The sequence below is a fragment of the Sylvia atricapilla genome, chromosome 1 (genome assembly GCF_009819655.1).
Source record: "Sylvia atricapilla isolate bSylAtr1 chromosome 1, bSylAtr1.pri, whole genome shotgun sequence".
In the NCBI taxonomy this organism is placed as follows: Eukaryota; Metazoa; Chordata; class Aves; order Passeriformes; family Sylviidae; genus Sylvia; species Sylvia atricapilla.
The window spans coordinates 50,243,039-50,387,217 of NC_089140.1; the positions used below are offsets into that span (position 1 = coordinate 50,243,039).

General features: G+C 39.5%; 1 protein-coding gene across 1 annotated transcript; it reads right to left on the reverse strand.

The window, feature by feature from the left end:
• Positions 1 to 646: 646 nt before the first annotated feature.
• LOC136363373 (contactin-associated protein-like 2) lies at positions 647 to 89,455 on the reverse strand. The gene is made up of 7 exons (XM_066322565.1): positions 89,263 to 89,455; positions 76,844 to 77,089; positions 75,259 to 75,392; positions 57,409 to 57,502; positions 17,758 to 17,988; positions 3,219 to 3,290; positions 647 to 2,198 (listed from the first exon to the last, which is right to left on the reverse strand). The coding sequence occupies exons 1-7, from the start codon at positions 89,447 to 89,449 to the stop codon at positions 1,999 to 2,001; spliced, it is 1,164 nt and encodes a 387-aa protein (XP_066178662.1). The 5' UTR covers positions 89,450 to 89,455; the 3' UTR covers positions 647 to 1,998.
• Positions 89,456 to 144,179: the final 54,724 nt, after the last annotated feature.

Sequence of the window (144,179 nt, forward strand, 5' to 3'; positions counted from 1 at the left end):
ATCTATATTTAATGATAATGTTTCTCCAGAACAGCACTTAAGGCTACCATCCTTAAAACCCAAACTATCTGGCCTGCCTTTCGGATAAATTGTGCTTATCAATGTCTTATGTGGTAAGACTCCAATATTTTCTTTCCACTACATGATTTTTTTTTTCATTCTTAAAGTTTCAATTAGAATAATGAAAGTTGCAACCAAAGAAATAAGGAAATTGAAAATGCCAGCATCGCTCTGTGTAGTAGATTGCATGTGTGGGTGAAAAATAAATCTTTCTTGTGCAGAAAAATGAATTATATCTGTGCATATTAAACCCAGAGATATTAAAGACAAAGCAAATCTAGGCCTGTCACAAGAATAAGTAGTTTTAAAGGGAAATTCCTGGTATTGTCTCTGTTCTTTTAGCACATGGCAAAACCCTGCAGTATTGCTTCATTCTGTTCCACTGAAAAACCTGTCCATTAAGGCCTTAAATTCCTATCAGTTCAGACCATAAGAAAATCACCCTTCTCTACAGAGGGCAAGCTAAAGCTTTGTTATTGCCACTAAAAGATATTAAGTCTTCAGGCTGCCCTTTTGTCTTTCCTTCTAGCTGCCTGCCTGCTGTTCAGGTGACACCTATGACACTCTTGATTCGAGAGGAAAAATGGGAATGCAATGCTGTACTTGGTATTGGTCTTGCTATTCTTAAAAACTCCTTACAAAGACAGTAAAATAGTTTGGGTAAATCTCTGTATTGAAAAGTAACTCCCCAGTGTGCCGTGTGTTCCTCATGTGCTCTGGAGGCACAGTTTTCAAGCCTCCTTTGCCTCACCTTCCTGACTGTGCAAACACTGCCAGCAGAGGCTTTCCTTGCAAAGGGACTGAAACAAGGGATTTAAGGAATAAATTGCTACTCTCAAGTCGAAAATAAAGAAGGATGTGAAGTGCATGGGTTCAAATGCACTGACTAAAGCTGTTCTAATATTTCTGTGACAGACTTTTAAGAAGAAACAGAAGCAAACAAAGTCTGGGTCTAATTCCCTACTACAATGTACACTATATGCCAATATGCCACAGGCAGATGTGAGTTTAACCTGGCACATGCCTCAGGTGGTGACCTGGTGCCATAGACAAAGACACAGGAACAAACTAGGTCTACAGACTCAGGCAGCATCATCCTCCCTCACAGACCAACAAAATAATACAAAAATCCTTTAAAGCCTCCTGTGCTTTATGATAATCCTCTTTAGTAATAGTAGTAGTAGTCATAATAACAGTATTTTTACATTGTTGATGAGAATTGCACACAATCAGTCAAGTGCCTGGGTCAAGAAGATGGGTCCTGCCAGGGCTGACATGCACTGATGAGATGTCGAGAAACTGGTGAGTAAGATTTGCATTAGTCCTCACCCCCTATCCCACCCCCAGCCCAAACCCCTGGATCAGTGTCACCAAAATAACGGTGATTTATAAAAATCACCAAAATAATTGTCAATGTCACCAAAATAAACAGTCAAGGTGTGGGGCTGAGGGCAGCCGGTGGGGAAATGGCCAGCCAGGAGGGGACACAATGCTGGGAAGAAAGCACTGCCACTTGTTCTCAGGACAGAACTACCCACATTTTAAACAGCTTTTAAAAATATAAAAAACCAGCCCTGTTTCTTGTCACAAGTATCCAGAACATCTCTAAACACACACAGAAATAGACAGGTATTACTGGGAATTGTAACCAGTGCTGAAGCTGCAAGACTGCTCTTTGTTGTAGTTGTTGGGATACAGAAGAGGCAATTTGCTGTAAATAAATATTAAAAAGTATTTTTTCTTAAATGCTTGAGATATATTTTTTTTCCTCCAGTCTCAGTGGTATTTTCCTGTCACTTGCTCCTCCAGTTGTGCTGATCTTTTTATCCTATGTGTGCTCAAGTGTCCGACACAGAGTGTTCTCTCTCCACTGCAAGAGTCATCCCAGTCCCTCCCTGGCCCAGCTCAGATCCCACCCCAGGCCCCGTCCCCATGGGCTTAGATAAGCCATTCCTTCTTGCTCTCGTCTATGGTCTCCGTGAAGTTGGGGTCATTGTTCATGATGGCGGCATCGGCGCTCTCGGCTGACTCTGCCCCTTTGGCCTCGTTGGTGTGGTAGGTGCCCTTGTGGCGGAACATGTAGCGGATCAGGAACACCAGGGTGCACAGGATGGTGAAGATCACCACTGCGATCACGCCTACACACAGGAGGAAAGAAAAGATGTCCCCGGTGAGATCAGCTGCAGACTTTAACACAAAGAAAGGATTGCAAAACTCCTCCGAGCTGACTTGGAGCTACTCAGGCAGGTGGGCATCACCACAGTTGCTTGGTGTCTACTACTCTAGTATTTATATATTGTTTTCACTATGTACGAAATACAGCTCCGTGAAGTCTGCCGGTGACTCTCATCCCATGGGTAAAAACTTCAACATTAATACTTACTTACAGACCTAAGCTTTGCTGACCATGAGGCAGAGGGTGCTGAGCACTCCCAGAACAGTGGGGTGTATTGGTGATGTGTGGGCAGCTCTTTGAAGGTGGAATCTCTAATGTTCACTTTCTACTCAATGGCAGTAAAGACCTATCATAGCTCCTCAACGTGTCCTTGAAAATTGGCTTGGCTCACTGTTGGCTCACGCCACCCACTAAGCACTCCACATAATTGCAGATGTTCCTGCTTTATCATCCTGCTTTATAAGTTCTAGCCTTAGACTGCTCTCCCTGCAATGGTCTATTTTGAGTTCAACCCTGTTATAGAAAAGTCTCATGAATGTTATCCTCTTAGGCATAGGTATCTATGTGATAAAACAGCACTGCAACTGTTTGGGCCCTTCTCCACAGGCAAAGTAATCTTCTAGGATGAAGATGTTATAAAATTTTCAGGTTAAGAAAAATCTTGTAATCAGCCAGAGTTACGTTATGTCACTTTATGTTAACTGATGGGCTGGGCAGGTGAAATGAGGCTGTTCAAGTGTGGGCTGAATTTTTCTGAGGAATGCAATGCTAACCTTCCAGTATTGTAAAGTTTCACAGTATATGGAAAGTTATAAGTAATAATAAAAATATTAATTAGAAAAGAAAAGTTACACAGCAAATCAAAACTAAAGCAACAAACCTAGACCTGGATATGGAAACACATATCCTTGCTAACAACTGCAATTCAGCCATCAGAGACATGTACTGCAAAGTATCTTAGAAAAGTAGGCAGTTTTCTTACCTCCAATAATAGCTGAGTTTCTGTTAACTCCATCTCCTATAGCTTGACCATTGTATGGAAAATCAGCACTTGCTGTAAATAGAGAATTAAAGATTCATGTAATAGCATGAAACTTCTATATAAGAATAGTTGTAACAGCAGCGAAACTTCTGTATAAGTTCAGAAACACATTCTCAGACACAAAGAAAACTGTGAGCACTACATATTTACTTTTGCATTAATAAAATCAAAAAGATCTATTATTATTATCTAATCCCTCAGAACTATTTCCTTCCTGTAACAAAAATAAAACTAAAATAAAGGAGATACCCTAAGTAAGCGTTGCTGTTGGTACAGAAGGACATTTTGTCCTTTACTAACATAAAATCAGTAACGTTCAAGTGGTAAAATAGCACAAAACTAAACAAGCCCCTCTCTTTTAAAAGTGTGTGATCATACTTATTATTAGAGAGATTTTTGCCTTTGTCACTGTTACCTATTAAAGGCTTCAGAAGCTTCCAGGATTTTGTGACCACTATTCGGTACAAATTCAAGCTTCTTGAAAGAAAAACTTGAATCTCTTTTGCTGCTGCATGTTCCAAGGTAAGAGAGGAGCTGCAACTTCTGTTGGTCAGAGGCATAGAGCAGTTACCCCACAGAGAACATGACAGCATTTTTGCCACTCTGGGAGAAAGCTCAGCATGACAGCTGAGCCACTGCTGGAGATGCTTTGGAGCTGAAGAGCAGGACTATGAGCTGGAGGAGCTGAGGCATGGCAGGCATGGGAGGCTGTGGATGAGGAGAGCCTCCAGCACGCAAGTAAGGAGGGGAAATATAGGTAGATATGCCAGCATTCACTTGCCAGTGACCTGAAAAGGAAAAATTCCTTGCAGGAATCCTCCTGCAAGAAGAAGGAGAATTCTTCTCCTTCTCCAATTTCATTGATGAAATTGGATGAATTTGGATGGTAGCCTTCGTTTTAACCTCCAGAAAATATCACAGAGGCTTTTCAAAGGCAATCTCATCAATTAAACTTACCAGCATTTTCTTTATAGTCAGACATAGCAACTAGACACTGCAGTGACTAAGCAAGCCTGGGGAGCCAGGTGAGCAGTTGCAATAATTTCTTTCTTTGCCACTGGACTAAGACATTGATTTTGAAATAGAGAAAACGTTGTTAAAAGTGTGTTAACTGGAGAAAGTCAAAATAATCAAGGATATGAGCTGCTTCTAGGGCAGCATTTAAAAGCCAGTTGTATTTTCCTGGCTTGATGGATTAGGTGATACTGTAGGAAAATAATCAGTTGCCTTTGCAGATCAGTGATGCATTCAGTATACCAAAAACTGGCTGAGGGAATTAAACTGTCTTTCTGTTATCATGGACTAAAATCCACAATAAAGTTCCTTTTGTATTGTAAAGCAGCTGCACAAAAGAATGAATGGTTTCAGCTTGCCACATGGCCTAAAAAGAGGTTTGGGGCTAGAGTAGCCTTCTGTGTGCCTACTCTGGGAGAGAGTTGAACCAGCTGTGTGTTCAGCAGCCAGTTTTTGGCTGGCTCCCCGTGGGACAAACAGGAGCGCGTTTCTCAGAGCTCAGCAGAGCGGTCCTGTTCAGCAGTTTTTGCCAGCAGCACTTTGTGCCTTTGACAGTTGTTGGTCCTCTGACTACTGAAAACCTTCTTCTGCACCCCTCTGAAATGAATCAGGCTATAAATCGTAACAGATAAATAAATACCTGGTTCTGTATCAGTGGATTTTGCTCCGAAGAACCGTGCAGGACCATTAATGAAGACATTTCGGCACAGGATCTATAAACATACCCTTGCAGTGCTAAAAAGGAAGGGCTAGCAGTGGGAAATCCTACTTTTAAACCTGCCCTTCCTACATCTCAAGGAAAATCCTAAAGCCAAACAATACTAGGGGGATAGATCAGTTTACTAAATCACAAGGAATTCCTCTCTGCCATTCTAACCCAAAATGTGCCCCCTTGCCATCTGAGCAGCACCACAGGCAGTTAACAAGTCCTACCACTTGGCTGAGAGCTGGTCTCCTGTGTCCTTCAGAAATCTGAAAATCTACAGTGGTCACAATTCCTCCTTCCCTTACAATTGAATATATTTTATCTTCTTTTAAAAGGTTATTTCAAGGACAATGGCACCAATGAAGTGTGAAGGAGGAAAGCTGCTGTTCATGGCAGCATCATCCCTCCCTAGCTGCCACATCACAGTGACTATCCTACAAGGGATTCTGGGCAGAGGAAGCCCACAGCCTATGATGTTCAACAGGCACTGAAACCCACTGCAGGATAAGGAAGAACATGATGCATGATGTGGAGCTCCATCCTTGATCTTGTCTGAGAGCTGCTGCTAGGACTGGACCTGATGCCTCCACATACAGCTGCTCTCCAGTGCACCCAGTCATCCCACACACTCAGGAAGAGCTGTCTATCGGATCAACAGGCACATGTGTTTCACCCTGAGACTCTCAACTCTGACAAAAAGGAAACAGGAACATGTGTCTGGGAGCAGGGGACACTGTATATCAGCAAGAGCTCACCATCAGACTGGCTAAATTGTGCCCTGCTGCAGCTTCTGGAGAACCAAGAGCACTGAAGGGAAAAAAGAGGAGCTTAGACTTTCATGAATCTTCTGTTAGAAGCACTTGCAGCAGTGTTAGCAGATATTATTGCTATCATTCATGAATTCCTATTCTATTATTCTCATGTAATTGAGTGACCTTCCTGTGTATTATGGGGAGGGTGTTGACTGAAAACTTTTACCTAAAATCTCCGGCCATGTGGGGTTATAGAATATATTTTGCTGCAAAAGAATCTATGCAATTATTTTACCTTATGTATTACTACAGATGGATAGAGGACAAAGAAAACAAGTAATAAGTTTCCTTTTTTTAATGGGAAGTTCCCTTGAAATTCACCAGTTGCTTCTCAAAAGATCACAAATAGCTACAGACCAGAGGTTTAAGAAACACAAAAGCGCAATTTCTGCCACAGCAATTAAGTAGAAAAGAACCTAGGAGGGTACAGTCCTTGGCCCTCCAAGATGAGCTTAACAGAGTCCCCAACACGTACCAAGTGCAGGTATTTCACACAGGAGTTACGTGATTCAAACACATGGGGATTCCTCTCTGACCTTACTACAGTCACATTCCTTGGCAATATTAAGCAACTCTGCTATAAAGACAACTAAGAAGAGTTTTTCTTCCATTGCTGCTGAAATTCAGGAACCAGAAGAGGAAAGAACATGTGAGAGCATGCCAACAAAGGGACAGCAGTAACGCAGATCCTCTGGTAAAAGCACAGAAAACAATATAAAGTGCTGTTCATAGGCTGTAAAGAGTAATTCCTAAAATGAATCTTCCCTAGGTTTCTCCAGGTAGCCAGGGTCTCATGTGTGTAATTTAAAACATGAAGAACAGAGCAAAGAGCTTTTAAATCTATCCTGGAAAACAGAAAATCTATCCTGAAAAGCTAAGCAGTGACCCAAGAAATGTCCTGCCAGCTGTCTGAAATCCTCTGCTCACACAGCTGTGGTACAGAGGCATCACAACACACCAAAGACCTTTTCCTAAAACCTGCAGCTAGTGCAGGGACAGATTGCTCTGCATCAGGAAATGCAAAGCTCCCCTGTGGCTTAGGAACATCATTTTGTCTGGTTCCCTTCCAGGAGCCAAGCTGGCTGATGCTGTTCTTTGCACCTTGCCTTTCCACAGCCGGTCATCAGGTTTTCTCCATATACTACCATCCTAAAGCTAACTTATGTAAAGGGACACGGTACACTTTGCCTTCTCTTTCTTTCATGGGCTGCTGTTTACAAGGCCATAGCTGCAATAAGTACAGAGTAAATTTACAGAGTCTGTACTTACGTTTTGCACTTCTCAACTTTCTGTTATTAGACTTAGGGTAAATGGGATTAAAGAAACTTTGCAGCACCTTAAAGGGTGATTAAAGACTGACTGCAGGCACATTCCATATTCTAGCCATCATTTTAATGACATTTGAAGCTTTAGATGACCACAAAAATGCAGTAGCAGACCTACCATCCTTCAGCATACCCAGCATGGTCATTGCCACAGCCAGATGCAAAACAGCAGCCCTCAATGAACGGGGAGGGAAAATGGGACTGGATAAACAGAGGATGGTCAGGATTAGATGTTAAAGATGACAGATGTGCTTGATTTAGCTGAGTGAATTAATTCTGCTTTATTATAACAGGCATGATTTTGCATCTGCCATTTTCGGAGGGAAAATGTTTTACAATGGATCCCACACAAAAGCCTTTTGCAAATTCACAAAATTGAGATAAAAATATGACCTGCGTAAAATAGTCAGAACCTGAGTGTGGGCTGAGAAATGAGCAAAAGGCTGTTTGTAAAGCCAAGGGGAAACTCAGAACCAGAGGGGGGTACGGATTTTCAGACAAACAGCAGTATCAAAAAATACACATTAAAAAGGCAAATTTTGTTTAGAGATACATTACCAGGAGTGTTATATATAAGTCACTGAAAGCAATTTTTTTAACTGAACTTTTTTACTGAGTGGGCAACTCTTGGTGAAAGGAAGATACAGTTTAGATTTGCTCCAAACAAGGGAGTGTGATAGCTTTCGCAGGCCTAAAACAATTGATGAAATGTGAAATGCTGGAAAGTGAGTTTGTTCAGACTAGATCTAATGTGCTGCAAGACTTCTGTACAGATGTCCACAATTTTGAGAGGTGTTCATCAATTATTAAAAAAAGATGGGTTTTCACATAAGTACGAACTGGAGAAACAACCAGAATCATGGGATCTGGTGATCACGAGGTATATAAACCCCATATCAATCAAGGCATTGATTAGAACAGTAAGATAACAAAATAAAATAAAAGATATGAACTAGAATTCTTTCCTAATTCTATTTTACAGCCAAGCATCCAAGAATTGACTTTGCAATGAGACCAAATGCTCACTTGCATGTTAGGATTATGAGAAAGTGTTGGACACTAGATCCATTCACTAATCTCTTTCTCCTTAGGACCACTGCATGGAGAAAAAACAAAAGCAAGCTCTCTGGTGGCATTCTGTAAATTATGTCAACTCTGCTGGTTAGGTGAGACTGTACTGCTGTGGTTTGAAATTACAGAGCTCTCCTTATTACAGACTCTAAGTACAGAACCTAATTGCTTGACTCTTGATAGTAGAAATTAATGTGCCGTCGCAGCCACATTCCCCTTCCTGAAGGGACTGGATCACAAGTGAAACTCTAAACACATGCACAGAGTTGATGGAGCAGGAGTAAACAAGGCCATTACGTAGTCCTACATCAGAGGTGAACAACACAACCCTCAGAGTGCCCTTTCATGCTTGTCCCACTACCCCTGCCCATGCCACCTATTCTCTCCTCCTGAGTTTGGATCTGTGAAGAGCTCCCATGACAAGTAAACCCCAGCAGGAAAAAGAAAAAAAAATCTGAAGCAGTATTAAAAAAGCTGTCTCTTTTCATGTGTCCCTACTAAATATTGAAAGTTCATATCCTTTTCTTTTTTTAATTAACACCTCTATTTTTTTCCTACTTCTCTAAGCTGAAAACTCAGAAAGGAGGACAACTATCCCTACTCTTGCTTTTCTAGGCATTTGAGAGAAGACTCTGAGGGAGGACTGTTAAACATTAAACTCTGTCAACAGACTTTACTTGAAGTCCTAACATCAGGTTAAATATAGAATCAAGAATTTGGCTGAAGCAATTTTTAATATTAAACACCTCCAAGTTTAAAAAAAACCCCAAACCCTCACACTTACCCCATACAAAATATTTAAAAGATACTCTTAACCATGTTGTTTGTAAAAGGTCAGGTTTGTCTAGCATACTATGTGGAGTCAATCGTCACTCTTGGAATTTTTAGTGATGCCTCAAGTGTAGTGTTATAGGGTTATATGCATGACCCTATTATGAACTATTTCCCTGACTTCATGGAAATAGAAATCTTCACAGTCACAGACTTAATGATTTTTTTTTTTAGCACAGTTACAGGATATTGAAAAAAATATACCCACTTAGCAATTCTGCAACTACCAGAACAGAAGTGCAGCTTAGAGAGAAAATTATGGTTTGTAATTTTAAAAATGCCTTCTTCTTCTCTCTGTTGCCAATAATGCTAATTATTTGGAACATGAAAATCTCCACGTTGGAACAAAATTCACTAATTTCTTCAGTCTTTTAAAACCATCTTGATCGGTTGATGGAGAGGATGATGAGAGATGGAGAGGAAAAAACCCGAAAGCAAATGATAAAAAAAAAATCCTCCAATGCACTGATACTTTTTGGACCAATTACTTTAATGAAGATTTGTCAGGTATGCTCTGTTAGATCCAAAAATATTTCGAAAGGTTACATTTTCTTTTCCCTATGAACTTTTAATTGAATATCAAGCAGTTTTTATGTCAGCTTCTGGTGAGTTCTGCTGAGAGATATACATACACAGAGACAATGGAGAACACAAAACCTGTGAGTTTACATTTTTAGTGTGAAGGCTCTCCAATCCTGTCTTTTTATTGCAATATGAAATGAATATAAATTAAAAAATCCTCTTAAATGATTGCTTAATAGAAACATCATCCTCTGAACACCCTTCTGGCATGCAAATGCCTGGGACAGTGGGAAAGCAAGTGGGGATTATAGAAGAAAAGTGTTGCTGAATGCTACTGTAAAAAAAAAGCCTCAATTTTAGAATGAACAATGGAAATGCTAACAATGAACAATGGCAGTGCTGGGAGAAAATGAAGTGAAAGCTCCATGGTCAATGAACTGGGACAATACAGACTCTCAACATTAGACAGCAGACAATCCAATCAGTCAAGATAGCTGTTTGTGAATTGCTGTGTTTTCCAGCCCTTTAATTTCCTTTTGCAGGTGAGCTTTGCTGCCCATACTCCTAAGGAGAGGAGGAAATGGAATTTTATCAATGGCTTACACTTGATAAAATGAGAGATAAAATGGAGTGAGGCATACAGTTGTTTTTTTTTTTTTTTTTTTTTTTTTTTTTTTTTTTTTTTTTTTTTTTTTTTTTTTTTTTTGCCTTGAAAGGCAATCTTCCTAGCAAAAGGACTGAAAAAAAACTTGTGCCTTATTAGGAGACCCATCCTTGCAGCTCAAACTCCCATGAATGAAATACCAAAACAGGGAAAACATTCCTGCACTGTCTGTTGGGATAGGTTAGGTGATTCTCCCTTGCTTCTCTCTTTGTATGAACATTTTACACCATCTTTTGCACACAAGCAAGTAATTGTACAGAGTAGTGGTAAGGCAAGACACTTTATAATACTAATATCTGGTACTCGTAAACTACAGAATTTTATTTATTCAAAAAGGAGAACAGACATTTAGCATAATTTTTTGATTTCGTTTATCTGTAGTTGAACTTCAGCAAGTTGGACCTCAGAATTAGTATTTTGAACATTTGCTCTGCTAGACTTCCAGTTGATTTGCAGCACATTAGAGCACCCTCATCCAACAAAGACCGAAACTCATCTATCTTTTAATTCCTGGTAGTAACATCTGTTTGAGACTGAGTCTCACTATGACTCCAGACAAGAGTCATGCTGGCCTAAGCTATCACTTCCATGAAAATTTTATGAGCAGTGCTTACATTTCACCTAAGGAAGATACACAAATACTTTCTTTTATAATTAATGTAGAAGATGAAGGTCCTTGGTGCTCCCAAAGGAACAGTGGAGGTCAAAGCTTGGCTGTATATAGCTAACCACTGACAATGGACCCACAGGGAATATGTGAAAGAAACACCTCCCCTTCTCTCCCTCCACCCCCCCCAGAAAAAGAAGAAAATCCACCCCAATGACCAAGAATACCTAACAAACATGTAAACTTATGACAGTTACAAAAAAGGAGAAAAAAGGAGAAAGGCTTGGACTGGGGATAAGAAATGGATCAGATTGGAGAGTTTAAACCTAAAAAACCCTGTAATAGCTGTAATGACCTGACTGTAATCTAGAATAACCTCTTACACAGGAAGTAAGTGTGTTTCTGCCTGAGGAAAGGTAAAAGAAAGCAGTCACATGAAGTGCTCAGGCATCTAAATGCTTCCTTCTCTACTCCATTTCCCCCCTAATTTATGCCATCTCTGTGTTCCTGGTTAAGATTAGTACTTGTGTAAAAAACAAAGTCTTTTGCAGAGGATGAAAAAGACTCTCTTTTTAGTATTAGCACCTTCTCTTGACATTAGGTAGCAACATTAATATTCAAATCATTGCTTATGAAACAGCTACAATACTGGTCCGTCAATGAATGCCAGAAGAATTTACAAGCTTGGCAGTCTGCCAACTGTCTGATACACAAGACAGAGTGTAAGAAATCCCACACTGAAATTATATAGTCTTAAAGTTGAGAGAAAGCTATGCATAATTGTTTGAAGGAGCTACATGAGACTGAGGCAGGCATTTTTATTCCAAATCAATAGAGAGATTTGCAGTAATTCAAGCACCATAATTAAACCCTTTAAGGATGAAGCACTGATTGTGCCAAATTTCAGACAGATGCTCTTCCTAGTTAGCTGTTTGATGGGCAGGAGAAAAATAGAAACTGTTGCATTTAAATGTTTACCACTTAGCCACTTGTCTGCAAGAAACACTTGGTGTTTAGAAACTAAGCTATGAGTTTCTGCTAGACTTAATCCCTCCTGACAAAAAATGCTACCTTCCTTTTGAAGGTAGTTTGAAAACAACTCAGGTCAAGGCCATGGCCTTCTGAGACAATATTTATATTGGGAGCATGGAGGATGACTGCTGGTCACTCTCAATAGAGTAAACAATCACAGAAAAATTCACCAGACTGGCAGTGGAAGAACCTGTTGACCCACAAGGGAGGTAGCAAGTGCATCTTCAGTCTCTTTTATAAAGAGTACAAATATTAAGCTACCTTAGTGGCAGACTAACAGCCTCCAAATGTTTATATGCTATGTTAATTTAAAAACCAAACCATCCACCTTGAGTAATCAGGAACCCTGAAGAGAGAATCTGGCATCATTCTCTGATTGCAGTACAGGTTTGCTATGCCCGGAAAAAGGAGGAGTGTAATTTTGTTCTAGCAAATGCCTTCATATCTATTTCTAATTTTGCTAACACTAGGAGATCAAATTTAGATGTGTAAGGCTGAATCATGAACAAAAGTGGTGCAGCTCCTCTGTGCCTCCTGCCTGGACTTGCATGCCCTTGCAGGAAGCCTAGGGAAGCAACCCTGCTCTCCTGTCATCCCTTGAAAGAGAGGATGAGCACTATGTCCTATGTCACCACTGACTTTAATGCTCATGCTCTTGGACTCACTGATGTGTGCAGGACTCTCTCAATGTCTGTGGCCAGGAGAACAGTGTTTTGTTTGTGTTTTTGTGACTTCAGACTACTTTGAGGGCTGCTTTGTCACCCATCAGTAAATAATGCCTTTGATACTTCCTTCCCACTGTGTCATTTGTAACAAGCCCTTAACAAGGGCAAAAACTATTTCCCATCTTCCTAGCCACACCAATACCAGCACACATCTGACCCAGCCTCTCCTCAGGGGCTGCTGCTCTGCTCTCTGAGATGTGGTACCCGTGCTCAGGGGGTGAGATGCGACCGACAGCATCTGAATCTGGAAGGTGACCTTCAGTAACAGGAGTGATACTTCCTCTTAGTGCAGGAATTGACTGCTCTCTTTCACTTGACAAAGAAATTAGCTGGCCAAATAGGTGAGCTTGGATGTATGGCCAGCGCTCAGTGCTGTTGCTCTACTCCCCTGCCATCACTTGTGAAAGGAAGAGGGATGAATTCATAACAAAAAGAGAGCGAACCCTGCAAGAAGCTGTTTTAATCTTGATGACAGTGGTACATGGCTTTGCCAGACATGCTCAATACAGATTTCAAAGTAAGCTGTTGATTCATAAAAGGCAAGACCTCTCAACTACTACAAAAAAATAAAGAGCATTTAGGGTTTAAAGATACACAGTCAGAAAAAAAAAAATCACGCCACCAGGAAGAACACTGCAGATATATTTGAAGCAGATGTATTTCAAGCAGATGCATTTAATCCTGCTCCATTTAATTTGCAATATATCAAAGCTAATATAGGTTTTACTAAATCCCATGTTAAATACGCTAGATGCCATTCTATTCATATTCTGAGTAAATCTTGCAGCTACAGAGTGCTATGACAGCTTAGAGCTGCTAAAGCATAGTTTGCCAACTATTGTGTGTACATTGCCTTTCTGATACCTCCTGCTTTTACTAAATTCAAGATTGGGTGGTTTGGCAAGCTGGAGCACATTTTACCTAAAACAGAGAGGTATACTCATGTAACAGGTTTCTTTTATTCTTTTTTTATTTAAATAAGAAAATTTTGGAGGTGAAATTTCATTATTAATTGGCAGAACCTTAGGTAAAAGCATCCATATACTGAACAACGTCACTACAATATGCAACTTCTAATTTTAACTACAAGGCATTTTAGGTGTGGAATTTTTTTAGTACAAAAATAATAATGTTTGGGCTTTTGTTCACTTCTCTACAATGAGCAAGGTGTCAGTTATCATTCACCCATATCTTAGCTAATTTGAACTGAGACATGTTAAAACCCCCTTGCAATTAGCTTTTTTTAAACTATGCAGCAGTAATAGATATTAAAATATACACTAATACAGCTAAAGGCTATATAAACTAAAACTTTTGTTTTGAATTGTATGCCAGACAGGTAATTTGATGGTTTGGACAATATGTAAAGGTAGAACATGTAATTTTTTAAATACTGTGTTCATTGATCAGGCTCTTTTTAGCCTCTTTTCTACACTCCTATTGATGTAACCAGGGCAAATTGGATTGTCTGACATGAACTGAGATAATATTGATGGGAGGAAAACACAGGAAGTGAACTACATGATGATCTGCTTGGATGTCATTATTGATCTTTTTCTTTTAAATCACCAGAAAGTCACGTTCCAGAAAAGAATGACTTGTTGAATTCCTGTGCTTCATCAGCAGCAAGAAAGGATCACCATAGCAACAGGAAAAGACTATGCATTGTGAGAATGCTCACAAGCTGAACAAGATCATGGTTTAAGATAATGTCCCATGAGCATGGCAAAATGCCAGCCACGGGTGGGGAGGGAGGGAAGTGGGACTTCTACAATGATACAGGAATTTAAAAATATCTAATATTGTAAATGCGAAATATATGTGTATTCAAGGCTAACAAGAAGTGTAAGACAGTGAATCAACAAGCTATAATAGCTCATTTGTCTGCGGAGAACATCAACAGGGCTTCTTATTGATAAATCCCTGAACAAGTTTTTAAAGGTCACCTGTCAAATGACTGATAATGTGACATTATGATTTTCCCTTTACCCTCTCTGTTAGGGCACCCAAAATGTTTTGCAGCTAGCAGGAAATGTTCATGCAGTAACTACACAGAGGAGTTTAAAGAAAACATTTCATGTAGGTCACCCATCAGGCATAACCTGCTCAACTTCTAGTAATTATCTGCAAAGTCTGATCCACCACTGCAGGCGAGAGGTGAAAGGATCATTACATTTGTCGTCTGGTGTATCTTTTCTATTTAGACACTCTGATCCACCCCAACAACATTTTTCAATCCTCAGAGTTCAATTCCACAGTATTTCAGAAGCAAAGCTAAAAACCTATGCTTAACTCAAAATATGAATCAGGATGAGTTCAGAGTATTTCACTGGATGAAATTTAAATCATATGATACTTCCCACAATTTTTTTCCCGACTTCTTTATTTTCACTATGAAACATCCATCCTCAGCTCTCATGTTTTGTTAAGAACTATTTAAAATTAAATAGATAACATAACACTAAAAATTACAGATAAAAACATGCTTGAAATGAGAAATGCTGCATACAGTAATTGCTGCTTTCAAAGCCATGTTATTTGCAACCATTTCTTTGTGGCAAAGTGTGAGTAGCTTTTGCTTTAACATCACTACAGGTAAGTGCTTCCATGAATTTCAAAGCTGCTTTTTGTCTTTGTCCCTTCAGCCAGTTTAGTAAAGGAGTAAATTCACACTAAGAGAACTGAGACTACACCAATTCTAGAGCAAATAACTTATACCTCTGATTCCTCCATTTTCTCTCACATGATTTGTGTTAGAAAGTCTTAAGTAGGGTTAGGGAAACCTAAAAAAAATCCTCAGTGAAGACTGCCAACGTACTAATGCAAAGTGACATTAAACCCAAGCAATTTAATTTAGATGAAGCTCATTTTGGTGACTGACAGGCCATAACTTTGATGACTCAAGGTTACACAGTCAACAGAATATATTTTTCCTGTGACTGAACTACACCACTGATACTTTCACAAAGACTCAGTTGTTTTTACTGATACTGGTAAATGAGTTGGTGAGATACTTCTTCTTTGTATGCCACTCACAGTAGCAGTCAGACATTGCTCACAAACACCTGAATATCCTTTCATTCCTGAACCAGCGAAACATCACTTTCTTAGCTGTGAAATTTATTTCTACCAAAGCTCATCTGACATTGTGCTTTCTTTGGTGTACAGCAGTCCATCACGAGAAGCCTTTGAAACAATACGATCTTTTCCCTCTACTGCTGTGGATCACTGGAGAGGACAAGAGGAGGGATTCCTAGCTCCCAGTCTTACTAAAACTAGTCATTACCAAAAATGAAGGTGGGTCTCTTGAGCTCTGTCTGCTCCATGACTTGAAACAGTTAACTCTGACTATGGCAATGAAATTTATTTTTTATTGGCAGAACTTAAATGACAGCTTGAGCCAACCTACTAGCATGCTGCATGTTCCCTGACATCCTTCACGCTTTCTCTGTGTTCAAATAGTACATTTTATCAGGAAGAAAAAAGTGTAAATTGTAATCTGTCAGGTCAACAAAGTTTACAAGATGAGATTGAGGCAACACAAGGTCAGACATAATAGCATGTGCCAAGGACAAACAGGACTGCTTTCTTTGAACTGCAGGAGCTATTAGGAACAGTGCAAATATCCTGAGTAAATCCCACCACAGTAGGATTTTCTTTCGCTAGCTTGCACTGAAATGAAGTGGAAATAAAAGTAGCCAACAAAAGTTAACAACCAAAGCCCATTAGATGCACATGATTCACAGCAGCAGCACATCCTCAAGAAGCTTATGGCACATTTTTTAAAGACACGAGCCAGTGAGTAATCCTTCAGAAAATGTGTTTTTATAGAAAGAGGAGTACAGACCATAATCTTCACGTACAAACAGGTCTAATAGTTCCAGAGAAAAAAAGGACTACTAATTTATGATGAAAAAATTGCATGTTATAAGTAGGGGAAGAGACATACTGAAATGTTACCATGCCACAGCATGGCAGCAAAGGAGGGAATGACAGATTTTAAAGAATGATATTGCTTGAATTAGTTTGGGACCCTTAGCTCTATAAGGAGCTCTGTCTCTCCTTAGAAAAAACTGCCCTACTTTCTGCTGAAGAAGAGATGAAAGGAAATGCTGCAAGGAATTCCTTGACACTTCAAGGAAAAAAACCCTAAACAACAACAACAAACCAAACCAACCAACCAACCACCCATCCACAAAAAGATGAACCTCAAAGGCACGATCTTGACATGTACTTCTGAGAAAGATATATACACCTGCCTCCTCTCATATAAAAACTGCCATATGGATGCATCCCCAAACTCAAAGACTAGTCATTATGGACCAAGTTTTTCCTCTAGCATTTCAATTTTATACCACTTCAAACAACAAATTTGCCAGGACAGGTTCTAATTTACACTCTACAATTGAAATCAGAATGAGGACAAGATATAAGGGAGGCATCACTGTACACCTGACCCTATAAACCTAAAGGTAACCTGATATTCAAGAAGCAAAAGAGAGAAAAAAAATCCTCTAAAGTTAGGCACAATGTATATTTTCAGGGACCATCAGTCACAAAGCAGGGTGAGATTCCTGGGATCTGCAAATTGTTTTGGCTTCCAGCATTTTCAGCATAAGATGAATGCCAGCATGACTAATGGGATTTTCTATTAAACACGGCCTATGGAAGGTAGACATTTCAGAAAACAAATCAGCACTTTACATAAATGCATTTATGCCTAAAATTAGAGTTACTTTTTTTTACTGGTTTTTTGTATAAAGCTGACTGCAATATACTCACTTACTAGGAATACAGCATAAGAAACAGTACTGTACCTTATTTATATGCACTTGAAGCTTTTTGATGACTACAGAAAAAGTGCTATCACAGCAGTTACTTCAAAACTCAACATTTAAACACCCTAAGACTTACAGAAAAGAAAAATAAGCAGAGTATTAAAAAAAAAAAAAAAAAAAAAAAAAAAGCAAAACCCTCCCCTCTGTAACTTCATTTAAAAGTGGCGGCAAATCTCTATCATCTCAGTTTTGCGCTTCCTACAATGATATAAGTCTTATGGTCACCTATCCATCACTTAACTCTCATTTTTGCTTTTCTTTACAGAGGAAGCCAGACAGGTTTCTTCTCTGATCTGGTCTGCTGAGTTAATGTGCCACAAACCCCACCTTACCTGAGTCTAAGTGCCAAGGGTCGGTGGCGGCTGACATTGGTGGGATGGTGAGTGGAGATGCTCCGCAGTTGGATTCCACCAGTTCTCCTTGGATGTGGACGTGCGAGGAGGCGTTGGTCGGTCTCAGAGCTGCTTTGAGTGGAGCAATCTGGTTGAACTGGACTCTCGACAGGCAGCCAGTGAACCCTGGGGTGTTGTATTTATATATATCTTGGTCAATCTTCCCAATTTCTATGGGAAATTGAAGACAGAAAAGAGTTAATCAAAACAAATCATTGCTTTGGAAAGCATGGTTGGTCTGAACACTTGATACCCAGAGCTCAGTTCCCAAGTCCCTCTCTGAAGGAGACTGTGTCAGACCCTGACAGGTTTCTTTACATTTCATTATAGATTAAAGCTGGAAACCTTCAGGCCTTAATGTGACTCGGTTTCACTGCTATGCTATCATTAAAATGAAACGCTGGCATGAAGCAGTCAGTGAAGGAGTCATCAAAGAAGAAAAAAAAATCTTTTCTGAGGAGAGTATTGTAAGAGAAGGCAGAACAGTCTTGGCCAGAGTCTCTCCTCCCAGCTGAAGCCACTGCTGTGAGAGGTACCCCTCCCTTAGCCCTGGCCTGTTGCCCTCTTGATTCTCCTGGTGGGGCTGGGACCACCTGTGGTAATTCCTGTCCCTCTCCTGTCCTGTCTCCAGGAGACCAAGGGTGAAGGGACCTCCTGGGTCCCTTCTCCCGGGAGCCAAGCATTCCTTGGCAAGGGAACCAAGCTCCCTTTCACCAGCAGGCCAAGTGTCCCTGTGGCCTGAGACAGAAAACAATCCAACTCTAGTCTCCTTCTTTTATTCCCCTGCAGTGCTAAGAGGTGGCAGGATCTCATCCAGCCCTGCTGAAGGCTGAGGGAGCTGAGACCTTGCTGCAAGTAACTCTGCTGCTCTAGGCTGACAGACAAGCTGGCAGCTGGCATCCATGAGCTGAGGACAGGGCTTTGCTACCACTCTCTCAAAGTTGCTCCCCAGCTTTCTTCCTTCTAAAACACCAGCTAAGGTGACCCCAGAATCATGTAAAATGCCCTTATTACCCAGGAACCTGGCATCTGCTCCCAGCTGTTTGATTTCTGCCAAGACCTGTTGGAACAGCCTGAGTCACAACCAAATCAAAACTGTCCCTCTCTGTAAGCCATCTGCATTAGAGGGGCATTAACATTTCAAAGCCTCACTGCAGTGTCTAATACAACATTTACACGACAGTGGGGAATTTGACTTCCTTTTTTCTATGGTAGTGCAGTGTGAATGAAAAAGACTCATGGAAGCATCATGTTTGTGCTGTATCAGGGACCAGTGCTCCAGAGGACACTTCCAACCACCTTTCCCTGGGTAGTTAGGTTAATGCCTGCCCCTTGAAGTCACTTCAAAAAAGTCATACTGAGCTAGGCAAAGAAATAGGGGGACAGAGGGGACAGAAAAAAGGGAGCAGCAGCATGCTACACAAAGCACAAAGGCAACCTTTTCAGATAGGAACAATGATAAGCATTGAAAATTTTGTTTTTTGTAGAAAAAATCTGCCACTAAATCTGTACACTAATCTGTAACTAAAAAAGTTACAAGATTGTGTCATAAAAAAGAAAGGAAGGAAAACAGAGGTGGGAAAGAAAAGCTTCTGAGAGGTGTGAAGAGGAAGTGGGAAAGGGCTTTAAGAGTTTGGGGTTAAACTGGGAATAAAAGTACATCTGGGATTGAATTTTGCTACAAAAAAAAAAAAAAGAAAAAACCCAACTAAAATAATTAGAAAATGCATCACTAATCTTTTGGAATGTCTATGTTCAGCTCTAACCAAATCAGGAACAATTATATGAGGTCTGAGCTGCTTAGTGTCCCTAAAAACTACCATGACATGTCAGTGCTATATTCCTAAGCATACTGAGTGCGTGGCATCCAGGATAGGTAGATGGAGTTACAAGGCTACAAACCAGACAAACGATTTTATTTTGGAGGTTTACACTTTAAGCATGTAGTGTGAGAAAACTGGTGGAATGAAGTCAAATCTAGAGTATGACGAAAACAACTTCTTGGTTTTCACACAGAATTAAGCTACCTTTTCTGTCTTTGCAATCATGTTAGAATGATAAACATGCAACCTTTAAGTCCCCCTGATACCTAGCATAAGGGCACACACAACAAAGATAACCTGAAAATTACTTGCGTTAGATCATTATACAATCCACTATACAGGAATGGATTTTTTAGTCCCTGCATTTTCCCTTTTTTTTCTCACTTGAGAATGTCTTTTCTTTGCTAGGGCTTATCCAGCCTGTATTAATGTTACTGCCACATTTCACAAGCTGGCAGTGAGCAGTGACTGTAACCTCTATGAAGTGGACACATCCTCAGGACTTAGCTTAAATGCTTACAATAATTGTATAAGTCATATCCAGTTCTCCTTCAAAAAAGTAGTTTGACCAAACATTAGCAACATCTTCTTCAAAAAACTGATAGTAAGTAAAAAAGCCTCATGCATGCACGTACATTTTCCACAGTTAGTAGAAAAGCTGCATAAGAGCCAGTTCATACATTTCAATGCTACCTGCAGACCACATTACTCAAAATTCTTTCTAACCACAATATTCACTCTTTCTTGCTTCAATAAAATATTCATGGCATATTCAGTGAAGAGCTACATTTTTGAATAATCCTTATAATCTAAGAAACAATTACAAGACTCTTCAAACACCATAACCACTGTTGCTAACGGCTTAGTGATTTCACTCACATTTTAGCTATTCTGTGGAACTTCATGCAGAAGCTAATAGCTTCCCACTCACAATCCTGACTGACAAGAACAAAGATCCATGAATATGACTGCGTTAATTTAGCAATTCAGCACCATGCTTCTCTAACTCAATAAATAAGTGACGGATACTAGATACTGAAAGAATTAAAAAAAACAGGAACCAAATCCCCTGATCTAACAAGGCATCTTGCTAAAGACCTGCATTTTTTGTTTAAAACATTCCACAAGTGATGGCTGTGCAAATCACTCCATGCAGATTTACTGCCAGCTTGCATGTCATCAGTGCTAGAACAACCCTTGGGGCTCAGCACACTGATACCCTCTGATGTTAGGCCATTACACTTTGTTTCCCTGTGCATTTGAGCCTAATAAACCAATCCCTGGGCAGTGCAATGATTGCAAAATGAAATATGTCTTTGTTCTCGTGACTAAAATTCAATTTTCTCCCTGTAACAAAGAGGGGAGAAAGACAGAAGATGATTACAATGACGTTATTTAAAAAAAGGAAATGTACAATGCAACTATTTTGCATTGTTCCAACTGTCAACGCATAAGCTTGTGCAAAGTTATAGAAATATGACAGCATACAGTATTATCATTACCCAATAGCAACATTTATATTATTGCCTTCAGATCTGATGGAGCAATCTCCTGCTGGCAACTTACCCTCAGGTATTTCTGTAATGAAAGACTGAAAAAAAGTCACTTATAGGCCCTTTTTTTACTTAACTGCTTTTAACCATTTTCTGTCTTGACCACACAACCTTCTTACTTGAGATGAAGGCCACAATTACACAAGACCAGTCAGGTGAACCCATTCTAGCACAAATGCATTGTGGTGTACAAATCCTTAACACTAAGACTCACACAATAACTGCCCACCCACATTACTTAAACATTTTAAAAATCTATATAACTAGCATACAGTATGCCAAGAATCTCACAGATGTTGCCCCATGTCTTGTGTGTTATCATTCACTGAAGATACCTTTAACATGAATTACTTACTATTTGTGTTTTGTTACATCTTTAACAGTAAAAAGATACAGGAACTGGATCCTTAGTTACTCATTTTGATTTCAGTACTTATTTGTCATGGTTCTCTATTCTCCATTATTCTCTCTCTTATTTCTCTATGTGGCAGAAACACGTCACATAGCGATAAAAAGAACACTATTTCTCTCTTGAAAATTATGTGCCACTAGTAAAGAAGCTCTTTATCCACTAGGTGAAAAGATGTAAAGAACATCTATTTTCAAGCATATTTCACAGAATCACAGAATATTCTGAGTTGGAAGAGACCCACAAGGATCACCGAGTACAACTCTTAAATGAATGGCCCATCAACCCACAACTTTGGCATTATTAGCTCTAACTCAGCTCTAACCAACTAAACTTCTATCATCTGTGACACAAGGCACCATTAATGAGTACTCAACATGCTGAAATTTATTATTTTATAAATCTAGAAGAAAATAAACAAAAATAAATTATACTGAGGAAAAAATAGTGGCCAGACCAGTGCATAAGTGACAAGTGTATAAGCAGCACACAGCAATATCAGTCAGTATAATTAGGTTGTCTGTTTTTTAAGCCTTTTTGCCCTTACCTGGAGGTGCAGAGTTGTGGCTCCTGCCTACACACTATTACAAGAGAAACCAATAAACACTCTGATTCAGATTATTACCTGAGTTGACCTACTCAGCATGCATCTGATGAGCTACTTGTAGAAGTAGACACATCGCCAAACACACTTTTTAATCTACTTTCTCTCTCTTTTTTACTTTCCATACTTTCCATTAAAAGATCTACAGAGTAGCCCAAAGGGCCATAGAGCTTCTAATAGCACAAGAAGTTACTGCACTGCTGGAGAGGTCTGGCTCCACTTAGTTCTACCATCTGTTTTCTATACATTCTTGAAGCATCACTTAGAAAGACAAGGAAAAAAAACCAACAGTGTGATGTAACAGAAAACAAAGATGATGTGTTTGGTCCCACAGCTCTGAGCAGGTTTTGCATAAATGAAGAACAGCTTTCTATTTATGTAAAGTTCCCTGTGTGAGGGTCCTAGAAGGTTTCACATGTACACAGGGCTCTGCAGCACAGAGCTGTACAATCCACACAGGACTGTGCCAAACCAGTATTGCCGTGCCACATGTGGAAAGTTGGCTTTGGACTGTGTCACCCATGGACCTTGGAAAGTAGCAGAGGAGAGAGAACCAGTCACAAAGGAAGTAAACATACAGAACATGTTTTTATTAAACGTATGTGTTGAGCATCTTTGCTCAATACCTTCTTGCTGTGTAGCTGATCTGTGCATTTTTTTTTACTTGATGGGCTCTCAAATGCATATCAATACAGAAAGTTATAATAAATTCTGAACCTTGAACAGTGTTCCTGAATAGAGAGATCAAGACATCTATTTATAGTAAATACAGAAGTCGAAGTACAGGTTGTGGTTATGCGGGTATACATTTATTACAATGCATGTAATAAATATCCTCTTATGAATTCCCTTGGAGTTTTCCAATGGAGCAAAGGATAAATAAGGCATAACCAAGAGTACTTATTCTGGTTCAGCAAGACTCTCAGTAAATGTTACAGCCATTGTACATTGTAGCTGTTCTTTCTTTGTTGCTAGTGGGAAAGCTCTGCCCAAGGTAGCACCTGAAGGGTAGGAAGAAATAAAGCTCTGTGCCCTGGTGTGATTTTGGTCCTGACAGAAGATACCTTTTAAACAAAATGAAGTGTCAGAAGCACAACCACAGCCCCTTTCAGTTCAATTTGCTAAGACTACTTCTTACACAATTTACACATGACATCATTTGAGTTTTGAAAATGGTGAAAATCCATTTTGTTTGGATTTAGGACAATGACTCATTTATATGTGCCCATTTATGCTCTGAAACACAAGAGCTTAATGGTTTCAGAAAGCAAGGAGCCACATCAGCAGTGGGAGAAGTTCAGCTTTGCCATATGGTGGTATATCTGGCTGAACTACCAGGCTGCTCTGCTGTTTCACTTAAGAACAAGCATCCACTCAGTGGGTAAACAAAAGGTAATCCATTATCAATCTCTACAGCCCTTCTGCCTGTGGTACTAAATTGATCCTAAACTGTATAAAATTTTAATAGACTGCACAGGTGAATTCAATTAAATGAACCACTAATTGCTTTTGGGTCAACCTTAGCAATAGATTTTCTCCTAGAAATAAAGTACCATGTGCCCCCTTGTACCCTGTACTCAGAAAGATACCTTGTTATGTCACCCGCTGCTCAAAGAGCAGCTCAATCAGCATCTCAAGCATCTCTCTGTTATGGAATCAGGCTCTACATAATAGAAAGCAGTTTGAACTCTGCTGAAAGGAAGCTATTGACTTCAAGAATTCACAGTCCACAGAGATTACTAAAGCAGTTTCACTTACTTGAGCCATTCAGTGCAACATCAAATCGTAGCACATGCCAATACTTGAGAACTGGCACGTAAAAAACCCAAGAGAATAAATTAATTAGTTTGGACCTCAGTCATTGGGAGAACCTATCTGGGGTGGCACCTATGTGCTAGACCAAAGCCACATGGCTAAAAAGTCCATGTCAGGAGCCGTTACTACACATCTGAAAGAGGGATAACGCCAGAGAATGGGAAAATGACATTCTGACATGCTGAGTGGGTCTTCTGGTGAATATCCTCCAGTGTGAAGAGGGATCATCGATTTGCTATCTGGCTGTTTATATCTCCTCTGTCCTAAGAACAGCAATTTCTATATTAAAAAAAACCCCAAAAAACATGCTAATAGCCATTAACTGTGTAGATAACGTGTGATTTTAGAGATGCTAAATACTCCCAGTACAAAGCAAAGAAGCTAAACTCAGAACTACACTGAATGAGCTGTACTTCATGTAAAACCTCAAGACATGTGTGGAGACTGAACTGAGCTACTGTAAAGACTCTTCATGGCCCTTAAACTTCCCTGACTTTTAATTTCAGTCTCTGAAGTAAATTTCAGTAAGTGCTACAAACTAAGTATAGAACAACAGGGACTCTGTTTCATCCATTACTCAAAACTGAGCTAGTGCATGCTGCTTTCTGGACATTTATATCAGTGGAACAAGATGCTTGCTTATGGAGAACATGCTCAAAGGCTGTGGGGGGCACAAAAGGATGAGCAGCCCCTGAACATGAGCATCTGAGCTTCGTAAGACCCAAGTGCAAATGGCTACTAAGTGCTCCTTATAAAAAAATTAAAATCCTGAGCAGCAGACACACTTTTTTTTCAGTCCACAGGTCTGCAAGGGCCAGGTGGTATTCAGGTGCCTCCCCACCTGCCCCCTTCCCATCAGTTTAATACAGTAAAGTTGTGGGTGGCCTCCAGCCCCCAGTGTGTTAGGAAAGACATTTGTCACTCTCTCTTCTGGCATGTGTCATGAGAGATTCATCTGTCTCCTTTACCCTGCAACCATGATCAGACCCTGAAGTCAGATGCCTCCAGATATCTTACAACTGATTCTTTCCAGAGCCTTAAGGTGCCATTCACAGTATGGCCCCATCCTGTGACATGATCCTTCTGCAGCTATTTTAAATTTTCTTTGTGAATTTATGTTACTTGTCATAACTCTTCTGATTTCCTTTCATAAGATGTTGTAGCTTGCACGGAATAATTCTGTTTAGGCATTTATATCTAGACTGGCAACCTCACTGACCATGCACTGAAACACAGAGAGGATGTTATTTATGGTCTATGAAGCACTGTGCCAGAAACCGAAGGATTTAACATTAACCTAGCAGTGCCAACCAACAATGCTGCACAGCATATGCACATGGTGCTTTCATCTGCTGTCTGACACTCAAGAAATGGCCTTTCCACCTACAAGCAAGAGGAAAATTACTTATGAAGACTGTAACAGCTCAGTGCACATTTGAGTTGCACCAGTGGCTTTATTAGAATTGCCCAAACAAAGGCCATTCCTTTAGGAAACATTTCTGATACTTTCTGCACAAGCTAAAAACGATTGAACTGGGTGAAAAATACACAAGATTAGAGAATCTGAGCTGGCCTGGAAGCTGTGTCACAGCCCTGGAACACTTCCAAACCCCAGTCCCTGGCAGAGGAGTTACGGCTTTTGGGTCATGCTGTAATAAAGACAGTAAATCACTGACATGAAATACACTCCTATCAGAGTCCCATTATTGCAGGAATAATAAAGACTAGTGCTGGACTGCAGCTCCTCTGTCAAAAAAGGCACTGTGAAGAATGCTATGAAATGGAGATGTTATTTGACAGCAGTCTGTTTTCACATTGCCACAAATGTGAAAGGTTTGAGAACAAACAGGATTTTTTTCCCTGCTCTTTTGTACTGATGATATAATTACTGAATGTTTCAAGATTTAATATACTGAACGTTTCAAGATTTTTAAAATTTTTATACTGGATGTATGATTTCCTGAAATCTTCCATTTTAAAATGACATGTGTTAGCCAACAACAGTTACCATTAAGAAATTCATGCTGCTTTTTAACAAAAAGGGAATTAACTGATGCTGCAAGGTTCAATATAATGCAATAGTAATTGCACTATAAATGCCACAAAAGTAAGGTCAAGAGTAAAACTGAACATCTTTTTTCCAAGGAAATGAGTAATTTTTCCACATTTTGCTACTGACTCGCTATGTAACTTTGATTGAGCCACTTCAACCTGTCTCTCCCTCTCAGTAAAACACAGAAATTCTCCCAACTCCATAGCTGAGTTCTTCCTCAAGGTGTTTTGAGACTTAAGTAAAAAAGGTTCGGGCATTGCTTTTAAATACGAAAATAAAATGAAATAGTTTTCTTTTAAACACGCTTCAAACTTCTCATAACTTTGGTAAGGTGACTAAGGGAGACACAATTATGTATGGCATATTTACACAGATAGAAAAGAAGGTTGTCCCAAGGGTAATAAAACAATGTAAAATCAGAGCACAAGAGAAGAAATATTAAGTTTCTAGAGATCCTTTGTTGCCAATGAACTATACCCAGCATGCAGATATCAGATGAAAGACTTGAATTTGGCAGAAGTTTTCAAATGTTCCCACTCAAGAGTGGCTGCTGTGAAGCGTTCAGCAGGGGCCAGAATCTCAATAGGTGCAAACAATCAACTCCATGCCAATGGAACCAAAATTCCCACCGGTCTTGTGGAAGGAGTTACCTCACTGTACAATACCCTTTATAACCAACTGTGAGAGCCAATACAATTATTTCATAAATTTCTGTAGCATTCTAGTCTCCTCTAGAGCACTAATCATTCTCCTTGGGCACCAGAGGCAAAAAGCTCAGGCTGCTGTTTTAAAGGAGGAGCTCCAAACGTAGGGAGAGTTAAGAAGAAAGACCAGATGACCTGAGCTGGGAGAAAAGAACACTAACATTGTTCATTCAGGCTGCACCACATACCTTGGCTGAAAACCCTCCTGAGAGCTGATGGAAATCTTTTGATCGAGAAGCAAAGTGCTCAGCACACACAGGTGTAACCCACCAAGCAGCAGAAATCAGCAGCTCTCAAGGCAAAACTGCATGACAAGTATGACAGTCTGCTTCAAGAACAATTTTCTTTTTCTACCCCATCCTCTATCCTTTTGACATGAAGCAAGAGCAATCTGAATTAACATGTTTCATCTGCCTTTTTTTTTTTTTTTTTTTTTCTGTAGGCAGGCTCTAAACAGAGTGAGAGCAAGTGGATGATGGAGGAGGAGAAAAAAATATACAGACAAAATTTCTTTAAAAAAATACTAACAACAAATTTCAATGACTGATAAAGCAAATAATTTTGTCATCACAGATAGTGCCATGAAAAAATGGGTTGTTATTACAGATAGAACATCCTCAGAATTAGCTGCTACACTGTATTTCAGGAGGATTTATAAGTCGATTCTAATTTATGCTCATGATAAATAACCTTGGCAGCATCCTTCATAACCCTTAGAGAAGGATATAAAATACATACATTTTGCATCACTTTGTAAGAGAAATATGCAGTTTAATTAATGTAATTTGTCTAAATGTGCTTGTATGTCTTAGGGAATCTGGCTGCCACATAACACAGAAAATTCTTTTCAGGCCAGAAAGTAAATAAATAATCAAATAAGTCTTTTGCAGCCTGTAGTCAAATGTAATGTGTCTTGGTCAAAGTCCAACGCATTTAGTTATACGATGCTTTTGTTACAACTCTATTAAAATTAGGTAATTTCAGTCTGCCATTACTTTGCATTTTAATGGGTATTCTCCTATGACTACCTGCAAATGACTTCATAATATACTTTTCATTTTATATCGCTAGCCTCAAATATCTTAGTAAAACTGCAGTGTCATCAGAGTGGGTTGGCTGAAATTCCCTCTCTTGCCTCACTCCCCCCTGCTTATCTTAGTCTCACCTGGGGATGGTAAAAATGCTAGAATAAGAAGATGTGAAGAAGATCCATGGTATGCAGCTAAAAGTAGAAAATAATTTTTCAGTAGGATATTATTTTTATTTGTGTATCATTTATGCCTCATATTAACATTGCATATTCATAAAAGTTGTTGAGATTTTTTTTCTTTTTTAAAAATAATAATTAGAAAAGTAAAGTATCTGTAATCTGTTAAGAAAATACTTTTAAGGATCTTAGTATCACAAAGACAAAACTTCTTCAACAGTTTCATGTAATTTTTCTTACTTAATTTTAAAGAAATCCATTGCTATTGCAACTCTGATGTTGGATTTCAATCCAACGTAATATATAAATAGAAGTTTTTTTCTGGAACCGACATTTTTCAGAAGCTATACACACTGCCACATTATGAATAAGTAACGAAGTTTTGACGTAGCGGCAATTTTAATTAAGTTACCAAAAGCCTGAAAATAGCAAGCAAATGAAAAGCAAAATGACAGCAAGAATAAGAATGCTATAAAGGTAGGTTTTTTTTTTTCCAGCATTTTCCTTTTTGTTTGCTTTACTTCTTCATTTGCTATTTAATTTTTCTCAGATCAAGACATCCACCTTTTTGTGAAGACAACACGAACCTAGCTGTGGTTCTGAAAACCATTTTACCAATTCAAAAAATACTTTAGGAAAAAATAGTATAGGACAGTCCACGGAAAAAGAATCAATATAATCTCTTAGAAGCAATTTTTTTTATGGTTAGGTTTTTTTCCCAGTATTGTATGCTTCAGAATTTGAAGCTGAACAATTTGTATTTGAACAATCTCTATTATGTGCTTCTTCTCTTTGTTACAAGTATAAAATGCACTTTTGTATTTGCTCAGCTGGAACATGCTTATGTGTAATAAATTCACCTCTGCAAAGTATTAGTATTTGATGCACGGATTACCATAAAAATTTAACAGCTACATTAGATAGATAGATCAATGACTTATCTAGTTCATTGTTCTCTCTCAGAAATGAAAAGTGACTGATAGAAGCTGATGCATAAATAGTGCAACAGCATGGGGCATGTAAAACGATCCTCTCCCAGAACACCTTTTCAGCTTCCCATAAACATGGGCATTAAACCTTTCTCAGATGAAGGTTCCTTTTGCCTTTTGCATTTAGCTACCAGCAGAACTGTCTCCCCTGGACGTGCCCAATCTTTTCAGAAACTGCTAACCCTGCTGACCCTCTCAGCTTCCCACAGCAGTGAGTGCCAGTGCTGAACTGCTCACCCTAGGACAAAAATAACCTCCTCATTTTAAGGCTGCAGCCTGGCAAAGGTAACTGAGGGTCTCAATTTCTTGTGTTGGGAAAATCACTGCGCACTTCCAACCACTACAGGACTGTCCCGTATCAAAATCTGGGTGGACCAGATATATCAAACAAAAAAAGAGCTCTCAATCTTTGGTTTAAAAGAAACCTTAATGCACTTCAGTTAAGAGTGTTAAAGCTCAGCAAAAGAACCTCTCCACCTTCAGGCAGTGGAAATGATGATTTCATAGAGAATGAAATGTAAAAGCATTACACTACGATCTGGAAACCAAAAATACTTCCTCATTCAATAAATACACCGGAGATGATAGAGATAGATGCAGTTTGACGCCAGCCAACAAATTTCACTCCATGAGAAACAGTCAGGAATATGTATAGTTAAACTGGACCTTTACTGCTTTTCAAATCACATCCAGAATATTACATGCCAGGCATGCTCAGTGTACATAGCTTTTTCAACTTATATGATCTGCTCACCCAGAGTCTTATTCAGCAGGTAATAATAACAGACATTTTGACAAAAAGGCAGAGCTGGGTGCATGGAGTGATGATGGACCAACCCGAGGAGATAACATGCAAGGACTAACTCAGAGACTACCTTTGCATCTCATCAGATGGTGCAAACTGAACATTTCTTGCTGGGCTAAATCAAACTGTGCACTATCAATATGCTTTATCATTATTGTTACATTGCATCCTAGCACCGAATGATGTGCTGGAGTAATATCTGAGGACACGATGCCATTTGCAGTATAATGGCTTTGTTAACAGCTCTAGCGTGTGCTCCCACCCAAATACTGAAGCAGAGCTCTGGGTGTTTCATATCCCAAATGCAGTTGATTTCTTTAGAGGGATAGGTAAACCTTTGATCAAACTGCAATAAAAATAAATATAAAAACACTAGAAATCTAGGATCTTGTTATGCTTGCTCTAACAGAGAAATACATTACAATAAGACATTAAGTTTAAGATGCCATACTGAAAACATACTATCATTTGCCTAATTTTCTTCAATGTTGTAGACGATTAAAAGCTTCGCGTCGCATCGGCTGGATCAGACAGCAGGCATGTCTAACACAGGACTGATTATTAACTTGCTCCTTTTACAAGCAGATCGTATAACAAATAAGGAAAGACTTACAGGTGGATCGCAGCACCAGCGCCAGAAGACTATCCGAATGAGACCTCCCTTCTCCGTCCCTTCGAGCTGCCCCTCTTTCCCCCCCGATGCCGCGGAACCCCACGCAGACGGGAAGCGTGCAGGACAAGGTCGGGAATCCCCAAACCCCGGTCGAGCACCTCGGACACGCCTCGCAGCTTTGTTCTGGCACCAGAGGTGCGCTCACCTGGTGTGCAGGCGGCTCCCGGCGCTGCGGGACCGCGTCCCTCCGGCCGCCCCCTGCGGGCTGCGAGCCGGCGCCAGCCCCTCACACGAGTGCCCCAAGCCCCCCCGGCGGCAGGACCATCCCCCGGCGGCAGGACCATCCCCCGGCCGCAGGACCATCCCCCGGCCGCAGGACCAGCCCCCGGCCGCAGGACCAGCCCCCGGCGGCAGGACCAGCCCCCGGCCGCAGGACCAGCCCCCGGCCGCAGGACCAGCCCCCGGCGGCAGGACCAGCCCCCGGCGGCAGCACCAGCCCCCGGCCGCTCCGCCCCAGGCTACCTGCGCGGTGCCCGCCCCCGGGCGCTCGGCGTCCCGCCCGGAGCTGGCGGCAGCGGCGGCTCCCGCCCGCACGGCGCGGCTGAGGGGACAGCGGAGCCGAGCGCAGCCTCCCGGCCCACGGCTGCGGGCGGGAATACACGGACTGGATCCACACCGGGAGCGGGCGGGGGCGCCTCCAAGCGCCCGCCTCGCTACGAGATGCTGCTCGCCGTCAAGGTCGGCGGTGTTAAACAGGGAAAATGTAGCTGAAGGTCATTATTTTGGTAAGTTTGGAAAGGTACAGTTCACTGTCAAGGTCGGCGGTGTTAAACAGGGAAAATGTAGCTGAAAGTCATTATTTTGGTAAGTTTGGAAAGGTACAGTTCAAAAATATTTTTGCTTTTAATTTATTCGCGTGGAGAAGTGGGATGACTTCTCTTGCTCTCTTTTCAGATGGCAGAAGGGAGACTGAGCATCCTGCCTACAGGGCACTGAAAAAAGAAGGGGTTAAAATCCATCTATAAACTCAGATTATGACACCACCTATTATTCATCTGTCCCTATTAGCCATCTAATACAAAGATTATGACACTGCCTATTATCCAGCTGTTAAGACAGACATTATGAAACCACCTCTTCATTCTTTCCACTTGGTCCCCCAAGTGCCTCCTTGCTCTCTCCTCCTCTCCCAGCTGCACCGGCACCCTCCTATCTCTGTCCCTGCTCCATCACTCATGCCACTAAATGGGGAGAGAGCCCTATGTGCTGGAGAGAGAGGAGAAAGGCAGAAGAAGCAGATACAATTTTGGGATTGACATAGACCCCGAGGCGTCAACAACAAAGAAGGCTACAGCTCACTTGGAATGGCTGGGCTTGGCCATTGCTATCTGCTGCTCTTCTCGCTGCTATGAGCCCCAGTCTGGAGGCAGATGCTGCATGGCTTAAGGGGAAGGAGGCTGCTCAGCTTTTTCTCCAGTGAGGAGCCAGAAGTGAGTGAGTAAAGCCAAAAAAAAAAAAAAAAAAAAAAAAAAGGCCATAATTGGAATAAATTGATCTTGGAAGTACCAGGACAGAAGAAATGTAGGACCAGAGTCTCGGATTACAAGTTGTGCAAGTTGTCACTCCAGAAGTAAGATGAGAGATAATAGCACTCTTCAGAAGGACCCCATCTAAGGCCTTTATTCAACGAGCATGGCATCACAGTCACATCAATTTAACTCACAATTTCAATTTCAGTATCTTGTCCCTGTCCTGGACACTTCTGTGTTGTCCAGAACAGCAAAACTTTCACAAAGCCATGGCTGAATCATTCATTACTTCCTGCTAGAGAAACAACCAGAGAACCTGCAACAGTTTAGACAGAATGTTTTTAAGATATATTCCAGAAGAAAACAGCAGTTTCTCCTCTCCATATTTCCAGAGATACGGTATTGCTTACATATTCTTGGTGGGACTGGTTTTCTATCTTGGTTCTGTCTTTTTCTGTGGGTTAAAAGGGGAACACTCACAGTTTTGAGTGTGAATTATAAACGTTTTTTAAAAGGATCCTCTTCAATATGATCTGTTCCTCTCCCCTCTTATTTGTGCTGTATCAGTAAGGTTTCATTAACACCACCACATGCACCAGCAGGCAATTTCCACACTAAATGACTGTAGCATTATGGTCCATATATTTAAAATTCCATGCTGCTCAGCTCTTGACTAGAAACTCTGAGAGAAAATAGCAGCAGCTTGACAGAGGGGCTTTTTTCTATTTGGATTTATTAAATGATAATGTAGAAAATGGTGGGCTTTATTGAACAGAACTGGCATTGACTGTACATACGATCTATGTGTTTCTTTGGAGAGTGCAATCTGAGACCTGTAAACCAGCTGTCAGCGCCATTCTACCGAGGTCCATTTTTATGGTTGTTCTGAACCAAGCCAGGTTTGATGTAATAAAACTGGATCTTGTTCTGCACAAGCACACAATGTCGTTTACTGTTTTTGTATTTCACACAGAAAACTCTGAGAGCTCCCTCAGTCCCCCACAAGTAATGCATGGACCTGCTGATTTTCGTAAAGGAAAAAAAAACCCCAGTAAATGAGGGATCTCTAACTGGTGAATGGTCATTTGTAGTAATTCTAGCAGAGACAATATGCAATTTGTGTGAGCAGTAGTTCAACCTTAGGCAGTGAAGGCACTCAGAACTCAGCCGAGAGCTGAAAGGTCTCTCAGCATGGCTATCTGCAATTCGGAGATATTCAGACTACATTTAAATGAGCTGGCCCGAGTACTAGAAGCAGTTTAGCTACAGAGGAACAGAATTCAGTGCAGGGAATTTATTCCACCTTTAGCTGAAAAAGACCCTGCCTGAATAAATTTTTAATTTCCTGTATTCATAAGCTCTGGATCTGAGATACAAACAAAGGGAATGGAAAATTCTCACTTATAATTGCATTCTTGAGAGACAATTTGCTTGACAGGAATGTTAATTACAGAATGCTGAGGACAGCTTGGTAGGGAAGAAACACATCACTCATGTATTTCTGTTGGTGAACAACTCAAACCAGCATGATCTTAAATGTATGTGTCCCAACATGTGTGCTAATAAAGTTAATGAAAAGAGGATGATGGGCATGTCTGGAGTGTGTAAAAAAATTGCTCTCATTCTCATTTCCTAGAAACTACAATTTGGGATGCTTGTGCTGTGATCTCGTGCAGCCAGTAGTAGAGCATCATTAGATTATTGAATTTTTTCCCTAAAGTTTTTACTGACTATGACATAAGGTAATTAGTTTCGACTTCGTTATGATGAGAAAAGAGGACTTAATCACTGGCCTGGAAGATGGTTGTTGCCTAGGGACCAACAATCATAACTTGATTATGTTCAATATGTGATGTATGTGCTTTAAAAAGGCTATCTGGCCAAAGCTGAGGGAAGTAATGAACAGCAGGGAAAGGGAGGAGAAACAAGAAGAACCCTGTGGATGGAAGTGGATGTTAAAGAATAGGTTGTATCTCAAAGAACAAGGTTCCACACTTTATGCTTGTATCATGTGAAGATGTGACAATTCCTTTTAATCGGAGAAATACCGCCAAGTAAAATCAAAACCATACATCAAGGATCATTATTGGGACCAGTATTGAAGATGCTATTTAGCATCTTCATGAATGACATAAATGAATGGATCCAGTGCATCTTCAGCAGATTTGCAGATGACACCAAGCTGAGTGATGCAGTTGATGCAGCTGAAGGACAGGATACCATCCAGAGGGTCCTGGCCTAGCTCAGGAAATGTGCCCTTAGGAATTTCATGTCGTTCAACAAGACCAAGCACAAGGTTCTGCAGCTGGGTCGGGGCGGCTCCTAGTATCAGCGCAGTCTGGGAGATGGACAGATCGAGAGCAGCCTTGAGGAGAAGGACCTGGGAGTGCTGGTGGATGAGAGGCTGGACATGACCCAGCCATGGGCATTCACAGCCCAGAGAGACAAACGTGTCCTGGGCTGCATCCAAAGCAGCGAGGACAGCAGGGCAAGGGAGGGGATTCTGTCCCCCTGCTCCTCTCTGATGAGACCTCACCTGCTGTGCTGCATCCAGCTCTGGAGTCTCCAGCACAGGATGGACTGGACCTGTTGGAGTGAGTCCAGAGGAGGGCCACTAGGATGATGGGCAGGATGGAACACCTCTCCTACAAGGAAATGCTGGAGGAAATTGTTTTGTTCAGCCTGGAAAAGAGAAGGTCTTATGGTGCCCTAACTGTGGCCTAAGGGAGCCTACAAGAAAGATGGAGAAAAACCTTTTACAAGAGCATGTACGGACAGGACAAGGGGAAATGGTTTCAAACTGAGAGAGAGTAGGTTTTGTTTAAATAATGGAAATTCTTTGCTATGAGGGTGATGAGGCACTGGGACAGGTTGACAGAGAAGCTGTGGGTGCCCGACCTCTGGAAGTGTTTGGGACCAGGCTGAATGGGTCTCTGAGTAACCTTGTATAGTGGAAGGAATCCCTGTCCATGGCAGGGGCATTGAAACTAGATGATCTTTAAGATTCTTCCAACCCAGACCATTCTATGATTCCAAGATTCTGTGCTTATTTGGATATATTTATTAGTGTTCTCTAAGAACTCCTGGGTGTAAAGTGAAGAGATTACTCTTCCTAAAGCATTACACAGATCTTTAAGCACTGGAGAAGTTACAGAAAACTGGAAGATTCCTCAAGTTCTTCCAGGGAAACTGAAAATCATATGATTAGCTGTTGCATAATAAGCCTAAGAGCACTTTTCATAAAAGTAGTGGAAGAAGCATTGTAGAAGTCTGTAAGTAACAAATACATGAAAAAAAAAAAAAAAAGTAAACACAGGAAATCTTCAAATAAATTAACAGCTAAAAATGTTTCCTTAAATAATTTTCAAATTTCAGATTTCAACTATATGTGTCATCAAGCTATGTAACTGTATTTTGGAAAGATGCATGTGTCTTCATGGCATGTTGAATTAATGAAGTTAGAACCCACAATATCAATAAAGCATGTGTTTAGTGGAAGCAAGTCAGGGATCATAAGCTAAGAAGCTGAGCAGGTACCTAAGAAGGTACAAAATGCTCTTTAACCAAGCCAAGAAAGGCATGGCGAAAAATCAGCGTCTGTCAGCAAAAGCCAAACACATTATGGAAATCACTGCAATTTTTGAAAGTGTAGCAGACTATTTGCTGGAAGAAGCAACCCAGGGAAGTACAGCGTGTAACATTATGGTTCATGTTCCATTTTGCACAGTTCTGTGGTGCTTCAGTACAAGCCTTAGAGGTTTTTGATACTCTTTAGCTAGGTTACCTCTCACTCCCTATATTTAAACTGGTGGCTGCCCTAATTGAAGGGAGTGGAATTATTTTTGGGACTCACCACAAGAGCTTAGTCATCTTGCTAAATGGTCCCATCATTATTAAATTATGAGTACCTTGTAATCACCTGATGTTGTGTTGCAGTTCTAAAAGCATGTTCAGCTTTTCCATCAACCATTTAAATGTGAACAATACAACCTTGCTTTCAGTGTTATTTCTGGCACCTCTTTCACGTTACTGGAGTATCAGTGCCTGTTTCTGGCTAGCTCATTAGCAGCCTTTGTTGCTTGCTTGGCTGGAGTTGAAGAAAATGCGTGCAAATTTTCCATCATTCCATGTGCCATGCATGAGGGAGGGTGCCTCAACTGTTTATGACAACATGATAGAAAGACACCTGCAGAGGGATGCTTGAAGCAGCACAGCCTCACTACCCTTGCAGAAAAGCTCTGCAAACACAGTCCTTGAGACACTCAAATTCAGCTGATCCCAAAGGGCAAGGCCCATTGGCTTCACTTTAAAGGGGCCCTTCTGAGGACACCTCCAGATTGCCCAGTCTGACCCCATCCAATACCAAACACAGTCAGTGCATCTGCCTGCTAGAACTAGAATTGCTTTTGTTAACTGCCAAATGGTCACTGTGAGGAAGACAAGCCACTTGAACCAGTCTCCTCTAAACAGGTATAAGAACCACCAAACGAATTTACTATTATTCAATAAAGAAACCCAATTGACAGAAATCCCAAGCCTATTGCTATTATTTTTATTATGGATATAGAAAGTTAGAAAAAATTAAGAAAATCTGTAAAAATTGACCAAAAAATCTGCAAGGATAGCCCAATTAATCTGGGTTAACACAGCAATGTTATTGTTGAGACTTAAACCTAAGCCATTCTCTGTTGTGACAAAGAATAAAACAGAAATGTTATCTTTTTCTATTCCACTGAATGAAAACAGACAGTGATGCTTTACCTCAGCTCATTAAGTTAGAACACCAAATTATATAACAGGATACTGAGCTGGAAATGTCAGCCAGCTCTTGCCTGACAAATTAGGAGCAATCTTTGGATATTTATAGAGATGAATACCTTTACTACTCTGCTATTTGATCTCTAAAAGTAATTTTCAGTATTGTAACGAGACTTATTCAAAGTTTATCACTAGCTGGGTGAAACTCTCCCAAAGGGCTGTCAAGCAGCTGGGGTGTCCTTGTGTTCCCATGCTTTAGCCTTTCCTGGGAAGCATATTTTCTGAGGTCTGCAGCACCATGGACAGTTAAGCATTTTTACTCTAGGACCATGTAATAATTGAGTAACACAAGATTTCTTGCTATTATGTGGTGAGGTAGTCTGGAAAAAGAGACACAGAAGACATTGGAAAACATCTTTAAGGAAAACATCTCCCTGCATTACCTGTGGCATATGCCTGCAGTAATTGTTTAATATATTAAAAAGAGAACTTATCTATCATTTTAAGCACTGGTGTTAGACCAGCAGTAAATCCTCTTTGCAAATACAATCTTACTATGGCAATTGTGTTGATGTTAAGAGAGCTGATCCTAAATAATAAACTCAGATTCAGGCGGGCTCCTTTTGAAAGCTATGTTCTCATGGAAAACTTGAGCAAATTGCCACTGATTTTTTTTTTCTTTTTGAGCACATGCTTTTTCCAAAAGCTGTAGGTTGAAGGCTAATTTTGTGGACGAGGGGGTGAATGTGAGAATACTGATATATGTGGCCAAATTATATTGCTTTTGGCACACTGAGGACAGTTTTGGTAGCAGATAAGGCATACTTCATAGTAGAGAAAAAAGTATGAAAAATCTTTTTGACCTACAGCATGTGGGCATTCTAAATAATACTTAAAAGATGGTGATTTTGCTAAAACATTTTAACTGGAGGCTTTCAAGTACTTTGTTTCAGATCTTCAAAAACTTCAGCACTAAAATCTGGAGCCAGATAAGGAGAATGTGCATTAAGTTACCTTACTTCCAAGCCTGCTCTCCAACTTGGCTTTAAATTTTAGAGATTAAGCAAATCATCAACATGAAAGATACATCTCCCTTGCTTGCTTATGTGTATTAGTCACTGAAGAAACTGTAATGAAGTTCAGCAAACAGGAAAAAAGCAGCAGTCTCCTTTTCTTGTTTCAAGAGTAAACACCTGGACAAGAAGGTTGGCATGATGACTGTGGTACAAAAAGGCCCAGAGGCTGTGAAAAATCAGTCTATTTCTATGTTTGCAAGAGAGAGGGGAGCGTGCTTCCATTCCTTCCTCTATCCCTTCTCAAATAAATGCATATAGTTACGGAACAATTGTAGAAAGAGTTTGTGCCTCTCCTGTTGAAACACTTGCTCTTCCTCTGTATGTTAGAAAATGAACACTACAAGCATAAACCCTATTTTGATGTTGAAGGACAAGGCCATAAGTGAAGGAGGAGATTCTTTTGTCCTCCTGAAGGGAGGTCCTTAGTGCCAGCAAAAGGACTGGGAAGGCCTTTTGTGTGTTTTTCACTTTGCAGATCTCAGGGTATTCATTCCACTTAGTTATTTCTGCCAAAGTTTCAATTCTGCCACTCTTCTTAGGGGGACTGGCAGCCTGATGGTCACTCTATTGGCAATGCTTTTGTTGCACACAGTCTTTGGTGAAGGTCCCTCTCTGAAATGAGTGCAGCCCTAGGGCAGCTGGTTGAGCTTTTGCTTTATTTGGGAGCAAGGTTTTTCCTTGTCTCTCCCAAAAAGTAGGCTGCCACTGGACTTAATTCTTGACTGCAAAGGTTATGAATAGAACTGCTGAAACCAAGTTTTACACATTTCACCTAAACTACCTCTTCAGCTAATGCCCTTTTGAATACATGGTCAGTGATTGTTTGTCGTGAGCTGTGCACTTAGTGAGTGCACTCACACTTTATTTTGGGAAATCAATGTGATTACTCTGTCTAGCAGAATTTCCTGGCACCACCTAAATATAAAAAATAACTTGTTCTTTTATAAACAAAGTAAAACAATTACAGATCACCATGATTTTATTGTATGGCTTTTAGATTTTCTGGCTCATTTCTAGACCAGGAGGCTTTACAATACAGTTCCAATGTACTTTCAGTATATACAAATAAGAGATCTCAGTTTGAGCTTTTAATGCACTTATCAGGACTCCAAAACTGAATTACTGTCACAGCTGAAAGCTGACATGTTATTCATCATCCAGTGAGATCTCACTGTAAATAAGAATTATTCATTGAACCAAACACAAGAAATATTCCATGAAGTTTAGGATATATTTTAGCCAAACAACAATAATGTTAGCAGTCACTGTCTGCATACTGCAAATACCAAAGGAAGATACACCAGAGAAGGAATTTCAGATCTTAATTACTGGGACATGATGATCCAAATGGCAATAATCACTCCCCAAAAAGAACTTCCAGAGATCTGCTGCAAGAATGGAAAGTCAGCTTGTCATCGTCACCTGCTAGGAAACCACTTGTTTTCTCACTGCAGCACCTGTTCAGTTTGCTGTTCTGCAAATCACTGAATTTAGAACAATCAATCAGTTCAATTTTGTCCTCACAAGCACTCTGTGTTTCCCTCATACGGGGTATTGGTACATCAGAGAACAGATTTTTCAAGAGATAAAAGGAAAACAGCAGCCATCATCTATTATAGGAAACAGACTAATGTGATGCTCATTATAGATCCACACTTTCATGTTTTATTTGCCCGACAATAATTTTCATGAGCTAAGATAAATCAGTACACTGAATTTTTTTTGCTATTTTTGGCCTTAGTCCTGTAGCAGTGCATCATAGGTAAAACTCTTGGTTCCTCATGCTTTGAGCATTATAGTAGAATGCTGAGTCTTGAGAAGTTTGCCCCCCCTGATAGAAAGACATGCCACATTATCTATTGAAGGAGTGGGGCATGTGTGCAGAGGTCACATTGCTCAGGCAATTTACACAACAGTTTTTCTGCTCTGCTTAAAAAGGAATTTAGTATTTAAAACTGTAAACCAGGTTGCTTCTATAAATAAAAGATAAATCAAAAATGTATCTATAATCTATATGCATAGTTCATAAAAAGACACATATTTGGAGTAAACCAGGAGTTTTCTTTATGCCTTTCCTGTCTTGAGTCAGAAAAACTGAACTCCAGGGATCTCTGTCTATGCAGAATGTTGAAAAGTACAGAAATGAAATGTTCCTCCTGATTAGAAGCTAAGAAAATCAAGAGCTTTATTATATCAAAGAACTTATTAAAATAACTATTTCACATCTTATTTAGGTAAAATTTATCCCTGAGACTGACAATGCAGAACATAGTTGGAATGGAAGGATGCTTACAAAGCTGCTGGGGTGCCTCCACAGCTCAGACCAAATGGTCTGCATATTTCTTTGGTCAGCCAGAAGACTGCTGCTGCCATGGTCTTGTTACTCCTGCTACCTGATGGTTTGTACAAGAACAAATGGCACTGTGCTATTTTGAACCATTTCTTAAACTCTGGATCTGAAATCATAAACTAACAGACTGGATTATTTTCCACTACATCATTCCAGTTGACACTACAAATGCACTGCACAACTGCCTTCAAATCCTGCCAGCAGAGTCTCCAGCACTGTCTGTCTCCATCCTATTGAACATATGCTGTCTCTGTAACACATTTATCAGGACAGAGACTGGCTGATTGTGTGGATATTTCAAGAAGCCTTTAAAAGACCCCTAAGCAGCCTGATTAAAAGGCTTTGAATGTGGAAAATAGAGATGCAACCACAAAGATTTGGATTAGGCTGTTGTATGGGCCATGCCCCAGTTGTACAGCGGGCAAAAGGAGAAATAAAAGCAGTAGATGAATGTGTAGGGGGCCTAAAACTGTGAAACAGTCTCTATTTTTATGTCAAATGCTGATCAGGCTGTGAACCACTGCAAAAAGCACTGATACAAGGTCTCAGAGCCCTGCTGAAGCACAACATTTGCCAGGACTCAAAATCAGGCTGGTGGTCAGCTGTCCTATGACAACACGGGGCGTTGTGCAAATACAAGAAGCTTTTGCCATGGATATTTCACCAAAAGAAAAGGATGCATAGCAGATGAAGGAAAAAATGAAACTATTGCCCAAAAGCAGAAACAATGGGAGACATAATGAAATGTCAGAAGTACAAATATTCCAGCCCCTTCCTGATTGTCCAAATGAAATCCATAGAATACAAATATTTGTCTTTGTTAAAATACAATGTGGGGACAGAGCACAATCTACTTCATTTGGAGTGCCTGAAATCTCTCAACAAGAGTAGAAATGCCACAGCTCCATGTCATGAAGAGATGTATTTCCTGCTGATTTTTTCTTCATTGGATTAATTTTTATTCTTGACACCATTTAATGTAGTTGTTGGTGACATGAAGAGTGGGATTGAGTGCACCCTCAGCACTCAACGTAACCTGTGTGGTGTAGTTGACCTGCTGGAGGGAAAGGATGCTATCCAGAGGGATTTTGACAGGCTGGAGATGTGGGCCCATGGTGGATTATATCAAAGGTGGTGTAGCCATCAGATTGAGGGATGTGATTCTGCCCCTCTGCTTCCCACTTGTGATATCCCACCTGGAGTGCTATGTCCAGCTCTGGGTGCCCTGACTTAAGAAGGACATGGACCAGGGGAGGGCCATGAAGATGCTGAGAGGGCTGGAATACCTCTCCTACAAAGACAGGCTGAGAGAACTGGGATCGAGGAGAGCCTGGAGAAGAGAAGGCTCCAGGAAGACTAAAGCAACCTTCCAGTACCTAAAGGGAACTAACTATAAGAGAGCTGGAGAGGGACTTTTCACGAGGGGCTGTAGTGACAGAACAAGGGGAGACTGCTTCAAACTGAAAGAGGATAGGTTTAGACTGGATATCAGGAAGAAATCCACTAGACTGAGGATGATGAGACTCTGGAACAGGTTGCCTGGAGAAGCTGAGGGTGCCCCATCTCTGGAAGTGTTCAGCGCCAGGCTGGATGGGGTTTTGAGCAGCCAGGTCTGGTGGAAGGTGTCCTTGCTCATGGCAGCAGGGCACGGAACTAGAGGATTTTTAAGGTTTCTTTCAACCCAGGCCATTCTATGATTTTATTGATGCCTTTTCAATTTTAAAACAATCCAGGGAGGCTAAAAAGGGGTAAAAGATTATTGTGAGATACCAATGAGGAGAAAATTAGATAATTAGAATATGGTTTTCTTTTAAATAATGAATATATAAGACAGTATACCCTTCCCCAAGGAATGAATTTTTCTGTCAAAAGGGTAATATTGACTAAGCTGGAAAAACATTAGACCCAAATTGGAGACATAACTAGAAAATTAGATATTTAATTAATACATACAGAAATGCATGAACTGTAAAATCTCTAGAATGGAAGAATATTCAGATAAGATTTCACTGGAAAATGAGAAATAGTATTTACGTTGATGAGTTAGATGCAGTGTTAATATACTGAAGAAGGCACACATTCTAGGAGGAAATCAATTTCTTTCTATATTCTGCTTGGCATCATTGTACCTGAAATTATTTCTATCTTATATATTGATATAAAAAGTATAAAAATAACCATGTAAACTCCAAACCCTTTAAGATTAATGATTAATAATTAATATTAAGGCTCTTTAAGACTTTTATGTGGTAACTTTTAGTTGCAAAATACACATATGTGTCACTGTTAGGGATACGAAAGAACCAGCAGGCAGCAGAAAGGTCAGCAGGAAAAGCTCTCTTTCATTTTCTGACTCCATCTTATATAGACTTTGATGAGAAAAGATTGGCTACACAGGTAGCCACCTCTTTGACCTCGTTGGTGAACATCACCATCAATCATCTTTCTCCTCCCAGAGGAGAAACAGGTAAACAAAATACATAAGTTCTAAAAATATACATAGTTTTCTTGAAGTTGTGTGAGAATAAAGTACAAGCAATGAAAAGCAGGCAAACTTGGGTCGACACATATGTTAAATCATTAGAGCAGAGAAGCTAAATCCTTGCTGTTCCAAGGTGCTAAATCATTGGCAGCATGATGAAGAGAAAAACACCAGATAATTAATATTAGAAGAAAAAAATCCAAGCCTAAAGGAATCATAGGAAAAAAGCTCTCCATAGAATGTGCAGAAATATTTCCTAAATCTGCTTAAGCAGTACATATTTTAAGTAGAATTTGATGGCGTACCTGGAGTAAAGGTATGTCTCACATCATAAATACTTGGTATCCTGTGTCTCAGGGGCTTTCTGTTCAAGTATTTGATGCTCATTATGTGATACAAGTCACCACCTATCCACTGTAGTTTTCCATTCAGTGTTTTCTCCCCATCCTCCTTTTTCACCACTGTTTTTCTGTATCTTCTTTATTCTTATTTCAGTTGTTTCCTTCTTCCCTGTTTTATTCCAAATATTATCATCAGTTAGAGCTTTTATTCTATTGTTACATCTACCAGTTCCCCTCTACTGCTTTTCTGGTGTTTTGTTCTGTTTGTTTTTTGGGGTTTTTTTTGACAAATACTTTTCTTTGAGACGTTCAGCACTGTGGTTGTTTCATGCCCCTGGGTGATGTGGATTGGTAGGCTGAGGTGGAGTGATAAAACAGTTGTTGTCAAGACACCTGTCACAAACCACAAGAATTCTTCACAGAAATCCGGAAAATTGCCTTGTTTGAGAAGCCTTAGGTACTCCAAAAACATAGGCATGTGTGAGAGTTTCTGTACTAGGAAATCTTACTGTTGTTCATCACTATCCCTATGTTGAAGCATTAAATCCTCTAAGATACAATAGTCTTCCTCTACTTCTCAGTGCATTATTACTGATTGAAGCTGGTTGATATAAGCTGAGGAGAGAACAAACCACTAACGATCGTTTTGCCCTAAAAATCTGCACTTCTGTTTCCTCTTCTGAAACTGGCAAAAAGAAACACTTTAAATCTTGCTGGTAGCTCGTTCCAATCTAATAGTGAGCTTTGTGACAGTCACATGTCTGACAGCATTGAAATGCACAGAGAACACTTAGTCTGACACATCAACAGATGTACAGCGAGGCTGAAATATTCTGGATATGCCGAATTTGCTGGGCATAACATTTAGCTGGGCATCTGTGCATGTAGCCACAGCATGTTCCAGTTCATGGCATGTGCAAAGCCGAGTTTAATTACACAGGCACGGTGGTGAGTTGTCCAGGATTTCTGAATGATGAGCAACCCTCACAGAGTGTCTGCTGAGCAGCTGAGTGGATGTGAGTCAGAAGAAGAGCTGGAAAAAAAGAAATGTAATAGGTGACCTCTAAAAGCAATTTGTGTCTTTTAGCAGCTGCCAAGTTGGTAGGTACACATCTGCAGAAGCTCTGTACATGGACTGTATTTAACCATGCTCAGCACCAAGCTCTTCAAGAGAAGCTGAATAATGGTACAACAAATCTCCAATATCCTTTAGAAAAAATACTTGGGATTTTTGTGGATGAGTCCATCTCAAAACTGGAAAAGATTTAAACTGGTTTTTTTTTTTTTTACGTTTCATTTCTCCCTGTCTCCAGTTTATCACTAACAGGAAGAGTTTGATTCAGGCACCAATCTAGATAATAAAGATGAAGGCAAGATTGAGATTACAGGAGTTTAAGATGTAGAGAACCATGTCTCTTTGTCTCAGGAAATCTGTGGCTAGTTGGTGTGTTTGCCATAAGAGGCTGGCTGATGTGTTTGTAAATCAGTTAAACAGCAAAGCAGTGAAGTTGCTGGTCAGAGAGGGGCTTTCTGTCAGCTGCTCAAACTGAGAAGATCACAGCAAGGTCACTGATCACATGATGCTGTCCATCAGCTCATCCTTGCATATGGAAAGGGAGAGCAATGTGCTGCTAATTTTGTCCCTGACACTGAATTACTGTGACTGGAGGTCCAAGAGGATGGAAATGAGCCAGCCCAAAACTTGATGCGCTCTGTTTGAGATCTGTGAAAGCAGCACAGGCTGAAGCCAAACTGCCACATGCTCAGCTGGGACAGTTCTGCATTTTGACAGGACATCTGACTTTGTTAGGGAACAGATGTCAATCCACAATAATTAAGAGGATGCAGATGGATGAGGTAAAGATATATTTCTTCATTTCTTTGACTCATGGTCAGGCAGCAAGAAAATCTCGAAGAAACGAGAAAAGCTGGTACCTCCCAAGGACAGGTGATCAAGTGCCATTTCGCAAGCTGTCTATTTCTCCCATCTGGCACCAGAGAAGCAGGACATCTCTATTTGATCTGCATCTGGCATTAGCCATCTTTGCGGCTTATCAACACTTGATTTGTCACCACCATTTTGTTCCCTACATCTGTGTTTCTCACAGCTTCTTCCATGCCATTCATTAGACCCTTTAGATCTTCTTTTTTTCCCCTCCCCCTCCAGAGGCATTTACCCAAATTCACAACAAGAACTTAAAATTCAAAATTCAGCTTCTTAAGTCGCACAGAAAGAAAATTGTCTAACCAGTTGATAGTAATTTCTACTTTCTTTTCAAAATAGTAAGACGTGTTTGATGATTTTCATTTGAGCTCTGGAAGGAAGAAGGGAGGTTATACAATCTGGTCATGCTGAGAGCCTGGAGAAAGCTGACCTGCAGGGCTTTACCGTGTCCTCCAGCGAGGGCCACTGAAATGGGGATGAGCAGAGGAGAGGAGCAGGGTCCAGAGCAGCAGAGACACAGCACTCTGAATCCACCTGCGGCAACAGGATGCAGCCTGACCTGAGTATTGCTGAGATAAAAGCTGCTGCTGCAAACTTAGATGTGAGCTGCAGCCAGAGGGAAGCAGGCAGATCAGTAAGGGGAGTCAGAGGAAGAGAGCGGGTGCAGAAGGGAGACAAGGGCTAGACAAGAAGCCTATAACAAATGTGTGCATGAGGAGAACTCCCCAAATTCTTTTATTTTGGAGACTGATAATGTAATTGAAACATTCTTGAAATGCAGCACAATTTTTAGTTAAGGCGGATGTCCTAAGCCTGTTGCCCTCGCATGGGGCTGTGGGAAAGCTCAAAGGCAGGCAGACTGGGAACTGGGAAAGAAATGCAGGGGCACTTGTGTACCTCTCTGCTTTATATTATGATTTTGCTTATGTTTAGCATGGCTTTTAATTTGACTGAATATACAATTATATACAAAGTAAATTTCTTTTAAAAAAACAACCCCCCCCCATCCCCCAAGCAGTCCTAGGTGAGTCCTAAGGAAGGACTGGAAATGTCCAGCTTGGAAGTAATAGAAATTAATTTGGTGTTTAAGTGCCATGCACACCATTGGAAAGCCTCAAAACCAGTACAGAAAGAGCTGAGTGTGCAGCACTGTTGGTAAAGGAATCACATTGAGAATAGAGGATAGTGTCTGAATGCTGTGATGAACATCTTACTAGATAGTTCCTGATGAAGGAAACTAGAAAGAGGGCAGGTTCAGGGCTGAGCACAGAATGGGAGTTTGTCAAGCTCATCATGTCCCACTCTTCCTCCCTGTTCTCCACTTCCTCTCTGATCTCCTCAGAATACAGTAAAAATGCAACACAATTCTAATATTCTAATATTTCCCATTCATTTATTTTCCTGCATGAGGACAGGGTGCACCCTATTATTCTAATTAAAAAAAAAAAAAAAAAAAAAAAAGTTTTTCATAAATTTAATGCTCTGGTTTCAGTGTATCCCTCAGCAGAAAGGATGTGGCACACCACAAACAGCACCCAGGAACCAGATGCAATGCAAACTGAGCTGCCAGCAGGCATTAATTCATCCCTGGAGGGGACACTATTACAAAGTCGAGATAACAGACTTAAGCAATTAAGATATGACCTATGCATTAATGGAGAGATATCTGTGGATTCCTGCAAGCTTGCAGGCACTTAGTGGAGAGCTGCTGCACAGACTCCTTTCTTAAGGCAAAGGAAGTACAGGAAAGTGTGGCAAGTAAAAAAAAATCCATTTGCTCCAGCTGACATAATGTTACAGCACCACTTAAATATCCTGCCTTCTCATGCTGGCCTAGAAACTCAGCAGGGTCTTGTGCCCCTGACTGCCACGTCAGTTCCTTTGCTCTGAGCAAGATAATGCTTGGGTTTGCCTAAGGGAATATAAAATGCTGTGAGAAGCTGTATTTGAAATTCTTATCCCTCTCTTTCTCCTGTAGCTTTTGCCATTACCAGGCTTCTGTACTTCTGAAGTCAGATCAGTTTTAGCCACTGATAGGCTGCTGTTTTTTCTCCATATGCTATTTACTCCAAATGTTGGTTTTTCTCCATATGGTCTTTTTACATATAGAGGATAGTTTACAGAGATCTCATTAGCTTTTGCAAGTCCTTAATAACCTCTAACTCCCATCCTGTGATGCCAGGAAGTCAGATTAGTCAGATTAATTATCTTACTAAATACATAGTTTTGTGTGCATTTATACTAGTGGAAATCTTTAGATGCTACCTATGAAGAATGTAAAGGAAATCTTTAAATCCTGGTTGAATTAATACAGAAATAGTAGACCATTCCCAATTTCATTAGTCATACCATTGGCTGTCTTGCAAAGAATCCCATGTGAAAGCAGAAGCACCAAAATGTTGTATTGCACGAAGTAGTTTGTTTTGCACTGGGTGTTCTTTGTACCTTCCCATGTATCTCTGCACCCCTCCTTCACTTGATACCCCCTGTATCTCCCCTCCGCCTGGGTCCCCCCATTGGTCTTCAGGCCCCCTCCCCTCTTCCCTAGGGCTGAAAACTCCTCGGATGAGGGGTCCTGCCCTCTTTTTCCTCCTGGGCTCTGAGGAGCAGGCTCTGCATTAAACCTGTGGGATGGTTTCCCACAAGGAATCAGAGCGACTTTTGTCTTTAATCTTCTTCCTAGCCCAGATTCCTCCATAAGGTCCACAGCTAGCCTGGGCCAGATCTCAGGGGTGCTGGAACTGGGCAGGAAACCAAGAGGTTGCCATTGCTCCAAGGAGACTGACAAATACGCTAATTTTATTTAAGTGAGCTTTTTCTGGGTGAAGAAAGTACATATTTTCAAGGTGCTAAACAGAAATCAGATCAAATTTGGCTGAGAGAAAGTTATGACAGCTTGATGAATTACATTAGCAATTGTAATAGTACTTTGCTTTGAAGATGTCTTACAATACCAGTATTTCTGAGGCATTCCATCACCTACAACCCCAAAAATTATTCTAAAAGAAAAGTGTTTTTTTTTTTTTTTTTGGAGTTATTCTAGCTGAAGTATTTTAAATATTTGTCTCCCTGGACACTTTTGAGATAACTATATATATTATGGTGCAACCTTTACACAATTGGGATTCTGCAAATGATAAGAAGGATCAGGAGACAATTTTTTGACCAATAAGCATTTTCATGTAACAATGAGACAGATGACGATCTCATTCCAAAAAAGGAAAAGGAAGGACTGGTAAAACTCAGAACACAGTCTGAAGAGGACAGAAAGTAGGAAGGAGTAACAAAACCAGTGACAGTATGTATTATTTTGCTAGCAGACTGAACAAAAGAAAAATATTACCTTTTGGTGGGAGACTGACTGTAACCTTACTCAACTGCTTCATTTGCAAGTGGAGTACAACCCTGGTGGTACAGTAGCTGGGAGTCACTAAGACAGAATTGTGAGTTCATATAGTCATAAAGGAGATATTTCTAGGTAGTTGTCTACATTTATGGGGGAGGAAACAGGAAACAAGCTTCTCTAAAAAGAAAGCTATAAACATGTGAGTTTATTCCTGTTGTATTTAAAGGAGCAGTTTATGAACTAGTCACTGTACAGGAGATTAAATACAGTTTTATTACGGCATTTAAATCTGAGAATCAGTGACTGTCGTGTTCAGTGCCGTAACACTGCTATTATTGTGTCAGATTTAGTATCAGAACAAACCACCAAGTTGCAACACAAGGAGCCATTAGTGACATTGAATCTGCTGATAAAAACCTCTGAATCTAATTCAGGAAGCCATTTAAAAGCAATGCTGTCCCTAGTACTGTACCATGCTACCCTATCCTATCTTATTCTATCTATCTTATTCTTGTAGTACTGTACAACATTATTTTCTTTAAACTTCTAAAATTTTTGCAAAACATTCAAGTAAGATACCCTAAGACCCACCCTCACCAAAAAAAAAAAAAAAAAAGCAACAAAAAACCCCCCAAAACACCCCAAAACAAACAAAAAAACCCCCACCAAAAAACAAAAAAACCAAACCCAAACAAACCCAAAACCACCAAACAAAAACCACAAAAAAACCCAATCCTCCCAAAAACAAAGGAAAAAAAAGATTTGACAGAATCGTTTCAAACAGCCTGTTCCTGCTGAGTGGTGTCAGCTCTATTGGCCTGGCAAATTTTAAAGCAAGATCACTGATACAACCACAGTGCCTGATATTATTTACAGCATTGGTGTAGCTGAAGCCATTGGGAATCACACAGTCTTCCAAATGAGTTCCTTTTCCATGACAACTAATAGTGTTATAAGTGTTCCCTGAAATATGCAGATGGAGAATGCATTACTCTACCTACGAGAAAGGACTTATTTAGAGAGTGCATATATATAGCTCTAAAATTTGCTGAGCAGAAAGACTTGAAATTAAGACATCAGCCAGGTTTTGGCTCTGTAATTTAAACAATGAGAGCATTTCTTTTAAAAGAAAGCTTTAGCCTACAGCCAAACGTCTGGCTAAACAGGAAAACGTTTAAGTGTCTTTCCATAATTTATATACTTATCTTTCTTTTTTGTGATAGTGGGAGTTAAGGAAATTATTCATCATGAATAATTTAGTCTATGAATTTATAGTTCTATATAAAGGTCCTAAAGAAAGATTATCTTATCTTCACATTTATTCATTTCTTAATATTGTTTGAACAACATTTGCTTCTTTTACTATGTCTTGAACATGCTCATCCAGAACAGGTGTTTTTTTCTTCTGCAAAGAGCAGCAGCACAATATAAACTTAATTTACATTCTATATCCATTCTACTTAAGCAGAGTTTAGTAGTATGAAGATTGTGTTGAGCCTTTAACCAGAGATAAATTTCATCTTAATGAGTTGGACAGTTAAAACAACATGTACAGGCCCAGGCTTCTATGAGAGAATGAAAGCTGTCCAAGCCTAAGGCACAATAGCACATACCATGAAATTCCTATATAATTCATACTCCAGAAACTCCCACATCCCTTTCTCCTTGCTCTTCTTCAGGTTCTCCAGCAACCTGAGCGCACTTTCTCTGGGTTCTAGAAAACCTCTGGTGCTTCTGGCATAAGAGGCCACTGCAGATCAGAGGAGGACACAGGCACTTTCAAATTATCAGTGGTGGGGGTGAAAACTAGTTCAGCTCTTGAGGGAAAGGATTGGTTTGATCTCAGTGATCTTCTAAAACATTGGACATGAGTCACTTCCCTTTCTGTCTGACAATCTCTGCAATATTTTAGTCAGGCTATGTGTTGTTTTGTTATGATATTTCCCTAAATGAAACAAGCGTCAGATAAAATCTGAGCTTTTTTTCAATTGTCAAGCAATGATCAGGTTTTGAAGTAGGCAGGTACAGTTTCTGTACCTGCTCTTACAAGGAATGGCATGTATGTAATCTGCACTCTCAGCCAAAATAATATGATCAGAATGCTATTTCTATAGCTATTTCTGATTAAATCATTAGCGCATATTCACATTATTTTTGAATGTTTTATATCTGGAACTATGGGCAGAGGTTGCCCAATCTGGGTAAAGTAATATAAAATTTTAAGACTTGTGCCTTGGCTGATTAAAGACAATTTTTTATCAGTTCTGTCTGTTATCTTAGGGGCATTTTATTCTAGTTTTTGATTTTTCCTTTGAATTTAATTGGAGGAAAATGATAAGATGCTATACTTTCAGTTTCAGGAATACTTTTGGCTTTTTTAGACTGTGCAACCCTTTTTTAAAAATGATTTATAAGCATTGAAGGTGCTCTGAGCTCTTTGATTTTGCTAGCTATGCCATTAGAATTTTATGGGGTCAACAGTAGGTTTTATTGATGCCTCTGTTGTGTTCAGTTCCTTTCTTTGACCCTTGAAAGCAGCTGCATTTGAAATAAATTAATATTAGATATTACACTGTACAGGCAATATAGCTTCTGTCTTCCTGTGGTAGGGAAAAGTTGTATAACTAAGACATGCCACCTTAACAAATTACAGAATTTAAGAAAAGGTCAGTCTAATTACTGGAGTTTAAGTTTTCATTTCATTCCATTGCTTTTAAATAGCTGTTATCAGTGTTTCGAATGTCAGGTAAGTCTTGTGCAAATACTCAGTTCAAAATGGCACTAACCAAATTAAATTGCCTTACAATCTCTCTCTCCCTCTCTCTCTCTATTTTTTTTTATAATTTTCTTTTCTTTTTTTGTCATTTTGAATCCAGTAGATGAATACTTTGGAAAGAACTGTAAAACAATGGGATAATCAGCAGGATTCTGTTGAGCAATTTATATGGAACAATTTTATGAGACATGAAAAAGCACAAGGGAAATAACTTTGGAATTTAGGAATTTAGGAGACCCCTGCAGCCTGTTAGAGGCTGGTATGGATGCTAGAAGACCATGAGAATAAAAGGTGGTCTTCTGGAGCTGTTGAATGCCCATGGATGATTTGAAGACTGGGAATCAGTGAAGTCTTTTCACAGAGAATAGGGCAACAGGAAATGAAAAGGCAGCTGCCAGTAAAAAGTAAGAGGGACTGAGAAGTGAAGAATCACCTGAAGGGTAAGAGTGAAAAGTTTGTGGGAGTAAATGACTCCAACTAATTTTTGGAAGAGCAAAGCTGGCTATATTTATAACAACTGAGATTATCTAACCCTCAAATTTAATCCAGTTTGTCTGGGGTCTACCTTTTGCCTCTCTGGAGCTGCAGCAGGTGAATCCTGCAATATTCTGAAAAACAGAGAGAAGATGCTGCATGGATGCTGAGAGGAATCAGTGAATATTCTTGGCTTTTCTTCTTCAGTTTGATTCTCAAAGGATAAAGTTCCCTTGGGCTACCCTCATTTCTGCCTTAGAAGTTATTGGGGTTGAACTGGGAAATCATAGTGTTTATCATGCCCCTTGGATGGGAGACTTGTAAACAGGAAATGTTCCTTTCTGAATGTGGTTTGTAGGTAGGATTTCTCAGAGGAAAACCAGACAGCTCAAAACTAGGGGTCTGAAAGAAAAATTACTTTTGTTTTGTTCAGATTTTGATTAAAAGAGCTGTGGAACATTTCTGCCTTTACCAGAAACACTTCAAAGAGTGAGTATGGACAGACAGATCTGAGATCAGAGAGACAGGCAATATTAAATCTCAGAGGTGTTTCAGCCAGGCTGATACCATTAGAGAGGAGGAGTAGAAGAATTGTCCAGATGTTATTTTTTTGTATGACAATTCATACATAACTCATGCAGGGGAAAGCACATCTTTAATATTCAGCTGCTACCTGCCATAGCAGGAGGGCTTCCAATATGACAAAATGCATTTGTAGTGATGTTACAGTACTGAATGTTAATGCTGGTGCTCAGAAATGAAGCAGCAGGCAGTTAACTTTGAAGTAAGTTGGTGGATGAATTTACTGCATGCTCTCTGTTATTTTCCTCATTATCAGTGAAAGTAGGCTGAGCTGGCCTGCACTCAGAGTGTCTCTCTGCACTGCAAAATGAAGGCAAGCAGCAGAGCACAAGCTGTGCAGCTCTGAATGCCACACTCCTAACACATATAATGAAGTGTTAAACTCATTATGATAATGAAGAAGTAGTAGATACATGTCAAAGAGGTGTAGCAGAAGAATACTTCTAGATTATTCATGATCTATTTACAGCTCTGCACTATTTTCTAAGATACTAATTTAAAAGCTGAAAAAAGTGGCCTACAGTATAGACATCTAATTATAAACTGGTATTTTATACATTAACATTAACTTCATATCAGATGATGTCAATGTCTAAAAGCATACCCAAACTGAGCACCTATTATGACTGTGCCTATATCCTTTACAGATTTTTTTTAAGTAAAGACTATCAAAATACCCTTTTTAATGATGCTAAGTGCTCTCAAAGAGATAAAAAATGTTCATTCTTTGACATGAAATAAACCCTCTAAGTGATAAAACTCTGCAGTGGTGAGGAAACATGGACACTGAAGCTGGTTATGAAAGTGTGTGATGGTTTTGGTAGGATGAATTACATTGTAGGTTACTGATGTTTTTCAGCTACAAGTGTTGAAGCACCAAACTGCCAAGCTTTTTCTATAGAAAAGAAAGTATCTTATCTAGAAGTAAAGAATGATTACCTCTTAGAATAATTGCCTTTGTTCACTGCTGGAAATTTGAAGCATTCTGAGCTTTTGCCTCCTATTATTCAGCATCTATTTGTAGAGAGATGCCATGCAAGAAAAAGAAAAGCAGTTCTTCTTTCTATATCGTACCTAAGTCATGAAGCAATATCACTTATCTCCTACTTTTTGTGAAGTTTGTCTATGTTCTCTCCTTTGCACATTTGAAACTAACTGCTTGGCTAGATGTAGGCTGGTCTTACTTCCCATCAGTCTAAGGTGCTGAATGGATCCAGAGAAATGTCTCCTCACCAATTTTAATTTTCACCACAAACACCAGTAAAAAACCAGAAACTCCAATCAGGAAGCAATAAAAAATTTTTGCATTAACATCAGGAAAACCTCACCACATCTAGAAAGTGACTTTCTACCACTTCTTCTCAAGGCAACTGCTTTTTCTGTAAAGAATCCAGGCCCTTGAGGTTGATTTCTAGGACTTCTCCTTAGCTGTAGAGTGATGGCAGCTGCTTTTGTAAGAAGAAAGGCAGAACTGAAAGGTTCTTTCCTTTTGATTACTATTACTAGAAGTCCCTTCTTGGGAAGGGTTTCCTCACCTGAGATTTAGGTGGTTTAAAGTCCTTGGCCCTCTAAAAACCCTGAGTTGCGTTGGTATAGAAAAGCAGAGTCCTCAAGGTTTGTTTTCAGGTTTCTCATGTTGTTTATTATTTGGTATCTCAGAATTTTCTCTGCTCCCAGCCGAGGTCCGGACAGCAGCTGGGACACGAGGCGACCGACTCCCGATGGGATGTTCCCTAACATTTATACAGATAACTACGTGTTGGTTATTTACTGTTTTGTACCAATGCCTAGTGCCCACACTAAAAGTGTCATTTCTACTTTGCTCCAATCCACTCTAACTCCTTTGTGCCATCACCACCCCAAAAGATGGAGGGTGAGGAAGAAGGAGAAGTACATGAGGTACCACCCAAATTCCACCATCTTGTCCCCATTTACCTCTATTCTATAAACCCTAAAACTACTGAATTTTGTATTTTCTACTGTGCTAAACTACTGTTTTCACATCCCAGTAGTTTGCAATTCCTCTCTCTGTGTAGGAAACCTCTCCCATGGACTAAAATCAAACCCGGTGTTTTCCTGGGCTCTGTGCCAAGGTCTCCGAGCCTCCTGGACCGGCTCCACGTCCCCCTGTCCAGGGCTCAAATTCCCTTCCTCGGGTTCCAGGTCATCCAAGGGGATGTCCTGGACTCCAACAGTCCCTGAAGAACACTAGCTTGAGGCAGAGACAAAAATGGAGCCCATAGAGGTGAGCTGCAGGGACAGTTGCCAGTTCTGAAAATGATTATCTGTGTGATGATGATTTGTATTATGTCAATTGTTTCCAAGTGGATATTTAAGTATTTCTGAAAAGAGATAATTTAATTTGGAGTGGTTGGTGGAAATTAAGACAAGAAGCATATTTCCTTTACTTCCCTGCCACTTTCTCAAGAGCAACACTTGTCTGATCTTGGTGTTTCTGTGCTCAATCACATATCCTGTTAGACAAACTCTCAAATTATTTCTGTTCACCACAATGATACTTTTACAAAATTGTGTGTAATTATGTCTAGCTCATCTCTTATAAATAAATATTAAATGCCAAAGAAATGTTCCACTTTTATTAATAAAGTACAGACTAAGAGAATACAGGTGTAGTTCTCCAAAAAGGATGTGAATACAAAGTGGAGTATTGCATCCAAACCCTCTACACTTAATGGAAAAATCAAACCTCTGCTCCATTCTACCTCAGTAATGAGCTGCAAATTGCAACCTACATGGAAATGTAGATGCCTGTCACATTGTCTAATTCTCACTTTTTTGTCTTCATAGCTTATCATCCAGATACCTTTTTTTTCGCTCTCTCTTGGCTGTCAGCCATCAAAGCCGAAATACATTTAAATAACAGATTAAAGAACTTCCCTGAAACATTAACAATACCTTTCTATAATTTTTTTTGTGAAATCCTGCATTTCTCTAGTGCTATTATCTTACACACACGTAAAATAGGATTTTTCATTTGTTGTGTCTTTCAGCTTTATTTCACACCTCAAATCATAATTCATTTTGCCTAGGTAAGAATCATATACTAAATGCCTTTACCTCCAGTTTTCCAAAAGGTTAAAATTATATCAGTATTTTTCAAGCCAGTGGACTTGAAAGCATTAAGCATTTTTAAAGCATTTTTAAAATACTATTTCAAGGAAACAGCGTCACAATTTAAAGAAAAGTTTTTCCTGATTGCAACTCAAACATTTTGCTGCTGATCTGATGTGACCCTCCTGCTTTACAGGAAATATTCTGAGTAGTTACAAAGCAACATTTTATTAGTCAGCTATATTGTTGTAACACCTAGAGCAGACAGAGGTGCTGCATTGTGTAGATGCTGTACAAGGGTTCATTTCTGACGGGGAGCAGATAAACTCTATCACAGCAAGCACAGCTGTGGCAGAAGTGGCTGTTCCTATGCAAATAACACTAATAAAAATGGAAATAAGTCAGAAGGAAGACCAGTGTCCTAGTAAGAGTGTTCTAGAGTGCTCTTCAAAAACCCATCTGTCTTTAAAAATAGTGTCTTGCATTCATTTTTGCTGACAAATAAGAATTGCATAGTATGGAAACAACAGAAACTGAATGCAAGTGACACCAGAGTAGCAGTGAAATGGGAGACTACTCCCATATTGCTCATTTGGAGAATATAATTGCACATGGGCACAAATTGCAATTTGATCTATGTATCCAGATCTTCTATTGGTTCTACTCCCTCTAGACCACTAAAATATGCCTAGTCAGTATGAGGTGACAGCCAGAGGCTTTAAAGATACTGAATTCTATGTCTATTTTGCCCTTCAAACTGCTGCACTTGGGCAACCCTGTTAACTGTGTTCTTCCCTTGTCCAACACGACTCTGAGAGCTGCACAGTAAAGCTCATCAACAGACATGGTCAGTTGTACAACAATTTCACACCAGAAAATCCATCTCTTTGCAGCGAGTTTCAATTTTTCTTTGGTAGAAAGAATAAAAGTGGTTTTTTTTTTTTTTTTTTTTTTTTTTTTTTTTTTGTCTTATTTGTTTCTTTAATAGTGATACATGTTTCTGCTTAATAAAATGCCCTATTTGCAAAGCCAGTAACAAGCAGAGAGGAAGAAGAAGAAGAAGAAAAAATAATCATAGTCCCAAAAGGCTAATATAATCTGGTGCTACTAAAAAAATTGAGTCAGACCATCAGCTCCAGTCCAGCTGCCCAAATTAAATGCAATAAGGTTGGAATGTACCCAGATTCCAGAGGCTGATCAAAATCAGAGTGCACCATCTTTTGTACCATCAGCAGAACTGACTTGGAAAGTACCAGAAAATAGTTCATGACTCTCCTGATAGTCAGTAATTTTAAAGGCTTTTCATTTCCTATTTCATGGAGGTTCTGCACATTAAATCTTAAAAATAAAACAAATGGAAAACTGTATCTACAAAAAAATCCCATTAGCTATGTGGTCCATTCTTTTACCACTTTAAAAAACAGTGCAAAGGGTTCACAGATTATTGCCTTCACCACTTGACAAAGGAAAGTTTGCAATTTTCTGGATTAAGATCTTCACTGAGTTAAAGCAACCATATCTCTGCATAAAGCACTTAGAGGAAATAATATTAATTCCCTTTTATCTCTGAAAAAGGGAAAAGCCCTCCTTACAAACTGTAAATGTTGGGAGGAATTGCTTCTTGAAGTGAGTAACCCTGGAAATTCATGTAAGAAGTAGCAGAAAAATTACGCAATGTAATGTAGGATGGTCTAAAAGTGAGGCCAAGGCATCTGCATTGCCCCTTGAGTTCATCTAGGGAGCTGGCCAGGAAGCTGCTGCACTGGAAATAACCATGAAATCCATAAAATCCATAGAAAATGTCCAGATGAGTATTGCTGCAAGTGTTACGGGCTCCAAAGGACCTCACTGATGGATGTTAGTGGTGGTTTGCCAGAGTGATGAGGGACAGTAATGCTGCATGAGGATGCTCTGGGATAAGAAGCCAGTCTACATGGATACAAACATTAAACAAGGCACACAATAACTTCACAGTGAATGATAACATTCAAGATAACTTCAGTATCTCCTGGTAGAAGCGGTGGTCTCAGTAATTTCCTTGGATTGCCTTCATCTGACACTGAGAAGGTAATAACCTCATAAAGACAATATTACAAGGGTCTATTTGCCCACATATATATATTTTTTCCCCTTTGCACAGCAGAAAATTGTTTATTTGTGTGCTCATCAGCCTCTGTGACAGGGTGAACATAACCCCTCCCTTAGGGGTATCACACTTGTATCACGTGTCAGAAAGTACCTTGCTGCACACACGTCATTGTCCCAGGTATAAAATGAAATCTTACCTATAACTTTTCCAAGGAATAGTGCCTTTGGGGAATTGAATTGAATGTCAGATGTGGCTGGCAGGCTGTAACTTGTTGGAGGATAGTGATCCAGCTGGAGAAAGAGAAAAGAAATGATGAGTATTTTGAACTGATCTGCTTATTGCAGTTCTGATCAATCAGGCCTACCTCATGGAGTTTATGCCTTCTCTTATAACTATCTAATACATTCTGCATTCATTTTCATAAAGGGAAAACAATAGAAAATGCCCTTCCTTCCATACCTGCCATCTCCACACCCAAGGCCTGGAGAATACCTATACTTAATATATTTTTGTTCTGATTGCTATAGAAACACATCAGTTTTTGCTTATGTGCTCTTCAATTGCCAAATATAACAACTGCATCAATAATAAAACAACTTTTTCTTTCCATAGAAATAGATTTTCATTTGGGACCTATGTTGCTATTGAAGCTAGATTTAGATATCTGGGAATTTGAGACTAATTCAGGTGTTGGGTATTTTTATTTTCTCTCAGAAAAGTCATAAATTAATAATGTATTCTTTTTTTGCACTTTATGCTTATTACTTTCTTGTTGAGGATGTTCTTCAATCTGATTGTGATGCCTACTGAAACCTGAATAAATTCAAGAATAATCAACTCAGCTAAATAGTTTAATCTATAGGAAAAGCATATTGTCCCTGATATGGTAGAGCAATCACATTACATTAGCATATTTCCCCCTGGTTTTTAGCTATTTAACAGAAAAATGTGAAGAAAGAGAGCAATAAAATGAATTGCCTATGCTTAGTAATAGTGGTATTAACATAGTTTAATATAGCTCAATAGAGTTTTGATTTCACATTTCATAAAGGTAATTGGGATGAATTTTTATCTTTACTGTTGTTATTATTTTCTCACATTTGTATGTTTATTACACAGACCTAAACAGGACAAAGCAGTAATAGTTTATTTTATTCTGGCCTTGCCTTGGCACAAAACAGGATAGAAACTCATATATGTGATTTAAGGCTTTGCAGGGTATGATAGACTGCAAAAGTAATTCTTAAGAAATGGCATCTCTATAGGGCCATATCTATGTAATATTTTCACATATCTTTTTGCCATATTTCTAATTTCAAAATGCAGTTATTACGGATTACTTTGTTTTAATGATACTGCAAATGCTCAGTTCAGTGGTTAAAAGTAAATGAATAGCAGGCAGCATAGAACTGAAGGGCTGAATCCCCTGATCTCCTGGAATACCATGAGCTCAGGTACTTGTAAAGCCTACTGGTGTCATGAATCTGCAGAGGCAGCCATCTCAAAAACTATAAAAATTGGAAGATTCCTATCTTTCTTATAAAACCCCAAGATGAAAAGTGTATATACATAGCAGACAGGAAAAACAGTCTCTGCAGATTGCAAGAAAGGTCTAGCAAGTCTTAATGTTCAGAAATGGTTTTTAATTTATCACAACTAGTATTCACACTGATTATTTTGAGATAAATGCATGGAAAAACATAGTTCCGTCTTCTTACTCAGAAAATAAGGAGCTTCAGTTTGTTCAGAATATTGTGAACAGTTTTTCTTAGATTTTTAAGAGAGAGTAGAAATACAAATTTTACCTGAAATTAGTTATATAAATTAAAATAGGAAAGAGTTATTTTGGAAAGGCTGTAGTCAGGTGGATACAAAGGGTTAAAACAGTGAGCAGATCTCAACCTCAACCACTTCAGGCTCTACAAAATGCAGACTCCACTTGAGAGTTTGCTACTGGTTTTTCTCTGATGGATGGGAAATGTTCCAGCATCCAACATTGCAAGTGCCAGACCCATTTTCAATGGGAACTGCAGGCGTATCAGGTGAAAACAAATTCTCTTGTTATTTCAGGACAAAATTAGAAATGGCTTAGATCTGTTATGGTATTTACCTTTAAGGTTTTTAAATGAAAAAATTAGACTTTAGAGAGGTGTATCAGGTAAAGATTGGTGAAAACTAATCCACAAAACACTGGCTCTCCATCCTCTCATATGTCAAGAGCTTAAGCTCATGAAGCTTCTTTGTCTGCCGTGGGGTTGCTTCCAGTACATGCACAGGACTCATCCTCTAGGTTTTTCTTTTGTTAATATGACTTAAAATGTGCTGAAGTAACTCTGATAAAATAATCGGGCATGCTGCTACTTACATTGGTATCTGTCAGTATCATAAACATTTGGGTTCGTTCTATTTCAGAATCGGTATGGAGCAATTTAAAAATATTTCTTTTTATTGTGTTCTGGAATCTAGGCGGTGGTGTTGGTCAGATAATTGTTAATCAGATAAAATATCAATCTATGTCTGTAATCAATTTATCGATGCATGCTGGAGATCCTAAAGCAGTAGCCATGCGTCCAATGTCAGACTAACAAATAAATAGTAACAAGTAATAAAAAAGTCACCTCCACCAAATGTACAGACTGCCTCTACCTGTGTACATGGGTTGTATCTGCAGGATATTCATTAAAATGAAAAGTCAATTTAAATTATGAATCACTGTGAACATTTACATGGACAATTACAGAATATCAAATCCTGCCAGCTGTGATGTGATAAGACTCCCTTTGTGTTCAGGTAGCGTACAGGATTTAGAAAGGCCCGCTCTTTCCCCATCTTGGAACAGGTTAGTTAGCAGTGACATTGACCAGATTTAAAAAACCCCCACAGTCCATCCAGTGACCTCACTTCCCTTGGGACTTTGGCATAGCAAAGCATTCCATCCCAGGATGGAGGCAAAGGGGGTTGCAACAATGAGAGTAAAGATGTGTTACACTGCAGGCTCTAACAGGGACAGACACTTTACTGCTGAGGTTTACTCGTTTAAACAGATCTCCTGTACTGAATAAAAACCTGAGTCTAGCCACTCACACACATTTTTCACATCTCGTTGAAGTCAAGGAAAGATATCCCAATGGGTTTCAGCTGCAGATTGTTTTAATGACTGAAGTTTTGGGTTGTTCTGATTTCTAGTTAAAATAAATGTCTATTTAAAAGCTGTTGATACCAATTTCCTGGGGCAAGCGTTTCTGAACAGTGATAGAGCCAGCACCTGCTCTGCTGCCAGCTCTGGCATCTCTTGTCAGGGGACACCTGCATTGCTTTCCACAGCTTTGAGCTATGCCTTTCTCTAATCCTGGGGCACCTGGAATGAAATTATGCACCACAAGACAGTGGGTCTAGGGAACAGTGCCTGAGGGAATAGGGAAATTTCTCTCCATTTGCTTTTATTGCATGTCTTTTTACTAAACTAGAATTACCTAATAAAAGAAACGGTGGGTTTTTGTTGTTGTTGTTGTTTTTTTTTTTTTTTTTTTTTTTTTTTTTTTTTTTAAGAGACACTCAGCCCCTAGGGTTTCTTTACAGGTCTGTGAGCTAAGCTCCATGCTGAATTCTTTCCAAAGCTGTATGTGACTGCCATCCAGTGGGGGTTCCACTGTAAGCAGCTGGAACGAAGCAGCCTGTAGTCATGAAATAATAGCCTACCAATTTAATAGAAGACACATAATAAAAAAGGAATTACTGGTCTCAAATGATATTTGAATGATAACTTGATTTCCTTATTTAATGAAAATTAAATAGAACCTCTGTATACACAGATATCGATGTCATGATTTTGTACTAAATTACAGATTTAAAATTGTATTTAAGATTTTTCATTACAGCTACTTTTCTTTAAAAACTCAGTAGTTTCATTTGAGCTTCATATAAGCATACAGTGTGGCTCTGAGTATCACATAGATGAAAGTAGGTGGCAGTTTCTGAAGAACTTGCAGTTTCAGTTCTCAAGTCACATTATGCCAAGGCAGATTGCCTTTTCTGAAGTAGTTTGGATTTAAGCAGAAGTTCAATAAAATGCTCTTTCTGTAAAACTACTGTTCACTTAGATAATAAAACTAATCTTGATGAGAGTTCTGAGATTACCAGAGATATCAATCTAAGGGCAAACAATGTCTGTGTCACCTTAGTAGTCCTGGGGAAAAAAAAAAAAAAAAGGGTATAAACACAAACATATACCTAATATTCACCTTGTGGATATATTTACATCTGAACCATTGCCAACCCAGCCTATGTACTGTTGTAAAGTTAGGGGTTTTCTTTATGCTGGAGCAGTTCTATAAAAAAAATTTTCAAAATCAGATGGAATAATAATGCTGTAAGGCCTTATGTCACACCATCTGATGTCAATACGGCTCTGCTATTGACTTCAGCAATAGCAGGATAAAGAAGGGAGTGTTATCATCATGGTCAGTGTAGTATTTCTCTTCTGCATTATTATGATGGTTTCTCACTTATGTTACCAACTCCTCTTGTCCTGAACAAGGGCTTTTTGTGCTATGTTCTGTAATAACACATAATAAAATAGCTCCTACTCAAAAATGCTTACAAAGTTAGAGCATACCAGGCGTGTGACCCCAAGAAAATAACAAGGTGCTATGCAGGTGTTTAGATAGAACTCCTCACTAGTACGAGAAAGAAGGAAGTTGATTATGAAAATCAAATGGGAGGTATTATGACATTCTTTTTATTGGTGTAATATAGATCATTATTCACCTGCTAAAATGTTAGGAAAAAAAATTAAAACCAATGCTTTTAATTTCGTGATATTTGATTTTATTTCTTTTTTTCCTAGTCCAAGAGGAAAGGAGCAGATTGGGGTGGTAATTGTGTAATTGCTTAGGCTGATTATGGCCACTCTTACACTCTTACTGCAATTCAGCTCCTTCCTTAGTGTGTCACTAGAGCTCTGCTGATCTGTTTCTGACGGGTCAGGTCCTTGACCCAGGTTAGTGCAGATCAGATCAGAGCCAGAGCAGGGACAAGCCATGGACTGTAAACGAGTGCTGGATCCAGAGAAACAGGAAGGACCATAAACCCAGCATTTTTTACTGCCTTGGACTGTCACAGACCTGCAGCCTCGCTGCTCATCTGGAACACAGGAGGAGGCACACACTTCGATGGTGTAATGTAAGGCAAACTAAAGGCTGGCTTTGAGCTCTGCAGATGAAATTTCTAGAGAGGTATAGTAAATGCTATTTTAGGAACTACTCCTAAAAATCTGTTTTGCTGGTGTAATGCACTGATTTAGCCTTTAGCAATTCTTTATTTAAAATAAAGGTCAACTAGAGTATTTTATGAAAAAGTCTCTTTTTTGCAGGAATTTATATTAAAAAAGTGATTAATGTGATACAGACATGGAAAAAACATAGATATGTTGCAGAAAAAAAAAAGGACTTTTTTTCTGGTTTAAAACTTTAAACCTTTATGTGCAGAAAGCTTGTATATATATACATATGTGGAAACTGCTGTTGCTCCCCTAAATAGTGACAAGGATGATTTGTCTCCCTCTAAAAACCCACAAAATTTTGGATAAAATTTAAATGGAAATGTAGAAACATAACTCAAAATGTAACAGAACCACTGATAAGGAAAAGAACACTATTTAGTTGAATCAATTGAAATTATTCTCTGATGCTTCTTTCACATATCTGTTGAATTTTTATTGCTCTCTTTAGTAGATGAATTACAATAAATGTTAACAGAAGCCATAGCAAGTCATATAATGCCAAGTCATTAAAATTAAAGAGATCTACCTCAGATATCTAAAGATGACTTTCACAGGACATTATTTGTCCAATGTGTCTGCTTCCATACAATGGAAATCACCTATTTCATGGTAAGTTTTGACTTTTTTAGCTTTGTCTTGCACTCTCGGATTACTTAATGATTTTTTTGTTCTTCCTTTGTTTCTTTAATTCCAATAAAATTATATAAAACCAGCTATCACACAGGCCAATGAAGACACACATACACATTTATCACTGAAAATACATTATAGAAGAAAGGAATAGTTTCAGCATTGCCAGTATAGGTAACACATTTGCGAGGTGGATAAGCCTGCTGATATGCTCTGCAGACCTTTGCTCTGATATGCAGACTCAAGAAATACCAAACTGCACCATGCTCTCTTCTGACCTGAATGGCCTTAGCTTTATTTCCAAGGAAAATGGGGGTGTAGAGTGAGGAAGACATTCCACATCTGGGTCTTATCATGATACGTGACCTAGACATGGGTAAAACTTAGGACAAGGCAGCTGAAACATGCCTCTGAATCCAGCAGCACAACCTCTGCTACAAGGATTTGAAAAGGATGGATATGTAAAGGAGCTCCTCTCCTATGGAGGAGTTTTACTAAGCAGAAAGGAAAGAGGACTATTATTCCAAAAGCTTTCTAAGTTTGAAATTATTTCAGCTGATGCAGAAAGGGTAAAACTTCCAAGAAGATATTGACTTCTTCATCTGCCTCTGCCTCTCTGCAGCAGCTACAGGGAAACCATCGGGAGCGATGGGGGTATATAGATGGTGTTTTTCCCACTGTTTCACCACGTTTTTCCAGTAAGAGAGAGATATGATACCATGTCTTGATGTTCAGGGTGAGGATATTCCACCCACTTGTTTGTTGATGAGTGAAAGGAGTTCTAGGTTTTGAAAACTTTTTGTCTGTCTTTCATCAAGCTTAGTTTCAATGGGGATGTGCTGGCTTATCTCGACAGATGCCAGCCACCAACAATATCACACACAAAAGGGGAGTAGAAGTTGTTAATTTATGAGGTTCCTGTCTATCTGTTACTGCTCTCTTTAACTGAAATACCATGTTTCAGACTGTAAAATTAAGAAATTGAGTAAATTCAGTGAAGGTTTAAATCAACAAAACTGCTCAGAGCTCATGGTCATCCTGCGAGAACAAAAGAACAGGTAAAAAATTAATAATCAGTGAATTATTTGTTCACTTCTGATTCTGGTGCACACAATTTAAATTCTGTTCTGCTGTTTCTTGCTGTTGTTTACAGACAGTTTTCAGTATTGAACACCTGGTCATTTGCAACATCTAACATACTTATAGTTGGAGGCAACTTGAATTATGCAAAGATCAGAGTCTATAATTGTGTATATTTTGGAAACCAGATGTTTCTTAGGGTTATAAGCATGATACACTATATCAATAAAAGCTTTGTTTTATTTTCAAGTTTATTGAAAATACTTTTGAAGCATTGAAAATACTTATTGATAGTTTTTTATGCTACTTTGTCATTTATTTGTGGAAAAAAGCCGCTATATTTTCAGACCTGATTAAAAACCTGTTGGGGTTTAGGTGTGTTCCTTTTTACTCTAAAGAATTTTTCCCCGTAAGTTACCAAGGAGACTAAGTGTTCCAGTACACCTGGAACCAACTGCCCCGGGGTGGAAACACAGCCCCACCATCTGCCATGGACTGATCCAGGCTGCACTTGAGAAGGGTGAGGCTCTGGAACATTTACAGTACATCTATGACATTGTGTGGGGAAAGACTGCAACTGAAGTGTTTGAGAAAGGAAAGAAGATCATTCAGATTCTCCTGGAAGCTGGTTTTGCCATCAAGAAGAGCAAGGGACCTGCCCAAGAGATCCAGTTCCTAGGAGTAAAGTGGCAGGATGGACGGTGCCAGATTCCCACCGAGGTCATCAACAAGATCACAGTGATGTCTCCACCGACAAGCAAGAAGGAGACACAAGCTTTCCTAGGTGCCATAGGCTTTTGGAGAATGCACATTCCAGAGTACAGCCAAAGTGTGAGCCTTCTCTACCTGGTCACCTGCAAGAAAAATTATTTCCACTGGGGACCTGAACAGCATCACGCTGTTTGCCCAGATCAAACAGAAGATCACTCACATGGTAGCCCTTGGCCCAGTCAGGGCAGGACCAGATGGGAAGAATGTGCTCTATTCTGCAGCCGGGAGTCGTGGTCTGTCCTGGAGCCTTTGGCAGAAGGTGCCTGGGGAGACTTGAGGCCGACCACTGGGATTCTGGAGCTGAAGTTACAGAGGGTCTGAAGCCAACTACACCCCCACAGAGGAGATCTTGGCTGACTATGAAGGAGTTCAAGCTGCCTCAGAGGTGACTGGCACAGAAGCACAACTCCTCCTGGCACCCCGACTACCTGTGCTGGGATGGATGTTTAAAGGACAGGTTTCCTCTACCCACCACGCCACTGATGTCACATGGAGCAAATGGATTGCCCTCATCACACAGCGTGCCCGTATTAGAAACCCAAATCACCCTGGGATTTTGGAGTTAATTGCAAACTGGCCAGAAGGTGAAAACTTTGGTCTCACGGATGAGGAGGAGCAGGAACAAGTGACACGTGCTGAAGAAGCTCCACTGTACAACCAACTGCCAGCAGAAGAAACACACTATGCTCTTTTCACTGATGGTTCCTGTCTCATTGTGAGGATAAACCGCAAGTGGAAAGCAGCCGTATGGAGCCCCACGTGACAGGTTGCACAAGCCACTAAAGGAGAGAGTAGATTGAGTCAACTCACTGAACTTAAAGCTGTGCAATTGGCCCTGGACATTGCTGAAAGAGAGAAGTGGCCAAAGCTCTACCTCTACAGCGATTCATGGATGGTAGCTGATGCTTTGTGGGGCTGAATGGAAAGGTGGAAAAAGGCCAACTGGCAGCGTAGGGAGAAACCAATCTGGGCTGTGGATGATTGGAAAGACATTGCCATCTGGGTAGAGAAGCTACCTGTAAAAGTCCACCACGTAGATGCCCATGTCCCCAAGAGTCGGGCTAATGAGGAGCACCGAAACAACAAGCAGGTAGATCAGGATGCAAAGATAAAGGTGTCAAAGATAGACTTAGATTGAGAACACAAGAGGGAGTTGTTCCTAGCTAGATAGGCCCATGATACCTCAGGTCATCAGGGCAGAGATGCCACCTACAAGTGGGCATGAGACCGAGGGGTGGATTTAACCATGGACAATATTTCTCAGGTTATCCATGACTGTGAGACATGTGCTGCGATCAAACAGGCCAAGTGGGTGAAGCCCCTATGTTATGGTGGGCGGTGGTCCAACTATAAGTATGGGGAGGCCTGGCAGATTGACTACATCACCCTTCCCCAAACCCGCCAGGGCAAGTGCTATGTGCTGACCATGGTGGAAGCCACCACTGGGTGGCTGGAGACCTACCCTGTGGCCCATGCCACTGCCCGGAACACCATCCTGGGCCTGGAAAAGCAAGTCCTGTGGAGGCATGGTACCCCTGAGAGAATTGAGTCAGATAATGGGACCCATTTCAAGAATAGCCTTATCAACAGCTGGGCTACAGAACATGGCATTGAGTGGGTGTACCATATTCCTTATCACGTACCAGCAGCTGGGAAAGTTGAAAGATGCAATGGCCTGCTTAAAACCACCTTGAAGGCACTGGGTGGGGGGACTTTCAAGAACTGGGAGATTAATTTAGCAAAGGTGTGGTGGTTTAGCATGAATGTGAAAAAGTTTTTTTTTCCCTAAGGAAGTTCTAGCATGGATTGTGATTGACAGCTTGGTTGACGAATGGGAGTGTTTCTACATCTCTGGAAACACAGTCTTAAATCACAAGTTCTCAGGTGACTTTTCCTTTTTCCTTTTCCATCCAGCAGAAAGGTAACACCTTGTGAGTTGGGGTTCAGGCTGGGCCCCCTGGGGCCAGGCCTGCAGGGTCTCAGGGGGGGCCCTGCCTGTGGGACAGTGGCCAGAGGCTGGCCGTGTCCCCTCTGTCCCCTCCCGGCTCCTCCAATGGGGAGAGGAGGAGGAGGACTGCAGACCAGCAGTCTGGCCCTGCACCAGGACCATGGTGGCCGTGCTCTGGGCTTTGGTTGCCAGAACTGCTGGTCCAAAGGAGGAGAGACTTTTTAAGAGCTTTTCTCCGAAGCTCCAGGGAGCTGATCCAAGTTTGAGTTGCTTTAGATCTGACCAGGGGTGGAGGAGGTTTCGTCCATCAGCGTTCCTGAGCATGCGCTCTCTCTCTCTCTCCCCTTTCCTCCCCCCACCATCACCTGTGGCCTTGAAGTTCCGAGAATCCGCTGGAGAAAAAAAAAAACTCTGGGCAAAGACTTTAACCCTTTTCCCTCCTCTGTGGAAGACAGCGTGATTTAAAATGTAAGGAGACAGCATTGAGACAAAGTCAGTGAAAGAACTGAGAAAGACTGTTGGAAGATGGGATGGAGGAAGTGGACATTTCTGACCAGACTTCTCTAGATGTGAATTATGGGGAAATGGACTGTTTTTTGTAATATCCTAATGCTGCTTGGGGGAATGCAAGTTCTAGCCAAAGGGTTGTGTGTATTAATATACATGGGTTTTAATTGAGAATTTTGAATAGAATATGTCCCTGGCTCCTGGGAAAGAACAAGGAGGTCTCTATTTCTTTTGAGATAGAGGCGATTTTAGAGATGGAAGAAAATCCCTGTTTTGTACTAGAAAAGCATTCTTAAAACAATACCTCAAACATGTGGAAGCCCATAAACAGCTTGGGACACTGTTATATGGGTGAGACTGCACAGAATCTGCAAAAATTCCTACAGCTGTTGCAGATCTGTGAAAAGCCACCAGACCTTTTTCTTGTGGTGTGTTCTCCATAACCCTAGAGAGGCTCCCCTCCCAAGGTGATGTAGGATCGTATTTAAATGGTGGTGACTGACTGAAAATCATGGTTTTCTCTCTGTGGTGAGTGGGAAAGTGAACAGTTGGAGGGCGAGGGGGAGAAGGGGAAAGGTGTTCGAATGTCTCAGAATGTCTCATTTTTTCCTCCCTCTTTTTCTTTAGTGTATATTAATAAAATCTATCTGGTTTTACTTTTAAGTTGTGCCTGATTTGCCTTTTTCTCCCAAAGTCCTATCTCCCAGTTGATAAACGAAATTTGGCGAATGTGAAACCACCACATAAATGGTGCATTGGCCGGGAAACCAAATTGAAACCACAACAAAAGGCCACACGGTTGGTGAACACTCGAGGTTCCACCAACTGAGCAGGTCCTGCCCAATCTGAGCCCTTGCAAACAAGAGATGGAGGTTCCAGTGGTACACAAGAGGTATGCTGGGGAAAACTGTTTGGGTTAATTCTGCCTCCAGCAAAGCCAATCCCATCTGTGGGATTGTCTTCGCTCAGGGACCAGGATGCACCTGGTGTGTGATGCAAAAGGATGGAGAGACCCAATGCATACCTCAAGAGGACCTTGTTTCCGGGTGAACTACCCATGACACTGTGCCTGTATCCATATCTGCATGTATGTATATGTATATATTTTAGATGTTTAAACTCAATGTAATATGTTGGTATGGGAAAAAAAATTCAGAGTGGATAATGTTGGGAGTTAGGTTTGTTCCTTTTTACTCTAAAGAATTTTTTCCCCATAAGTTACCAAAGAGACTAAGTGTTGATACTTAAGACTATTTAACAAAAAACAAAGGGGTGGTCAAAGCTTGGAGGGGGAGATAATGTGAGAGCTGTAGGCAGCTGGACATGCTGTTTTTTGATGTTCGGGGAGAGAGAACAGCTGGGTTGCTGCTTGCTGCTAGAAGAGTTCACTCTCTGGAGGAGTCCAGTCCTGGGTGATCTACCATCCTCTGCTTGCCCTGGAATTCTGAGCTTCTCTTCCACACTGCGGGAGCTAGGCCAGCCCTGCCCCACTGTGGTGGTTTCATCAGCCATCAGCACTGCTCCTCTTGCTACAGCGTGACCCTGCACCCCCCTGCCCTGCCGGGACAATCCTGCCATCCCAGCTACCAGCCCGAGACTTTTCCACTGTTTTCAGCTTGGTGCTCTGAGGATCCTACAAAGGCACCAAGACCAAACTGCCCTGGATTTTTGTGGAGCAAAGCCCTCAAGGTTCTTGGTACTGTTTTTGTTATTAATGCTGTAGTCGTTTTTGTTTGCTTTGTTATACATACTAGTAAAAAACTGCTATTTCTATTCCCAAATCTTTGAAAAAACATTTCCTTGCAACTTTTGATTGAAAAAAGAGCTTAGCAGTTATGGGCAACCTAAGTGCTAATGCATTAAACATGCAGATCTAATGTATGGCTCTGGTCTAGAAAATAGTCTGAGCTTGCCTTTCTATGGCACTAACATTTTGAGCAATACATTGCCAATACAGAAGGGCAATACATAGTGAAAAGGATGTATCCCCAGGGATTTTAAATAATTCATTTCAGCAGGAAGGCCTTCACCATTGATAGAACAAACGATTTTTTTTCCCTTTAAGCAAAATGTGTTTGGAAATTCATTAATTATTCTTTCAATGTAATAGAATTACTTGAATATTAGGAAACAAAGAGGAGGGTTAACTGTTGCATTGATGTTAACTACGTTTTACTTCTGATTCAAGTCCTGGATACTTACAACATGTTTTATTCATGTCAGTGGCTATGGAATTTGTAAATACTCTCTGACTGGATCCTATAAAATCATGAACAGTACTTTCCTGATGGCATGACAATTATTACCATTTCTAATCCTAGGGTAAATGTTTTCAAAATGTGACTCAAAAGGGAGAGTTCTCAAAGAAGAGTTAAAAAATTGTTTTAAGTCTCAAAAACTATAGATGGATGAGGGTATACTAAAATAGATCAGTTTATTTAGCATCTAGCAGAGAAGATAAAAAGATGTTTTAATCAGCATCTCTAAGAAAGTGTGAAGGGGAGTGATGCCTGACACTAAATATTTCTTTCATCTATCAAGCCTAGACAGAAAGATCCCAAAGTTAAATGTTGAAGTCTGCAGAATTTAAGCTGTAAATTAGGTGCAAATTCTTTACAAGGATGGTACTTATGCACTGTAAGACATAGCCAAAAGATATGGTAAATTTTCTGTCATTTGAAGTCTTTAAAGCTAGATAAAACGTCTTTATACAAAATTTGTTAGCTGCTGAAAATAATTTGGTGATTTTTTAAATGGCCTTTCTTAAGCAAGAGCTCAAACAGTGATCATTTTCTGTTGAGGCTTCACAATATAGAACATACCATGCTTAGATGTGATTCTACAGCAACAATAATGATGGGAGATGATATTACAGTCTCATTGAAGTCTATGAGAAAGTTCCCACTTGCTTTAATGAGAACAAAATTTAATCTATAATTATAAAATCTTTGATACATTAATTGCATTTAAGATGGGGATTATATGCAGACTGCTTTGCTCCACTTCACCCATTTTATTTTATTGCTATTATGTTTACAATTTTATTTTGTAATTCAGATTAGTTTTGAATTAACTTTGTATGATTTACATTTTTAAAGCATCTAGGAGTTTGCAATTGTCCTCTCTATTCAAGTGCAGAGTGCAGAGGTCTAAATGGAAATGGACTTGCAAAAATTGTGTTTCTTCTTGATTTCATTTCGGTAAGTGTCAAATATATCATTGATCATTTTTCACAAAGATGGGTGTATACTCTTGCTTGCCTCTGGTGAAGGTGGAAAACTGAGATTTGTACAAATACATTTTCTGTATTGTTATCAGCCTCAGCTGAATTCAGGTCAAGATTTAGCCATAAAGCCTCACAATTTAGCTGATTTTGAGCAGAGTCAGCAATTAACGTTGAGATTATATGGCATTGCTGTGTACAGCCCCTCCACCAGAGTTTGACATATTGTCCAAGGCTGAAAGAGAGAAGTCAACCTTCTGCGTGGCCTTCTGAGAAATCAGAATAGAAGTCAGCCTTCTATTGTCCTTCTGTGTGGCCTTCTGAGAAGATGAGCAGTGGCTGCTGATACTTGTCCTGAAAGCATACTGAGAGCTTAGGACAGTTTCTTCAGAGTCCTGAAGAAGTTGCTCCAGATTAATCCTTTTCAGGAACAAAGAAGGTGTTACAAACTGTGACTCATAACCCTTTACAAGAAATGGCTTTAAAGTAGAGATGGAGACCTGGAGACCTGTTGAGAATATACACGTAAGGAGGCTGACAGCAGGCCCAGTCTGAGTCCTGCTGACTATCAGCTTTATTCCACTAACAATCAAAGCATATCATACTTTTTTTATTTTTTTTTCTCTCTTTCTCGCTCTCTTTTTTTTTTTTTTTTTTTTTTTTTTTTTTTTTTTTTTTTCCTTTGTAGCACACTGATCCACTTTTCTGCAACAGAACATAAAAGTCTCTGGTCAAGATTCCATCCTGATTTTACTCTAGGGACATGCAAAGAAGCAGAAGGTATGAATCTTGCACTCATGATGCAACTATCACAGTCCTTTAAGATACAATCTAAAGTCTGCTGGAGGCAATGGAAAGCCTTTCATTTACTTCAATGGGCTTTGGATCAGAACCTCTGCTAGGGCGCCTTTGTCCTTGGCTTTCTTCAAAGAAGATTTTACTGATGTGTGAATAGTGATAATCACCCATGAACACTTGGTAAAGAGTGATCAGGCTTTTATGATATGTAAAATACCCTGCTGAAGCATGAAATCTACTAATAAAGTCAAACAAGGTAAAACCTGCCCTCCATAACCTAAAGCTCAACTCCTGAAATGTTATTTATTGGAATAATGCATTCCCCATCTGTCAGTCCAGGCTTCTTCTTGACACAGGTGAACTAATGGAGCCTTGGAACTGTGCCATGGTTACTAGCATCTGGTATTTTACTAGAGGAGAGGGATAGGAATTGTTACTATCAGATGTTAATTTTGTACCCCTCATGGAAATGAGAAAATGAACATATCTTTGTTCCTGAATTTTTCTGACATGCAAATTGACTGTATATCTTTAATCTTATCCTTAATCTTATCACTGACAATACAATTGAGAGCTCGTTGTTTAATGTAGAACTAACTATTGATTTGTCTGCAGTCAGTGAATGTATAAAACTGAGATATAAAGACCATGTGACAGAGCCTTTGCTACTACCTTCAGTCTTGAGTGCCATGGTATGTTAGGAATAGGGATACAATTATAATAAAAACGATTCACACTAAATATTTGTTCTTGGGTTTATTTTGTTACCTTATGGACATATAGTATTGTGGATATGTTGATTTCAAATCCCACCTCAAATTCTGATTTTATGTGAGTAATCAGCGGCCTCCAGTCTGCCAGCATGAGGTGAAGCCTCATAGAGCTCACTAATGAGTCTTTTTTCATATTTATATGTAAGCAAAGCTCCTGAGAATCATGATAAAACTCTGATTTACACAGTTCATATGGTACCAATTTATTGCCCAGCTTCAGATTTTTTAAATCTCTCTGGAACTACAGGGTTATTACAGTAAGTTAGAAAGACAGGTACTCTAAGTAAGAACTTGCTGTTAAGATCTCAAAAATACTGAGTGCTCTTGAATTGAAGCTTTGATGAGAAATAAATCCTTCTTGTGACACTTTTATGCCCTGTAGAGATGTGGAAGTGTGAGCAACAGCACCTGGCAAGCAAGCTGTCTTTTTTAAAAGCAAGAGAACCAGCTGCTCATCAGGTTGAAGAAGGATTTAGCAGGAAATAAAAGTCTACTCAAATGTTCATAGCTCAAATCTGGGAGACAAAACTCATACTTTTTGATTTGTCCTCTGAATACTGAGAAAAACCGTATTTGTATCTTCCATATTTTCAGACACTGTGAGGAGTTAGTTTTTGAACAGGAGTAATTTTCAAATGGACAACCCACTTAGCAGAATAATTTCTGTTCATACTAGTTCTCTCATTTACAGAAGGCAAGCAGATAAGTAATAAAATGAACTTATGGAGGACAAACAAAATTTGATAGAAACAGTCTCTCTCAGGATAGAGTAGAGACCGGATTTCTGGATTTGCTTTGTTTGGGACCCTTCTTTCCCTATTCTTGCAGGTGCATCAGACAGATCATCTCATGTAATAAGTCTCAAATGTATTTGGTTTCTTGTGGTGGTGCATTTTGTTTAGGTTCACCTTTATATTCAGTTTGTTAAGTTATATGCAATGGTTTGTTCTATGTACCCTCGCCATGTTCTTCCCCTTCTGGTTTGCCCCCATTTGTAGTTGTCTGTCAGTCATTTGTTATATAACCCCCTGGTCCTGTCAGTCACTCAGGGGTCTCTCCCTGTGTCCAGAATGTTCCAAGGAGAGCACTGAGTGACTGGACAGGATCCAGGCTTCCCCCTCCCATTATTTTCTGTATGGTTATTGCACCTGTCTATTGTATGTTGAGCCACACCCTTACTGTACCCCACTGGCCTCTGACTGAACCCTCCCCTGTGTAACACCCCCCTTAAAAGCTGTTGCAAAGTCCTACTCGGGGTCTCTCTGAGGTTGGTACCCCAAGGTCAGGACTCCACGTCAGAGCCCAATAAACTGCTGTTGGATTTACCCCCTCGAGAGTCCCTCCTTTATTCTCTCTGCCATCGCCACTGACTACGCTCCTGACAAACCAAGACCCAGATATTGCTGTGGTGTCAGGGCTGACTAGAATCAGCGATACAGGCACTGCTGCAGTTTCTGGTTACATAAATCATTTGTATTTGAAGCAGATCAAATACATTCAATATTTTTTACCCCAGCAGAGCAGCACTAACCAACATATTTCTAGTTCTTCAAAGTTCTAGACAGACAGTGATCTCATAAAACACAGGGAAAAAAAATGTTGGCAACCAAGTTCAGGCGAGTTGATGCAAGTCTGGAACAACTAACTGTGTACATAATTTCCAACTGGGCAAGGTATCTCATCTGATCTCTTTGAAAAATAATTTATTTAGTTTTACAGCTGCCAAAATCATCCAGCTCCATAGTAAAATTTACTCTACAGCAAAAATTCCCCAAAATAAAAGCATTTAACACCAAACTAGAGGTTTCCTTTGTTTCCATCTAGCTGTAGGGGAAATAAGTGCACAGCATGCAAGACAGACACACATATCAATATATATTCCTCCCAACCTCCAAAAGCCTGAAAAGAGTTTGGATGTACCACCTATATATTTCTGTTCAGAATTTTGTGACTTATTTTGTGGCAATTCTACTTCAATGCATTCAGTGTTATTCTGAGTGCTGTGATCCTCAGTCAAATGACGTTGCAATGCACTGAAAAATTTCCTTTTGATACCTTGAAACAATAACTGTCAGGGATTGATTTTAATTTTTAGGTAGATAATACTGTGATGGCCACCATCCTTCACCTTTTGGCTTAGTTCCCAAGGAAACTTCCCCTTTTTGTATTTCATTTGTTATTGGTTTTGGTTTGCTTCTTCTGAATTAACAACTCCAGATTAATGTCTCCCCTCCACCTGACTTTCCTGCCAACAAAACTGTTCTTACACCCTGCTCATAATCTCCATGTTTGCAGATGTGACAACCAGGGAATGAAGGGAGAGTCCTGTGGTGACCACAGAGAGGAAGCTGCCTGGAAACAGTGTCTGCTTCTTGCAGTGCTCCCCTCAGTTATTTAAATAACATTATACTATCTCAAAGTTTTGTAAACTGGGATATATGGAGAGATGAAGTTCCTATCTGTGCTGCACCAAACCCTAAATAAGCCAGATGTATGTGCCTTTAACAATACTCTCTGTCTCAGACTCATGTCACACAAACACTGAGGCATCTGCTCATCTTTGCAAAACAGCTCTTGTGATTTCACTGGACTGCAGGGTAAATTTAAATTTAAAGACATCCTCATTTGCAGACTCAGGACTTAGAGAATGATGTTATTTGCATCAGGCTTCACTACCATTTAAGATGCTGTAGGGTATCCCTCCTGGCTTCCAGCTGCTGCTCCAGAATGGCACAGGTTTATCCTAAGTCCCACGTTATCTATCAGCCCAGATGTCTCTGATGCCCTCGAGCTAATACAGTGACACCTGTATTAGCCCAGATGTCATCACAGTAAAATGAGGATTTCAGAACAACATGAGTTGATCCAGCAAAGGCAGTGAGTAGCTTTTATTAACTCCTAGGAGTGTGATCTGAAGGCAGAACCCATCTACTGTACTTTTTATTTTCTAAATAGCACTGATCTTTTCAGAGGACTGGGGACCCATCAAGAAACAAAATGCTACAAGATACGAGTAATGGAACCAAAGAATTTACCTGCAGGACGATGTCCCGCCCGTTCCGTGTGACATTAACAGTGTGGGGCTGCCCATTGGCCATGTTTCTGTGGTCAATGTCAATGTTATATGGCTCCTTGGTGCCTCCGAGGTTGTACCGAATTTGCAGATTCCCTAGTGAAAAAAAAAATAATGTGAATAGCACCCTCAGGTATTTTGATCTTTATTCACCAGCCATTTTCCTGTCTTTATTTTCACATACAGCTGTTATCATTTCACACTTAATTGCTCTCATAGCTGGTCTCTGCAGTAAGAGAAGAGCTGGTGTTTGAGATTATAAAGTTACTGGGCTGAAACTGCCTCTAGTTTATAACCCAGAAGTGTGACAATGACCAGCATTTCCAAACCAGAGTGTTTGTAAACACTTCGGACTGCAAACCAAACAAATTGGAGTTATGCCTTGAACAATATGGACAATTGGTACAAAATTGAGCACATCAAGTAACACTTTATTGTTGAGATTATTATGCTTGTTGCAGTAAAATTCTTTGAAATTATACAAAGCATAACATTTTCTAAAGAATAAACCATTGATGTGCATTGAATAAAAGCAAAATTACAACAAATTAGCACTGCCACATAATTCACACAAGAGATTTTCTTGCTCTCACATTTAATTGTTGTTGATGGGTGACTGTCTGGACTTCCATGGAAATTTAGTCATGTTGTGAAATAAAAACCCGAGAACATTGTTAGAAAAGTATAGTCAGGAGTGGCTAATTGATATTCATAGCATACTGCCAGACAGATTTTTCTTTTCTAAACAAAAGTGAAGTATCTGCTCTTTATAACACATTTAAATATTTGATTAAAAGGAAGGATGTTTGAAATGGGAAATGCAGCCCACACTCCTGATGAAAAATGGAATTATTCTGGCCCAAGAGAGCAGACTTAGACCTCTATAACTATAGTTTGGTTGTGTGAGGTTGGATTGCTTTCATGCACGTCCTTTCTTTCCCATGAAGGGAAAAGAATTAGTGACATGTAGAATACTCATATTATTCCATAAAAGAGAACAGTCGTAAAATCATCCTAATTATGATTTTCATGGGGCACTAAGGCACTATTTGGAATCACAGTATATTTAGTTCATATAGAGCTTTAATGCTGTAGCAGCAAATGGTGCATATCCAACCTTCATCCATCACCAAAATGTTTAGGACATTACATTCTATACTACATCCATCTTTTAATCATCTCAGTGAGTATCCAGTTTTTCAGAACAGTACATGACACTTTCTATTGACTACTTGGGATATTGCCAGTTCAACTATTCAGGTCATGTGGATGTCTGCTTGTCCCCACAACAATGCTGGGTCATATAATAGCATAGTCTGACTGTAATAGCAGGTTTTTGGTTTCTTTTGTTTGGTTGGTTTTGTTTGGTGTGGAAGAATTGGCTGAAGAAACACCACTAAATGGAACAGTTTTATCAGTACCAAATCTAGTAGAAGCAGTGTGACAAGGGTGAAGAGACCTTCTCATTAGTTCAGAGCTTCCCCTGAATGTCAGCCTGCTGTTGTCAATTGTGCCTTCAATGGAGAGAGCCCAGAACAATTTCTTACCATTGGGGTTCACAAGCACAGCCATGAAGTCTGGGGTGTAGGAGCTGACATACAGTAAGACACAAGGGGACTTGGTGGTGCTGAAGCTGAAGCTGAGCTCTTCTTTGTTCAAGCTGAGGTCAGGTCCTGTGATCTCAGGATCTGCCGAACTCAAAAGTGTTCGGCTAACTAAATCCTTCACACTAGTCCCTGGGGAGTGGAAGTTGTAACGAAGCCACATTCCTTCTTCAAAAAATGCTCCCACATCTTGAACAGAACAGGACAAGGAAGATAAAAAAAAAAAAAAAAGGTTAAATTAAATGTGCTGACACCTTTTGGTTGAAACACATTACTGTGACTTGATCAGTACTAATCTGTGCATGCTTTTACTGCTGTGTTATTTTAGCACAATATTTAGGTCAAGAGCCTCACTATTTTCCTATGAGAATGAAAAGAACAATCTCCATTTTATTGATGGCTTCTTGGATTCACAAAGGAAAGGAAATATTTCCTTTGGGGTGCACAGAAAGCCTATGCCCAGATCTCATATCAATACTACAGACAAAAATAAATACAATTTAAATTTTTTCTCATTGAAATTTTGTGGTAGGTAATGCTCCAAAGAAGGAGTTACAAGGAATAGTGGCTTAAAGGACACAGTAAACAAACAATAGTCAAGGAAAAACAGCAGTTCTGACCAGCAAATTTGAGTGGATTTGGAAGAACCTCCCAAATGAATGATGGCAATTTCAGCCCCTAAAAGGACTGGATACAATGCTTGTAATCTATCCACTGCTAGCACAATCCATCATAAGAACTTCATAACAAGGATGCCCTCATGGGAGATAAAATTAACTAGGGAGTTTGACTCAGCTGGGAACAAGAGGTAAGAGATACCTGAACTGTAGATCCGAGGAGGTGCTATAGTTTTAAAACCAATCTGAGACAAGATGTGGTTTTCTAGCACTCCTGACAGAAAATAAAGCTACTTTTGACAGAATTAATAATTTCAGCTGAAAAAGCACTAGTAGTGCTTCCCATAATAATGCAGTCCTGCCTTTTCCTCAACATTAAAATTGTAATTCCAGGCTGATGTTCTTGCATCAAGGTCTGACTTTGATAACCTCCTACAGGAAGTACTGCACTATTGGCCACCACTGGTATCATCCACTCCACTGGGGATCACTTGACCAACTTCCCACGGCAGCCATTCATTTAGAGACATCATGGTCCTGGATCAACTGTGCTGTCTGGGACAACAGTGTGAAAGGAAATTTTCAAACGACATATGAACTTCATTAAGAAGGTGCATTTATGAACATTTAGTAAGATATTAAACAATGATTAAAAATATTATAATGGTAATGTATGAGAACGGTATTCAAAGAAGGGCTATAAGAAATGCTTAAGGCCATAAACAGTCTTTAAAAAAAAGTCTTTCAGCGTCTATTACTTTTCTACATGGTGCAAAGTTGCCACAGTTTTGTGCAAAATTGCCCATCTAAACAAGACTTTTATTTTTATTCCATTTTAGCATTTTGAGTCTTCACATAATTCTAGGCAAAGACTTTATCTCAAAACACCTGAAGGAAGATGCCCATTTTCAAAGCTTTTTACAGACACAAAGCAAGTTGGGAATGAGCTTACAGAATTCATTTAGAGTAGCTGAGCAGAGAATAAGTAAGAGGATAGGTAAAATTAAAAATTTATATTGATGATTCTTTCCAGATTTTTGCTAAATCTAATGCTGGAAAAGCTTTATGGCTTTTTGATATCATACAAAAATTCTCCCAAACTCAAAATATCACAGTTGCTGTCTCTAAATGGACATATAAAACACAGAGCCAAGCTGTGGTTCTGAAGTGCTATAAATAATTGGATCGTTCTGATGGATTTGTAGCTGCCATTTTATAGGGGAAAAGTTAAATCACCCCAAAAGAGTTATGGGAAAGGCAATTTCATTTAACAACTATATTTTGCAGTTGTCTCAACTTTAGTGCTCCTGGATTAAAAGTGAAGGTCCCTGTCATAAAAAAACTTCCCCAACTTGTGATGTCCTCTGCCTTCAACAATGGTGTAAGAAACAAGCGTTAGCACGTAAAAAGCTAAAGCAGTGGCTTTAAATATTTGCAAGACAGGCCAAAAAATAACCCTGTGACCACTAATTTATTCTTCTGCCCCCTCTTCTGGGTCGTGCAAGCTGCTTCTGGGGCAGATGCCCTACCAATTATGCTGGCAGGGCTGCTGGCTATGCCAGGTCCTGCTGCTGCCACTGCTGGTGGGGAGAGCAGCGCCTGTGGAGGCTCCACACACACAGAGAGCACACTGATGAGCAATTATGCTTGCCTCCAGCCTGTTTACTGCTTGTCACACCTTTCATTTTAGGAGTAATGTTTGGAATTGCCTGGCGCAGTGCTTGCCCAGGGCCTCAGGCTCTGGGAATACTGTGACCTTCAGTCCTGACCTCAGCACTGCTCTGAGGCTGAACGGGAAATCGTGTGAAGCATTTTTCCAGAGCTCTAAATATTATAAGTTGCTACGCTAAATGTTCATTACTACAAAGAAAGCTTTAAGTAAATGGTGTGCTCTGAAATGGCATTCAGATTATTCTGCAGTTCTGTGAGGTGAATTCAATCATCCTTGTGGGTCACTTCCAACTCTCAATACTCTGTTCTGTGACTTTTTATTCCAAAAGGGTTTCATGATGGAGCCGAGTATGTTCTGTATATTTAATTTGATTTGCACTGAGAAAATAATTTAACTGTATTATTACAGGCATATAGGGTATTGTAATAAACCTTGAAATTCTCCTCACATGCACATCATCTCTTTTAAAAGGCAGGATAAGAGGAAGGTTCACTTTGGCTTTGTGAGTGTATTGGGCCTTCAATAAGAGTACATTGAATTCTCTCAAGTTCCAGCTCATCAAAGAGGTTGATGCATACGATTATGGTCTTTACTGAAAGAAGCTGAAATCTTTGCAGCAGGACTGCAAAGTGCTCAGCAACTCGTAGGTGCAGGCTCTTTAAACTATTAGGACATATTAAAAATAGCTAAAAGATAATTTTCTCTATCTTGAATGCAGGCATAAGAAAACTTGGAAATGTTGAGGGCTGACCAATGAAAAAGCTACCTACTTTTTAGGTCACAAGTGGTGATCTTGAGGTTTATGCTTCAAGTCACAAGTGTAGCCTCTTCCTGAAGTTTTGCTAAAAGGAGTATGGAGGTCCTTCATCCAAGAAAACCATTTGAGTTCCCTGAATAAAGAGGGCCAAATGCAGCCCAAACCCTGCTGCTGAAATGCGAGGGAAGTTTCCATGCACAGCTCTCTTTTCTTCTGTAATATTTGAAATGCTATCTGAAAAGGTGACTCTTGGGACATCGAGGCAGTGGCCCTAGGGAAATGAATGTGGTGGTAACATATCTGTTTTCTTCAGAAAGTAATATCTATTTTTACCCTAATATACAGTGCAGTCACTTTCTGTTGACAGACTTTTCCAATATAAACACTTTGGACTGACTTTGTAGACAAACCCAGAACAGGAATTGTGGATCGTTAGAAACAATTTTATCAAGCAAAGGTGCTTGTCTCCAGTGTGAATTGCACATATGTTACAAAATTGTCCAACTGCAATTTGAAAAAGTGATCCAAAACTTCCACAGAAAATGCACATGTACCCAGAACTGACAATGTTGTTTTGAAGGTTATGATTCTTTGGTCATTTCCACAGTTCCCCTCTCCCCACTCAGCTAGTTTTGGTTTTGTACACTCTCATTCTATCTGGTATCAGGAGTATTGAAAGACTGGAGGAAAAAGGCAAATAGCAACAAAAATCCCCATTTCTCAAAAAAAACTTGCAAAAGCTCATGACATTTCTGGGCCAGTGCTGTAGACCAAAGAAAATGTAAGTAAGAATCTGATTTTCCTCGACTGCTTTTTACATCAGTGAAATGTCAATGTTGATTCTTCTGTTCTTAGGTAGTTATAATGCTTCTGTTAGCCATACAGACACATAGAGAACTTGTCTTCTTTCTCCATAATCTTCTTCTCACCTCTGAAAAGCACTGCCAGCATGGCATAGGTGTGGCTTTATACAACTTCAGCAAGATTTTCTATCTGGGTGCATATATATAAGAGATACAGAGCTCAGCAGTCTTTACAGCAATTGAGTTTGCTCTGTGCTGACAGTTGGGAATGTTGGTAGGAATTGTCATGAATTAAGTACTGGATATTAACCTTAATAAATAAAGAAGATGCAGATCTGTGAATCTACCAAAAAGCCCCCAAACTACAACACCAAACCCCACAATTTCAACACAGGACCTTTTCAAGAGTGGCACCATAAGAAGTGGAATCTCCTCTCTTTATTAGGACAGCTCTCACTGACTCAAATTGCCATCTCATATTTTTCCAAGTAAACTGGACCTGATTTCTGTCCCCTTTTACGTGGAGACCAAGGAGGAAGTAGTGCTGGTTATTTACTTACTGGGCATAACAGGGTATACCTGCCTCACAGAAACTGGAGACAAAATCTTGGCAATGGTGGATCCTGGCAGGAACATGAGAAATGGAGAAGGAAAAGACTCTCTCCTCTTTCCTTCACAAAGCTGACTTCTTACAGCTGTAAGCATGTCCCATCTGGAGGCCCTAAACCCTCCTTGGCCCTGCTTGGATTCAGTAAATTAAAGTTATCTCTCTGTGATGCCCCTTGCCAGTGCTCAATGGTAAGTGTTTCCTGCATTAAGTTCTGGGTTTGAAAAGCAACTTTTACAAAATCCTAAGCAAGGACAGTCACTGGAGATGTTCTAACACTTGATACACTTACAAAGATTCCTCAAACAAGGTAGAGGGTTGAATGACCCCTCTTTCTTTTTGCATAATTTCCCTTCTTTTTTTTGGTTTTACATGTAGTTATGAATATTGACTATAGATTAACCAGAGCTTGCTTGTTCATCTTATGGCTAAAACTGTGCTAGGGAGCACCTAAAATTGCTGCTACTTCCAGACCCTGATCACAAAGACTAAGCCTTGTTTGCTGAGATACCTTCTGGCTATAGGGCATTAGTAAAGGGTCAGAACCTCACAGCTGTTGATCTGGGAGTGGATTTGAAATCTCTGAAGGTGATAACACCATTTATCTGGTTAGCTCACTCAACTCAACATTTTATTCTACCTTCAGGCACATTTAGGGTGTGAAATCAGGAAGTGGGGATTTGAAGCTAGTGTTCTACATCCTCAAGTCTCATATTCTGGCTGCTCTTAGTCTAATAATTTGTGATGCATGTTGGAACTTTCCACCAAAGTACAGAAACTACTTGTAGACACTAATAGAATACAAACCTAGTGAGGACTTGCTTCTTCTATATCAATGTACCAGTTCTCAGTATAAAAGAGGCTTTCTTGAACTATCAGAATCAGGGGATATACAAAATAATGTGCACCAGTGAAACTATGGGATGCGATCATAAATCCATGAGAGATTCCCGCTACCTTCAGTAGAACAGGATGAGTGCCACAGGAGATGGGGTTTAGCCACCTGATTCATTATGCTTTCAAGCCTCCCTAGTTGATGCCAACATGTAGATTCTGTCAGGAAGCAGTTTGATATGTTAAACAAGGCTGAGCTCTGAATCTATTTTTGTACTAGCCTCTGCATAGCAGATCTTTATTCTACATTTCTATACCTGGACAGAAATGTTCATGCCACAGAAAGCCTAAAAATGTCAGGAAAGTTGCACTTGCAGTTCATTCTGTACTGATTTGAAAGTATTATAAATATTTGATCTGATATCTGGGACAACAGACTCAGAGTAAGGGAATGGAAACAGGTGCCATGTATTTTCTGTTGAATCTAAATGACAAGCCAGATCCATTTCTAGTGGAAATATCCATAATGGTTAAAAAGAAAAAAAAACCTAAACACCAACTTTTTTCCTTGCCATCAAATAAAATTGGATGGATGAAAAAAATGTGATATCAAGCATACAGAGCAGATTTCATGACTTCCTGCCAGCGAGTCTATGGAGGTACTCTTTAGGTAACCTCAGAGAAAAACTTGCATCTTTGCAACAGCCATTTGAGAAATATAAGAGACTGTCATTTGCTGATTTCACAGTGTCCAGAGGAACAACATCGATAGGGGAGACCTGGCTTCAATTCCTTCCTGCCCTACATGTATCCACACTAAATCTGAGCAGATCCTTCCTGCCCTCTTTTGCTTTCTGCATTACTGCAATAAAAATATCTTCTCACATCACAGAGATATCGTAAGCATTGATGCCCTATCATCTTGCGAGGTGCCAAAACTACTTCAGCAGCATGCAGGTGTATAAATATTCCACATGAGTGTCTGGTGTGAGACCTCAAACCTCTCAGCTGCCTTTGCACAGTCATACAGCAGCCAGCAATGTTGCTGAGGCTGCTTTACTTAACCTTCACAAAACATCTGCATTCAGTGAGCAATGATGCTAAAGCAGGCCTGTTTTAGTTGTCTGACCAAGAAAGTTAATCCTGCTTTCCAAGCCAGGACTAAGTATTTTTCTTTTTGACTTATTCCCCTGATTTATTTATTTTCTGTGTATAAAATAAGGAATTTGTGCTTTTTATAAGCAGTTTATTATGGATGATATTTGAGCTAGCAGTCATGCAATCAGGTTGATAATCAGTTTATACCCAGGTTGATATCTCCTTAAGATATGTAAACACTATTGGGAAGGTTTGTTTTCCCTTAAAAAGAAAAACATGGTGTTTTTTTCCAATGAAAGAATTGTTGCACTGAAATGCAACTTTCAAAGCACTAGAGCATAAAATGGTGGATGTTTAATAAGGCAATATTGACAGAACTGAAGAATGGAATAGCTTTAGAAAGTATATCTATTTTTTGTGAGTATATATATTTACCCAAAATAGGCTAAAACTTGAGTCCTGAAGCATGATCTACAGGTAAAAAATCCTGACTGCAACATTCAGACTTACCAGAGTGGGAGCTTAACATTAACAGCCTAAAGAAAATTTCTCATGTAACTTTCAGCTAACAGATCACAATCATATTGCAAATAGCAGAAATTTTTGGGGTCTGGGAGGGAATGTTACCTGAATTTTCTGGGTTCTGTGATTCTGAACAATGAAAATGAAGAAGTTAGTTGCCTTAAAATACTCTAACAATCACCTCACCATTGCTTTCAGCAAAACAATGCAATGTTTGTACAACCAGCAAAATAAAGGGAATTGAATGAGTATAACCAGGGCAGAATTTGGAGATGATTGAGTGTCAATCTGAGAGTTGGTGGAAGGGGCAGAGCTGCTGCCCCCCGATATGTCTCGCATCCACTCAGCCTACTAAAAAGCTGTTTTTTCTCTTTGAGACATAAAAGGGAACAGGAAAAGATGGAAAAGAAAGAAACCTGACTGTGGCAATACTACTTGTAAGTGCTTTCAGGGTTGATGCAAATTTAAAAACAAATATGAAGGAGCTCGTTTGGGGAATTGTCTTAAGGATGGCAAGAAATCACACTGTGAATCTGAGCTTTGCTCCAAAGAAGAAAATAAAAAAGAGTATAGCATCTCCTATAGCTGTTTGTTAATGCAAATTGAGTAACTGCAAATAAACTAGAAAGCTTTTACCCTTCCAGCATACCTGAAGGCACATAAGTCATAGCACCAGCTATTTAATTTTTTTTCTTTAATTTTTGTGTTTTGGGCTCACTCCTGGTGGGTACAATTACTTCTCCCACTGTTGTTCCATTGTATTTCAATACCAAAGGAGGAATGTTTTCTCCCTGGGGTATGTCCCACATCAGAATGCTGCCACAAGCCCTGCATTTGACCTTTATTTTTGTTTGTTTTTGTTTTTGTGGGTTTTTTTTTGTTTGTTTTGTTTTGTTTAAAGGGAGAAAATAGATTGTTTTTCAGAGGAACAAAAATTAATTGTTTTCTCAGAAATGCTTTTATGATGATAGGACAGCTGTGGGAGAAAAAAGAAAAAGAGAATTTATGCTTAAACAAAGGACAGGGAAAGGTCAGAAAGCAATCTGCAGGACGGCACAAACACTTCAGCTATTCCTCAGAGCAATTTCTCTGAGCAATGAAAGAAGTAAAACCAATTGCATATGCCTCAAATACGAAACAAAAATACAATTAAAATAAATGTCAGACTGCATTTTCATACTTCTTTTTGTCCTTGTAAAAAAATAGTGTAATTTCCAGGCCACTACAACATCATTCACAATGTGATGTGCTGCTAATAATGCTGGAGACAATGCAATTTCTTGTCAGTCATCAGTCAGTGGCTCTAAGAACAGATTTCATCAGCCGAAGAGTTCACACCATGTGAGGCCTGCTTGTATTGTGAGGTATATTTATTACTCATGAACCACTCTATGGTGATTTCCTTATAGCAATGGGTTTTTTCCTTTGGTTTTCTCATCTCTTCTGCTATCGCTTTCTGTATGTCACCTACCCCAAAAAGTTCACTGCAGGCAACTGATTTCCATATCAAGATAAAGCTTTTGGATAAGACAAGTTTCCTGTGGCAAATGAAAATCAATTGAAGAGAAGTCTGTGCTATATTTTAAGGGTACATTGTGCCACCCTTCACTCCAGCTGAGTAGCATATTCTTCTGGTAATATCTCATATTGGTTTGGATGGGATGTCAGGGACAACTGATTATCAAATCAACAGACCTATTTGGCCTGGAATATTTACTCAGAGGAGTGAAATAATGAAACTGAACCCTAGTCTATCCTGCAAAGCACTAACCATATTATATTCTGGCAGCCAATGTGAATTCCTAGTGAAAGTGACAAAGGAAAATATTTTTGCTTGCCTCATGTTTGACTTACCCAACTTACCTGGTATTATAGCAACAAACAGCATACAGTGGTGCAGGTTATAAAAGTGACAGAGCAGTATTCAACTCTGTCATTATAAAGAACAAAATTCATTGAAAACAGATCATACAGCATTTGAAAACATGTTCATAGATGTTTCAGTGCTTTTACAGAGGGAAAGTGTCAAAGTGTTAATGAAAAAATTGATTGAAATATAAGAATTACAATCTCTTCATTGGAATAAATTAAAATATAATTTAGGCATAATTATTATTTTACAGAAAAAAATTCCAAAAACTTTTCCAATTTTAATAAACTTCTATAAATTTTTAGAATATTTAAAAAATAAAAACATACTTGGGTGTTTTGCCATTACTTATTTTGCAGTTGTTATATATGCTCTCCCTTTGTTTCTAGGAAATACATACATTCTTGTCTCATAGACCAAGAGGACACAGTGCAAGATTCCAGGAGCTGCCATTAGAATGTAGAACTCCCTTCTTTCACAAGTCTAGGAAGCTTGACAACATACATAAGTTGTTCCAGTGCTTTACTTGATTTAAAAAGCTTAATGCAAGTTAAATTGACAATGTAAATGTAATGGGCTGTAAATAAACTATTCTAAAGATCTCATTATCAGCATTGTTTGTTACAGAGATTTTACAATTATTTCAATCATAGGATGCTCCAAACCCAGTCTATTTTGTACAATTTATCCTCTAGCTTTTTCCCCAGTGTCCCATTGTTCTTTCTGCAGGGAAAGCTCATGAACTCACACACACTAAATCGTACTTGGGGATATTCTAGAGGAGTGCAGCAGTCTTCAGCACTAACAGATAAGTAATTGCAATATACACCTTGTACATAAGATCTAAAGGATTCAGAGAGCCTTTTTTTGCCTGGAGCAGATTTGATATTGAAAATAAAGATCCAATATCATGTTTAAATGGCACAGGCATCCCTGCACTAACAGGAGTACTTTTGCATGAGCACCAGCTCACAGCAAGTTTCACTGCATGCCCAAAATATGCCTGTCAGAGCTCTGGACCGTTGGCTGCACTGGAAGACTGATAAGGAGAAGAATATAACATGGCATGGCATTACTGCTGTTGCTATGGGAGTGCTTACAGGCCAGCAAAAACCGGGGTTTGCCTGTGCTAGGTGCTCAATTATTCCCCTAATGGTATGTTTTTATTCTGCTAGCTCCACATCCGGGAAAAATTAAACACTTCAGCTTAGAGCTAGTTTTGGTGGAAGATTGGGGCTTATCTATCCCTAAGAGGAACAAAACCCTCACAAATAAAAGTCAATGTGATGAGTTCTGGCAATACATAGAAAAATATATAGAAAAAGCCATAAGTGAATTCAGTGACTGTGGTGTAGCAGTAATTATCTTTTCTTTTCCTTTTTTTTTTGAGTCAACACATGCGATCTGTAAGAGATTGACCCAATTCCAGCCTGAATGGGTTTTCTCTACCATATAACTGCATAAGTGAACAGAAATACTAAATATGCATTACCATTATTCATGACAAACCATTTGCTAAATTAACTGAAATTACTGTATTCACATTCTCAGGAGTTGCTGTATATATAGTCCTGAACTGAATGGACATGTTTTATAATTTGCTTTTGAAGCAACACAGCATGGTGAAAGCTGTTGAAATTCCTGCATGCAAGCACAGTGGAAGCCATTACCTAGAGAAGCAGCTGCTTCCCTTCTGCTGTGCTAGAAATACATTGTATTTTTTGGAATTTATAAGATAATCATGCAGAGATTCATCCATATCTGGTGAGATATGAAAACAATCTCTTGGATTTTAGAAAAGAGTGTCTAGTATGTGAGCAACATCAGCAATGGACAAAGCTTTGCTGTGACAGAATGAAATAAAAGTGAACATACATGGATATAAATGAAAGTGGCTAAAAGGTGTGGGGAGGAAATGCAGCCCATAACACAGCATCAAGTAAAAAGACTGACTGTTTCTGTCATAAACTTCATGCTTCCTGTAAGTGTGGCTGAAAGAGAGCAGGGTATATATATTTGCAAAAAAAAAATTTCTCAGATTTTGACTTGGAAGAAAACCCTGAGATGTTAAGAAAGAATTGAAAACCAGAATATCAAAGGTCAGGTGCTGTAATGTCCCCTACATTATTAGCTTCATGAGGTGACTCTGGTGTCTGGTGACCTAGACTGCCTGCAGGATTCCAGGTTCAGAGAGGACTGTAAAAGCGAAGGAGCACTTTATGAGGGTACAGGTTTCCTTAACATCAGGGGTACTGATGAGAAGAGTTTTCACACTTTTAGCTGAACTTTGGGAAAGCTTTAAAAATCATTAGGAAAAGCAGTGGATTAGACAGTCAAACAAGAAAAAATAAATTAGTACTTTTCTTCTCAATTTTTGTTGTTGAATCCCTCTTTCTCTTCTCTTTGCCTTTATTTCTCATGCAGACCTGTGAATCTACAGTGCATTGCTCCCTTACAATCACTGCTTTTGAAAAATCCAGAACTTATTTTAAGCATTTCCAAAGGACTGACACAAATGTGGGAGCTCTGTACTTTCCCTTATCCTAGCAGGTTCAATCCCTAACCCCGTTTGAGGCACTAAAAGTCTTGATCTACTTACAGATGGATAAAATTTTTAAGGCAAATGCTGGCCTCCCAATATATAAGACATTCAACCTGAACGTCCTACCTACGTGAATGACTAGGTAGCTTTTGTTTAAATCCACATGTTGCATTGCACCCCCACACCCAAGTAAATGCTTCCATATTGGGAACAGAGTTTAAATTACACCCCTGGGACTTTTAAGGGAGATAAACCAGAAACTTCTATGCCTTTCTTATGGTAATTGGCTCAGTGCCAGGACAAAAACACCAGTTGGTCTCCTTAGGTGTTCTCCAGAAATGTAGCTATTTTCTATTGGGCAACTTGCCAAAAAACCTTCCCAAATCGTTTAGTACTTAAAAGACAGCGTGCAGCTTCTTGGGGCATTTGGGGGTGTCTTGGCAGGTGCAAGGAGCTTCCCAGCCCTGTGCAAGGCTTTTGCCTTTTTGTTTTGTATCAATTGTTATTTTCTCTTTAAGTAAAACCTTTTGCTTTTTCATAACGCACCCGATCAGCTGTCTCACTAGTTATTATTAAACCATTTCTGGGAGGTTGGCGGTCAACCCTCAGAGCTTGATACATCTTCGTGGGGTTCATAACATGCTGGCACCATGCAGAACTATATCATCTATGTCTTTCTTCTAAAGAAGTTACCATGGAACTCTGCTAGCTGGAATTTGAGGTTTTACAGCTCAAGACTATGGAATATCCTCTGCCAGACCTGCTACTACCACAGGCATTCTTGGTGCATTTTGTTGTTGTGTTATCTGATTTAAACAGGTAACATGTAGTCCTCATAAGAGATGTGGTTTTAAATAATCACACTTGAATATACGCATGGGTGCATAATTTGACTTGCTAGCAAGAAATGTTAAACAGGATTTACTTGCCTATTTAATGAAGCTAAAGCATCGATTCCATTGTGTTTTGGTTTTTTTTTTTTTTTTTTTCCTCAGGCAAACAACTCTCCCCTACTCTGTCTCCTGCACTGGGGCATTTACCTTTGATGCAGAATGGCCCATCGTAGGCAGTTCTGGAGCAGTCACAGGAGTAGCCGTTGTATTTCTCCACACACTTCCCGCCGTTGGCACAGTACATCCCATAGCTTGTGCAGTGGCCGGAGCAGCCAGGCTTCACCCCGGGCGTGACCTTGGCTCTCTCTTCAAGATCCAGCGTCACCCCGTTCATCCTCAGGGAACGAATGCAGCCCAGGAAGCCTCGCTGGCCTCCTGCAGCACCTGAGAGGGAATGTTGTTCCGTGAGACAGCACTGAATGGATTTTATTGCAGCTTCTTCACGTGAAATATCCTGCTAAGCTTGTGGTAACTTCTTTATAAGGGCAAGGAATTTCCTTGTCCTAATGACAATAAATCAGTGGAACCTAGCCCTTTCATATCATACCATTAGCAAGCATAAATAGTGTTTTTTAAATCAATGTTTGCTTCATACTGATTAGACATTTGAGATTCTAGCCCTACACTGTATGATTCCCTTTCATCTCTAATGCTTTTAGACATAACAGCGGAAAAAATGGGCTTGGCTTAACTGCTAAGGTGTAGCCTTTCTTTCCTAATGATTAGTAATGGTGGGTGCTAATAATGCCATAATATGCCATGCAGTGTTACAGTTTTCAAAGCCACAACGGGCAAAGAAAAAAGGAGTCGATTCCCCATTCTCAGTTACAACAGGAAACATTCACGTTAATTTCCAAGAAACATCACGTATACTGTTTACTTATCAGAGCAAAGACTGAAAGATGGAACATGGAAAAACTACATTTGACAATCTGGGCTGAGATTTTGTTTATAGCAGGTAATAAGAATGGTCCTTTTTCACCCCTAGTTAGTAAACACTCACTGAAAAATGTGATTTCAGCTAGGAAAGCCTTACCTGAGGCTAGATTAGAAACAACAATCAAAAAAACCCCTAACTAAAAAATGAGAGTAAATAACAATGAGTGCTGACATCTTTTCTGCTCATCCCTCCTGTCTTTGATTACTGCAGTGCTGCAGTTGCCAAAGAGTCCCTGAGGAGATCTGGATGGTCATCCCCACAGAGCACAGAGGCTGATATTTACCTGAGTGGGGAAGAGGACTAAATACAAACCAAAGAGGGCTGCTTCAAACCAAGTACTAGTAACTGGATGATTTGGAGTAGGAGCAGTCAAGGCTTGGCCTCTGCTGAGTGCTCATGGCAGAGGGTGTTCTGGTGTGATTCCATTCTATGTGAACTCATATATACTGCAGTGATGAAAAACCTTCTTTTCCCTCTCAGTGACTGTCCTAGCCCCTAGGACACAAAGTCAGCATCCCTCGGTCCCTCTTGCCCACCCAAAGAATATATGTATTTATTCTACAGAAAATGGAAAAGGAGGCATCAAAACAATTCTTGTTCAGCATTACCCTCCAGGGCCCCGATATTTAGGTATGTATTTTGGGCACTCCAACTAAAATCCATAGTTTAAAGCTGTTCTCTGATACATGTGCTCCAATCATCAAGTTATATGAAATAGACGTAATTCAGAAAGAAAAAAAATCTGGTGCAGATTATGACGTTCATTTTTTTGGCAATAAATATGCTTTATATTTCAAAAAATTGCTGGTGTTACAGTCAACCCAAATCTAAAAAACAAAATCATCATTATCAACAATTCTCAAAGAACTCTGGCTAGGGAAAAAAATCCAGCTCCTCCTGTTAAACAGCAAAGGGCTTGGTATTTTTTTTAAAGGTTAAGTGTTCCTCTTTTAAACAAACTTCATCTTTCAGCTTATTTTGAAACTGCCATTTACTAGGATCACAGCAGCGAAGGACAACCTGAGCTTGTAAATAACACCTGCACATCTGGTGACGCATTATGCACAGTTTACAGTGATACTGAGCTGATTACTAAGGCATTGAAGGCTTTAAACATAATTTTAATTAATTTGAGTTGTTGAATGCTGACTAACATGGAGAAAAAAAGACTTTTTTTTTGCTTTTCACTTCCTTTTTCTCTTGTAACAGATATCTAGAGAGGGATGAAAGTGCCTCTTTGCTCAACATTTCATGCAGTTCTGATTCCAGCTAACGACACTTGGCATGTCAGCACTTTGCAGCCCTGCGGCTAACAGTTGGAGAAATACAAATGCTGCTGGAATAGCCTGCCCCAAACGTAGTGGAAACCAGTAGCTCCAGATAACAGCAGGACTAACTTGGTTCCAGGGAATGCATTTGTGTAACACTGTGTGGTGCTTTCCTACATCAAATGAGTAAATAGCCCATGGGACTAAAGCAAAAAGACTGAAGTGAGAGCTGTGAATGCAAAAATATGGCCAGTGATCAAATCTGAAGAGGCTGGAAGTGCTGCCGAGGCTGGGATGGGCATTGCAGGAACATGCGGTCCTGGCAAGGACTCTGCAGAAGTTTCCACTTCTGTGGTGAAAAAGTGTTTGTGTTTCTTGGAAGAGACTGTCAGCAAAAAAAGAGTTTGGCACTGCAGTCTGCTGGAGGCACTTTCAGCCAGGAGATGCAGGTGGAGAGAGACAAAAAGGACACGTTTCTAATGCACAATATTTTCCTCTTAGTTGATCTTTGTATTTCAGTAGTTATGGGCATGTTTGTATTTTCTTTTTCCTTTTTATCTCTTTTGCTTTTTTCCCCTCCCTCTTTGCTGTCACACAAATGCTCAAGGAGAACAGCTTCCCACATTCATTAACTGCTGCTGGCAAGACACGAGGCAAAGACTGCTCAGGACTGTGAGAGCAAAGCCCGGCTGCCCCCTCTGCACCTTACCAACATAGAGCTGGCTGTACAATTCCAGCCGCGTGTGTCCTTCTGTGGGAGCTTTCCTGACCTCCAGGGGTAACTGGTCCACCTGCAGGCTGGCCTGCTTGACATTCCTCTCAGCATTGACCCGGTGCCACTGGTCATCGTTGAGTGGGTTGGGAGATCTCACCACGATTTCCACCGGCCCGTTCCCGACATCGAATGAAAAGGAGACATCGGTGGCAGCTGGAATAGCAAGCAAAGGGTGTCCACAGTTTGTTAGCAGTTTCACATTGCAAACACATTTCACTTACACTTCCCAAAGTCTATGGAGTCATACCAAATAGAAATGTGCACTGCTAAGTCATCTTTCTAATTTATAAACATGTTCAGATGTTCAGTTCCTTCTAACTTGAGTAAGAGTTCAACTTTTTGAAGAAAGTATCAGCAGAGCCTCAACCAATTTCATTAATCTTCGCAGCTTTACAGTTTTATATACATATATATATATATACACATATATACAAGAAATAAGCATTTTGATAAAAAAATGGTGGAGAGGTCTAATTTTTTTTATTTTGAAAGGCAATTAATTCTTGCAATGTACTAATAATGCTGTGGTTAAGATCCATGTGACATTTTATGGCTGAAAAAGAAATGGGTCTTCAGGAAGCCCTACAGTACTCTGTTTATAGTGTATGATTAAAACCATGTCTAGAAATTTTACAAATGTCCATTAAGCCCTACTAGACATTCCTTCAGGTCATTCTTGGCAAATATATAATTGATAACAGTTATTGAATGTTAAGTGTGATTAATAATAATAAATTATTTTTAATAAAGTAGTATAATTATTCCTTTCCTATTGAGATTTAGTTTATATATTGTTGGGCTGCAAATTCTATTCTAGTGGCAAAACATCAGATGAAAGGGTTAAAAGAGAATGGATTATCAATTACAGCATCCACAAATGAGGATACCAGACAGAGGTAAAGACAAACAAGAGTTCAATTTAATTTGGTTTTTCTACACACAAAATAAAAAAGCCAGAGCTCCCTTTTAATTCCCTTCAAGTATCTCAGATGGCCAATTAGGCTCTATGTGTTCCAGTATAGCTGTGGTTTCTGGTTAGGTTGAATTGATAATGCATTATTCTAAAATTCTTGTTTTAATAGCAAGGCTATTAAATTGGGGTAAAAGCACCACTCCATGTTGATTATCAATAACAATGTTGATAAATAGTGGGAAATATTTTTGTACATGGCTTAACAGGTTTTCACAAGGTTGTATCAGATTGATTTGATAGCATTTTTAAGAAAACTGAATGGATAGGAATGAATTTTTTACAGAAAATGTGTTTTCAGCCCAAATTTACTACACAATTGATTTTTTTTAAATTGGCTACTTCTAAAAGAGAAAAATTGAAAAGCTGTTGTTCTTTTTGTTCTCTGCTGAATAAAATAATTTAATTTGTTGAATGAACTGCCTTTTATAAGCCATGGATTTAGTCTGTTTGGCCTTTTGCACTTTAAAAGGCACAAAACCTGTGTAAGCCAAAGCTTGCGGTTACAGAAATAAAGATATTTAGTTTTAATGTTATTATGTTTTGTAACTTCAGTGGTTCTGCCAATAAACCCAGGCAAAGTAGGCATTAGAGTAAAATCTCTCCAGTATTTAAACTGTATGTTGTGTTCAAGTCTATTTTCAAGTGTGTATCTATAATTCTCCTTTAATTTTGCTATGAAGAACTGCCTCAGATCTCTTCACTGTCAGGCTTGAATAGCTTCCCAAAAGCTGTCTGTCAACAAGACTGTAAAACAAGGACATCTTAGCAGACTTTTTCTCTTATTCTGAGGCAACTGATGACATTATCAATATTGCTACTGTATACCTTAACTATTATCCACTCTAAATTTTTGAAAAACTCCACGAGAATGCTTCTTGGTTTGCAAGTTTTGAGTCTTTTGGATAGAAGTCCCGCTAAGTTCTTAAAGGAAAGTTATTCTTTTAAAAGGGAAAGTGAAGAAAATTGACAAATAAAGATATTTCAAGTAGAAGCTCTGTGCCTGCATAGTCTAACTTTATGCATGGCTATAAACTAAAATTTGTATCACAGCCTAAAAGACATGCAATTAAATTTGGAGAAGATTGGTCCCTTTGAAATGAGTACCAATTGTAAAAATTTACATTATATTGTTATATTTAATCTTATAGGTAAGTAAAGAATAGCTTTCCAGCAAAATCTCATCACAGGCCATTTTCAGTGCATGTATCTGCTGAGATGCTGAAAGTTAGGAAAGATAATACTGCATCTATGGTCTTCCTGATCCTTCCTCAACCAACCTAGAAACATGATTCTCATACCAAAGGCAAGGAAATGTATTTGTTAGACGAATGGACTGAAAAGACCTTGAAATATGTCAATGAAAAGAGCTTCACAGATGGGTAGAGGCTGCAAACAGGATGTCTCACATGCAAGTTACTTTACTGGTTCTGACTCTTCATTCTGAGTTCTATTTTCAGTCCATGGAATAAGTACTTTCCAGCCAGGGACATTTCTAGGTAAGATGACAGGTCTTAACAGAAATGGATGAATATCTGACCACAGGCACATTAGTCAGAAAATGAAGACAAATGGAATTTCACACCTCCAAAACTGAGACAGGTGACCTGGTGACAACTGACAGGCAGAAGGCTTAGGTACTCAACATTCTTTTTGCCTCAGTTCTTACTGGCAATTGCTCTTCCCACATCTCTTGAAACCCTGAATTTCAAGGCTGGAGGGAATGAAGAGTTCAAGGTTGGGTTTGAGCACACCATGCTGCCCTCACTCCTTTTTCCTCTATGCAGCTTTACTGCTGAGCAAGGTGTTTTTTTGGTCAATGATCAACTGTCCTGGCTGTGTCCCTTTCCAATGCCTTTGCCACCCTCAGTCTCCTGAGTGGGATAGAGAGAAATCTTTGGCACTGTGCAAGCGCTGCTCAGCAATAGGCAAAATACTGGTGTGGTATCAATACTATTCTAGGCACAAATCCAAAACACACCACCATATTCTGCTAAGGTCTGCTAAGGAGAATACTAGCTCCATCTCAGCCAGAGCCACTACAGCATCCAATTTGTTCAGAAGTTCAGTGTAACTTTTTCTATATAAGACTGGCTATTATTTAGCTTTTTTTTACCTAAGTATGTTATACTTTTCAGTCTCTGTCTACACATACAATCCTTGCATAATATAATCTCTTTGACTCAAATACACCTTTAATTGATGTCACAGTGGTATTATTTTGCCAAACATTTGAATAGGATAATTGAAAAAAATATCTAACATACATGTGCATATGTGAGTATTTATTCACAATGACTGACCCAGCACAGGATTTTTTTTTTTTTTTCCAAAAGATGTAGGAAATGAGCTGCAAAAAAAAAAATGACCAGAGGTTTGTGGCTGGTCACTTTTTTAGTAATGAAGTATAGAAAATAATAATGATTTTATCTTCTAGTCTACAAAATACTGTAAAACTCAAGCCAGTTTTTCCAAGAAATGAAAATAATGATCAGATTTTTAACAAATGTCTAAAATTGTCAAATTATTATTAAAAAAAAAAGTTAATGTGGGTTTTAATTTATTTAGTCAGTACAAGGTTTTGTTATGAAAATTTCATAAAATTGAACAAGGGTGAATTTTTTATGTACTCCTGCTACATAAACTCAGTCAGTACACTGAGGTTTGTGGCTTGGTTTTACCCTTTCTGTGCCTTGCACAATTACATATAATTAAATCTGAACACGTTTCTTTCATTGATTCAATTTTCTAAGGTCTCAGGATGCTGTCAGCCATCTGTTCAGAACACAGAAGAGCAACTTTGGCAAACAAAATGCCCTTCTCACTCTTTTTTCTGTGTTGTTTTTAGCTCTGTTCAGGTCTCGCCATTTCCTCATCTTAAGTCTATGAGGCATTTGCCTGTAAAAATCAAGGGGTACAACTGAACCACTGTGCAGGAAGGCCTGGATCGGTCTGGAAGAGCCTGTGAATTTCAACAAAGACAAATATAAGAAGATCTACAAAGATGATCAATGTACTTGGAAGCCTATAGGAGGAAAGCCTGAGAAAACTCTGTTTAGCTTTGAGAAAGAAGGCTTGGGCGAGACCTTATCACCATTGTTTGGGTATTTAAAAGGTGGCTGCAAAGAAGATGGAGACATTCTTTTTATAGGAAGTCACATGTAAAAGATAAAGGATAATTGGTACAAGTTACTCCTGGGGACACACAGGAGGGAAATTTTTCACAATGAGAACAATTGGCTACTGGGATAATGTCTCTAGGGAAGTGGTAGGTTCCTCTACACTGGAAACTTTTAAGATTCACCTGGACAGAGTGCTAGGATATTTTGTCTAGGCTGTGCATTTTTAAAGGAAGGTTGGACCACACGATCCTTGAGGCCCCTTCTAACTTGGCATGCTATGGTTCTGTAAGTCTATAATTCTGTGATTCTGTGACTGCATTGTCTGTAGGATTCCATGTTACTTGGGTCCTTCCTTTCAAGACTTTCTGGTTGATATGCTTTATTTAAACACAAGTTCTGAGCTCAGCTACAGGGGAACCAGCACACACTTCTATGTTCTTTGCTATGCAGAAGGTGAGGTTAAATGAGCTGATAGACATTTCTGGCCTTCAAGATCTGTGACCAGCTAGATCTCCCATTTTCCCTGAACTCCTTGTGTTTCAAGTATCTTTTTTCCTCCCCTGTTTTCTAATTTGATCTTTGTGGATAAATTTCAGGCTAGGATTTCTAGTTATAATGGGGCTGCCAGCAAAGAAAGTGATGATGATGGATAGGTGTCTATTCACAAGATGCTAAGCAGTAGGTGGATGTTCTCAAGACATATAAACCGGAGGAGAAAAAAAACAAAAAAGGAAGGGGGATAAAAACCTTCCTCTCAACGATCTCTCCAATGTACACCCATCTCTCTATTTCTTTCATTCTCCCCCATTATTCTTTTTTTGAAACCCATAGTTTCATGTCCTCCCTTATAGTTTGTTTCTCTTACCTCCCCTGATGTGTTTTATATCCTTCAAATGGGACTGACTAATGTTTTAGTTGACTTACATCAAGGGGAAGAGGACCTAACTTTCTTAGAATCCTTTTGAAATCCCATTCATAGAACATAAATGCTGTGTTACATCTAGAATCAGAGTTCACTCACTTGGCTGTAAAATCGTTTACAACAATAAGCTATAAACTGTAAACTGAATCTGCCAGACAGGTATTTGTTCTGAGAAAGCAACAGCTTGAAAATATTGTATCTCTGTAAGGACAACATCTGCCAAACTTCTTGGACAGTTAGTTTGTAGATACACCTCTGGCAAAGGGTTCACTCTCTGAACCTGTATACAGAATTCAGTGAAATGATTGAAAATGAAAGAAAACTTAATCAAAAGAGAGATGTGATAGATATTTCTACAGTCAGTGATCTATGTATCTTTATATGAAATCTATCAAATGGTCAAGATCAGGTCTGATATACATAGTTATTGGAATCTCACTGCCTTTAATAGACTCTGGATAGAAAAGAAGTCATTTTAGGATTTGAAAGTAGTCTTGTCCATCTTTCCTATTTATACTCAGATATTTGAGTTTAAAGATAGTTTCACAAAGCCATCTCTAAATTACCTTCCCTGGTGCTCTCATTTGCACAGGGCTGAGAGAGGCCTTGCCAATGCTGACATGGAAACAACATTGGTAGGCTGTTCCTGGCTGTCAGAAATAGGTGGATAGGACTACAGATGCTACCCTGAAATGCCATATTGGAACACAGGACCTGCTTTAAGGAGGCCGCTTCTCAAAGGACATGACTTAAAATGAAAGCTACGAGATCAACATAACAGAGAAAAATTGTTGATCCGAGTTGCTTGACTGCATTACAGGAATTATTGTGTAGCTTGGCTGTCTGTTAATAATAAGGTAGTTGTCAAAAATCATGACTGTATTTACAATAATGGGACTAAGCATCTGGATGGCTTCATCATTTGTCTAATTCCCAAATGAAAGGTCCATTTGAACTAATGAGCAGAAGCTTCATTCATTTGACCGAATGACAGTGCACATCTATGCCCAAGACTTCAGTGATCCCAGAGCTAAGTGCCAAATGAACCAGCTCTGGAAGCTGCACAGCTGCATCAGCACGATTCTATGCCAACAGTAATTAGTTCTAATGAGAGACTGTACTGCACCAAGGATCAATCCCAGCATAGCTGAGTGCTGATTTATGTGGACATCCTAGACCTTTCTCAGAAACAGCTCAGATATCTCTCTAACATAGGGGCTCATTGTACAGGTGACACACACTCTATATTTGCCTGTGGGTTACAAGTAAAATAAAGAAAAACAATGAAACTTTACATTCTTTTGAATCTTATGCAGTCATTTATGTAAGTGCCAAGAAGGAAAAAATGGTGAGTAAAGCTATTGCTTTGATTTAATATTATAAAAGACCCACTTCTCATGTGTAAGTCTATCCACAAGATACAATAAAAGTGAGGCTCAGTGTCCCTCTGAACCTTTAGAACAAGCTGATATTCTATAGGGAATGAACAATCCATCTGAATCTGAGGATCACCAGTGCAAGTGAGTGAATTGGGGACATCAAGATTGTAGACAGACTGGCCTGAAGGGATCATGCACAGGTGAAGTTTGCAGTCCTGAGATATATGGATCAGGTAAGGAGTAAAGTTAAGCAAACTTTAGGAAAGCAAACTTCCAACTTACCTACACATAGATATTTAATAGGATTCCCAGGGAGACTGCCCTCAGAGACAGGGAAGCAAAGCAGAGCTGGCAGATCTTTAAGGAAGTCTTCCATAGAGCAAAAGAACTGGCAATCAATCCCCAGGAGCAAGAAAACAGGCAGGGAAAACAAGAGATGGGCATGGCTAAGTAGGGAAGTGCTGAACTGCTAGTCAAACTAAAGGGAGAGAAGCAAATGCACAGGCAGTGGAAACAAGGACAGGAAACCTGGGAAGAATACAGAGATGAAATACAGCTGAGGAAGGCCAAAGTAAAGCTGAACCTGGCAAGGGATGCAAGGAATAACAGGAAGGGCTTCCCCAGGTATGTTAACCAGAAAAGGAAGGTCAAAGAGGGTGCACCCACCCCCAATAAACAGTGGTGGAAAATTGGTAACAATGGATGAGGAGAAGACAGGGTACTCAACACCTCTTTTGCCTCTATCTTTGTGTCAACCCCTCTTCCCTCTCCTCTTGAGTGGACAGACAGCAGGATGGGGACTAGGAGAGCAAAGCACTTCTCACTGTAAGTAGAGATCAGGTTCATGACACCTGAGGAACCTGAATATGCGCAAGTTTATGGAACTCAATGAGATGTTCTCCTAGAGTCCTGAGAGAATTGGCTGATGGTTAGTCAGGCACAATTTTTTCTTGGTGAGGCCATGTTGGCTGTGTCTAATCACCTCCCTGTCATGCACATGCTTTGACATAGCTTCCAGGAGATCTGTTCTGTGATCTTACCAGGGAGAGAGTTAAGGCTGACCAGTAGTTACCAGGGTTCTCTTCTTTACCTTTTTTCCAGTCACTGGGGACTTTGCCCGAGTATCATAATATCTAAAATCTCACAGAGCATCGCTAGGCAACTACAGCAGCAAATTCTCTCAGGACCATGGGATGCACCTTGTCAATCCCATGGCTCTACATTTGTTCACGTACCTCAGGTGATCTTGAGGCTGAGTTGAGTTGCAATGAGAGAAGCCTTTTCCTCCCAGCCCCTACTCTGATGTTCAGGGACTTGAGATGTGTGGGAAGAGAGATTACCATATGTATTGGTGAAATACTACTTCCCTGTGAAAAAGAAGTGACTGCTATTGGCATTAACATTTTGGTGATATAACTGTACACTTAATTTTAAATATTAGTGATTTCAGGCATTCTGTAACAGAATTACAGATTTCTCACAGTGAAATTCTTGCTGCCTGGAGCAAATACTTTTAAATACATTTCATGTTCAGTCACAGGAAGTCTAGAAACATGTATAGAGAGGACATGGGAAATTAACTTATAAATGAAAGGTAAATGAATGAATATATGTATAACTGAATGGATTTAACCATTAAAGTTTTGGAAGAAATGATAGCATAATATTTAGAAAAGATACAAATAGTAATCCAAGGGTGTTTTGTTTTTTTTCCCAAAGACTAAAGAAACTAATTTCTGGTGAACAAAATTTATTCAATTCCTGTCCAATTTCATTAGAAATACATAACTCTTCAGAATGTCTGAAGCTTCTTATGACCTTTTCAGTTTGTTTTTATCCTGAAATTTTCAAAATATCCTGCACACCAAAACAAAAAAAAACCCTCAAAAATCATATCAGAATAAAAAATAAAGGAAAAAGGCTTTGTCTAATGCAGGAAAGAGCACCCTCTAAAGTGTCTATCCTCATATTTTTGATTCTCATTTTCTCCACCATTTGGTCTGCAGCCTGAAGGCCCTTGATTCAGTTTTTGCTGTGTGCAGTATCTACATCTGGCAGCTGTAAACTTGCAGTGACATTTCTTTGAGAATGGACAGGGATTCAGATCTACTGAGAGATGTTGACCTGATTCAGCATGAGCTGCTATTTTCTTTTCCATATGACTGTGTTCTTATATTGTAAAACAAGACTGCACACAAATAAATTGCTTTGCTATATATTTAAAAGGAGTGAACCTTAATGCATTATTGTCTTTCTTCATGATACTTTAAAATCTTCTTTCTAGTAAGATTTGCAGTAATTTTAACAACTGGACAGGTAATAAGTCTGAATTCTACTTTCAGTTTACAGGGACAAGGCATCTTTGGATTAATGGGAATCAAATACGTTAAAAATAATTATTTAATAATTTCATTTTATGACTGTTCAAACATATTTTCATATATTTGTCTGTCTGACTAAGTAACTAGCTGTTTGGATTTTTTTATTTCATTGTCTATGTTGGAGTAGACTCTCTGCTGTAATAACTTTTTCTATTGTGTCCATGCTGAGCCACTTGTGGTTTTAATCTTAAATATGCCCTATATACCAGTTGACTCAGAAATACTGTACTATACTGCACATAGGCTACCTGAAACTGGCTGAAAATTCTCCATGTGCAAAGTAGTAAAAAAAAAAAAAGAAAAAGAAAATTCTTGGCTTCTCTCATTTTGCAGACAGACAGCAGTTTCCTTTCTACTGGCAGAGAACCACTTACACATGCAACTTGCAGTATTTTGGAAAGGCTACAATGGAGCTCAAAATCAAGGGAAACTCAGTACAACACCTTTTTCATCATGAGTAAACATTTGTGTAGGGACAAAGATAAGGAGGGATTTGATTTTGATAATAACTAAGTTATTTTATATCACATCACTTTAAAATAATCTCGACTGCCAATGAACCACTCAGACATAAATACCAGTCTTCCTACAGAGTACATTAGATTGCTTTGGGGGACAAAAAATTTGAGTTTATGGAAATACCAAGTTTTATCATAAAAGATCATGCAAAGGCCAAATATGCCTGAAAAAGATAATTATTTATTAATTACTGCTATTAGTTATGCTTATTGCACTGCAGCTGTCTTGTAGATAAGCACTTGGAAACAAGTTCCATACTTTTATGGTTGTATTTTAGTTGATATAGCAGTTTTCAGCCATTGGCAGTAAGAAAATAAAATAGCATTATCAGTCCTGCATAAACAAGGAACCAAAGAAAAGAGATGTGAAAGGACTTGTTTAAAGTCAAACATTAGATAGTTAGAGCAGGACTTGGAAAAAAACCCACTTGCTTTAATTCTAAGGCAATAAATACAGTTTGAGATAGATGTTACCTCCCATCCAACCAGCTCTCTTCCAATAACTACTTAACTGCCCAGAAAGAAGGAAGGAACAGGAACGGTGACTCATTGAAGGTCTGTTGATTCATCTCATGAGAGTTACTAATGCTTAAAAAACACTACAGCAGCAGTATCTCTTGGTCTCTTTTGTGACAGATGATTCACACAAAGGGAGCTGTAGTCAGTGCGCTGAGTGGAAAAGGGGAGGAGATGTGTGTTCTCCTGTCTGTAGTGGCTTACAATATGCTTCATTGTATCCTTTTAACTGCAGCACTTTACCATGAAACTGAATTGCTCCCATACAACAGAAGGCAGCACAACAAGGGGGAAGCACAGACATCAGAACAAAGCTCTCCCATGCAGCGTATAAAGGGTTTTGTGTAACTGATAGCGCTTTTTTTTTTTTTTTTTTTGGATGAAAGGGAAAATAAAAACAGGTGTTAATGTTCATGAAATCAGATTTTACCTGAGCATGGTAAAGCATCAGAGAGGTTTTTGGAGAGGAGAGAGTGGCTTATTTTACTATGAAAAATTGTTTTTGAATTTGGCACAGTTCTGAAGCTGCTGAGCAATGTGTTTAAGTGCTTACAAACAGACACAAGGATATCAAGGCCTCTGTCGAATATGTCACATTTGGCTGTAATAACAATCAGTCAAAGCTGTAAAGTGTGCATCATACTAAAGGTGGTAAGACCCTGGCACACTTTTGAAAACTGGACATCCAGACTGTCACTCTTCTGCTTTTATGAAAGCACATTCCCTGTGCCCTTTTCTTTCTCTTCTGTGGTGCTTTCCTTATTCTGTAATTTTTTTATTAGCTCTAGGTTCTGCTGTTGACAGTGGCTAAGACTTGTAATGGTGTTTAGGTGCCTGGGTGGTAGCTACTGAAAAACATATGCATCAGAGCAAGGTCTCATGATGATATGAATTTATTGATTTTTCTGCCTGGCTTGTAAGGTTTTGTCATTTGTATTGCCTCTTTTATAAGCAATTTTTCACGGCTATTTATTTCTCTGTGGCTGTCCAGGGTCACCATCAGGCTAAGGACTCTGTTGCACTATGCACTTTACTACCACAATAAAAAAAGGCCATCCAAAAATATGACTCAATTTTGTTTTTAGTGTAGTAACTCTGTACATGAAAAGGGTGTGTGTGAGGGGGTGGGGTAGATGGACCCAGCTAACTGTTTCATCAAAAGTTTGAGTCAAAGATTTTCTGGTCTGGAAAATATATTTGTAATAATTTATAGTTGCCAAAATCCAGGGTCGATTTTCCAAGATGGAAGAAGATATCTTTGGTATTTTTTTTTTGCTTTTTATCCTGCAGCAGAAAGAAGTATGTACTAAAAATCCAAACCAGAAGTATCATGGAGTGGTACAAGTGTCAGAAACAGAACTGAACTGTTGGAGGTAGAAAATATGTTCTCAGACTTCATGGTAATTAAAGGCAGAAAACTTGATGCAGTATGTGAATGAGAGAGCTGCCTGGTTTAGCCTCCTTTTGTGAACTATCTTTCTTGAGTATGCAAGAGTCTTGGGAAATGTGAAGGCAACAGGAGACCTGTTCCTCCTGTAGCAGTGCAAAACATAAAAGGGTGAGTAAGAGGATTTATGATTTTATAAAGCATTTGTTTTTAAGATTTCATACTAGTAGAGAGCTGTCTGCAGTGCATGATTTGAGACAAAAAGCTCTATTTTAAAAACAATATCAAGACAATTAGATCAAGAGAGTATAAAAAGTTTAAATTATGCAAAATAGTGTTATGGCAGCCTTGTCATAGTAACTGCTTTCATGCTCTTAAAAAATAGATTACTGGTTTATTAACTTTTAAACAAAATTTTACAAGAAGTTTTTCTCTCCTTTTAAAATGTAAGAAATTATATGTGTTCAAAGTTTCTAAAAGAAAAGTTGTGACCAGAAATATTCATTTTCCTTAGAACAACTGCAGCAAGGCAAGATAGAAAGGCAGAGCCCTAACAGAACATGACTTAAAAATTAATTAATTTCCAATATAATTTAAGCTGATTTTTTTAAACTGCCATTTAAACTGTAATGAAATGCTGCAAAATGTTAGGAAAATCTGTGGCTAAAACTCTGTACATTTAGCATCTACCTACAAACACCTAGGGAGAAAATAATTATATTTACTTGAATCAGTCTGTTGACATAATCTGAATTAATCATCTGCATAAATATTTTAGGCACCATGGATATGACTGTATTATTATTATAAACACCTCCATATTCATTATATCCAATCTTCTAGGCGCAGAAAATCTTGTTTTGCTTTAAAACTGAATTGTCTTGGTAAAACCAATAAAGAGTGATTTAGATTTTCCATAGGCTAACAGAACAATGGCTAACATTTCATCTAAAAAGTTCAACTCACAGAAAAAAAGTAGTTTTCAGAGTACCAAGATTCTGTTTCTCCACTTAGAAAAATGATTCTGAAAAATATCTAAATAATTTTGGCCCAGTAGACTCATTGAATTCAGGCCACATAGCCTCAAGAAACAATGAAACTTGGTTGGACCCTTTCAGATTTCCTCACTCAGGGCATTTCAAGTCATGGCATGGTGTTGGTGATTGGGATTGAAGGGAAGAGTGACAGTGACAAAAGACAGTCAGGTCTTCATGTGCATCCTCCCCCACTCCTCCTCTCTGCTCTCTCTGATGGGCCAAGAGGTTTGTCCCAAGAGGAGAACACCAGGTGGAAATTGCAGAAGGAACCATCTGGATGCTCTCATCACAACTGAGGTATTCTGGAGATGAGGGCTGAGATGTTTGTGATTGGCCTAGGTACACATCAGATGGCATAAGGGTATAAAAGGATGAGAGTTTTCTGGTGACTTTTTACTTCAAATTACAGGTAATTACAAAGAATAGTTAAACTATTAATGGAATTACCATATCTTTAGTAACTTAGTTACCAGATTTTACCTTGCAGCCTATCAAGGTAAGAGTACATGTAAAATCAGCAACTGAAATAGACATAATTGCCTAACGTGAGGAAGACACAAACAATATGAAAGCATATAATGGGTTTACCAAAGTCAACAAAATGGATATCCTTCTTTGATTAAAAAATTCCTCTGATTCTTGGAAGAAGTGAATTGTTATAGATTTAGTGTATTTGATTTTTTCCCCAAAAAAAGAACAGAGATGGAAAGCAGAATTGTAGAGATTGTTGATGGGATGGGTGAAGCATAGGTCATCAGAAAATTAGAGGACCTCTAATTTGGCTTGGGTCAAGTCATATTTGGTATTATAATAAATGTATTTGCACAAGAATTATCATATGGTTTTTTTTTTTTTTTTTTTTTTTTTTTTTTTTTTTTTTTTTTTTTTTGCCAGTAACAAAAGGTTGGAGAGGTCAGAAAATAATATGTAACAAACAGTATCCCAGTGTAATCAGCCAAAAATTCCTAGGAAAAATGGGCAGCACAAGAATTAATGTCATTGTAGAGGGCACTGGTGAGCCATTATCAGAATTAATGTTGATAGTTTGGATTACCCGTGTTTATGAAAGAACTCAAGGTGCAATGAATAGAGGGAACCTTATTAGCATAACCAGAGAATGCAACAGGAGAAAATATCTTATGAGAAGAGATAATGTGAGTTCATTTTGCTTAACATAGCAATTAAAAGCTGAGAGAAGATATGATTGCACCATAAGCATACAAGGGGACAGTAAATGCTAGAAGTGAAAACAATTAGTTCTGCCAAAGAACAATACTGAAACAAGAATGCATGGCTGTAAAGAAAAGATGCAAATCAAACTGTTAGGAATTAGAAGGCTTCTAAAAAACAAAGATGTGAGTCTGAAACAGCTGTCCAGATGGCAAAGATTCAAACTATTTTCAGCAGAAAGTTGCATTAATTTAGGGAGCTAGACACAGGTTATGCATTTTGGTTGTCTGTGATTGTGAGGATCTAAACTCAAGGACCCAGAAGGTTTGTTTCTGTTATATGCCTATAGCATCTGGCAATTTTGTGCAGCATAGTTATTTCCTTTCTGTATAAAAATGATTAGCCCACATCAAGAAGGTAATAGTCTCTTCAGTGTCAGCATTTAACAGGACGTAGACTGGAAATAAGGACAAAGACCTCAGATGATCAACTGGGTGGTAGTGCCAGCAACGGTTTGCCATGTGCTGCATGTTTTTAGTGCAAAGCAAAGTCAGGGACAACTATGCCCTTTGAATGCCAATCAGTTCTCACCTTGACCTTTGTGTGAGTTGTAACTGATTTATAAGACACTGCGCATAAAATGACTTTTAAAGTGGCATTAATGGCAAGAGAAAGGCATCCAATCACTCTTGAAAGGAGAGGGGTAATGCTGAGGGGATGCACTGTGTAATGAAGGGTCATGAATGCCATACTGACACTGAGGGACACCAAAGCAAAGCAACCTGTAAATATAGTCTGTCAAAGTCCAAACCAGTTACAGAGGAGTTACTGATGGCCTTAATTTCCCCACAGCCCTGTAAGATTTTCCACTGTCAGTTTTAGCCTGTTCCCCAGCTGGATTGTTTATTTGCTGCCTTTGGCTGGCTCCCACATGCCAGGCTGGCACCTATCCCCATCTGTCAATTTGTAACTAGGTAGAGGTGGAACTGGTCTTCTCAGATGAGTCATAAATTGGTCTGTTTGAATATCAAGCATTCCTGCATCACCAGCCTCATCTGAGACAGAATCTCATCTTTCAAAGAATGGTGCTTGCAGTTTTTCAGACCAGGTTTTCTTTTTGTTTGTTTGAAAATTTCATATTTTCCTGGAATAGGATGAGAGTTTGCAAGTAGTGTTGTAAAAACATTTGGGTCATAAATTTCTCTGAAGAAAAGTAATGTATTTCCATTTAATTTAATAACTTCCTGTGGGCCTCTGGGATGAAGAGATTCCTCAGTGTCCTATGCATTCTTGGACATGTGGCTAATGCAACATGCTTTCCTAGGGGGGTGTTTTATGGAAAAGTGACCTTCTACTAGGAAAACAAAATAACTCAATTAAAGCAAACAATGAAGGTTACACCAGCTTCCCTGCTGAGGTGAAAAACCAAGCCGTGGAAAACATAAACTGTATTTACTTTAACATATGAGACTTCGAGCATCATGTGGAAAACTCACTGATATGGTAGAATTGTGTTTTAGGATGTCTCTGGAGAAAGGTGTGATGGGGTTATTAAAATCCGCAAGAAAATACATTAATCAGTCATGTGTTAGAGCATTCAGTCAGGAGGAATGAAGGCTGTCTGGGCAGAACCAAACAGCCGTGGGAATCATGGCCCCTACTCTGCCACTGCTTCTTGTCTGATTTTAGGACTCTTATGTCTCAACTAAGTAGTGTAGAAATAGATGAGGACCAGAAGGAGCACAGGAGTACAGGAGTTTCCATGTGCAAATGTCAGGTGTTAAGAGTGCTGTGAATGTCCCCCGCCCACACAGCAAGCACACCCATCCTGAAGCCCTGCCACTGCTCTCATTAGCAAGCTGCTCCATATGATCCCTTTCACAGCTGCCAAGTCCAGTGATCACTCTTTGGGGAGACTTTTAGGGCACCTTCAGGGGTTATCAGCCAAGTGACATTCCTGAAAGCAGTGGTTATAAATGTTTCTAGCTTTTTCTTTAATAAGAAAGATCTTTCCTCACTTACATGTTAATGCCAGGATCAAACACAAGCTGACCTTTATCTCTAAGCCTCACTTTTTTTTTTTCTGTTGCAAAAGCGACTTGCTATTTACTTACTTCAGGATAGTAACAGTGAGACACATTCGTTAGTGTCTGCGGATTGCTTGGTGGGGCTGGGATGAGAGGAGCTACAGAAGTAAGTAGAATATCTTTTCCATTAGAATTATATGACAGTGTCATTGAGAGGGTTTTCTGGAAACAGCCAATGCTTCTTCCCAAATTACCGCAAATACACTGCCTTCAACATTTGTTTTCAGGAATACATATTTTCCAAAATTTGAGATATCTCTTGAACAGAAAATTCAAATGTGGTCTCTTTGACAAGCATCTATGAAGTAGCTACATTTTCATAGTCATAACTCTAAAATCTTCAGTCCATATTTTGTAAATGTACAAAATCATACAGGGAAGCTCTAAAAGAGAATGCATCCTCTCTTTTTCACTCTAAAAACCAGTTTTAATTTTAAAAACATCAGAAAATTTTGACCAGAGATGAAAGCCCTGCCTTACAGCAAAATTAATACCTTATTCAACTACCACCTTTCTAAACATTCCTAGCCATTGTCAGCTGACCAGCCAGCTATGAAAATAATTGGGTTCTGTAGATTTATTGGTGTATGTAAAAATTGAGGCTTCAGGTAGTTCTACATCTCTGTCGACTGTTCCATGCATGGTGACAACTACAAGCCTGCCAGAGGACTTGCTTGATAAATGGAATAGTTAAAGTCTTCAGCCACATTCCTAGTGGTGTTTTATTCCTGTTTTATTCTTGGCAGCCTTCTTTATCAGCTGTTTGGAAAAGCTATTTCTGAAATCAAAGAAACATGGCCTTCCCTTCCTTTCTCTATTCCCCCCTCCTCAGAGATGGCAATCAGAGGTTTTGCTGAAGGCACATGAAGTTAATCTTCAAGATACTGCAAATGTCACCTCTTTTTCATATGAACCTGGGGAGTTACAAAATCTGCGCAATTATTAGACCCTAAAACAATATAAGACTTAAGAATTATTAGACTCAAAGACAGCATGCAGTAAAATAATTTAATGAGTGCTTCTAGTAACAACTTCTGTGCTCAGAATAAAACATGCAAACTCCTTTCCAAAGACTTGAAGCTAAGAATTTTAATAGACTGAATGACTTGTTTCTCTAATGCATTCACCAAGTGCAGCAAGCTGATTAAAATACTGAATACTGTAGAACTTTTAGGTTTCTTGTCTATAGAGCTAAGCTTATACATCATTAACCATGTATTACAGGTACACACAGGTATTTTACACATAAGGGAAAAAGAAAATAGAATCTGCAGAATGCTGATTTCAACATTTTCCTTTTGGAATGGTAAAAACTAATGAAATTGAGGACAGGCTTTGTAGGAAGTCATCCTTCTCCAGTGAGAACTGTAGAAGGCAATGAACAGACAAAATCCATCTACTGGGTAAAGTAAAACAGCTTTCACTAAATATGCGGTGATGGTCATTATTCAAAACACTTTTAATACAAAATAGCTGTTCTATTAGAGAATGTGATGTGTAGCTAAAAAGCAGTTTGCCAAAGGAAGGCTTCTTCAGAGTTTAGGGATAATTCTGTAATTACCTTAACAACCTAAATTTATATTCCTATTAAGGAACAAATTCATGTATTAATTTTACAGGACTTCTATAAAAAGGAAACAGGCTTAAGAAGCAGCAGTGTAAGAGCTGTGAGCTGTGAGCTGAAGAGCTTAGAGCTGTGTAAGGTACTTCTGGAATTATGAAACTTTACTCTTCATTTAAATGAATTCCAGATAACCATAAGGGCAGACTAGAACAAAACAAACCTAAAAAATATGTAAAACAAACATTCATTAATAAATGTGTAATTTAGAAGAGAAGGTGAATTTCTCTTGATTACTGAATCCAATTATTCAGCACTTTTTCATTTGTGACCTGTAGAACACTTAAATCACAGAAAGGTCTTCTCCTGGGGCTCTGAAAACTTCAAACAGTATTTTCCAGAGAATAAGGGTAGAGTGAATGCAATTACACTGAATGAACTTCTTTGTACTTTTTAGCACATACAGTCTGCATAGTTCTTACTCTTGTTTTACATATTTCCTTAAAGATGATATTTCAACTTCTTCCATTAGGAATTTATAATCTAAAGTTTAGATTCAGGGACCTGAGGCAGAGGTTAAATTTATGTATATGCCAGGTCTCAGCAAAGTCAGTGGATCTCAACCATAGGTTTAAAATTAAAGTTTAATGATACTCTGAGCACACTGCCACTTTCTTGAACTTGTACATCTATTCAGCAAGCTACTGCAGCATGATTATTATTTACCCTGAGCTGAGCTCAAAAGAATTTTAGTTGCTGTGAAGTCACCTTTATACACTGACAGTGTCACTTTTTAGCTAAGTGAACAACATCATGGTTGGTCTGATTGGTGTGACTGGGAACACCTTCCATAAAGTAGAAGAGCAAGAAGCTCTGAAGTTGCCCACCTCAGCTGACTGTAAGTACTTCTTAAATTCAAAGGGAAACCAGAAATAGGTGTCACTTTATTATTAAAAGGCTTTGCCTGTTGATAAAGGAAATAAGACTATTCCCTGTGACTCCATAGGAGCTATTTTGATTCACATGAGCTGCAGATTAGAGAAATTGGATTAAGCAATATGAACTAAATTTGTTGTAGAAAAAAAAGAAAAAATGTCACCCAAATGGAACTCGGCATTTTATTCTTACCTGGAGGGAAAAATTTAAATGCATTTTAAAGGAGCCTCTTGGTGGTTTCTAAATTTCTACATTCTAATTTGTGTGTTTAAACTTCGGGAAGTGTTGAAAATGGCTCTTTGCTTTCAAATTAGATGTTTGTATGTAAATCACATTGAATCTAAAATATAGATTGTTTTAGATTTTTTTGTGCATAAAAATTTAGATTTTTTAGGATCCACAAGCCAACTGCTTCTCTTTCAACATTAATGACTCACTGACTTTTGTGCAGCAGCATTTAGATCTGGGTGCTTGGCATACGTGAGTAGCTCCTGCAGCAAAAGGAAGCACACATGCTTTTCCCAGTGCCCCAGTGCTGGAGTGCAGGGAGGCTGTAATGTGCTGCTAGAGGCTGTAATAACAACCACACATAGCACAGAGGGCCTCTCCCTGCTCCTGTTTATGGTAGGGTCAGGGGAGAACAAAGGAGACATAAAACATCTTTCCCCCTAATTCAACTGCTTCAACTCCACTAAGCAGAATTCAGGTGCGGCTGAGGATTTCAGCACCTTCCTTGGAAGTTTGCCCCTGGGCCATTAAAAATGGTTTAAATAATAAAATTGACTTGCCTCTTGGTGTCATTATACCCTCTTTTTCAGATCAGCAATTTTATTAACAGATAATGCTGATAAAGATTTATTTTTATGAGATTTTTTATGGCTTTTAAATATCATATGCGAATTTTCAGCTCTTTGGCTCCTTGCAGTGTTGATTAGGGTGGTGTCTCTATTTTCCTTCTTTACCCGGTTTCCAAAGCAACCATGAAATAAAATGGAAAAGCACACAGAGCTGAAGACATAAATTTTTAAGAAATAATTCTGACATGCAATTTTGAAAACCCTTTTCAGGTCAGTGTCATTTTTGTAATTGATGTTACCAGTTTTATTCTTCTTTGTATTTTCCCCTCAATAAAAAATACAAATATACTTCAAGCACTCCTTTCACAAAAGTCAACTTGAAAACATGTGAAGAAGCCTGATTTGTGAGTTTTTCCAGAATTTAGAGAGCTTACACATTTTACTAAATGGTACATATTTTTTGAAACCTATTATTCAACATAACACTCAGCTGCCGAGAATAGTAATAGGAAGCCCATACTTACATTTCAGCTCCAGTTTGATGAAATCAGTGTTCCCCAGATTCTCAAGAAACACCCCATCTGAGGCCGATGTTTTGAAGTAGAAAGAGATGTCTGCACTGGTTTCCCCTTGGAAGGTGGAGAAGTGGAGGTAGGATGATGAAGTAACAAAAGAAGCCGCGTTCCAGTAATTCCCTGCAGAGGAGAGACAGGGAAGATGTGTTTCAGTGCTCCCTTTAAGATGTTGGAAAAGTTGAAAATTTCAAGATCCATCTATGCTACAGTGCTGTCTGTGCTGAAAAGCCCCAAGTGCCTTGATTCTTGCTACCTCCATTTTGTTTTTCTGGGCATGGCATTTCAGGTTTCAGAAGACAGAGCACGTTAATAGTAAATTTATCTTCAAGCTCTTAATTTATCATATTAAGTCATAATTAAATGTTGTTGTTATATGCTTATTATACTAAGACAGAACTCATGGGAGATCAGACAGAAGGGCAAAACACTAATTTGGGTCTGCCTCACCTCAGGCACGTGTTTTGCTTTCATAGATTGCTTCATGTGTGACTTACCTGTCTTCAAAATTATTCTACACAGCTACGCCAAATGTAGCCATGTCTATTAGAAGTCTATTAATTTAAATCACAGGAAAAATCCAGTAAATGAAGCTAATCAATACAGACACAATTAACATATGCACCTAATAGTCCCCTAGCGCATTCCCACTGGAGAAATATAATTAATGACATCCAAGAACTATTACTGTACTTTAGCTGAAATGACATTCAAATTCAGTGCAAGGTAGCATTACAATGCAAAAAAAAAAAAAAAAAAGTCATAAGGTATAGGAATAGGTAAGATCCTCTTAATAAGAAGATCATAAGATTCATAAGAGAAGGCTTTGGGGTGACCTAATTACTGCCTTCCAGTACCTGAAGGGAGGCACAAGAGAGATGGAGAGAGACTTCTTACAAGGACATGCAGAAACAGGGCAAGGTGAAATGGCTTCAAACTGATAGCCAGTGGGTTTAGATTAGATTATTAAAAAGAAATTCTTTACTTCGAGGTTGGTGAGACACTAGAACAGGTTGCCCAGAGAAGCTGTGGATGTCCCGTCCCTGGAAGTATTCAAGGTCAGGCTGGATGGGGCTCTAGCAACCTTGTCTAGTGTAAGGTGTCCCAGCCCACAGTAGGGATATTGGAACTAGACAATTTTCAAGGTCTCTTCCAACCCAGGCCATGCTATAATGATTCTATGATGATGATATAGGTGATAGGGTAAGCCAATGAGAGACTGTAACAGCTCATTCTAGTTTCATCAGAATGCTTATGTATCTAGTTTCAGAAATCTGCTAGAATATCACTCATGATGTCATCACAGATGAGTCCTTAGTATTCCAGCTAATAAACACAACACCAAACTGATTTCCGTTCCAGTCAAAAGTCCTAGATATTGGTTTTCCATTGTTTGATTACTGAAGAAGGTGATAATGCTATTATTTGTCTGGTTAGCACTGGATGAATATGAATGAGGATGGCTGAAACTTTAGAAGATGAGCTACGATGATATATTGCACCACTGGCCCACGGCCAAGTCAGAAGTTTTAATTATTTGAGTAATTATTAATCTTTATTGAAATTTAAATTGAACATCTGAATTAACAGATGTTTTTAGGTATAAATACATATTGATTTCCATAGTTGTTCCATACCCTCCATTTAATTCTGCCTCGCTCAAGCATGCAGGGTATTTGTAAAAAGGAGCCATTTACTTCAATGCATCCAGGAGGAAAGTTGCAATTTAGATTTTGTGTGTGTTTATGTGTAAATACACATTTGGGCAGTGAAAATGAGAAGAAATAGGCATTCATGAAACAGGTATGGGTTTGTGAATTAACCAGTTAGGCTAAATCAGCTAGTTTTCAACATGTATTACTATTTACCGTACCCATACAAACCAGTAATTTCCAGATTGAACGTTACTGATGATTTCTATAGAAATGTCAATAATCTTCATATCATAAACCTGCTTGGGCAAGAAATATCTGCTCATTATTTGCAAGGTTGTTCTATGAAAACATACCTAGTGCTAAAGCAGCACAGATTAAAAAAAAGGTCTAGAATTTTATTTTCATTTGTGGTCTCAGGTTTCTTTCTCTCTCACTTTTCAAAGTGCTTTCTCAATATTAGGGTTGCTTATGGTCTAGATGCATGAGTGTTTTATCAATAATCTGTTAATACAGGGTCCAGATGGACTTGGTATATGCTTTTCCACTTGCAGATGTACCTGGACATCTCTATTTTCTTTTCCTGGGACCTACAGATACGCTAGCTGTTGGCAGACCCTCAAAAGAGATTTTACTTCACTTGCTGAATAAACTCACATGAAATAAGTGAGACTCAGACAAAAAGCCAGGAATATATTAACACAATCGATGTTCAGGAGCTAATTTAGCTGCCTTGAACAACCTTGTAAAAAAGTTTGCATGTCTCTGTAACTTAAGTAAGTATTTTAGATCCTAGCTTTACATTCCTTGAATATTACCAAACTTGAAGAACTCGTGACAAGTAAAATTGCTGCGAGCATGAGAGCCAAAAATCCAAGTACTACTGGAGACAGATCTCTCTTCAGTGAGAAAGTTTTCCCAGTCAACTCACTTCACCAAATGAGACCAATACAGTATGTATATTATTATAATTAATATTGCAATAAAGGCAATAAGACTAGGAGCTACTATATGAAACGGTTATATGTTCTGAATTATTTTATTTACATATTTTTAATTATTTTGCGAATTTGAAATCATTGAATGCAATTTGACATAGACTTCATTTATGCAATGCTAGGACACTGTGGGTTAAATCTTTAACTTGGAGAGTGCATAACCAAAGTGCTGGTTTGTCTTTACAGGGCAGTAGCTTTCAGTTGTATGTGACCAGCTGGGCATTTCAGAGTTTTTAGGATTGGTATCTGTGAGTTTATCCAGCAGGGTACAGCCCTATGGCAAAGATTTCCCACCTTTACCAGAGCATGCTTGCAAGAAGGACTGCTGCTTCTGAGTGAGGCAACAGGGTGGGTTCAGATGGAACCTTCATCATCTTCTTACTGAAACTAAATGAATCAATTTTTATTGAGAGCTACATCCAGCCTGCTGAAGAGGTCCATCACTAAGGATTTTACATTTAACTCAAAATGCTACGATGTGACTTTGCAGAAAACCTTGGCTGCGGAAGTTATTGGTGTGAGGATAAATACGAACAATGCAGACAGAATGAGGGAATCTGAACCTTGAGAGAGATATTTTCAAAGACTATTCATGAGAAATTCCTATAAAGATAAAATCTTTTGCATTCTAGTATACATTCATGTCAATGCACTTTCAGGGGAAAAGACTTTTTATTAAGAATACAATAGAAATGTTTTGGTAAACATAAATAATGATTTTTATCATAAAATGATATCTTTTGATAAGACACAGTCTCCCTAAGGAAACACTGTATAAAAATCCACTTTACAGACATTATTACAGTTTCTTGCTAGGAACCTTTATCAGTCACTATGCCTCAAAATTTCTTTGGTATGCTGTCACAATTCTTTCCTCAAGTGGTTTGAAGGTATTGATCCTACCGGCATTTTTCTCCCACTTAAGGCTGACAAGCTGAAGATGGGGAAAACTGGGACTGGAACTTTAACCACAGAGTAGAGGTATGGCAGCAGGAATATCAGACAGAAGGTGGGAAAGGGAATTTATTTAGAAAGAACACTATGAACTTTTTAAATTATAAAAATGCCAGAATCTAAGGATGATTTTTATTGTATTATCTGAAATACAACATTATAATTTTACTTTCTTTGTAACCTCGACTATAATTCTGTAATGAAGACCACAGCTCTGTTGTGCAGTTCTGCTGTTTTAAACTTGCTTAGTGTTTTAATTTGATTTAAGCCAATTAAACAGGTGCAGAGCATGTTGCTGTCATGGAAGCACAAATACAAATCAATCAAGACACCAGACAAGCCTTTTCAGTTGTTTGCAACTCAGGATGAATGTGGAGATTCCCAAGACATAGCTGTGTTTCTCATAAAATTGCAGGTTTCTTGGTAATGGCAGTAAGCCCTAGGACACAGGGCATGCAGTGGCAGGCAAGGGACTTGCTGACCACAGGGGCAGAGGAAACTGCCAGGGATGTTTGCCTGGATCCAAGCAGCAATCAGAGCCGTAGTTGAGACAGAGGTGCCTCAATGCACCCAGTAACACTTTGCGATTCTGTTTTCAATTTGTGTCAAGGTTGCTCACAGCTCTGCTTCTCTGCCGTGAAAATTAAAATCCAACTTGTTAAGCTCCTGCAAAACACCCTTACTACTTTCTCATTAGTTTTCCTAACCTTGAGTTACAATGTTCTTTGTAATTTATATGGTACAAAAGTGTCTCTTCTACTGCTTCATAAAGACTCAGCCTCAGACAGAAGTCTGCACTATAATTGCAAAGGTATAATTTTTACAAGAACTGCAATAGTCTGTAGCCACAAGAAACCACCCTTACTACAAAAATTAATGAGAAGGACATCTTAAATCTCAGATAAAAAGCTGAGCTAAGACTTGAAGATTTTCCCATGATGTCCCACCTCAGCAAAAAGGAAGGAGACTCATAATACTGAGAGGTACAAACACACATTGTCCTGAGTTATGCAACATGAACAGGCATCTTTTAATGTGTGACAGCTCTGAAACTTGAAAACATAGAGTCACTGGCCTTATAGTAATCAGCCTTTCAGTTTCTTCCTTACAATATTTTTTTCAGAGCTCCCTTGCTGACTCCCATCAATATCTTCTTTCTTACCATGATTGAAATTCATGCTTTAACACCATCAATTTCACTTTCACATTTAAACCCCATTGAAATGGATAATGGCAATACCAGAACTGTAAAAGACATCAGTGCTTTTAGCCCTGCTAGGCAATCGCACTAGAGAACGAATGCTGCAGTGTCAGGCAGCTCTTATGTATTACAATAGACCAAAAACCTCCAGGGCCCTCATCTGCAGCAAAACAGATTTTCTATCAAAACCATTATGTGAATAAAATGTAAGAATAGTCTTCTATTTCAGAGGAGATGGATGTGTGAATGGAAAACTGTTCTGTGGCACAAAGTAATGGATTGAGATTATCCATACAATTATGCTCAACAAATCAAGTTGGTGGGGGTTTTTTACTTTCTTCTTTTTCCATTCTGAGAGAGGAACCTATGCATGCACACAGAGCAGTTTGGGTATCAGTACAGCAACAATCACACCTTAGACTCAAATCTTCAGATCCATTTCAGAGTGGAACTGGCTGTAATGAAAACCAAATTTGCTGTTGGACTTTCTATTTGAAAAGTCAAAGAAAATTGGCAGCGTTTCTTGCACCGAGTTGCACTTTATTGTGAAAGATGTAACCATGAGCCCAAAGCAAGCCAGGCACTTTTCTGCCATCAGTGCTAATCCTAGGGGAGCCGAGATCACAGCTTCAGTCTGAGCTGGAGTGAGGGTGGGTTGGGGGAGAGGAGAGCAAGGGTGGCAAGTCATCAGCATTCTCTCCTTTGCTGGGAGGACTACAATGCCAGTGGCTTCTTCCTGATTGAAATATCTGCTTGGTGTCGGTTTTGATTGTGCTAACATGCTTTTGCACCTTTGGTTTTCTCTAGTCTGCAACTCCATGCCACATCTACTATGTTTTATTCTACTACATTTAATGCACATATAATTCTCTATATATGGTAATTTTTGCATATCTTTGATTTCTTTGGTACCCCTAGAATCAGTTTCGACCAGTGCCAGTCCTGAATTTATTTGCTTGTTGGTGAGTTGTTCAGAACCTTGGGGTCCCCTCTATCAGTCAGTGCCCCATCTTGTATCCTCCTGTGCCTGTACCCCTTTGCCCAGAAGCCCATGTTCCCAGTTTTCAGGACTGCTGAATATATGCCAGTTGTATATATATTCCCTGCCCACTGCCATCATCCTTATTAGTCCCGCACCTGGGCTGCAGCAACCCCACCCATTGCTGCAGGCTGGGGGAGTGCAGCTGGAAAGCTGCTCAGGAGAGAGGGATTGGGTTTGACAGATGGATGGATATATGAGCCAGCAGTGTGCCCAGGTGACCAAGGCCATCTTGGCCTGTATCAAGAATAGAGTGGCCTCACCTCATCACTGGTGTCACTCACTTCAAAAAGAACATTGAGGTGCTGGAGAGTATTCAAAGAGGGAAATGAAAGTGGGGAAGGGTGTAGAAAATGTGCCTTATGAAGAGCAGCTGCAGGAAGTGGGGTTGTTTAGCCTGGAGAAAAGGAGGCTCAGGAGTGACTGCCTGAAGGCAGTTGTAGTGGAGTGGGGGTCAGTCTCTTCTACCATATCTTAAAAAAGTGAGAGGAAATGTCATTAAGTTTTGCCAGGGGAGATTAAGATCGGCTCTTACAACATCTGTCTGCATGTGGCACTTGGGGTATGATTTAGGTGATTTAAGTGATTATAGTGATGCTGGGTTGACAGATGGACTAGATGGTCTTGAAGGCCTCTTCCAGCTTTGATGATTGTGTGATTATGTTAGTCATCAATATCTCATTCTGCACAAAGTAAATACTTTTTACTATTGCCTATACAAAATGGGGTTATACCATAATAAGATAAGCCAAGGTAAAACAAACTAGGTATAGTACTCCTGCCATTGGGAAAAAAAAAGGTGTTTCATCTAGACAAAATTTGAGGCAGGGCTCAAGATAGTCCATGCCTGGCAAGTCTGTGGCCTTGCATACACCCTACCATACTCAAAGACTAACTAGAGATAGCAATAGTGTATTTCTTGGGCTACGGGTTAACAATTTACCAACATCACAGCAGAATATCACTTGAAAAGAAGCATGTAAATTGCTACTTAATTTAAAATTAAGATGGTCGTGTACTGATTTACTCAATCCAAACCTGAACCAAGAAAAATAAACCAGAAGGAGCTGCTACACATGATGTTGCCTTAATAGCAGAAAAGTCTTTTGACAATACACAGGAAAAATAATCCCCAAGTGAACAGATGAAGAGTGTATTAGCACTCAACAGCAAACTGACTTACCCCCTTTCAGGCTAAATAAAAATATAGGCTAGATTTCAATTTCCAAGCAAAAACTAGCTGTTTCTTTCAAAAAAGTAACAAATGGCTGGAAGTCCAGAACAAAACCTGCTGAGAATATCAATACGTAGAGATAAGCTCAGAGTTAACAAAACAGAAAACTTCTCTGCAGTGGTTACTGTCACGTTAAAGACAATTCAGATTGTAAAAGACAAATTCTAGGTTGCATAATTTTTTTTTTTTACATTGACCTTTTTATACTTTGACTTTTTTTCTGCATTGGCCATCTATTTCAAATGCCTCACCACTTTAGAGTTGACCAAAATTTAAATCATTACTTTAAGAATGTTCTCCTTAAATACTCTCCTAAACACTGACAAGCATCAACCATCTCTCCAGAAAGACAGTTCCAGGCCTTGACCACCTTCCCAGTAAAAAAATGTTCCCATGTCAAGCATGAACCTTGCCTGACAGATGCAGCATTTAGCCATTCCTACGTGTCCTGACACTGGGTGATGGAATCTTACATGGGGTCAAATGTGATAAACCTCGTGAAGGTCTGTGACCTCTGATGGGCCAGGCGTCATGAAGAAATGGCTTAAAATAATAGCAAGACAACTTCTCTGGACATGCTTTGTAAAACAAAAAGGTTTTAATAATGATAAAAATAACAAACAGTATCAAACAAAAAAATATAAGCCAAACACAGTGCATAGAGAACTCTAACACTGGCTAAGGCAAAAAGCCCCAGGAAGTTCAGTGCAGTCTTTTAAGAGTACATAAGACTTTTAAGTCTTTTAAAGTCTTTTAATGGTTCAGGAAGGCTTTTTGGCACCTTGCTCAACAAAATTGGCAACAGGTTTTGTGGTACATGTCCAGGCATCCAACCCCTGTCTCTGCTTGGCACCTGGCCAATTACTGGGAGAAGAGCATCGAAGTTTGTGGCTGTTTTACTTTATAGGAACACCAAGGGGTGAATCTTAAAACCTTTCCTATATGGAAACACCTGCTCTCGTGTAGGGGTGGATTCCTACAACTGGGTTCTGGGAAGAAGAGCTCAGCACCTCCCTCTGCACATCCCTTCCTCTGGAAGCTGTAGGGAGCAGTGAGATCATCTCTCTTCCTCCCTTGCTTTGAACTAACACAAACCCAGTGCCCTCAGCCCTCAGTGTCTCAGAGGACATTCCTGCCAGCCCCTTCTCCTGCTTTGGTGCCCTCAGCCAAACATATTCAAGGACATTCTTCTTCAATGGCAGGATCCAGAATTGTACGCAGAATTCAAGATGAAACCAACAATTCTGGATATAGCTGGATAATCACCTCTTTAGATCATCCAGTCTCGCTGTGTTTGGTACATTCCAGGATGGGGTTTGCCCACCTGGCTGCCAGGGCACACACTGCTGATTCCTGTTGAGTTTCCTGTGAACCAGCACTCCCAGAACCCTCTCCGCAGGACTGCTCTCCAGACACTTCTCTCCCAGGTTTGTGCCTGACATTGCTCCATGGGGTAGAATATGGCATTTTGACTTACTAAATTTCATCCCATAATCAAAGCCTAATGATCCATTCTCTTAGATTCCTCTGCAAGGGTTCTTGTCCCTCAAGAGAGCCAACAGCCCCTCCCAGTTTGATTAGCAGTGAATTAGCAAACTTGCTGATGGTGAATTCAGCTACTGCATCCAGATTGTTGATAAATATATAACCCCTCCAATTTCTATGCTACACCTGAAACTCAAAGAAATTCCTTGAGGTTCCTCTTCTGGAAGTTCATTGCATGCACCTTCTCTGAAAGTGAGATCTGAAAAGGTTAACTGTCTACTTATTTGGGTGGTGACCTTCCACTGATGCCTTTGCCTCCTCCAGTTGTGGGGAGGTTGGTTGGTCTTCACTTACAGACCTTTGCCACTTCTCCTTCTGCATGCCTGCCATTGCTGTGAAAATTATTGACCTCATTACAGAACTTATCTTTTCACATGGGTGCAAGGTCTAAAGCTCCAAACTCCTTTACACATAACAAGATACTGAGGAGTAAGTGTATTAAAAAAATTACAAATGCAGGCAAGCCTCAAATTAGTTATTTAGAAATTGAAGAGTTTCATCCCTATTTGTGATCAGCTTGAGTTCTCTGGTCATCAATGAAGGACATAAAACAACTTATATTAACATTGCAGTAAGATGGATAGCAGTTTATCAGCTGTCATCATAAATTATATGTTTTCATAAAGATTCTCAAGTGACATAACAGTTACTAGACACTGATCAATGTGTATAAACACAGATACTAAAGTTTGCTTTACTCTACCAGTCACTATATTTGCTGACTGAGGGGAAAGTGCAATCACATTTATCAGTGAAATGTTGGAGTCAATAAAACAGATCCAGTGATGCAGAAATGTTTCCAGCACCTGCTGTGTTTCCTGCAATCATCTTTGGAAGATCATTTTTCAAAACTCTTGCCTCCTGGTCATAATGCCTAATCACAACACATACCCTGTCACTGCTGGCATCATTACTTTCATCCATCTAAAGAATGAAAGGTCTTGATCTGGCCTGGTTTACAACCTGGAGCTGTGTAATGTGCTGATGGAGCTTTAATGATGCATGTAAACTGGTGTCCTTTCAGGGGAATTTTTTAAACAATAACTGACCTGTAAACATGAGCTTGCTCACCACTGTGTCACAGTCAAGGCAGTATATAGGAACTCTGCCATGGTGTCAGGATGGTAAACATTAAATACAGGAGCCTGCTGCTGTCCACAATACATGTTACTGTGAGGATCTGATTTTCTGTTGTCCTGTATATATTGGGGAGTGTTTGTAGCTGTGCCAAACAATTATGAAGCTTTCCATTCCTGCCTGGTAGTGCTGCATGATCACCGTATGCTCAGCACGTGTCTGTGCAAGATGGAAGGCAAAGACATAAGGACAATAATGAAAAAAAAAAAAAAAAAGAATTTTCTCAAGAAAGGAAATTGATGGTAGCTCTCTGCTTTCCAGATCCTTGGCTAGGTATGTGGAAAATGAGATGCAGCTCTAGGCCTCTGTAGTCAGAGCAATTGCATTGACCAACACCATGTGGACAACATGATCGAATATCCATTTGTTCTGCCATTCCCATTTGCCCTTCCTGGCATGATGTTTTAAAAGAAGAATGTGCTGGATAATCTTCACACAGCTCTTCCCCTCTACATTTTCTCATTTTCTCTGCTTAGAGTGACATGTTTTGTTCCTATTTGTGGCTTTTAAATCACTTGTGTTTGGCTATGGATCTGAACTTAGTGTCCTGGGTCTTTGGTCATCTGATTTGTTCTCCTAGACCAGCTACATTTTTACAATGAAATGTTTTTCAGAATTAAAATGTAAGATGCAATTTAATCTCGATATAGTACATTAACTATTCTTCATGCCATTGATTCCATTGTTATTCAGAGAGATCATGGAATTATTTTCCTTGATCTTCTGTTACTGGATGGATTTCAGAGACTTCTGAACTAAATCTGAGAATATTTAACTCAGAAGATATGACTAGGTCCTTTAGTGAATTGTAGTCCTCTAACCTGATGAAATTTAGAGCTAAAATAATTTTCTTGAAGTAGTCATTTAATTCAGCAGGTGCATTAGTACAAAGTTATGCTGTTCTATTGCTTATTTGTAGAAATATACTTTCAATGACTCCTTTGTTCATGTCTCAGTTCCCAGTTCCAGAAATTAATAAATACTTCAGATATATATCAAAACTACAGTTGAGTGAAACTATCTTCATTCTTATGGTGCTGTTGTGGTTTTGGTTTGAGTTTTTTGGCTAATGCACCATTTATGTCGTGGTTTCACGTTCACTAAATTTTGTTTACTACCTGGGAGATAGGATTTTGGGAGAAAAAGGCAAAACAGGCACAACTTAAAAGTTAAAACAGATAGATTTTATTAACATAACTAAGAAAAGAGAGAGAAAGAAAAAAAATGAAACATTCAAACACCTTCCCCCCATCTCAAACTGTTCACTTTTTCACTCAACACAGAGAGAAAATTATGATTTTCAGTCAGTTGCCACCATTTAAACACAATCCTACATCACCTTGGGAGGGGAGCCTCTCTAGGGTTATGGAGAACACACCACAAGAAAAGGTCTGGTGGGTCTCAATGTCATAAATCTGCAACTGCCCAGAATTTTGCAGATTCTGTGCAGTCCCACTCATATAAGAGTTTTTCAAGCTGCTTATGGGCTTCCGCATGTTTGTGGTATCATTTTAAGAATGCTTTTCTAGTACAAAACAGGGATTCTTTTCTTTTATCTCTAAAATTGCCTCTATCTCAAAAGAAATAAAGACCTCCTTATTCTTTCCGAGGAGCTGGGGACATATTCTATTCAAAATTCTCAATTAAATCTCATGTATATCAATACACACAACCCTTTGGCTAGAACTTGCATTCCCCCAAGCAGCATTAGGATATTACAAAAACAGTTCATTTCCCCATAATTCACATCCAGAGAAGTCCGGTCAAAAATGTCCACTTCCTCCATCCCATCTTCCAATAGTCTTTCTCAGTTCTTTCACTGACTTTGTCTCAGTGCTGTCTCTCTACATTTCAAATCACTCTGTCTTCCATGGAGGAGGGAAAAGGGTTAATGTCTTTGCCCAAAGTCTTTTCCTCTCCAGCTGAGTTTTGGAACTTCAAGGCCGCAGGTGATAGTGGGAGGAAGAAGGAGGAAAAGGAGCATGCTTAAGAATACTGATGGATGACCCCTCCTCCACCCCATGTCAGATCTAAAGCAATGCAAAACTGGATCAGCTCCCTGCAGCTCTGGAGCAAAGTTCTCAGAAGTCTCTCCTCCCTCAGACCAGAGGCTCCAGCAGCCAAGCCCAGAGCACGGCTGCCATGGCCCCTGGGGCAGGGCCACACTGCGACCTGAAATCCTCCTCCTGTCCCCACTGGAGGAGCCGGGGACAGAGGGGACACTGCCCAGGGACAGAGGGGACACTGCAGGGGACAGACGGGACACTGCCGGGGACAGAGGGGACACTGCCAGGGGACAGAGGGGACACTGCCGGGGGACAGACGGGACACTGCAGGGGACAGAGGGGACACTGCAGGAGATAGAGGGGACACAGCCAGGGACAGAGGGGACACGGCTGGGGGACAGAGGAGACACTGCAGGGGACAGAGGGGACACTGCCAGGGGACAGAGGGGACACTGCCCGGGGACAGAGGGGACACTGCAGGAGATAGAGGGGACACAGCCAGGGACAGAGGGGACACTGCAGGAGATAGAGGGGACACTGCAGGGGACAGAGGGGACACGGCCAGCCCCCCACACAGGGCCCTACCCGAGGCCTGGCCCTGGGGGCTCAGCCCGAACTCCTGACTTAGGAGGGGATGTCAGTCCTTGCCAGCTGGAAAAGGAAAGGGCCAGTCACTTGGGACTTTTGATTTGAGACTGGGTCTCCAGAGGCATACACAACACTCTTATTTGTCAGCCAAGCTGTCAATTCATGCTATAACTTCCTTAGGAAAAAAACCCTTTCACAATCATGCTAAACCACCACAGGTGCCACTCCAGTTTTCTGTTATTGTAAGATTATTCCAAATCCAGCTTCCCATTTTTTTTTTTTTTTTTTTTTTTTGGCATGCAGTTTTTGTGCACTGTAGAGCACTTGCAAAGAATTTGAATTATAGAGATGGACATCGTGTTCCAAATTCAAACAGCTAAGATCTTAACACCTCCATGGCCTCCCACTCCTCAATTGCTCTAGGAACTGAGAGGTACCACTGGAGTCTGTGGAATGGTACCATTCCACCCCAGACACTGATGCCATGGCTAGAACATCTGCTCTACTGTGTCCTGTGGCAATGGAAATGCTGCTTGATATGCCTATGTTGATATAGACTTGCCCCCTTCTGACTTTGAAAAAAAGTCTTTGAAAAGTAATTTTACAGTTCATTTCTATATCATCTATGGCAGAGAAACTTTGCACATGACTGCATTTGAGCATTTATTCCATTCCCTGCCTGTTCCTTATCTTTAAAATAACTCATTAAGACAATCACTATGTCCAAATATCTTCCTGTGATCTTACTCTCTCAGCAGTGTTCTAAATCCAAGAATACAAAAAAAAGAATACCTACAAAATTTAAATTTAAAAATAAAAGTTTCTTAGTCTTAACATTACCATTACTGCCACTTGTAATATTGTTATCAGAGAGCACAGTTACATGGGCAGGGGTGGGTCCCTGTAGAAAAGGGAATTTACTGTAGGAACTACAGCTCTCCCTCTTCTAACAGGCATTGGCTACTCACACTTCAAATTCCACACAGGTGATGCAAGCAAATCTATATAGTGTAATAGCAAATCTAAACCAGAATGCTAATGAAATGCTAATTTTAGACAAAATAAATTGTCATATGGAGAGAGAAAAATTCTACTGAACTCTTGTTGTAGCTTAGTGGTAACAGCACTGAGACCAAGAATCTTAAATGTATATATATATATATGTTAAAATGCTTTTATATGAATTTAAAGACTATTAAACCAATCAGAGTTTACAGATATATAACAAAGACTTAAACATAGCGCATCTCAATTAAAAAAATACCAGCTTTAAAATCCAAAAGAAATATCTATCACAAATAACCAGTGGTAAAGGTTTAACTTCCCTAGAGACCCCTTCCAACCTCAACTATTCTGTGAAAATATGAACAATGCTTCTGGCTTGCAAAAAATTACAAGAAAATTAATTTCATACAAAAATTGAAATGAAATTAGTATTTTGGAGGTGAAATGGTTTGTGGAAGCAAAACACAACTCTGCATCTGTGGGAGATAACTCTACTGTTCATGGCATTAAACTCAATTTACACAAATGCAGGAATATTTACTCAATTTTTAATTCCCAAATCTTTTCCATCTGAGCCAAAAGACTATGCAGTGAAAGAGAAAAGGGTGTAAAAAAGATGTCTGATAAAGACCTAAAGTTCTTTTCCTTTCTTTCTTTCTTGCCTGCCTGCCTGCCTTTTGCAGGCTTTCTCATCCTAAATCTCTCTCTACTAAACAGTAATCCAGAAATTTTGACTTTTAAAGAATGTTTCAGCTAGCTTATAACAACAGAAGATTGCAGATAAAAACTGCCTTTAGACATTTTACAAAGCATGGCACTGAGTGGGAAAAACATGAACATCTAAAACTAGACTTCAGAACACAAAAGGAACTCCTTGCAGTGAAGATTTTTATCTGAAATGGAAGATGACTCAGGGTATAGGCATTATGCCACAATTTAGTCATTCTAAATTCAATTTCTTGGCTCTGACATTCTTAGCATACATGACCCTGGCCAAGTTGTTTATGGCTTACACCTCCAGAGTCCAAGATCTCTGAGGTGAAGAAAATACAATTTCTCTTTCTTTCTTTATATAGTGCTTTTGAATCTTGATCTTGTAGGATTTTCAACATTTTCAGAAAATTGCGGTTACAATCTTAGGCTGCAAGAGGCAGCTTTTCTACTTGAAAAGAGTACAAAACTTGGCTGGAATTTGAATACGCCCCTCTGATACAGGAATTGACACTAATTTTCCACAAATTTACTTCTTACTTTTCACATTATCCAAATGTATTGGTGTTGGATGAAGTCATAAAATTAGTGTCAAAATAGTTTGAAATTGGAAAACACAATGTGGCAACATTATTTATGGATAAAAAGATATACATGCACGAATTTTAGATCTAGCAATATTTAAAAAGGAAAGATGACAAATATTTTAATATTTGTTTAAAAGCAAACATTTCTTCACAGTCTTTTGTAACCTTGCATGACTGTAATTATCTCACAATGACTGAGATAGCCATCATGGTGCATTACTCATTATGACATTTCTTTCCAATATAAATACAAATAACGGTAATAAGGTACTTTGATCATTCATAATTACTGGTGATTTTTACTCAGACTTTGCTTGAAGCTCAAAAGCACTGTATCACTTGTGGTATCATGGAGCCCAAAGCAGAAGTCCTCCTTAGGACTTCTTTTATAAGAATAATAAATAAATAAATACCTGACATGGCAGATCTAAACTTTTTGAAAGGGAACATCACACTCATGCTTACTATCAGAGCTATTAGATCAGGCATTTGGTGTTGGGAAAGAGTTCAGGCTAAACTAAAGAATCAGAGCTATGGTCTGTATTTGGTCTAAATAAGGAACTACTCACAAGCTGTGAAGGGTTTGGGCTGCTGACACCAGAGGTGTACTTCACTTTGATCTGCAAAGTCTTTCTTCTTCTGAAAGAGGGAAGGGCTGTACTCTGACACTTGACTTTACAGTTTCCTTCATTGGGAAAAGATAATATTTGTGCACAGCCATCTTGATTCTCAAATGGAGAGGAAGGGCACAAATGGACCAAAATATACTCGTATTGATCAACTGAGATGTCAAATATACATTTAAAAGGCAGTCTTGGAGAAAAAATGTGCCTGCACAGAAACTGATATGAATTGGGATCTGATTTAGGGAAACCACCTAATTTCACAGGAATTTGTTACTGCATGACAACCTCTGTTCTTGGAGGAAACTCTCCCAAGGACAAAAGTGAATGCAGCTTTTGTCTAAGGAGATATTACCATGAGTCAATAAATGCCTTGGAAAAAAACCCCTGAGGTAACCCTGGAGATGGAAGCACTTGAGCTGAGCAGGTGTACCCAGGTCACTGAAGTTCTGACACCTCTTCAGGAGTGGGGTGGAGGGCTGGGGAGTTGAGAGCAGAAGCTGGCCTGCATAATCTCCCCATAGCCAGCACTAAGACAGGCGCTCTGCATTGCTCTGTGTTCTTGTCATTTACTGCCTGGGCAAGGCTGGAGCTCCTTCATGTAGACAACACTGCACTGCGCCTTGTACACTTAATATATGCCTGTGCTAATTACCTCAACTGCAGCTTGACCCCCCAAATGGAGCTGCTCTGGCTTGGATTCTGCCTTCATGTAAGTCACTAGAATGGAAACTAATCTTGGTCCTGCCTTTTCAGACTGTAAATAGGCAGCCTGTAACCAGCATTGCATGTTTCCTGTGTAGTCATGCCTAACAGACAGAATAGCTGGTGAACCAGGCTCCTGACAGTGAAGCTTTGTGATATCAACTCTGCATGTGATGGTGGGTCACCTTCTCAGCCATCTTAAAATGTTTGCTTAAGAACACAGAGCACTTGGCTTCAGCCATCACTGGCTCTGATTTGTGGGTACTTAACCTGGTCTCCTGTTTTCATGTGTTTATAGCCTCTTTTTTCTGTATTTGTTTAGTATTCTATGGCAGCTTAAATACAAATAAATACAGGATAAAATAGAAAATTTGATGAGGAGGAACCAAATGGAACTCTGTTTTTGCAATGAAGGCAAAACTGGCACCTGTGTTTATTATGTTGTCTCATTGCAAGTGAGCAGCTTATGTACATATTATTATATACGCATGTCAGTATTTGTCAGCAATCCAGGATCTTACTGTTTTTCTCTAGAAACTTGCTCTTAGATTTTTTCAGTGGCAATGCAGGCAAATAATGGAGCCCCACATAAAGATAGCCATTCTCCCCACACATCCCCTCTTCCTCACTCCTTCCTTCTCAATCCCTCGCCTAAAAAACACCGCAAACAAGCAAACCAGGAAGAATAAAAAGAGTACTAATTAACAACAGATTCAAATTTGATTTTTTTCTGGGAATTTGAATGAAAACCGACAAAGGGTTAGCAAAAAATCATCTCAGAGCCTGGTCACTTCTCAGCTTACCTTGTCATTTCTGTTTTCATTACTGAGCTTCTAGCAGAACAGTTGAACCTGCAAAATGTTCTTTCTCTCCCATGTGCTGAGCACAGTAAGCCAGCTGCTGCAAGTGCTGAGGCAATGAGGGCTGGGGAATAGGGTGGCAGCAAAGTGGATTACTCCAGCTGCATCTAAAAATGTATGAATTCTGCAGAGAGAGCAACAGGCCCTGCTTCAGAAAAGAGCTGATTGTCTTTTCTGAAAAAAAGGTCACGGCTCAGTGAAAGGCTCAAATGCTCCTATGAAGGAAAGAAATGTTATCTTCTTGTGAGTAGCATAAGGACAATCCTGTCTGTTAAATATTTATTGAGAAAAGTACACAAATATCAAGGATTCAAAGCTTATTTTGCAGATTAATCCTGGCCTGTCAGGTTTTTTCTGTTGCATGTTTGTATTTTCTGTGTTTGTTGGAGGTATTTGTGTGCTTATTTTTCTTGGTGTTGGATGTGTCGTTTGCTTATATTTGTTTATTTTTTAGTTGGTTTGGTTTCTTTCCCCATCTGACGAGTAATTATGTGATTTCTTTGACTTACACTTATGATAGAACTGCTTATGCTTTTACCGAGAAAAATAAGTCCTATATTGCAAGCACATATCTGCACTATTTCCTTTAAGAGACACCATAATGCTAAGGCAAGTTTTTCCATTTCAAAGGCAGTTGAAAACGCTTGCCCCATCAGAAGACAGAAGAACTTAGAAGTATCATAATGAGGTTCAGCCCTATTTACATTTCATTGACTCTGCAAGCAGTATTAGTGGCCTCTCCCTTCAGAGAATGAAAACTATAGGTCAGCAAATCAGTACCTTTCTGTTCTGTTCTGTTCTATTCTATTCTATTCTATTCTATTCTATTCTATTCTATTCTATTCTATTCTATTCTATTCTATTCTATTCTATTCTATTCTTTGAAAGAGCAAACAACCTCTAAGTCAAAGGGTAAGTCTAGGTAAAAAAATGATTATTTTCAAAGTGATTTGGGGTTTTTTCCCCTGTCAAAGCTATATGGTAATCAAAAGTCTAGCCTTCATTTTCATAGGTTTCCATCTCAGCATTTTTCCTCTGTTACCACTTTTTTTTAGTTTTGAAAATGAAAATCAGTGGGAAGTTTTTGTATCTTTACTCCCTACCCCTATTTCCATTCCCAGTCTCATCCACAGATCTGTATATTTTGGGTTGAGAAAAAAAGAAACCAGCTTTAATCAGATGATTATTTAACTGTAGACTACTGCAGTTTGGTAATCAAACTCATCTTACTCCTGTGTCATCACTTATATAGAATGCTTTTCAAAAATACAGAATAATAGAAGGATTGTATTTGTGATTTTTAAAAATGATTTTTAAAATGTGATTTTACCTTTGATGGAAGATGGATTCCTCCTCTACTGAGGTGAACCAGTAGTTCATAGCATGAAGATTGCTTTTTAAAATGGATAGGATATTTTCTGCTACTAATTATAGATGCGAATCAGGAAATTGTACACTGACATTAATAGCTTTTAGCCTTTCTACAACTTGAATATGCCACTGCTCTAAAAATCTCTTAAGCTTATCCAGTGTAATATCATAATAAATTCTATCTGATATTATGACAATTGAAGAGAAAGATGGCTTGAATTAAAAGCCTGGAGAAGAAAAACCTGCACACACACAAAGCTTTTTAAAGCTCTGTACAGGTTTTCTTAAGCTTTAAAACAACATGACAGACATGGCTTTTCCTCTTGGATGTAAAGCTAATGCCCAGTTTTCTGTGTGTCTTAACTCCTGTGTGTATTTCTACTGAAAAGCTTCAGCAGACCAGCCTCACAAAGAAAAAGATTAAACCTTTTCTCCTGTTCTCATGAGTTTTAGTCCTGAGGAAAACACAAATCAAAATGACTGAAAAGGAAACATGATGAGTCATATCTACTCAGGGAGGGTAATAACCGAGTACAGAAAACTTAGGATATTGACATGATCTGATGTTCTGTTCGAAGGTGATTTAATCACAGGTTTCTGCACAGAAAGGATCCAGACTTCAAACAATTGTGCTGGGCTTGCTGCCAGGAAGCCTCATAACTGAGTGCTGCTATCAGGCCTTTCAGAAAGGAAAATCAGAAATAAAAAGGTAAAAAGGAACATTCTTGGCCTTGTAATATGTTTGGCATGCTAGCATGCTTGTCAGAGAGGTACCCAGTCCAAATACTGAATCTAGCCTTAATGAAAAGAAGGACTCTGGCCTTAGTTCCTCACATGACCTAAACACAGGCCTGTCTGGAGGCAAACACTAGTAATCAAATGTGTCAGTATTTTGATAGGTTGTGCCTTCTGAAAAAAGGATGAGGAAGAGAAACTGATACCTTCCCTAAAGGCCATTATCCATTTGAGCCTCAAATAGGGCGTGTCAGATTCCAAGGAGAGGGACAGAAAAAAAAGAAAAGTTCAGGAACAATTAGCCCCGAGCAACAACAACAACAACAACAAAAGACTGATCAAAAATCCATGCAGAAAACATTAGCTTTTGTCTTTTATGAGGAGGATAATTCACATCAACAAAGATAGCTCTTAGAGTAAATATGATGGCCCTCAGTCTCGTTACTTTTTCTTTCTTCCATTCTTGTTCTAAAGTTTATCTCATTATGAATCTTTCTCTTGTCCCAACTTCTTCATCACATGCAATAACTTCATGTCTTGTATGTTTATCTACCATTGCATCAGTTGCCTCAGCATGGACTTCCCAGGGAATGTGGCAACAACATTTTTATAGAAATTTGTATCAGAAAGAGTGTTTGTATCAGAAATAAGGTGACCAGGACTAAGAAAGTCATCACACCCCTGTACTTGGCACTGGTGAGGCTGCACCTTGAATCCTGTGTTCAGTTTTGGACTCCTCACTGCAACAAAGACATTGAAGAGCTGGAGTGTGTTCAGGGAAGGGCAACAGAGCTGAAGGGTCTGGAGCACAAGGATGATGAGGAGCAGCTGAGGCAGCTGGGGGTTTTCAGTCTGGAGAAAAGGAGGCTCAGGAGGACATGGACATATTTCTTCAGCCTCAATAGTAATTTCCACCCTAAAAGCTGACACAATATAGAAACACTAGAAACACTTAAGTTTTTATTGGGATCTAAAATTAAATCTCGTTAAAAAAAAAGGACAAACAAACAAACAAACGAACAACCCCCCCCCCCCCCCCAAACAAAAAAACCCCCAAAACAACAACAACAACAACAAAAAACCAACACAAAAGTTGCTGTGTGGTTATGGAGAAGGAAACTCGTACCCTTGTGCCTCTACTGGTTGTTCAGGTTCCTGAATGTTAGCTGTCTCTGTCTTCCCAGCAATTTTTGGATACTGTTGATTTCTCTAACTAGTCAGAGACATAAAAAACATTACTTACAGATTGAATAGCAAAATGTTGGAAACCAATGCTTTGTATTGGCATTCATTTGGTATTTGCGCTGTCTACACTGTTTCCTGTTACATCCCTGAAATTTTCTGTTGCAACTTCAGAATAAAAGTGCTTCTCTCTGCATCACCTACACTGCTGCATCTGTGCCTATTTCTCCAATCCCCATCCCACAAAAAGTTGGAACACTGATCCACAGAGCAAGTGAGTTAAGTGTATCTTCTGCACATTCATTCCCCTGTTTGTTTTGACTTCTTTTGCTGCCTTGTTACTATTTCGCATGTCACTGCTGGATTGCTGCACATCTAGGGAGGTGTCACCTAACCTTGGCCCGTAGAGCTGCAGCCATATAATGTGTCTGGCCAGTGTGAACACACTCTCTGGCTCTGTCACAGAGCTCTGGCTGGGATTTTGGTTGAGCAGAGCCTAACACATCCTTAAAAAAGTGCTCTCTGAGCTGGGGGAAGCAGTTCTTACCTCTTGGCAGGCTGCTAGTGAGCTCTCTGTGCATTACAGAAACAAAATTACAGTGATGTGAGAGGAGAGACAAGGAGGGGCATCAGCTCATCTGCACTACACTTAAGGAACTGCAGAAAAGTTAGTTTAGGCCTTCACCCTATGCTGTGCTACAGCAAGTGTCATGGCTGTGAGACCCTGAAAGTCTTTTTTGAGTTTTCAGGAATGTATCCCCATCAAGTCTCTCCTTTCCATGCCATGTCCATAGCAATTTCTCACTGAAAAGGATAAAGGTGCACGAGTGCCACTATAGTGACCAAAGTCATATGGAAGTTACAATTTAATTCAAACTTGGTGTTTCAAAAGAATTGAAGCAACACTGTGTGGCACTTCTGAGGCCAAATTTGGTATGTGCAGCCACAGTTCTGTAGCTTGTTCACTGTAAGTGTTTGCAATAAATAATCCAATTTAAATTAACACAGAATATAATAACTCCTATTAAATCTCAATTGAATGCATGTTAGGGAACTTAAATTTGTAGTATTGCCCAATACAAACCTCCAGAAGTGGTAGCTTCAATCATATTACTCCAAGTTTTACCACTATGTTAAAAATGACCTGCTAAATTACTCTCCTGGGTAATGTGTAACACCATAAAAATTAAACACTAATTTATTACTTTAGTAAAAGACATCAGACAATGTCAGAGTGTTAAACATCAGGGCTGGCTTGTTTTGCAAACCGTATTTTATGGCAGACCCAGCTGGTACTCCTTAAATGCAGCTCAAATAAACAATCTCTTTTTCTAAATGAAGGCAAACAAAAGCCAGGATGGGCTACTGGCTTTGAGTATGGGATTTCAAACTTTTTTCCAACGTGGATCACATGGTAGTCGAGTGACTATATCTATGGCTGCCACTGGTGACTGAAAATATCATATCTTCAATAAATGACTCCATTATTTATATATATCACCTCCCGGGACCAGAGGTTTAACAAAACATCCTGTCTGCAGTGTTATTTCTTTCAGCTCATAGGCTGCTGTTCTTTATCACTGCTGCTTTGTGCCAGCTTTGATAGCCAGATATGAGACTGATAATAACCTTTCTAAAGATTCAGTTGCAACTTTTCCATTGACATAAAATGAAGCACAAGCGGGAATGACACCGCTTTCTCTTTGATGGCTGTTTTATTTCATTTCCTCCTCCTAGAGTTTGTGCAGAACTGCGGCAGATCAAGCATCAATCATCCCTCAACTCCGTGTTTCAGCAGGAAGAATAAAGCATACAATACATAGTATTGCTGCAAAATATTCATTTTCCCCTAAGTGCTTTCAGTTAATAATGATAATAAATAATTAGCTCGATTTTCAAAAGGATTAGAAGGGCGAGGTAGGTGACTGCAGACACGTCTCAGTACTAAGTTTTCATTTTCTTGTATGATCATTCAACTTTAGCATCTTGCAAAATCCTAGTTTCTCTCCTCTGGCACGCGTCTGGGTACCTGAGCAACGCCGTCTCCTTAAAAATCCCCCAGTAGATGGCAGCAGGGTACAAGCTTTCGGGAAAGGAGACGCAGGCGACAGTTTTACCTTTGTATCTAAGGAAGTGTAAAAGAATAGTTCAGCTTTTTTTGAAAAATTTTTTTTTCACCCCTCCTTTCCCTCCCCTGTGTGCAGAGCAGAAGGATGGGTAATTCACTGTCCTCTCCGTGTTTCAAGTATCCTGTAGCTCCAGTTACTTCGTGGCTGTATGTGCCCTTCTTGCTTTGCAATTGCCAGGTTAGTCTTGCATAAGGAGGACAGCAAAGAAAAGCCAGGTGGCTTCTCAAGGAGACTCAGCCTTGCCTCCCCTCTGCTTTCCTTGGTGCAGTTCTCCCTTTGTGACTCTGCCTGCATGTCCCACTGCAGGGACTTTCCATCCTTCCCGAGCCCCTGTGGCCCTTTGGAGAACTGCTTATCAGTTTGTCTGTGCAATTTAGAATTGAAATTCTGCACTCCTCGGTGCTGGCAGTCAGGCTCTGGCTGCCTGGCAGTCTTTTTAAAGACAACAGCTATTCCTAAAAACTACTAGCTGCAGGTTTTGGAGCTGAAGAATTGGGCACAGTGAGTTCAAAGCCTGCTGGGATGTGTGTTGTGACTGTCCAGACACTAATCACCAGAAAGCTTCACTCCTCACCCATGACATCGGCGGGTAATCGTGTGGCACTGTAATCGACAGGTTGCAGAGAACCAATAAAGGCAGAGGGTCTGACAGACAGCACAGGGTGAGAGCTGCTCTGCCATCATCTCCTGACACTTCTTGCTCTGCCAGTAATACACCCTGACTGCCCACACCCCAGCCTCTGGCACAGTGCCCCATGTCAGTGCTGGGACTCAGCACTAATTCTGCAGTCTTCCTTCAGTATTTGCTTTCACTCTGCCTTCCTGGTGCCTTTCAACTGCGGTGTCTTGAACCACATCGTAACCTCTCTGCAATATAGACTGCCTGCAACCCCTGAAATGCACTCGTGCTTGCTGCTCCACAATAACCACAGATCCCAGTAAAATGAGAGATTTTCTGCTTCTTTTGAAAAACACACAGATTGATTTCATAAGCAAGGACAAAATGATCACCTAAGGTTGCAAAAGAGTAATAGGGTCTGTGGCAGGTGAATAGGAGACTGCTGGAGGGGAAAAAGGCTGGCTGGAGCAGCAGGTGGTATATTCCAACAGCCTGTTCTCTTCCAGGAGCAAAAGGAAGAGCTCTAGGCAGATTTCGGCTCTCAGATTGATGTTCTGCTTTCTGGGTTTCTCCACTGGTAGCACAGAAATATGCTGTCTGGAGGATCTCTCTGCATGAATCAGCATGAATGGCAGGGGTTTCTGTCCCCAGGTGCATGCTGTGCCAGTTGTGTGCCAGGCTGATGTGGGAGCAAGAGACACTCTGATAAATTGTACCTGACATAGCATTTCCTCAGATAATACGAACTGTATGGACCGCAAGAAGATTTCAAAGATAAAATACAGCATTATGGCATGATGGAAATAATTTTTTTTCCCTGTAAACCTCGGTTAATACCAACCACAAAATGGAATAAAATTCAGCCCTTAAATTTTTATCACAACAATGCTCTGCATGACTTTCCTGCACTACACCCGTTAATTTCCACATTTCTTTAGTAGTCTCCATGTTCTATGCAATTTCTTTTCAGTATTTCCCTAGAGGCAAAAATACAGTATAACCACCACTTCCAGGGGAAAACCTCCTCTCTTTGGAAGGCATTCAGTTGCACGCCTTCTTACTTGTGCTTGACACAGGATACCAAATGTCCCAGAGACACTCGAGGACATGAAAAAGGACACTTCATCCCACTTTTGCAGATACTCGTGAATATCCTAGGTAATTTTGTTTCACAGCTCTGGAGATCCATACATATGCAACAAACATAAAAAGAAGGAGAAAGGTATGAATCAAATGTCTGATGTTTTCATCATTATCCATTGATGATTTAAAATAGATAGCGACTGCTTGAAAAGTTTTGTACAAATAGAAGTTTGCAATAAATAAAAAAACCCCAGTCTGTCAGACATGCTACTTTGAATTTTTTCAATCACACCTGGCATATTTATCATCTTCAGAGATGTGCAAAATACACTGCTTCTCTATGAAGAGGGGGGGTCAAGAACAAAATCAGCAAACATATAAGACTGAATATGTTTCTCTACTTCCTATTCTTGAATATTTTAGGAAGTAGCCAATTTGATAAAAAATAATTAAGTGGTCAAAAATACTTCTGATGAACAGGTTTAGTAGTCTGGTTTTCCTGGATTTCAATTCCAGTAAACTTGATAGGTTTTTCTTATGTTATGTTTTGTTTTAATGTGCTGAATTCAGATGAGAATTATTTTTGCAAATAGTAAGAAGCAAAACTTTTTCATCTCAGAGAGAGATGCAGGAAGACATCTTAAGCATCCACAGATCCATAAAACTTCTGATAATTGTACCTTCCCAAATGAGCAGCGTGGTCTGCAATGGCAAGAGGAGTTGGATTTTATCACTAGCTTTGATCACAGGCAATGGCTTCAGTGTACAGAAGATATTTCTTCTGCAGAAAGCTTTCTGAATTTCAACAGCACTGAGACAAGGTTTCCCAGTAGAAACACAGGTCTGCTAATTCTAACCAAATATCCATAATGATCAAAATTGGGAGAGACAGCACTTTGGATTAGTAAATGAAAGTTATTATTAATACCTACAACCTTGTAGTCTGTGTCTCCTGACCATCCCTAATGTGACAAGAGCAGCCCCACTGTGTGTAGGTTATTATGAGCAAAATCAGCACATATTTACAGTCTTATAAATACTACAGAAAGCATCTGCACCATTCAAATAGTGCTTAAATTAGGGAATCAGCAAGCCAACTCATTTTATTGTAATGAAAGGGCTGAAGAAAAAATCTGGATAGATCTTTAGAGAGCTTTCCGGGTGAAAGAGAGCTACAGTCTACAGAAATAAATATTCATGTGAATTTAGAAGCGCAAGACAAAAATATCCTTCTACATTGTAAATTGGACAAGAAAGTCTATGTTATCTGTATTTTCCCGATAGGCTTATAGTAAATGCTTCACACTCATATTTTATTCTTTATCTGCAACAAAGCTGTATGATGTTAAAGCAGAGGAAAATACTGCAATGTGTAAAATTATCCTCAATGGCAACCCTAATTTTGCTATTATTTTTTGATTCAGGACTTTCGGAGGGAAGTGTTACAGAAGTAACAGAAAACCCCACACCTATTCTGAGAATGCCTGCTATATTTCCAATCTTCTATTTTTAATGAAAAATCTCCCCTGTAATTATTCTGCCTCTTATTCAAACATCTTCATTCTTTGGATCAAACCAGCTGATGCTGGTTCTGAGGTACAGAAGGCAGGCTTCTCTCAGTCCAGTCTTAGTACTTAGAACAAGGCACCAAATTCCTATGTAAGCACTACAGATCTTTTTCATTTCAGTGAAATACTCCAAATCAGAGCTCTGCCCACTGCTCCTGCTAGATAAGAACCCATGAATTGCTACTAATTTGGAAGGATAAGTTCTTAAACAGGAATGATTTACTCAAACATTTCTGTGGATGTGAGCCATGGAGCAGGATATGGGGGTCTTAGAAAGTTGGTGCATTGACAAGGAAAGTGTGCAGACCCTTTTGGATGCAGGGTGGCAATATTGGAGTTGTGTGACTCCTTGTCTGCTCTCCTGTCACTTTCCCCCCCTACTAACAGCAAGCTTCCAGCTGCAGGCAGTATTATCAGTTCCTCAAAATCCCTCCTGGTGTGTCTGTTTCACCAGCTTCATATCATGTCCTCCCTTGATTGATTTCCTATCATTTACACATTGCTTTCAAGCTCTCATTTCCAGCACCTGATCTTTGTTTTTAAAAACAAGAAACCTCCTGTTCACAGACCATATGTTGTCTGCGATCATTAGGCAGTTCTGGGAGTGCAGCCAGCAAGGCAATAGTGGGATAAGGGGAGTGATGAATTCGCAGGAAATGTCCCTTCCTCCCACCCCAGTGCACACCCTGGCAGAAGGGGAGCATCAATATCTGCTTGGGAAGGAAGGAAGCTAGTAAGGAGGGAGGGAGAATGAACAGCTTACACAAACTTTGAAGCTGGTAGGAGAGGAATGTGTTTCATATCAGCCTTTTCAGGAACTGACCATCATCTTAATGGTGAGTTTTACTACGGTGGACCGAGTAATTTCCAGCTCGGATTGTTGATTTTTCCCTGACCACCTATTTTCCTGATGTTATTTTCCAGACTATATTGAATTCTAAGCCTATTTTCATTTCTTCATTTCCTTTTACTCTCAACATTATGATCCTTACAAGCTTTCTGCCTGACCTCTTCACAAAGTCAGGGAGCACATAGTCTCCCATTTTTCCTAGTACTGTCTCTAGCCAGTCAGTTATCAAAAGCAGATCACCAAACACAAACACACGATTGATACATTTACAGTAAGGGTAAAAATGAATAATAGGGGGAAAATAATTTGAGTTAGAGACATTTAAAAGGAAGGCATTTAAAAACATTTAACTACTTCTTTATTGTCTATAATAACGTGGTGGCAATGGTTTCAGCCTATTTTTCTTGAGCGGAGAGACAGTTTGTTATATACTGTCTCCATGAATATCTCCAGCATGCAAATAGAATCCTTTGTAACTGCAAAAGGCAATTACTCTTATAACACATGCATAATGAAATCTGACTGCATTATCTTTTTGTCCTTAATAAGAACAGTTTACATTTTTACAATTTGTGATGCATCTTTTTCTTTTAAGATATGTATTTGCATGGACCTTTTTTTAAAAAGAGGGAGGAAAAAAAGGAGAAGTAATACAGTTCTAATAGCCCACCAAATGTATATATATATTCAGAATGTAATGATGGCATTGCTAATTAAGCTGAAGACAATAAGGAAGGACACTTCTATACAAAGACATGCCTTCCTCACTAAATCAAAGAGGAGACACCTGAAGAAGGGGGCAGCTTCTGATATTTTGGGCTAGTGATAGCTGCCTCCCAGAGAGCAGAGTTGCACAGGCTGAAGCAACACCTAGCACTTGTGCCTGTTCTTTAACTGATGGGGCTACACACCAGAAGCATACTCTGGGCCTGAGAGCTTCACTGTCCTGTTCTGATGTCCTAGGGGTTTACAGAGGATCAGTGCAGGCCCCAACACAGTTAATGGCTTGCAGAAATAGATACTAAAATTTGTAAGTGCACAAGCATATCCATCTACCTGAGCTTTCAATGACTCCCCTCTTTCACAGGATCATAGAAAGTACTTTCAAGATCATTGCACCCACCATTTAACCTAATATTGCCACTGAACTGTGGCAATAGTGCCAAATCCACTCATTTTTTGAACATTTCCAGGGATGGTGACTCCACCATTTCCCTTTCATCATGAGACACTCTGATGTTATGGAGATTCTTTAACTGGATATTGTAAATAAATAAGATTGCAATACTGAATCTGGCTCAGCAACTCTTGTGTACTGTAGTCCAACAGCGTGGACTTCAGAGAATCCTAGAATGATTTGAGTTGGAGGAAACCTTAAAGATCATCTAGCTCCAAACTCCCTGCCATGGGCAGGGAAACCTTTCATTAGACCAAGTTGCTCAGAAAATCTGGCACTGAGCACTTCCAGGGATGGGGCATCCAAAGCTTCTCTGGGCAAATAGTTCCAGTGTCTCAGCACCCTCACAGAAAAGAAATTCCTCCTTATGTCACATCTAAATCTACCCTCTTTCAGATTAAAACTGTCCCTTGTCCTATCACTAAAGGCCTTGTAAAAAGTCTGCCTCCTTCTTTCTTAGGAAGGGCCCTTTATATATTTAAGGATTGCAATCAGGTCTCCCTAAAGCCTTCTCCAGGCTGAACAATCCCAACTCTCCCAGCCTGCATCCAGTCCTCTGACCACATCCGTGGCCTTTCTCTAGACCTGCTCCAACAGGTCCTTGTCTTTTTTAATGCTTTGGGACCCCAGAGATGGATGCCACATTTCAGATGAGATACCAGAAGAGCAGACGGGCAGAATTGCCTTCTCAACCTGCTGACCACACTGCTTTTTATGCAGGCTGAGATCTGATTGCCCTTCTGGGCTACAAGCATTGACTTCCAGAACAAGTTTTTAGGGAGTTTAATGGGAGTGCTAAACATTCAGACAGGTAGTTGATTCAGTTCAACATGAATAATACCTGGGTATATCTGAACAGACATGAACACGTTAGTTGAAATAATGCAGTTTTGTTTGGTCATAAAGAATTATAGGTATTCAGATTACCCATTTAATTTAGGTAATTAGCAAATGTCCTTATGGGTTTTGTTTTAAATAGATGGATAGATGATGGTTTAGCAAAAAAACTTTAATCCCAGCAGCTAATGCTCATTGTTCTACTGAGTCACATTGAGCTCTGTTCCAGTATGTCAGAATGATGGAAGATGTAGCCCATCAAGCTGCCAAAAACATGAAGTGTGGAATATAAATAGATGTTTTTAGTGTCACAGGTGCTGCTGAATTATCTGGAGACATATTATTCAAATTTGCAGGTAATATTCCATGTATAGAACACAGTGATCGTGTTCTCTGTTGTTTCTTGAAAGCACTGTCCTGGAAATCATTAAGAAAACTAGTTTCTCATGGGGAATGGCAAGGTTGTACAATTCTGGATGTCTTTTCATCCTGCCAATATAACCCCCCTGGAAGCTAAAAGAAGAGTTTCATGCTATTAGATTATGCTTGGTGCATTGCATGCTTTTGTTTTTTTCTAGTGTTGAGCCCTTTCAGGCAGAAGAGATTATTTTTTCTGGGTCATAAACATATGTATTTGCATCATCATGGTACTTGACTTCTTTGTTCAAGTGTGATAAAAATGCATGGGTTGGGATACTGCAAGCCAAAGAATAACTTGTTAATGCAGCAACAGAAAATATTGCCACTAAGAAATTATTGTACTCTGGTGTTTCTTCAGTTTCCAGGTCCTGAAGTGATCTCCTTCAAAACATGCTGGCCACATGGAAAGGTTTAATGTAGCCCTGGTAATTCCTGGAGGAGTTGTCTTCAGGCTGAAGAAGATTCTGGTCTTTGCAAACACATCTGCAATGCTTTCAAAGTCCACCATGAAGTGCTAGAATTTCTGGGCTTTTTTCCTTTCCCAGTTTCTTCTCCACTCTAGAAACTAGGCAATATACTGTTTAGCTATCCCTGAGCCAGGTTTAGGTCTTCAACACACTTCCTGAGAATCACAGCACAGAGGTTTATAAGAGATCTTGTCTAATGGCTCCCCTTTAAGTTGATGAAGTATTGTCATCCTAATTCCACATGGCATGGAGGAGGTAAGCAATCCAGAAAATCAGAAGTACCTTGACATCTAAGTCTGTGACAAAGTTGACACCAGCGTGTCTCAGGACATTCCAGTCAATCTTCCTAGGAATACCTCCTTTCTTCCTGGCATAGCAAATAAACACTAGCCAGTAAAAAGGAATCTTATTTTATGAAACATAATAAAGTTTACCACAGACTCAGGATGGTGTCATATTGGTCCTGAGTTTTGAAATTTCAGCTTTCATCCTGGCAACATTTTAATAGAATTTTTAGAAAAATAACAGAAAGCAACCAACATCCTTAACAGCCTTATCAACAAATACTGTGCAAGAAGTGGAGGGATGAGACACAAATTACATAAAAAGAGAAGAATCTTGTTATTATTATTTTTATTTTGAAACTGCACAAGAACATACGGTCTTTTCATTGCATTGTAATTATTGCAATTATAGAATTTTTTAAAGAGTTCTATAGGACCATCTGAAAGTAAATCTGTCAGCAAAGAGAGGCCATGTATATTATTCATAGAAAACGATATCAGAGTAACTAAATGATGGATGGTGGAAAACGAATTGCATTCTTAAAGGTGATGTTGTAGCATTTAGTGTTATTAGTAATTGAGACAAGCATCTTCTAAATAATGCCCTTAGCTACAAGTCCAACTCACACAAGCAGATGGTTATGCCCACATGGAATATGACTGCAGTTTGGATTTTCCAGGGTAAATCTCACTGCAGGACTGGGAGATAATTATCAGAGGATGCAATTCAAGCTGTGACAATTCACCATTTTCAAATATTTCATCCACATTTTGCTTGTCCCTCTGGGTCTCAAAACTTTTGGTTTTTTTCAGTATGTTTTGTGGCAACTCTTGAAGTCTATGACAGCTACTGCAATCCCATCAACTGTTCCTACTAAATAACTTTAAATCTTATTTATATTGTGACTCTGAAGTGGCTCTGTGTGTTAGTCACCTCACACCAGTAGTTCTCAGTCTAATACTGCATAAACCTCTTTTGCAATAACATTAGCTTGCTGCTACAAAATCCAAAGGCTTCCAAGTGCTATATTAATAAATATAGCCTTTTATAACATTCTTTTTAAAGATAGATCATTCCACATGTCATGTTGGTTCCATGCTTTAACTCTTCAAAGCCTTTATTTCTAACAGTCTGACTTCAACCTTCCTCTCACAAATTGTAGAGATTAACTTGAGTGACATTGTTGAAATACATGGCTTGTCTGTGATTCCTAAAGATTAGGTGTAACTTAGGTAGCTGCAGTCTGGCCTTTAGTAACTTAGAATCATAGAATATTCTGAGTTGGAAATGACCCATCAGGCTCCACACAACACTCCAAGAGTCACCCAGGTACCTAAGAGCGTTGTCCAAACACTTCTTGAACTCTGTCAAGCTTAGTGCTGTGCCACTTTCCGGGGAAACCTCTTCCCATGCCCAACCACCCTCTGTGGGAAGAACCTTTTAGTTATATCCAACCTAAACCTCCCCTGACTCTGCTTTATGCCATTAACCCACCACAATATTTTACAATCCCTCTGGGAGGGTGACAGTACATATGCTGCACACATTCTTAAATGGCAATAAAGACTCTAGATTATGTGATCATGCAAGGGTTCAAGACCTTCAGTTCCCCAGGATATTTAGACAAAAAATGACAGAAGGACAGAAAATAGTGTGGAAATCCTAGATGTTTTTCTTGGACCTGTATGCCATCAGTGTTTCAATTTCTCAAAACCGTTTCATACACTGTTTCTATAGGATTCTTCAGGGATTCAATTTACCCTACGGCTATACATACCTACTCATTTATTTTTCCACAGTTTTCTTTGGTGTGCTTCCAAACTTAACACTGAGTTCAAAATCAGGCATTCCATCTTGTTAAACAAGACAAACCCTTTTCCTTTCTTAGCAGTCCTATAGTGTGGCCCAGGGAAACATAGGCAACTTCTCCCTGGCTCTAACTCCATAACCAGCTGTGAAGCCTGTGGATGGCCAAATACTTCTCCAAGTTTGATCTCTGTCTCCCTATTTCTATTCATGAAGCTGCTCAGGTATAATTAGAGGTTTATCCATAATTACAGAGTGGCTTTGTGTCCCCACAGAATGAGGCACACAGATGGACACTATAATGGAAATTAGTCAGCAGCCTGTCCATGATTGATGAGTCGGTAAAGTGCCCAGCTCCTACCCTCACTGGAGTGTAGGTGCTCTTGGACCCAGGCAGCAGGAAAGAGAGCAGACGGCATTCCAGCGTTCACATTAGCAGGTGGTCCTGAGCAAGCAAATCTCCTGAGTGAAAGATGACATCCTTATACAATCAGTTTTCAGACCAGAATTGTTTTTAAGTAGAAAGTATCTCTCAGACAAAGATGCAGCACTGAACTGCTTCTTTCAGCTCTTCTTTTTCCTTAGTAACAGAAAAAAATTCCAGACAAATGAGCCAAGGACAAATGCAGAGAGAGTAGTCCTGTATTTACTTGACTCACATTACTAAACATAATTCAAACACGGGATCTGGCCACATTCATGGTTCATCATCAGACTCAGCACACAATGTTGAAACTCCTATTAATTCTCCAAGAAAGCTGTCAGGCTCCATTTTGATCTCATGCCTAATGAGAAAGGTTTGTCATGCCCTGTGAAAAATACTAGGCAAGCCTTACAGGTTTCTAAAATCTCATTCTCATTCTCTTCCTTTCTGACTCTGCTGGGAGGAGCTCAGTGTCACTGTTCAGAAATGAATGAAAGGGAGACAAAGCAGTGCAAGTGTGAGCTGGCTTGAATCACTGCCTGCTTCATCGCAGCCAGGAGATCAGCATGCAGGAACCACGCTAACACCTGGGAAAGTGCAGACTGAGGCACAGCACCGAGGGACGCCGGGACAGCTGGGTTAATGAACCTGCGCTGGAAACTTCATGTGGGAATCCTTTTTTGTCTAACAGGGAAAGAGAGAGGATGGATGAAAATGAGTGGTAAAAAATGAAGAGAGTAGAAAAATAACTTTAATCAGTCTCTTGAGATCAAGTATGAGAAAAGGAATGCACGTGCTTCACAAACGATTGTGTTTAAAGGCATATTCTTTTACTGTCAATCTCACCCTCTGATCAGTATAAAATAGTACTATTGAGTCTAATCAGTGCACGGTGGAATCCCTTATTGTCTGAAGTGATGTGCATGTA

Coding starts and splice junctions, on each gene's coding strand:
- LOC136363373 (XM_066322565.1), bottom strand. CDS start 89,449: ATGAACGGGGTGACGCTGGATCTTGAAGAGAGAGCCAAGGTCACGCCC. Junction 17,989..57,408: donor ATTCCTTGGAAAAGTTATAG/GTAAGATTTCAT, acceptor AATTTCCCATAG/AAATTGGGAAGATTGACCAA. Junction 3,291..17,757: donor CCCTTGGCACTTAGACTCAG/GTAAGGTGGGGT, acceptor CTCTATTTACAG/CAAGTGCTGATTTTCCATAC.